At 39.1% G+C, this 121,896-nt stretch overlaps 14 protein-coding genes, 1 long non-coding RNA gene and 1 pseudogene across 20 annotated transcripts in view; 11 read left to right on the forward strand and 5 right to left on the reverse strand.

The window, feature by feature from the left end:
- The window catches only part of LOC146488751 (uncharacterized), a 9,551-nt gene extending 6,026 nt beyond the window's left edge, over positions 1-3,525 (forward strand). For both annotated transcript variants that reach the window (XM_085113186.1, XM_085113190.1), the window contains 3 exons: positions 810-927; positions 2,308-2,386; positions 3,052-3,525. In XM_085113186.1, coding sequence (XP_084969312.1) covers positions 810-927; positions 2,308-2,386; positions 3,052-3,338 — 484 coding nt within the window. In that variant the 3' untranslated portion in view covers positions 3,339-3,525. The remainder of the gene's footprint in view (positions 1-809; positions 928-2,307; positions 2,387-3,051) is intronic.
- Positions 3,526-4,835: 1,310 nt separating this feature from the next.
- LOC146488752 (uncharacterized) lies at positions 4,836-6,726 on the reverse strand. Of its 2 annotated transcripts, none has more exons than XM_085112252.1 (2): positions 6,513-6,726; positions 4,836-6,194 (listed from the first exon to the last, which is right to left on the reverse strand). In XM_085112252.1, the coding sequence occupies exon 2, from the start codon at positions 6,192-6,194 to the stop codon at positions 5,640-5,642; it is 555 nt and encodes a 184-aa protein (XP_084968378.1). In that variant the 5' UTR covers positions 6,513-6,726; the 3' UTR covers positions 4,836-5,639. The 2 variants fall into 2 exon arrangements, with proteins under 2 accessions (XP_084968378.1, XP_084968384.1); XM_085112258.1 differs by having other exon boundaries at positions 4,836-6,189; positions 6,507-6,726.
- A 620-nt stretch (positions 6,727-7,346) lies between these two features.
- On the forward strand, positions 7,347-9,761 carry LOC146488753 (uncharacterized). Its single transcript, XM_085112269.1, has 2 exons — positions 7,347-7,495; positions 8,457-9,761. Exon 2 carries the CDS (start codon positions 8,462-8,464, stop codon positions 8,963-8,965), a length of 504 nt encoding a protein of 167 aa, XP_084968395.1. The 5' UTR covers positions 7,347-7,495; positions 8,457-8,461; the 3' UTR covers positions 8,966-9,761.
- An 870-nt stretch (positions 9,762-10,631) lies between these two features.
- On the forward strand, positions 10,632-12,637 carry LOC146488754 (uncharacterized). Its single transcript, XM_085113220.1, has 2 exons — positions 10,632-10,768; positions 11,974-12,637. The coding sequence occupies exon 2, from the start codon at positions 11,978-11,980 to the stop codon at positions 12,470-12,472; it is 495 nt and encodes a 164-aa protein (XP_084969346.1). The 5' UTR covers positions 10,632-10,768; positions 11,974-11,977; the 3' UTR covers positions 12,473-12,637.
- A 3,453-nt stretch (positions 12,638-16,090) lies between these two features.
- On the forward strand, positions 16,091-20,350 carry LOC146488755 (ras-related protein Rab-10-like). Of its 2 annotated transcripts, XR_014865333.1 has the most exons (4): positions 16,092-16,419; positions 16,726-16,774; positions 18,764-19,200; positions 19,242-20,350. XR_014865333.1 is itself a non-coding variant. In XM_085113209.1 (3 exons), exons 1-3 carry the CDS (start codon positions 16,272-16,274, stop codon positions 19,113-19,115), a joined length of 549 nt encoding a protein of 182 aa, XP_084969335.1. In that variant the 5' UTR covers positions 16,091-16,271; the 3' UTR covers positions 19,116-20,350. The 2 variants fall into 2 exon arrangements, 1 of the variants encoding a protein (XP_084969335.1); XM_085113209.1 differs by having other exon boundaries at positions 16,091-16,419; positions 18,764-20,350.
- A 986-nt stretch (positions 20,351-21,336) lies between these two features.
- LOC146488756 (ras-related protein Rab-13-like) lies at positions 21,337-26,599 on the forward strand. The gene is made up of 3 exons (XM_085113193.1): positions 21,337-21,565; positions 24,292-24,340; positions 25,472-26,599. The coding sequence occupies exons 1-3, from the start codon at positions 21,409-21,411 to the stop codon at positions 25,890-25,892; spliced, it is 627 nt and encodes a 208-aa protein (XP_084969319.1). The 5' UTR covers positions 21,337-21,408; the 3' UTR covers positions 25,893-26,599.
- A 356-nt stretch (positions 26,600-26,955) lies between these two features.
- On the reverse strand, positions 26,956-30,316 carry LOC146488757 (ras-related protein Rab-8-like). The gene is made up of 3 exons (XM_085113200.1): positions 30,024-30,316; positions 29,237-29,285; positions 26,956-27,521 (listed from the first exon to the last, which is right to left on the reverse strand). Exons 1-3 carry the CDS (start codon positions 30,190-30,192, stop codon positions 27,122-27,124), a joined length of 618 nt encoding a protein of 205 aa, XP_084969326.1. The 5' UTR covers positions 30,193-30,316; the 3' UTR covers positions 26,956-27,121.
- Positions 30,317-30,836: 520 nt separating this feature from the next.
- On the forward strand, positions 30,837-34,456 carry LOC146488758 (ras-related protein Rab-10-like). The gene is made up of 3 exons (XM_085113235.1): positions 30,837-31,030; positions 32,978-33,026; positions 33,914-34,456. Exons 1-3 carry the CDS (start codon positions 30,874-30,876, stop codon positions 34,329-34,331), a joined length of 624 nt encoding a protein of 207 aa, XP_084969361.1. The 5' UTR covers positions 30,837-30,873; the 3' UTR covers positions 34,332-34,456.
- A 7,419-nt stretch (positions 34,457-41,875) lies between these two features.
- LOC146488759 (endothelin-converting enzyme homolog) lies at positions 41,876-54,745 on the reverse strand. Its single transcript, XM_085113227.1, has 17 exons — positions 53,318-54,745; positions 53,140-53,199; positions 52,944-53,060; positions 52,435-52,521; positions 51,590-51,720; positions 50,394-50,616; positions 49,545-49,643; positions 48,897-48,974; positions 48,695-48,798; positions 47,427-47,485; positions 47,009-47,060; positions 46,369-46,436; positions 45,724-45,851; positions 44,272-44,337; positions 43,755-43,850; positions 42,788-42,864; positions 41,876-42,182 (listed from the first exon to the last, which is right to left on the reverse strand). The coding sequence occupies exons 1-17, from the start codon at positions 54,143-54,145 to the stop codon at positions 42,083-42,085; spliced, it is 2,373 nt and encodes a 790-aa protein (XP_084969353.1). The 5' UTR covers positions 54,146-54,745; the 3' UTR covers positions 41,876-42,082.
- Positions 54,746-55,280: 535 nt separating this feature from the next.
- LOC146488760 (prostamide/prostaglandin F synthase-like) lies at positions 55,281-59,591 on the forward strand (annotated as a pseudogene). The gene is made up of 5 exons (XR_014865346.1): positions 55,281-55,440; positions 56,458-56,662; positions 56,839-56,890; positions 57,013-57,076; positions 58,237-59,591. The product of XR_014865346.1 is annotated as a prostamide/prostaglandin F synthase-like (transcript).
- Positions 59,592-62,308: 2,717 nt separating this feature from the next.
- LOC146488761 (EF-hand domain-containing protein D2-like) lies at positions 62,309-69,876 on the forward strand. The gene is made up of 3 exons (XM_085113270.1): positions 62,309-62,591; positions 65,775-65,922; positions 67,034-69,876. The coding sequence occupies exons 1-3, from the start codon at positions 62,431-62,433 to the stop codon at positions 67,304-67,306; spliced, it is 582 nt and encodes a 193-aa protein (XP_084969396.1). The 5' UTR covers positions 62,309-62,430; the 3' UTR covers positions 67,307-69,876.
- A 2,619-nt stretch (positions 69,877-72,495) lies between these two features.
- On the forward strand, positions 72,496-76,107 carry LOC146488762 (esterase OVCA2-like). 2 transcript variants are annotated; one of them, XM_085113251.1, is made up of 10 exons: positions 72,496-72,537; positions 72,629-72,651; positions 72,738-72,811; positions 72,949-73,011; positions 73,400-73,524; positions 73,950-73,962; positions 74,100-74,162; positions 74,532-74,669; positions 74,752-74,811; positions 75,993-76,107. In XM_085113251.1, the coding sequence occupies exons 1-10, from the start codon at positions 72,520-72,522 to the stop codon at positions 76,067-76,069; spliced, it is 654 nt and encodes a 217-aa protein (XP_084969377.1). In that variant the 5' UTR covers positions 72,496-72,519; the 3' UTR covers positions 76,070-76,107. The 2 variants fall into 2 exon arrangements, with proteins under 2 accessions (XP_084969377.1, XP_084969383.1); XM_085113257.1 differs by lacking the exon at positions 72,949-73,011.
- Positions 76,108-78,101: 1,994 nt separating this feature from the next.
- On the forward strand, positions 78,102-98,376 carry LOC146488763 (ubiquitin carboxyl-terminal hydrolase 5-like). Its single transcript, XM_085113293.1, has 28 exons — positions 78,102-78,295; positions 79,656-79,778; positions 79,994-80,060; positions 81,400-81,434; positions 81,596-81,688; positions 81,797-81,891; positions 81,989-82,039; positions 82,780-82,871; positions 83,879-83,971; positions 84,670-84,764; positions 85,468-85,536; positions 85,674-85,741; positions 86,339-86,395; positions 86,753-86,824; positions 87,220-87,310; positions 88,134-88,265; positions 89,213-89,263; positions 90,128-90,233; positions 91,184-91,241; positions 91,863-91,985; positions 92,487-92,575; positions 94,323-94,430; positions 94,844-94,945; positions 95,547-95,594; positions 96,822-96,952; positions 97,046-97,166; positions 97,850-97,934; positions 98,055-98,376. Exons 1-28 carry the CDS (start codon positions 78,206-78,208, stop codon positions 98,146-98,148), a joined length of 2,439 nt encoding a protein of 812 aa, XP_084969419.1. The 5' UTR covers positions 78,102-78,205; the 3' UTR covers positions 98,149-98,376.
- A 1,699-nt stretch (positions 98,377-100,075) lies between these two features.
- Positions 100,076-107,775, reverse strand: LOC146488764 (uncharacterized). The gene is made up of 7 exons (XM_085112067.1): positions 107,385-107,775; positions 106,923-107,184; positions 104,880-106,132; positions 103,864-104,001; positions 103,166-103,302; positions 102,120-102,282; positions 100,076-101,174 (listed from the first exon to the last, which is right to left on the reverse strand). Exons 1-7 carry the CDS (start codon positions 107,539-107,541, stop codon positions 101,059-101,061), a joined length of 2,226 nt encoding a protein of 741 aa, XP_084968193.1. The 5' UTR covers positions 107,542-107,775; the 3' UTR covers positions 100,076-101,058.
- A 2,233-nt stretch (positions 107,776-110,008) lies between these two features.
- On the reverse strand, positions 110,009-116,192 carry LOC146488765 (uncharacterized). The gene is made up of 7 exons (XM_085113489.1): positions 115,909-116,192; positions 115,457-115,718; positions 114,070-115,316; positions 112,665-112,802; positions 111,996-112,132; positions 111,264-111,426; positions 110,009-110,297 (listed from the first exon to the last, which is right to left on the reverse strand). The coding sequence occupies exons 1-7, from the start codon at positions 116,063-116,065 to the stop codon at positions 110,089-110,091; spliced, it is 2,313 nt and encodes a 770-aa protein (XP_084969615.1). The 5' UTR covers positions 116,066-116,192; the 3' UTR covers positions 110,009-110,088.
- A 1,145-nt stretch (positions 116,193-117,337) lies between these two features.
- On the forward strand, positions 117,338-120,587 carry LOC146488766 (uncharacterized). The gene is made up of 5 exons (XR_014865154.1): positions 117,338-117,861; positions 118,636-118,689; positions 119,545-119,614; positions 120,135-120,268; positions 120,522-120,587. It is a non-coding gene; the product is annotated as an uncharacterized LOC146488766 (long non-coding RNA).
- Positions 120,588-121,896: the final 1,309 nt, after the last annotated feature.

The raw sequence follows: 121,896 nt of genomic DNA on the forward strand, positions 1-121,896 counted from the left end.
AGATTAAATATAGTTTGAATATTTTCTATTTGATCCACGATTTTCTTCCTTGTCGTCAATAATCTACTACTTGGTACTACTAATTAGTTTTGTTGTTGTTGACGATGTTGTTATTAAAGCCTTAATTTTATGATCACTATTGTGGTTACTCACGCCAACAACCCTTAAAGTTTGCACAAGTATTGCGAGTATCAGTGGGAGAGGGAGTGAAGAAGAAATTATACTTCCCCAAAGGGAAGGTACTTACCCGACGGGAGACGTAGTTCTTCGAACTCCATCGGAGGGGGCTGCACTCTGCACAGGTATTGCTCGTATCACTCTCCGATGGAGTTCGAGGAACTAAATGAACATCTCCCCGTCAGGTAAGTACCTTCCCTCCAGGGAAATTTAATATCCTTTGTATGATAGATGATAGATTGGTTTATTCACCCTTCTTGTAGTAGAAGGGTACTGTAGGTCAAGAAACACACAGGTCAATAACTATCGAAATCTCTAAGTTCCGAATATGCCTGTGTCCCTGACTGAGTAATGCATCACTCTCACTTACATATATGTTTACAGTCCTTTATCAATAAGTACCCTTTTACAGTATAATGTTATACTGCGGTAGGCCATTCCTGGATTGCTTTTAACCTCATTATGAAAGTAAGGCTCCGTGCCAAGCTTTTCCATCAGAATGAAAAACAATTTTCGTAACAAATGTTTTGCATCATTCCTGGGGGGTGAGACTTGGGTATATTAGTGACAAGGAGGTACAAAGGTTAGCAGTTTACAACAGTTAGCAGTTTATTCTGCATTGACTCCAACAGCCATGATCCACATACCTTCAGCTACTCGTCATCAACTCTCAAGGTGTCCACTAATGATGGCAGAGGGAGAACAGAATCTTTTCAAGCAACAGAATCAACTTTTAGTGGACCCGGAGGGGTAAGCAGCCCTTTATTGAAATTCATTTCTTTCATTTAGTGCCATTTGTTTTAATTTACCCCAAAAAGTCGGTTTATTATGTGGCCGTCACGTATTGCAACAACGGTTCTGGTAACTGAAATTGTCCATTGTTTTCTTCTTCTGTATTTTTCATGTCGGTCACCTACCCCAGACCTCCTGGTGCTGCTCGGTCAAACTGTGGCGATCTGTTCGTCGCGAGTTTGAGTCCCCGTCAGGGTAGAGAAAAAATAAAACTTTTTGTTTTCGTTTATTTTTCTTTTTTCTTTTTCGAAAGCTAAGCACTCCAAAGGCCCCAAACAATTTCAAATAATAATAATAATAATAATAATAATAATAATAATAAATTATTTCAAAATCTTAAAAATTATGGCAAATTTGACAGCCATGCAAAGTAAGCTAGGCAAGTGGGTTTTCACATGGCGAATTTCAGGTAAATATGAAAAATTGGTAAATAACACTAAATGCATCAGTGCATGAGAATAAAGAAAAGTTACAGCAAAGGCAAAGAACGAAAACTGAACATATAAAATAAAATAAATTTATACAAAACTTGCAAAATCTGTACAGCAACTGCGGACACAAAATCTGATTTACAATACAGTCAAACCTGTATTAAGCGAACACCTTCTATTAAGCGGACAGCAGCACAAATCCCCCTTTTTTTCTGTCCCCCACATTTACGGTAAAAAGAACCTGTATTGAATGGACACCTCTATTAAGACAACTTAAACTTGACTTTTATGGTGATTTCTATTGTCAAAAACCTGTATTAAACGGACACTGCCAAAAGGATGCATGTTTTTTGTCCACGTTTTAACAAATCGGTCATTTAACTTTGCCGACCAAAGAGCTGTCACATCTTTGTAGATACTGTTATGCTTTACATCTTCTAATCAAACAAATGATCACATATACTTCCCATTGCTTATGGAAATACGGCATTCCACAGTTATCGTGTACGTTCAAGAGAAGGGTATTTGGCTCTTTCAAGGCCTTTTAATACTGAGGGATATTAATATCATGGTGACCCTTTTAAGACGAGCTCTAAGGGAACCTGTTTTCAGCGGACAACCTGTATTGAGCAGACACTTGATTCAAGATTCCATAGCACGAATAACATAACCCTATGAAGAACACTCAAAAAACAAATCAGAAAAGAAAAATTGAATTTAATTAAATCTAACATGTAACAATCACAGTTGGGGCTGCAATAGACCCATATTTCAGTTGGCAGGGTTTGTTTTAAATAGTACTGTTATTGTGAGAGTAGTGATGATTGAAAGTTAAAAAGTTTTTTTTGTTGAAAGGGTTGGTGTTTGTATCACACTGTTGAATATTTTATTTCTTTTTTGCTCTTAGGTGAGCAAGACACAAATTTCTGCGCGTTTAACAGAATCTGGACCGCATTCGAAATCTGTGGCAAATTACCATCACTCAGGTGATTATGGGTCTTAATATTATCATAATAATAAGGGCAATTCGTTAAAAACTCTTATGCTTGCAGCTCAATTATAGTACAATGTATGTAACAGAACCTCGATATAACAAGCTCCTGTTATAATCCAGGGTTCTTGTTAGGACCCGAACACTGGTTATTTTTACCATCTACTCACAGAAATGTCACCGCCTATCGTTAAAAAAATGTTTCCGAAATTACGTGAAATTATTGACACCGCTTTCAAACTTCATCCTATTTTGAAACTCTAAACTTACGCTTTTTTTTAAACAACTAGCCGGCTTTCGTTTGGGAGCACTTGTTTTGGGCACAGCCTCTTATAGCAGGAAATTTTACGTTTCAAAATTCGATGCCTTTTTGCAGTGAAAAGTCCAAGAAACGCTAATTTAACGCAGCGCATTAAAAAACTAACCGTTCGATTGTGTTGATTATGGCAAGGATTTTACTTCTAGAGGTTTACTGGGCGTACATTTGACGGGAGTGGTGGGAGATGGGCTTATGTTGAGAATTTTATGGTACATGTGTCTTTGCTAATAATGTTGACCCGGGAAACAGTCGGGGAAGAGCAACTCTGTGGATATGCCAATGGCTATTCCTATACTTTATTTTATCTGTATGTTAATATATGTACCCTGTTTCTGTCACAGAAACGCGAACGAAGGCGATTGATCGCCAGCATAGGGACGGGCCAGAGGCACACCTGAGGGGAAAAGGCAGTGGCTGGAACAAAAGGGATATTTTGTTTTGTTTTTGTCTTTGTTTTTGTTTTTTGCTTTTTGCTTTTGGTTTTTATGCTGTTATTGCACGAGATGCGGAGTGGAGGAAAGAGGTCTTCAGTGTTCCAGGAATAGACCACAGATACGTTTTCTGGGGTTTTTTTTGTTTTTGTTTTATTTGGAGTATCGGTTGTTTGACGTTTTATTTCAAGAGATAAACAGCCGCCCCGATAGACACAGTAGCTTTTTGTTTGCAAACAGTGCCTGGGTGATTGGAATGACAATCTACTGTTACACTGTAATAACTGCAGGAATTTTTTAGTGTGCTTGAAAGTAAAACAGTTTACTTTTTGACACTCCTAGTGAATATTTCAGCGAAATAACAATAGAGATTAAATAATATGATATTTGTTAGTTTTTCTTGGCTCCGCTGTCAAGAGAGACAGAGGAAAACCTTGCCATTCATACCTGTTTTTAGATTGACAGGTGATCACCCCCTTCCCCCTCCTCCTCCTCCCACAGGCCAGTTTTGACGTCAAGAATCTTTCTTTCTTTCCTTCTTCTTTTTTTTTTTAATCGTAACTAGGGGGAACTGTATTCTTTTATTCGGCTATAGCTTGAGGATGCTAACTGAGAATCTTTTATTGTCCACCACACTTAGAGCCGGCCACAGGTCGCTATTATTGGGACAGTTTGGGTTGATTTGCAATGCTGAAATTTGTCTCGGGCTTTTAACTTATTCTTTACTTCTTTCAACAACCTCAAAACTACAAACTTTACTAGCAATTGCCAAATGGCGTAAAAAAAAATACTCCTTTATAACGCCAGGTTGCTGATAGAAAATGGCTTTATCGGAGAGTGTGAATTGTTGGGCTCTGTAAAGATGTTAAGGGTTAAAAAAAACTCTTAAAGGGCTCCCTGTGAAGCTATCAATGTTAAACTGTGGGGAGAGGACAGGAATAGGTGGGAAACCAGGTAACCTTTTTTGTTAAAATGTCCTACTGCAAGTCATTTGTGGATGGTGCAAAAAGTCGCTACAGGTCACTGAAAGTTTGTTAGAAAGCCCTCGAAAATGGACACAAGTCCACATTGCGGGCGTATAATTACTGTCAAATATCCCTCCCATGCCTCCAACCCCATTCCCTTTTATACGACTTAACATTACTTGATAGAGGCATTTTCGGTACTTTGAAAGTACTGCTAGTCGCTCCCTGGAGTGAATAGCATGTTTCGTTTGTTCACCGTTTTTGGCGCGTTTTTCCAAGACGTCCGAAAGGAAAGTCTCCCCGGCGCTCTACCGGTGACACAACGTGTAGATCATGATTACACAGTGTAGGTTATCACCGTATAGGAGTTCCTCTACACATCTCCACGATCCACATTTTGTTTTGTTTTTGTTTGTTTGTTTGGGTTTTCTTGGAACTATATTGGAACGTTTGTTCTGAAGGCCACAAAGGGCTGTCAAATACAACCTTCCCCCGCCCCTCCCTTCTTTCTGCCACCCACTCCTGCCCCAAACCTCATTTCCAATCATCGCCTCGCTCTTGTCATGACAGACTGGGAGCAGTTATTTTGTGCCAGCTATCTGTCGTTTTTATGAGCAAGCCATGGAGTAAATAGTACTATGGCAGACATTTCGTATTTTGGTCGTACAGGGTTTCACTACATAACGAATAATGTTTCCAACCGGAATCCACAGACAGTCACACCTGACATATTTCCAATGTCTGTTTGTTTATTCAGTTGTGCTTTTTAGTTTCATGGCTAATCAACCCAAATCATTTGTTCAGTTTATTTTTTTTTTTAGCCATTTTTACACTTTCAATAATGCTAGTAAAGCCTTAGGGAAGTGGTCAAAACTACTATACTGAAACAAGACCCACCAAACCACAAAATAGATGGTGGTCTCTGCCTGCATGCCCCTTCCTCTTCCTCTCTAGCCATGACTCAATCCAGCATTAAAAAAGGACAATGAGATTCAAACCTCCCTCTTCTAATTTATCAAGCAATGCTGACCGTTTAGGTCTGTTTTGGTTATAAAACCAAAGACTTTAAGGGAAATGGTCGAAACTACTTTACTCCAACAGGACCCACTAAACCACAAAATAAATGGTGGTCTCTGCCTGTATCTACCTTCCTCGACCTCACAAGATGATGACTTTATTGCATAGCCACCCCTTTAACTAGCAGTAAAAAATGACAATGAGATTCAAACGCCACTTTTCTTATTTATCTAGCAATGCTGACTCTTGCTAGCCGAATATTTCTGTGTCAACACAAATTTTAAAGCCAATAAAATTTTCTTGGTAATGTTCATGAGATACATGTAGGTGGTGTCTTTGATAACCACCCTACCCCAGACAAAGTGGGTCCTCTTCAGACAAACTTGTTATGACCAGTTCCCTTATTTGACACAATTTCCAGAAGAAATACAGTTACTTTCAAAACAAAGCAAAGAAACAAAAATGTAATGAGTACATTTTCATGCACGTTTATTCCTAGCTGTCCATGGATCGTTTCTATATTTGCTGGTAATACAGTGCTATCAAAGCATTAGCCGTACCAATAATACTGCCCATCTTTTCACGCACGTCCTCGACAAACTTTCCATTGTAGGTGTTTTCGTTGTCGAACACAGCGCGAATCTCTTTTCTCAAATCTTTGAGGCATTTCTGCACATGCGCAGTACGCGGTACGCTGGCTTTACTAAGCCGCTGTACAGCTTGATTAAGGTCGCTGTTATTGCTATTCAGACTGGGCATTATCTCGTTACACCCTTCCTTCACAGATCTTAGCACAGGCACCCCACTGTGGCCTCGCTCCGACTCGTGCAAGATTTGGATCCAGTCCTCCATCGTCGCCACAATGAACAGGAGATCCTCGCTCTGCTTTTTCATGGGGTTTTGCATCTTTTCCAGTCTCCCCACGGCCTTCTGTAGATGCTGCTTATTGGTAGCAATCATTTTCATTGACAGAGCATGGCTCGTTTCCAGTCCGTTTCCCGTGATGCCAAGCTTTCTTAGGTGAAGAGAATTTGTTGATAGTTCCACTGCTACAGCAACAGAGCCACTCATCTTAGAAAAAATAAAAGCAGCACCGCAGAATTAAATCGAACGCGCAAACTATTTGATTAGAGAGTCTTGTTTTAAACGCCTGGCGAACAAATATTGCTCCCCGACTCAACAAAAATGGAGAAGTAAAAGCGAATTTTGTATAGTATTGAGCGAGAGTTCCTTACGATTTCACATAGATAATTCTACACCATAAGCAAAGAAATGTTTGGAATAGGCATCATATTCAAATTTTTAAAGAATGGAATTTTTACATTCGGGAAAATTTACACAATCGTAAATCTCTCCCATTCGGAAGAAAATTTGACTCGAAACAAATACCTTTGTTTTGTCTTTAAGCTTTGATCTCGACTTGGTCCTTTCGTCTTCCAGAAATCAACGTTTAGTAAAACTGGAAATAAAATCAAGTTTTTTCAGCAGCAGTCAGTTAAAATCGAACTAAGAAAGAGTGAAGATAATCAGGTTCAAGTCGTCAATAGGAAGGAGTTCCACTCCCAGAAATTGTTGTGAATTTGCTTCCGTCAAAATAGCCAATGAAAATCGCAATAAAATGAAGCCAAAGTACACGCAGGTGAAACAAAATTCATTCAAATGCGAGACTAATATGTAAATATATTGAAAAAGATTATCAAAGAAGTCCACTTTCAGCAAATTATCTTCTTGAATCCAAGTTGTCTGCGAAAATGCCGATATGTGGAAATCAAGGTTGTTTCATTTTATTCTCCCTTAGAGTCAACAGAAACATTTCCTGGTCAGTTTGTTGATAAATGGAAGAATTAGACCTTGAAAGTAAAAACATTCTAGCGTATTTCTCTCCTTTTTATTCGAAAGCGAATAAATATTTTATAACCACGTTAATAACCCCTCCAGGGAAGTTATTCTAAACAGTAAAATAATCCGATTTCATTTTATAAAGAAACAGTGAGATATCGAAAAATCTTTTCGTAAAAAGTCAGTTTTGCGGATAAAACAGAAGGAAACTAAAAACAGAAAAAATACGACATTTTAAAAAATTATTTTTGTAATTTTTATGAAGCGTGCGGTACAATAACAACGCGAAATACGACATTTATTGCCTACACCTGCGTACGCATGCTAACCAATCAAATTTAAGTTGGCTTTGATATGTTGTTAAATTAGCGCACAGTAGAGCCTGAGTCGCTGGCTATTAGCATACTGTCACTCTAGGGTTCAGAGATGTCTGGCAGCGCCCATCTACACCTAACATAGGAAGAAACGACCAAATCGCTTTGTTTTGTTGCTGGGAGTTGGAATTAAGAAAAGAAGCGCTCATCGACTAGAGGGTAGGTCTCTCAAAAACTCTACTAGAACTGTGCTCGTTTCAATGATGAATTCTGTTTAAACATCAATCGTTTTTTTGACTGAAATAGTCAAACTTTAATGTTAGAAAGTCCACATCTTTGGCTTTAACATTATCCTATATCATTTTGCTTCCCGCATGGAGATCCGAATGGAATAAAACAATTCTTTGTAAAGATAGGGTTAATACGATGAACTGTTTATTCTGCGTTTTTATGACCAAAACGTTAAAATAAAATCGGCTTACATTAAAGCAAAATTTTGGCTAAAACTCGAATCATTGTCGATGGGCTGTCACGGTGTTGTTTCGCGTTTTTTAATCTGTTTTTTGATGTCGGAATATGCAAATTAACTTGTCTGTTCACATCTGACCAATTTTAATTAAACTCTTTTTGTACAATTTAAACGTTTTGCGTTTCCTGTTTTTCATCTCTTCAAAACATGAAATGGTTTCCTCATGCATTAAATCTCGAACTTTTTATACTTGTGAACTAAATTTTCGTTTTTTGTCAATCAGAAATGTTTTTTGCATTTATTTATTTATTTATTTTTTTTTTTTTTTTCAAGAAACACAGTGCGTCGGGTTATCTAAACCTGCGACACAGCTGTAAAATATTCCTTGAAAAGACTGTATTAAAAGCTCGAGCAAATTATCAACAAGTTTATTACAGAGCAATGAGGAATTTAATCGAAATACACTAGTTTCTGGTCATCTCAGTAATTCCTGAATGAATGTAATATCTTAGCAGCAGAGAGCAGATGGCTTTTTTCATAACTAAAGATTATTTTACCATGTATATAAAAATGAATGAAACACATGATGTGGCAAAATTTGTTCGTATTATAGTAAATTATGCCGACCTTAGTTCAATGATGTATTGCGAGATCTGTTTTCAGTTTTGTTTTTCATTACACAGTGCATAAAATTTTCCCTTGTTTTTGTAGTTCAAATGGAGACCCCAGTTTATGTCAACGGAACATATTCTGTCAGCGGAAAGAGTGTTTCGCTGAAAAGAGTGATTAACCATAAGCAAGAACTACAAAAGGAAATCGCTGATCTGGAAAAGCTTCAGAAAACCTTGCAACAACAGCGTCAAGACTTGGAGTTCTTGAATGAGAGCATTAAAAGCTGGGCACAGACCTTCGACAAGATTGAGCGAAACAGCCAAGGAGTTCCCTTCGTTAGAAACGTAAAGGAAACTTGCGCTCAGATTGAAAATCATCTTAATGACATCCACGGCGACTTTTATTTCAGAATGCAAAATTTGGTCACCGCGGAAGTGCCTTGCTTTCAACAGGTTTATGAAGCTTTGGAGCTGCTGAAAAAACAAGTTTCGAAAATTCTTAATGATGACGCTGCTTATAAGGCGTCATTTATCGAAGAAATTCGACAGCTTCTTGGCCGGCTATCTGGTATCACTGATACGATGTTGGAGATTTATTTTGAGGAATAATCCACCCAAAATTAAGAAGAAAATAAGAACTGCAAAAGAATGCGTCGATGAAATGCTTGAGAAGATTTAATGAAACCTGTGCAATTTCGTTTAATATGCCCTTAATTATTTTTATATCGATCTGTTTTATTTTTGCTCAATCGTTTTGTCCTAATAATAGTTTCTAGAATCAATTTGTTTGCAGTTTATCCTTTAAACAACAATATGTATCAATTTAAATTTTAGTAAAGTTCTTGTAACAACTCAAATAGAATCGGTTAACCATGTATTTCCATCTGAATGATGTTTGCTTGGAAGAAATTCAGTTTAATATCATGGTGTCCAAAAGATGCGGAGCCTGAACCCCCTTTGACGCCCTAACTGATATGAACTCCGTTTCCATAGAATAAGCACGTTTCTCTCTTTAGACAAAATGGTTTAAAAATAAAATAAAAAACCGTTGTGTGATCACATCAGACCTTATTTTGTATTTGTCTCGATCAGAAATGTTTTACTGTTTGGTTGAGTTGTTTAATTTTCACAAATTTAACACTTTTCACAGGCACACTGCGAAACTCGCTACTCAATGAATCAAACTAAGAACATTAACGATTACGAAATGCCGAGATTCTTCACCTTTGAGACTTAACTGTGGTGAAGTGAAAGGCAAACATGAGAGGGTATTGACTTTAATATGGACTAATTAGGTACCTTTCACTAAAAATGAAAATAAAGTCGATTCTGTGAAATTAAGGTCAGTTGAAAGTGCATGAAGATAGGTTGTCATTTCAATAAAGCTTATTAAAAGTTATGAAAATGGTTTGTTTCTAGATATCAGTGCAGTTTTTAATTACTGAATCAGACGAAAGAGAGAAATAACATTGGTACTTTAACACACAAATTTTTTATACTTAAAAATATCGAGTAAACACCATGTTATTTTAACCCACAAAAAACCCCTTCTAACTAAAACAAAGAATGAATAGTTGCAATTTTTAGTCCTTAATTTGAAATCTCTTTCCACTTGTATTGTTTCAATTGTCTTTGGCTGATAAACATCTTGTTTTTTATTCGTTGGTTTCACAATTATCCGTTTGACGATGGGAGAAATTATTCTTGAACACTAGCGACAAAGTTTGTCAGAGCCGGCTTTTGCACTCACCCGAATTCCTTTCTCGATGGCCGTTCCTTTGCTATGTTCATTGAACGTGAGCAAATCGGATGAACGCCAACTCAGACAAAATTTTGAATTCTATATACTTATTATTGGTGTTGAATATTAATTATTTTCAACATATGTTCCCAATAAAGGAATCTCCGAGCTGTAATTGTTTGACGGCTTTTAAACTCAGACACCTTGTACGCATTTGTAATAAAAAATGGAAGAACAAAATAATTGAAAGTGGTTTATCGATCGAAGCTAAAAAGGCGTCTGAATCTAATTCAGTTAAAAGAAAGCCACATGATCGCAACTAATCTATGTATGGTATGATTTTCTATCGCAGCTAAGTCAATGACATTTGTGTCGATTAAATAATTTTGCACCAAAACAATGTTTGACTGTAATTTGAATAAAAAACGAGTTGAAGAAAAGCAATGCACATTTATGTGCACCTGCCTTCGCCTAAACCAATCAGAATCGAGAATTAATAATTTGGAGCCAATCAGGTGGAGCCTATGTAATGCGCGCAAAATGGGTGGGTCATTGACAAGGCACTAGTCTGAAATAGATCGATATTTTACCCTATTTTGGAAAATATTTACCGGCTCTGAAGTATTGGTTGCCTCACAAGGGTTACGAAAAGTTTGGGTTTCGACTTTCAGGTAAGGTACTGAGTTGATCAAGGAGAGGCGAGGGCTTGCTTAACCTTCGGTATCCTTGTTAACATTACTGCAGTAAATCATCGTTTTCTATTTGCCTGCCTCTCAAAGTTTCTATATATCTCGAATATTTCTTTCGATAATTTTTTGAAACTGGAAAACGCGATTTTTAGTCTTTTTAATACAGCAACGTAAACAAGAATTAGTAGCATTTTATACATATATGTGCTTTCAGGGAGCTTTTTCTATTTAATTTAGTACTGATTCGTAGAAATATCGCAAACGCACCATCATCTTGGTCTATGCAAATTGTACAATCACCTGTTCTCTAACGCAGCTCAAACAGAGCATGCGCAGACGGAAACAACTCGCCTGATACAATTGAAACGAAGCAAACTTCGCCAATAATGGACGACATTGTTTTTTATTTTCCCAACAATTATTATACATTTATGATATTTTCGTTGTAGTCTGTGGTGTGGTGGCAATCGCGTAGTCTTCCCATTACACTTGTATCGTCGATAAAAATTTAATGGCATCGCGTATTTAAAACTAAAGAAAGTAAGACTAAGATCGAGCTGTTTTCTATTTGCCACAAAAGGTCGATCTGGCTGGCCTTTCTGTAAATCAAATGCGTCATTTTGAAGGGATGGAGCTGCAAAATCTGGAAAAATAATCACTTCGAAAATGTTACGCGAAAGACTCGGAGAATAAAACTTGTCCTTCAAATTGGTAGCCAGTTTTGACAAATAGAAAACACCCTAAGACACCACCTAAATAATGTTGTTCCTAAATGGTTTTGACATGTAATTCAAGTCGCATCTTAATAGAATGTGAGCAGCAAGAGATTGTAATTATGTTGTCTTGCGAGCAGTCATTATTTTTGTTCAGAGATAGTGGGGCGCCCGACGCAAAAACGCCGGAAATGGCGATATCGATACGCATCCTTTCTCGCTTTTCGCGTCGCGCGCCCCGCCATCGTTAGCTAAGGCAACTCCGTGCACGTATCGTTCTTAGTTTCAGCAGACACAATAAAGGCAGTAGATAAGATGAAAAAGTAGCGTCTTATACATAAGCCGCGATTTTCGGTCATTTCAGGTTTCCGACGCGTCTTTAGTTTGAGCTAATTAACGACTCAGTGCATTTCTTCTGTCAAAAGTAATAAACTCTTTGCAACACAACGGATGCAAATTATTTATTTCTTTCAGAGACATGACTGCCGTAGCTAACAACGAGGAAAGGGAGATGACGATCCGAATCGAGAAACTATCGATTATTTCCATAAACAAGAGCATCAAGCAGTTCAAATCGCACATTCGAGAGCTGGACAAACAGTATGACACCATGCATCAGCAGCTAGAAGACCTTCAGTTTATACTTGACGTGGTGTTGAAATGGGAGGAAGACTTCAAGAAGGTGGTGCGATTTAGTCAGGGTGTACCACACATGAGGAACACAAAGGAGATCTGTGCCAACATCAAAACAGCTATGATTCCGAGCAGCGAGTTTGACCGCACTGTACAGATTTTGGTCAAAGAGGGTGTGCCTTGTTTTTCTCGAGTTACCAAGCTTTTAGAGAAGCTCAAATCAAGACTGGACGAGAGAGCCCCGAATGCGAAGTTCTCCGAAGAGATTCGCCAGCTGCTCGGAGAGTTAATCGGAACTTTGAGTACAATTATCAATTTCTTTTATGATCAGGAATCATAGACTGTTTTGGTAATTTTAACAAGTGCTTTGAATCGGTTGGAGAACAGAAGGTTGGTAGGATTATATTGGGCACTAAGAACTTAAACGTTTTTCGTGATAAAAATAACATATTCAATTTACAATGATAAAGAAAACTGAAAAATAAAAGAGAAACTGAGAAAGGTATGCAGGAAAACCTATTTTTGTAATGGCGATGGAGTTGTGAAAACTGCAAATTACATATTTTAGGAATTGTGTTTCACAACTGAGATTATGAGAGATACTGCAGCCCTCCAGCATATTGATATATGCTATCAGTCCATCTTATAAAATTAGCAAATACAAGTCGAAATAGCCATGTATGAAATGAAGTTAACACCCCCAGGCCAGGCCATAGAGATGCCTAATCGATAAAAATCGATAATCGATATTATCGACTTCAATCTATCAGGGGCTTACAATGTTGTCTTCTGTGTTTCCAGATCGCTTTGCCTGTGGCCTTTTAAGGACATACTCGTCTTAGCTAATACAGCTTGATCGGTCTGGATGCTTCTGAAAATAATAGTTGTAGAAAGTTTTAGGAAACGAAAATGCTAGTTGACCTTTAATTTTTCGGTTAGTTGACCTTCTTCGGTGACATATGGAAAACAGTCACTTCGTTACCTAGGGCCTAAACTGTGGAATGATCTCACTCCTAGAATAAGATATCAACCCTCTCAGAAGCAATTTAAAAGAGTCATACGTAATCAGGACCTTACTGCCCTAGCTGCAAATGTCAGTAACTGTCGAGGCTGCAACCTATGCCGAGAAGGACTGTCGTTTACATGAGTTTTACAATTGATGTATGAAATTTTTAATATTTTAATATGGTTTACGATGTAAATTTCAATTTCAAGTCTTGCTGATGTGCCTCGGTAAGGCAGTTCTTAATTTTCTCTCCGCGCACTTCGTGTCCATCTGCAGTATAGCACACCGGGTCTGGGAAATCTAGTTTGAGTTGAAGACCGGTCGACTCTCGTGCATATTTCTGGGTATCCTTGATGATAGAGTGGCGCCCAGTCTGCATTGCCTTCGCTTCAAAGCACCTCACTGTGCCATTGCTGTCTCAATCTTTGTACCAGTCTCATATTTTCTCTCAACCGATTTCATCCCTCTCACACCACATTTCATTGTTTTTTTTTTTTTTCTTCTTCTTCTTCTTCTTCTTCTTCTTCTTCTTCTTCTTCTTCTTCTTCTTCTTCTTCTTCTTCTTCTTCTTCTTCTTCTTCTTCTTCTTCTTCTTATTATTATTATTTTCAAAGTGGATGTCACGAAAGTTGTAAGTATCACGAGTTTCATCGATTGTTGTTGATTTTACCAGCTTTGGTTAACGGAACCAATCGATAGAAACCGTCGATTAATTATTATCAATTTGATCGATATCTATTGCTGACATTGCTTTTAAATGAGCGATTTTTAATTGACTAAAATTTCTGCGAGGCTGATCGGACTGCGTAGAAAACTAAACACGACAGCGACATGATTCAGACATGATAGAGACTAAACCGAGAATCAACAGAATGCAGCAACCGTGGACAGCTGTTTCGAGCTGGTTGGCTCTCGTCAGCAAACAGCTGTCCTTGGTTGCCGCACTTGTTCTGTTGATTCTCGGTTTGGTCTCTATCAAGCCGCTGTCGTGTTAAGTTTTCTACGCAGTCCGATCAGCCTTGCAGAAAGTTTAGTCATTTACATTTTTGGCTGATTAGATCTTTCACAGATCCTGCGTATACTTGCAGCATTTTCGTTGTGCGGTTCCTTGCAGATTGTTTGATTTTTAATAGGCCTTATCACGGCTTTCGACGCCATTTTGACGAGTAGGCTTGAAATAACAGTGTTTGTATGGAAATCCGATGTCAAATAATTTTCATAAAACATCGCTTCTGAAAAATTCATGGATTGGAGACTTTTCGCACTAGGAAAAGGATTTTTAGAAAAAAAAATTGGAGGGATGTAGCTGTGCCAGAAAGTGTCCAGTCGTGTTTTGAACTTTCCATACATTTGTCTGTATAGCGAATCAGCCGTCAACTGCTACTAAAAGTAGTTCGCGAGAAAAAATACAGAGAAATGTATGGAAAGTTCAAAACACGACTGGACACTTTCTGGCACAGCTACATCCCTCCAATTTTTTTTCTTAAAATCCTTTTCCTAGTGCCAAAAGTTTCCAATTCATGAATTTTTCAGAAGCGATGTTTTACTAAAATTATTTGACATCGGATTTCCATACAAACACTGTTACAGTCGAACCTGTATATAACGCGTACGGCCACCCTCGGGACTTGAGGAACTGGCCGCTTAATACAGGTGGCCGCTTAATACAGTATCACTAAAAATACTCACAGGGCGTTGTCTAATGTCAATTTTAATGGTGTATCATACAAAAACATTTCATTCAAGGAAACAATTGCAATAGGACAATCAACACTCTTTCAAGAGATCAATACTTTAAACAAAGTTCAGTGCCAACGTGTAACTTAATGGTGTAATATACGTAACATTGTGTAAAAGCACTGTGCAATAAATTGTCCTCTACTCTTGTACGGTGTACAGTACTGTATCTCTAACTCACTTACTTACGTGACTTGCAGTTCACAACAAAATATTTCATTCCGTCATTTCATAGTTGTTACGATCAAAGTGGAGTTATAACGGTAATGTTGCTAATTAAAAGTAACACACTGAATATATAATAAAATTCTTCAAGTTAAAATAGGAATAGGGTAAGAATTAGAGTGACTTAAACAAGTGGGACACGTGCGTTTGGCGCCTCGGAATTTGAAACTTTTGTTTGTAGAGCAAATCGTTGACTGTCGGCACTGCCAGCGACAATTCCTGTTATCCATGGTACTGTACATATGGCTTAGTTTCCATTCAAGGGTGGCCGCTTAATACAGGTAAAAATAACAAAGAAAGACAAACATGGGACTGCTACAGGGTGACCGCGGCCGCTTAATAGAGGTGGCCGCCTAATACAGGTAAAAAATACAGCGTTTGTACGCGCGAAAAATCGGGACTTTAAAAACTGGCCGCTTAATAGAGGGTGGCCGCTTAATACAGGGCCGTTATATACAGGTTCGACTGTATATTCAAGCGTGTTCGCCTACTCGTCAAAATGGCGTCGAAAACCGTGATAAGGGCTATTGAAGGCGCTCTCCGGGCAAAATGAACTACATTAACTCCTTTTCCAAAACAGTGATGTCGTTAGTGAAGTTTTAAGATATAGGATTAATAAAGTGCCCTATTCATTTGAATTGCATGTTGGCTGTAAAGTGTAAGCTATTAGCATAAGTTCTTGAGCTGTTTGACACCTTTGTAATTTCTATTTTGATCATTTGTTATCCTTATAAATATTTGTGCTCCCTGTGAGCTTATTTTCAAACCAAGAATTTCTATTGCATGGCCCTGAAATAAATTTTAAGGAAAACGCTGGGTTTTTTAAAAACCAGGAGGTTTCAGGATTTGTTTGATCGGTAAAATACTCTTACAGTCAATTATGATTGACGACAAAACATCTGCTTCGGGCATGTTTGTAAGACAAAACAAAAGCCGTAATTTTAACGTGTTTATGTCTGCCTGCTGCCATAACAAAAACACGAGCTCGCTAATAATATAGTAAAAACCAGCGAATAATTGCAGTGTGGAGTTGGCGTGACCAGGACAACCCATTAAAATTTGATGCGCTTCAGTGATCTCATCTTTCGTCTCCAATGAGTCTCCGTTTATTCTTATAATGTTAATTGTGTCAGTTTGGCGGAGTCAGTGAAGAGGAACGAAGCTGAAAAGAATGGACATGAATTATCACTTGCTGTTTAAAATCCTCCTTATAGGAGATACGGAAGTTGGCAAATCAGCGCTGCTTCATCCATCCGTCGACGATTCGTCCTGTTCATCGACCATTGGAGTACATTTTCTGAAAAAGAAACTTGAAATCGGTAAGGAAAAGTGAATGAGACGAGCACATATCAGGCTCTCGCGCCGTCTGCCAATTTATTTAAATGCATCCATCTACCTGTGCATTTGTAAAGCCTCGTTAAATGAACAAACAGTTGAAAATTTAAACGTTTACCAACTTCTAGTTTGATATGTGAATAGTTAGTAGAGTGTGTTAGAAGTGGCAAGCAATGTTATGAAACTTGGTCACGAAATCTAGTCTGTTATCTCGGCTTCATAGCAGATGTTCTCAGTGAAACTAAATCACTTCGTGAGTTCATCTCCATATTCGGTTTTGCAATCTTCAGGAGGAAAGAAGATCAAATTGCAAGTATGGAACATTACAGGCCAAGAAAGGTATGTGAGCGAAATGTTTATCAGGGGTAAGTTGTTATTGCGCCACGTTCCGTAGTTAATCCAATATTTTCTTCATCACTGGCTGTGAGGTATTGTTCAAAGAAAGCTTGCCAGAACGCCGTCACGTCAGCATGGTGCCAGTTACTAAGCAACTAAGGATTAAAAGCCGGGGAAACGAGATTCTAAGACGGATTAAGTTGACCTCCAGATGGAAAACTACTGAGAGATGACTCTCAGACTTCTTGACTTTATTTAAGTCCTTTCCGGTACGAAGCGCGCGATTTTTTTTACTTTGGAATTTTCGTTAACAGATGCACCAATGGTACGCATGCTCATAGCTGATCCGACTTCCGTTCACGAAAACCCATTTTCGATCCCAGAGCCGCTCGGCTTTGACTACGTCATGCGCCTTCCCGCCGTCAGTCATTCGCAAAAGGGAAGAAGTCTGGAGTCGAGAATGACAAAAACCATGCAAACGAGTGAGCAGAAGCTTTTTACGGATGAAAACAAAAGCCGAAAATGCATCTGCACTCACAGGCTAATACAAAGTCGGAGTGAGTTTGCGGTCTCTTCTGAAGTTCCACGTGGCCAGGGGCACATGACCCTGGCATGACGTATGGTTGAGTAATAAAAGGGGGTGTCATGTACTGGAGACTTGCCAAAAATGTCACTTGTTATCCATGTGATCGAGAAGGTCGCAGAAGCGTGGAGTACTGTCGCTATTCGGTTGACTGGGCAGTCGTTTCCTTTTGAAGCGAGCCACAGCTTCCTCGTTCACCCTGAAAGTTTTCGTTCACTTCCCGTGCTCGCTATAAGAGTCGGAAAGCTTACGAGCGCGTAACGAACACTTCACAAAAGCGGCACTGATTCCTCTGACTATGAAGACTCCAGTGATTGTAATGTTGGTTGCAGATGTTGTCTATTGTTTGGTATGAAGGTGGTTAAATAACCCCAAAAAAGGAAACCGCGACATTAAGATAAATCCTCTACTCAATGTAATAGGATAAAAACCTTACAGCCAGTGGGCACCTTCGTGATCCAGTTTTTGGGAACAGATTTAGGGGGTGGGGATGGAAAGTTCCTTCAGAATAGTACGTGTAAATCCAGCCCCAATAAAGGTCAATAAACGCTGTCAAACGTTTTTTTGTTTTCCCGTTCTTATGGTCGTCACATTGTCGCTTGACGTCATCATGCGAATAAATTCGTGTTTTGGCAAATCTTACAGGCTTTACTCAAGTTAAATTTAGTACACCCCGTGACCGTAAGTATTGAAATGGTCAGATTATTTACCACTGATTTCAAAGATGAAATCAATGAACAACTAAATGTCATGGTACTGTATCGATAAAAACAACAACAACAACAACAAGACTTCATATAAGGAATTAATGGAAAGACCCCCACCCCTGCCCCTCCTCCCAGCATTTACTTTTAGTATCTGTCAAAATAGCCTCCTACACAGCCTTCAGTAGGGTCGTCACGCAACTCTTGTCCTGTTGGTGAGAAGCGTTGCGTGACAACCCTAGTAACGGCTGCGTAGGAGACTACTACCGACCAAACCAGTTGATAACGTTTTTCTCGCGCTCTGATTGGCTACTCATACTCAGGATAATACTTCCTATCCATGTACCGGTATTGCCTGTGATTTTGCACACGAGTTTTTATTCGCCATTTCTCAAATATGAGTGACCAACTGGGGCTACCATAACTGAGATTGGTAAAGTACCTAAGAAATTACCCATATTACCTTGCGGTCTATTCACCTCAGTATAGGTGAAAAGTGGAAGATATTTACCAAGCTGCGAATTCACGGGTCGGTAAATGTTAGTATGCTCCACTATGCACCTCCATGTTTCACACCCTTCACTTCGCTAGCCTGCGCATTTTCCTTCCAGCATTGAGACAGGTGTATCTGCGCACCAAGTTGTCAGCGGTTGATAGCCAAAGCCATTGACAGGAACTAAATTTCCCTCTTGTTCACATCTCTAGTTCCCAGGCCATAACGGCCAGCTACTATCACGATACCCACGGCTTTCTTCTTATGTATGACGTCACCAACGAATCATCTTTCCAGCACATCAGTGATTGGTTGATCATTATCAAGAAGCACGCTAGTGAGAAGGACTTTCAAAAACTGCTGTTTGCGAACAAATGCGACTGCGAAAGAACAAGGCAAGTGTCGAGGGAAAGAGGAGAGGCGTTTGCTCGTTATCATGGCATGAGATACGTGGAAGGAACGGATCTTGACGAGGCGATCAAGATGCTAACAGAGGACATATTAAACAAAAATTACGCAGAACCATTCGTGGAAAAATCTGAGCTTCTTTCTGACTTTGATTAATGAAATGCGTCTTTAAAAAAATACATTTTGTTATTAAAAGCTGCATGCAGTAGTGGCAGAACCGTATTACCAAGCTTGTATGCTCGTGGTAATGATTAATAATCAATAAGTATAACTAATAACTAGTTATTAGTTATTTGACTTTATATCTGCTAAATAGTCAAACGATTTTCGTAGAAGCTAACAAGGGTGAAAAAAGTGGGTGAAGCTTTAAAATAATAATAGAATGGGACGTTTTCCACGGTTTTAGCTTTCCAAAAAAGTTTGTTAAATCGAAAATCGTCGTTTTATTTCTCAAAAGCTTATTAATCAAAAGAGTATTATAATGCTATTGTGATAAAATAGTAATTAGTTATTTATTTACTATAATATAGATCTTAATATGCGTCCAGTGCCTTTGTCAAAAACGTAGTCGTGGTGTACAGACTAAGGGCCAGTTACAGAGTCTAACTTAGGCCACGGCTTAAGACAATCAGTGGTCCTCCAAATCTGTCGATAAGTGGTTTATTTTTAGTAGATAAATAGTTTTCTAGTCTGGGATACAAGCCTTCTTGTTACCGTCAGCAGCAGACAATGTTTAGATATGACTGTTGGCAAAATTGAAAATTGCTTGGAACGTAGTTTTGTTAAACACCGTCTAAACTGTAAGTGACCCTAAGTTTTTAACTGCAAAGAAAGGAGGAAAAGTATGTATTTATCGTACAGTTTATTAAGAACTTTCTGTATGTGAAATCGTTTCTTAAAGAAATCAGTTTACAAAGTTGTTCGAATCCTGAAAATGGCGGAACTGACAGAGGCAAATTTGTTCTTACTTAGTAGGTATAGGGTGAAATTTCCACTACAGAGTACATTTTAAGTGCGAACCAATAAAAATTTTACTGGCCTTTCATACAGATGTGTGAGCCGCTTTCGTAACGTATAAAGTTTTTTTTAAGACATTTGAAATTATATTTTCTTCCAGCAAGTCCAGCAATTATTCAACATTTTGTTTGGAACATGCGCACAAGGCAACCTTTGTGTACTTTCTTTTGTGCGTTTGTTGCAATCAGCGTTTCGTGGGTTTTGCTCACGCTGAAAAAGTTTCCACTTAAACGCCGAAGAATTTGAGAATTTGTTAGGAAATTAAAGAACCAATGATTGAGAAGAATACCTCATTTTCCTTCAATTTAGTCCAGGAAGAGGTTAGTTGTGCGTATCTCTATCCTGATTCAATAAATCGAGCTTATGTTAGCATACTTTGTAAGACTCAGTTCCTGCTTTATCGGCTATTTACAGAAAACATCTCGAGGTCGGTTTTGGTGTACCATTTCAGCATTTTAGTCGAGGCTAAACTCGGTAAAAAATAATTAATAACAAATCTTTAACTAAAAGTAACGATCCGTCACAAGCCCCGAATTTTCGTTCATTTTTCGAGAGAAACTTTTCTTCCATAACCCTAGCCTGATTTATGTGATCGTTTCTATTTAGACATCAAAACACCTTTGGTTGTTAAAAATGATGGCGTCACAAACGCCGGCTGACAAGAAGAGTCATCCTTCGTGCTGGCGTTTAAGCGCGGCACAGGAATAGAAATATTCTGAAAAGGATAAAAATGAATGTTTGAAATCGTTTTTGTCTACGATGATCATGTCGTGATTGTTGTGAGCCCCCCACGTTTTTAGGGGACGACGATCGTTTTTAACCTCCTCCCCCTCCTCCCCCACTTCCGTGGGGAAGGAGGTCAATACGACCCCCCTAAAAATCACTGAGAGCTGAGCAGACAGTCCATCCTCGGGGACCCAGTAGCAGTTAGTCGGGTGAAAGGGATTTTCGTGGGCGAAAGTTTCAGTTAAAAGTTTCGCCCACGAAAATCCCTTCCACCTGACTAACTGCCCCTGGGTCTCCGAGGATGCAGATAGTCGGGGCTGACCGAAGATTTTTCGGGAGAAATCGGAACTATAACGAAAGTTCTCGCTAATCCCGAAGATTGAGCCCTTGCAGGGAGGCTACGATTGCAGAGGCAAGTTTTTTTTTTTTTTTTTTTTTGCTTCCTTATCGTAATTAGTCAGTAAAGTAGACTCATGAGTAATGGCTATTATTTTCTCAAGTTCCTGCTTACCGCATGTGAGTAGCACATATTTTTTTCTGTCTTCGTTGTAATCTTTCCCATAAAAGAAGTATCTTGCGGTTCAACATGTGACAATCACAGCATCATCGAACGATGATGACAACCGGTTCCGCCTTGTCACGCAACTAGCATTTGATGTTGATCAAAGGTTCGAGAACGTGAACGGCTTGCCAAAATCGGACCGATATGACGGGACAGTTTGATTTCCTATTCAAACTACTTCTTATTGGCGATAGCGGCGTTGGTAAATCTTGTATAATATACCGATTTGTGGAAAACAAGTTCGATTCATCGTTCATCTCGACTATTGGTATAGATTTCAAAATCCGGACGATGGAGATTGGTAAGTTGAATGTTTATTATCTTTTTAATCGGAGACAAACATTATTCATGTACCGATCACGATTAAGCATTTGAAAAATTCATTTCAAGTGAAATTAATCGCCAACGCGAGTGATTTTTGGCATTTTTTCTTTTCGTATTTTTTTTGCCAAGATTTAATATGAATGTTAAAAATTATAAAAAGATGTTGACTGAATATTTAGATGGGTATAGGCAGGCTGGGTTCTGACATATACGGTCATACTAAACACGAGTGAATCAAGAGTCATCCTGCGAAAACAGACACCCTTTCCGGTTTTTGTTTCAGTCATCGAGAAAATTATCCCGCGTCTCTCAGATTGTAGTCCCCATGTCAAACGTAAGAGGGGAACATGAACTGATAATTTGAAACCCTTGATAATTATTTGGAGCACCTTTCATTGAAAACGTTGAAAGCGTGACCTTGAATATCTCTCAGACAGTTTAGAGAAACCTTCATTCCGAGTTAGGCCGATTTAGACGGTACAACTTTTGCTTACGACTGTCGCATGCGATTTCTGGAGCGCGCGCTGCTCGCGGCATGCAAAACATCACGCACAACTCTCGTCACTCAACATTGCCTATACCTACGATTGTGTTTTCGCCTTTGTTTGTTGTTTGTTGTTTTCCGCAGAGATTCTCTTGCGAATGAATACTGTTTGTCATAAAGTAAACTCTAGTTCTCGACTGGAGTAATGGATTAAATTCGAGACTTTGCGAGACAACGAGATTAGCATTCTTTTCTGCGCATCCTTAAGGGCGATTAACACGGTACGACTTTGTCGCATGCGACAAGCTTACGACAGGCCTACGACACGAATTGTTTCGTGTAAATCAAACCTACAACTCGCTTACGACTGTCGTGTACGTCACAAAAGAACATTTTTTTTAAATCCTACGACAATCGTGGGTATAGGCAATGTTGAATGACGAGAGTTGTGTGCGAGTTTTTGCATGACGCGAGCAGTGCGCGATCTAGAAATCGCATATGGCAGTCGTAAGCAAAAGTTGTACCGTGTAAATCGGCCTTTTAAGTCGGCCTAAGAAACGTTGTAAGACGCGACTTAGGGAGGACTTCAAAAAATCAGTCAAGACTGTAAGGCACGTGAAATTTGTCGATTATAACTTTGCGACACCTGTATTTTTGAAACGTCCCTCCCCACACTGCCACCAATCGGAATTCGCTCCACGGTACAACGCCCTTTTACGCTGAAAGCACGATCATTTTTAGGGTGCTTTGGGGGATTCTCCCCATTAAGGCAAAAAGGTGTAGCTTAAACAGAGCATTTTGGCCATAAAACTCTCAGCTGTAGGTATTAAGTAACCGCTGGGTTTTTATTGTAAAACAAAGACAGCAAAACAAAAGAATTGCTGAATCGACAATAAATAGCGTTTGGAAGTTAACAGCAATTACAAGTTCAGGCAGAAAAGACTTGCATACACAACTACAGACTGCTGAAAAAGGGAAAAGTAACAAACGTGTTTTGTCGTGTTACTTTCGTTATGACCTCTTCCCTCTTCCCTCTTCCCTCCCTCCCCCTCTCCCCCTCCGCCCCCCTTCCCCTCCCTCCCTCCCTCTCTGAAGCTGCTTTCTTTAATTTCAGTGAAGTATAAAACGGGCAGCAAGACTAATGCCTTTGTTAGAATCACGCTGAGCCGACTATTAACAATACTTTCAGGGGAAACTAATAAAGAATACACTATTTTCTAAGTTAAAAGAAAAGAAAAACTACGAATTCAATGCTGTAAAACAACAGGAAAAATACAATTGAATAAATATACAAGCGTGACTTACGTCTGATCTTGACTCCAGGGTTGAGAGCCTAGTGTTTTCGGATTGATAAAAATGTAGTTTCGGGTACCGAAAAAAGGTCAGCTAAGATTTTCGGAAAGGAAATAAGACCTAAGGTTTTCGGGAAGTGGATAAAAATGCCCTACAAATTTCGAAAAGACTCAAGTTCCCCTAGAATGACCGAACAGATAAAAATATTATAGTGCTGCCTAAAATGAACCTATGGAGCTTTAAAGCCACTCCAGATCGCCTAAAATAACGTTTTAAAGGATCTGAGAGAAAATTGTCGTTGGGTGCCCCTGAGGCTTTGGAAACTCCGTTAGAAATAACTCTGGGAATTGCTTACAGTTTGAACAACTCCTCACAACTGAGAAACGTGATCACAGAAAATGATCTTAATACATGTCTTTGACGTAAAGGAAAAAACTATAAAGAAAGCTTTGTGCAGCTGGACAAAAATCGATATTCGGTAATCATAACATCAAAAGTAACAAAGCTTCAAACAGAAAAGAACAAACAGTCCTTGAGAGTTTCTCATTGTTCTTGTATGGAACATGACACGCCTTTATCTTGAAGGCCATTTCCGAGTTGCTGTGAACCTCTTTATGAAAGCGAGGCTAAGTGCAAAGCTTTTCATATGAAAATTAGTTTTGCTTGCATATGAATGAAAACTAATTTTCATAACAAAAACTTTGCACTTAGCCTTGTTTTCATAATGAGGTTCACAGCAACTCGGAAATGGCCTATTCTCTACTATAAATTATTACTTTCTATTTACAAACTTTTCTTGGAAATTGCACTGACTTGTTACCTTCCCTTTCTAATTTCGTAAATCCCTCAATATAACTCCGAAATATTATTTTAATAGTGCAAAAAATTCTAGCTTAATACAATTATTGTCTACTATCCGTTCTCAGATGGGAAGAAAATCAAGCTACAAATCTGGGACACGGCTGGACAAGAAAGGTATTAGATTATTAACAACAGACAGGAGTAGACCACAAGAAAAAGGCCGGGTTCAAATGTCGAGCTTAACATATGCGGAACCTAATGTAAATGAGCGAAACCTTTTTTAGTCTCGTTTCAAACACGAGGAAAAGTTTCGTGCTATTTCCACACACCAAGAAGTGGGTTGATCTCTCCAAAACGAGGCGCAGCTGAGATTTTTTTAACCAACTTCGAGGTGTTGAGAAATCGGATGACACTCTTTGAGTGTTTGATATAGCTTCTTAAACTATTAATAATTCTTTGAGAAATCCAAAGGAAAAGTTCGTCAAATTTTATGATAATCCAACCTCCTTCACGGTAGTGATTTCCTTAGTTTTCGTATCAATAAATTTGAGAAGAGGGCTGGGAAGGAGGGCTTTTATTATCAATCACAAACAAATCACGAGTCTGTAAATCACTGATGGATCTTTCACGAATTGTATATTTTAACAATAATTTGATATATATTTTGTCGCAAACTGGCATCATTGGTTAGTTGATTTGCGCGGCATCTAGTTTGCAGTCGGCTAGCACTGCTAAATTTTCTCTCCTAAGAAGTTACTGAAGTCCTGAACAGGTTTAGGTTAGACCAACCGCAGCACGCTCAATGCTCAAGCTAGTCGGTCTCATAATTCGCCGGTGAACGAGTTAAAATTTATCAATGTTTGGTTTTTCAAACTTAAATCTATAGAGTGTTTTCACATGACGTCACGGCGGCCATGTTGGTGTCCCAAAACAAAGAAATGGCGGCCATGTTGGTGTCCCAAACTAAACCTCTGGGAATTGAACTCTATTTTTATGCAAATACTTTCCTTTGTTTCAGTAAACCGATATGGCCGGTAGTCGCGTGAATTAAAACGCTCTATATCTGAAACGCTACTTGATTCCCAGTTTTCACATAGTCCCAAAGGATTTACGAATAAAGTTTTTAAAGATAGACAGATTCTGCGTCAACTATCTAGTGACGAAACGCGGCTTAAAATGAATTCTTTCACGTGTCACAAACTTGACCATTTTCCCTCAAATCACGCGTCACGCATAAATCCTTCATGAACCAGACGCTGGCTGAAAACATTTAAAACACTGAATCAGTGTACAATGTCCTTGTAGGTTTGACTCCATTACATCCACCTGCTACCGGGGAGCTCAGGGCATTATGCTGGTATATGACGTCACAGATGAAAGGTCGTTCCGGAACATTCCGACGTGGATACGAAAAATTGAACAACTCGCCCGACCTGACGTCCAAACGCTGCTGATTGCCAACAAGTGCGATCTGACAAACGACAGGCTCATAAGTAAAGAAAGAGGAGAAAGGCTGGCGAAACACCTTGCAATTCGCTACAGAGAAATAAGTGCATTATCAAATTTGAATGTGGAAGACGCCTTCGGTGTCTTACTACGAAAGGTGTTCAGACAAGCTTGCAGCAACGGGGAGACCGCTGAAAGCTGGGCCGAGCAGACCGTGGACGTGTCAGCAGTCCACGAACAGCCGCAAGAGTGTATAAATCTCACGTGTTGCACGCAGTAGAGGATAATATTAACTATATTTATTAGGAAGGGTTTCAAAGTGGGAAAGCAATATTTAAACCAAAGGAAGATATGTTAACTGTACACTTAAGACTAGCAGATACTCATTTCAACTTTAAGTGTATATGACAGATTTTTTTTTATTTGCTTGATCGAATCTTCTTGTTGTTCTCGTATGAAAATCGAAAAAATAAATTCGCTATCGATTTTTCTTCCCCTCGTTTGAGGCGGTCAAAGACGTGAAATTTCGCTTCCGGGTGTGTACAAAACCGCGCGAGGCGGGAGACTAAGGATAGTGGACCTGTGACGTCAATACAAGAACGCCACTTTCGCGGATTCTCTGTTTCAGTGTTTTTCTTTATGCAAAGGAAGAAAGATGGTGCTGCGGTGCGTTGTTTACGGCTGCAGCAACACGAAAAACGTAAAAAAGTGAAACAGAGAATCCGCGAAAGCAGTGTTCTTGTATTGACGTCACAGATCCACTATCCCTAGTCTCCCGCCTTGCGCGGTTTTGTACACACCCGGAAGTGAAATTTCACGTCTTTGACCGCCTCAAACGAGGGGAAGAAAAGTCGATAGCCAATTTATTTTTTCGATTTTCATACGAGAACAACAAGAAGATTCGATCAAGCAAATAAAAAAAAATCTGTCATATACACTTTAAACAATACAAATACAAAAGATAGCAAGTAAAGTATTTATAGACGATTTTTGCTCGGTGACGTTGTCATGTCCCGGAGGAGGGATTTGGAGGGGGGGAGTGGGTGAACTTGGGTGAGGTTTTGCTGTGTATGTGTTGCTGCCCTCCATAAAGCCCCTGCCCTATTACAGCCTATTTTATTCTGTGGGAAATTATAGAGGCCACCTTACACCCTTATTGGCAGATGCAAATTACGCAGTCCCATGCGAAATCCTTTCACCTGTTTTTTCCGCGGTTGGTGGGAGGGGGGGAACGAGATCTACGTATAGACAAAAAGAAGGTTCCCTCTCCTCCCTTCGCGCTTTCTTTGAGCAGAAAACGCGATCTTTTGAAGACAGCAATCCACGATCACAACTAACAGCAATAACAATACACATAAAAATATTTATTGCAGAACTCTTAGCAAAAGTATGAACTGTTCCAAAGTACAGAAAACAAAACACGAAAGCCAATACTGTTTGTATTACGTTCGATATATTGAGTTAAACCTCACACTGTCTATTTTCGTTTCCAGACCCCGACAGAGTGTTCTAACACGACTGACAAACAGAGCCTGTTGAGTCCAATCCTCTCTTGTTTTTCCCGAGCTTCAAACTTTCTTCTTTTCCGCAACTCAACATTCTGGTTAAAATATCTTTTGCCAAAGTAGTGAATGCTTCCTCGATATTTGAGTTGGACAGAGCGCTCATTTCGACGTACGAAATCCCCAGGTCAACAGCTAATGACTCGCCTCTATCTCGGGCTACTTTCCGTTTCTCTTCAAGATCGCACTTGTTTGCAACAAGAATCTTATCCACATTTCTGTTGGCGTGCTCTGCGATCTTACTCATCCACTTCGTGACGTTCGTGTAGGACTTCTCGTCCGTTACGTCATAGACCACCATTATGCCCATAGCTCGACGATAACATGTAGCTGTTATTGTGTAGAATCTAGGGCAAGAAATATTAAATTTCTGTATTGAAGCACTCAATTATTTAGTATATACAAGAGATAGGGGTTTTTTCGGATAGTGTTTTCGCGCTATTTGATTGGTCACTAAAACTCCGCACCAAAGTGAGGCGGAGTTTGAGTAGCCAATCAGAGCGCCAGAAAAACACTTTCCACTGTCTTGGCATACACTCGATTGAAAAAAGGTTGTCATTTAAAAAGTATAAACTATAAAAGAATGACCCAACAGCTTTCCTATGGGAAAGCGTTTGACCTGTAGGCTTATAATTATTTGCATCCTTCTATTGAGAAATAAAGGCACGTCCGGGTTTTTAGGGTTTAAAATTTACATATTTCTGGCGGAGAAAAGGCAAAAAACACAAAATATGCGCAACCTCACGTCACACTTTGCACGGGACGGTTTTTTCAGTAGGCGATTTTCACGATGGCGTTACTTTACTGCAACTACCAGAATCCTCCTCGTTTTTCCTTTCTTATTCAAATTTTGTAATCCAGCCAGTGAAGTTGAGATAATAATGTCCCTAACATGCAAAAGAAAACAACAAACTAAAGGATTCTGGTAGTTGTAGCAAATGACACCGTCGCTTTGTGAGCGCGAGTATACTAATAATTTGCTGTTCAACTCCCGTTGTTATCCTGTAGCCTGTGTACAGCCGCCCCCTCCCCTCAGGAAAAATCCGGGATCCCTCTCCCCGATTTTTCCTGAGGGGAGGGGGTGGCTGTACACAGGCTATTCCCCTGGTCTTAGCGCGCTATTTCTCGGAAATAAAGTGACCACCTCGTTGAATAATTGTTGACTTTTTTTCGATTTAAATTTCATATAGAAGGATAGTATAGCAAAATAAGATAACTGCTTTCTCTCCTACATTGTCAGCTGAAAAGTACATTTCCACTTTTGCCTTTACAGATTTTACAGTCAGTCTACATCACGCATAACCAGTATTTCCGAGAATGAAGGGAACTTTCGAATTCCTCTTTGTAATGTCCGGCTTTCTGAACAGAATCTTGAAAATTTCTCTGTAAAAATCTTTCCGAAAAAGACTTGGGAAACAATTGTCATTTTTGAAATACTCAATGCTGTAATGTAAAGAAAAATTCACAGCTTTATACCGTCAATAAAATAGGGATATTTCTGCGAAAACTCTGAAATTAAATCTCTACACAGAGACAAGTATAGAATTTCAAAACTCCGGTTAAATTTCGAAAATACAACTGGTAACGCGTTATGTAGATTGCTGTAATTGATTTCTTTTCTTCGCGCGAGCAGTTGTCAAGAGAAGGTGAAAAGCAAAGGTTTGCCTTTTTCTTGCTGTGACTGCCCAAAATTGGCAGTGTAACTCCACCTTACTTAATTCAAATTGCGCACGTTATTAGATGTTTTGGACACAAAAATGGCTGAAAAGTATGCGACCAGTTTTTGTGAATTCTTAACTTGGTCCCAGAGGTTTTTTGTAGGTTTTCTTTCTTTTTCAACGCCTCGTTGTCGTTGCTTGAGAAGAAAGAAGAATTAAGAAAACCTCTGCGACTAGAATTCTAATAAGCCTGAGAAATGCAAGGTTTCATAGCAACTTCACTGAAGTCAAATTTCCCAAGGGCCGGGATCAACCTCGTTCCCAGGGAGAGACCCTGGGAACGAGGTTGGCGCCGGGATACGTGGCCTTGCGCGGTTTTCGTGCAGCCGTAAATTACATGATACCTTTCTTGGCCTGCAGTGTCCCATATTTGTAGCTTAATCCTCTTACCATCTGCGAAAAGAATGAAAGCAAAAAGGTGATGTTACAAAGAAAGACTGTTGTTAGTCTAGAATACTTCATGATTTGACCGGTCGGTCGATCGGTCACACGCATTTCCGGTTCTACGCATCTCGTGACCGAAAATAATGCAATCAAATATTTCGCATGAACTTCGTCTTCTGGTGGAACTTAGTAAATCGCTGTATTTGAAAAGGAAATGGATTGTTCGTTGTCCAGGGAAACAAAGGACAAACCTTTTTGAGCCGGAAGTGTATAAATTTCTCTTTGAAGACAACGTTAACTTCAACTTTTCGACGACTGTATTCCAGACTCCATATATTGGAAAATTGCCACAAAAAAAATTAACCAAAAAATCCAGAAACAAAATTTATTTTTAAACAAATTAAAAGGTTGTACGCCGGTAAATCCCATGTGTACGTAAATTCCAAACATAAAGGTTAGTTGTAAAATAGCAAAGTTGAAATGTTGCATATGAAAACAAATCGAGAATTCAATTGATGTCGTGCCAGATTGTTGCACCTCGCCTGTGGTATTTTATAATGAGGCTGAATTATCATTTTCAAATACTGCTTCACCAAAAACATAGTTCCAGAAGCGAGTTTGGTGGAGTTAAAGATCGAGTTACAATCATTATCTTTGCCCTGTTTATCATATGCAAAATACCGCTATGCGCTCGAGTCGGTCTGCACCCGTCCGCACCCGCTCCAACATGAATGCATCTGTACTCACCGATGTCCAAAGTTCGAATTTTGAAGTCTATACCAATCGTTGAGATGTATGAAGGAGTGAACGTATTCTCCACAAACCGGATAAGGATACAAGTCTTCCCGACTCCGCTATCCCCAACCAAAAGGATCCTAAAGAGGTAGTCATAATTCTTCAGCGAGTTCTTCGACATCTCGTTCCGCCCGCAAAAATGCGTGACAGTAGATTGCGTTACAGGCGATCAGGCTCTATTTTCGTTTCGCTTGGTAAACTATTTATTCCCGCGGGAAGCGCGAAAGGGAAAAATAGCGAGCAACAACGTAAGACTAAAAATAAATGATAACAGGATTAAAGATGGTTGATAAATTTGGACCTGATCGCAGTTTACAAAACATCACGTGTGCAGCCTTCTAGCTCCTACTAACCCGGGTACTGAATGCGGGTTATAATTGCATTTGCGGACTCCTCACAGTTTTCCACTTGTCTTGTCCTACAATATTACAACTAATTCTCAAGGCATCAAATAACGACGACAAAAGACAAAGAGAGGCTTACACTGTACGTTGCTCTTGGGCGATATTATTGTATGGATGTTTGTTTGTGTCATATTTATTTTTAAAAATGTTTAGGTCTAAAGCGCGTAATATATTAGTTTTTGTTTTCCTTACTTAGTTGCTTTACGGTATAGAATTTAAACTTAAATGAAAAGATTTCATCTCAGGTTTAAGTACGCGTTGGTATGTTTCAATTTTCAATTTTCTGGATGTGGCTTCCGGTTCCGGTTCACGCGTCACGGAAGTTAGGTAACCGCTCCTCAGAATGCATCACATTCGAAACTGTAACGCAACACAAAAAGGAAAACAGAGTTCTCGACATGGCGAAGAACTTTGATCACTTTTTCAAGCTCCTTCTTATAGGCGACAGCGGGGTTGGCAAGACCTGCATAATATTTCGATTCGCTGATAACACGTTTAATCCAACGTTTATTTCGACAATTGGGATTGATTTCAAGATCAGGACCTTAGAACTCGGTAAGTACTGCTCGGCATAGTAAGGTGTACGTAACTTGAATCAGCAGTTTACAAGGAGTCGCTTCACGAACTTAATGTAGAAATTATTACGATCTGTTTGACGCCAGACATGTTTGTCGGTACCTGTAAATCCGTATTTAATGTTAGGGTTTATATGTACAGAGCTTTTGCCGGGAAAACCGTGAGGTTTGTGTACACTGATGTGATGGTATTTACATATTCACATACCACCCTGAGACCCTTGAAGCGTACGTCCGTCATGCTTCACGAAGCACTGGGATATATTTTACTTTTACAACTGCAATATAAGGAAATTTTGACTTCGGTTAGAAACGTTACGGGATAATATTCAAGTTATTCTCCATGGTGATATTTTGTTTCGACACAGTAGACAATATGTTAAATTTATTTCGGGTGTTTAATTTGGTGTTGTGTTTAGTGGAAGATAAATCGCATGTAAAATGAGTGATGACAATATTTCGCTTTGATCGGCACGGTTCATCTACTTAATCATAGAAGCGGTTTCTATTCTTGACGAGCAACCTTTTATGGAATAATTTACTATCATTTGGGTTTACTCGAAGAATCGTCGGTATTGTGCCATAATCGTTTGCCAAGAGACCTACGTTTGCCTTGTACGAAAGCATTAAAATTTCCTTTAGTTAAACTCAGATGAAGATGTTTAGCATTGCTTTATGAAACCTCTCACTTATCGATAAATACCGATTTTTGTAATACAGTAAGCAAGCCTGCCCTCGAGCCATGGGCGAGAAAAGCAACTTTCTTTCAATGTCTTACTCTAGCGGAAATGTTTTGACTATTAAAATATTCCCGTATAATATATTGTTCAAGTGTAATATTTGGATGACGCAAACGTTTCCTATAGAGATTGCATAATTGATGATGGTCGTCAGAGTTATCGAAATATTATTTCACTCTGAAATATTCACCGGGATGGATTTATTTGGCACGGCACGCACTGATACCCAAAACTTGTTTCAACCCCTGTTAGGAAGCCGCTCCCACTCACTTCCTCTGACACGTGAGATGAAAAATTTCCTCCTGCATGTTGGCTTCAATTTAAGTTTATTTGATTTTATTTAAGCTCCGGCTGTGAAATATCCTGCGTGTAGACGTCACCAATCTCCTTTAATTCTCATTTTCCGTGTAAAACAAAGGAAATTTAATAGGAGAAGTCTGCGTGTACGCTAGCCGCAGAATTATTTCCTTCAGTATTTTCATGTATGTGAACTCGGAGTTTTAATTCCTCGCTGTAGAGGTCATTTACCTCTGAAATATGTTTTCTCAGACCTTCAATTTTCATTAATCCCGATTAACCCTCGTGCACCTGATTCTAATCAAAATATTTGTCTATTCAACGCGTTATACACCATAACAAATCCCCACACCACTGGTGTTTGACGAAGTAAAATGTCATCAAGGTCAATCAGTTTCAGTTTCTAAATAAAATCATCTCATATCGTAGTCAGATGAATAAGATGCCGTTGTTTTGGGGTCACGAGACAGAAGCTATTCTTCGGCAGCTGACCTGATTTTCCACACACAAAAAAAGCCACACATATACACATTGAGCAAGCGACACTCAGGTGATTGACTTATTCACATGCTCGTCAGGAGACGTTTCGTGTACACACTACTTGGAGTCCCTTCTACCCACCCTCGGAGACCCAGGGGCAACCGATAGTCGGGAAAGGACGAAGATTTCACGGGACAAATCGGGACCAGCCAAAGTTAACAAGACGGAGGATCTCCTCCATGAAATCTCTGCCCTTGGTCTCCGAGAATGTTTGTACCCAAAACGCGCTAAACTTGCTGTGCCGACGGTTCTTCCTATCGGAAGCGGTTCGATTACGTATGCCTTTCAGCACATCAAGCTTTCAGTTTCAGAACTCCTTCGATTTGATTGTTTCTTTAACATTTCACTAGGAGGAAAGAAAATCAAGCTGCAGATTTGGGACACTGCAGGACAAGAGAGGTAAGACTATGACTCCTGGGAATTGCTCTTCCTCAGAACCCGCACCCTTCCCTCCCCCGCCGTTTTACTCTCTTGTTGTGAGCATGATAGTGTTGAAAACCCATTTGCAGTTCCACCTTCCTGTAAGGGGGTGTTCAGTTTACAAGATATCCTTACGACCCGTCAAAAAAACTGGCGCGAGTTCATCCCGGTTCTGTCTTGGCTCCGTTACCAGCCGTTGTTCTGGGTTCTCTCTTTTGTGAATTTCTATTCGTTCACGTCCAAAATCTCGTGTCGGTAAGGGTCTTTTCGGTGCCAGTTCACCTCGATAGCTGTAGCGAATCGAGATTTTCCTACCGGTGCAAAACTTATACTTTGTCATGGAAACGCAGATTGACTGTTTTTATCATATTCCTTCTTTAATAGTTTCATTATTTTATTGCAGATTAGTATAAATCTACTAGCGTTCTATTACGAATGCCGTTCTCTGATTGGCTACGCTACTCGCTATCTATTCTGTGATAGATAGTGGGTAGCGGTTGTCAACAAATTTCAGCCCGCTTCTTCGCGTTTTCGAAGTGTCTGTGAGGAGGATTTGGATAATTTACTTGTTAAGTTTTGAACGACTAGTAGATTTATACTAAAACAATTAGATTATTCGCTCTCGATTTCTGTGCGTGATAGCTGATTCGGGCTGCGCGCTCATCAGCTATCACCCAATAGAAATCTCGAGCTCATAGTCTAATTGTTAAATAAAAGTCGCAGCGCCGTAAAAACGGTGTACCAGTTTCATGTAAACGCTCCGTAATAAAATACTTCCTGATCTCTTCAAATTAAAGGTTTGTGATTTCATTTCCAAGGCCTCGTTCTATACATCTTAATTCATCGCATTTTTTTCCGGTCTCTAGATTCCACACTATCACAACAGCTTACTACCGAGGCGCCCTGGGTATCATGCTAGTGTATGACGTCACCAAAGAGAAAACCTTCAGCAACATCTCAAAGTGGATGAGAAAAATCGAGGAGCACGCAAACGAGGATGTGGATAGAATTTTGGTTGCGAACAAGTGTGACCTGGCGAGTAAACGGCAAGTCACCAGAGAGAGAGGAGAACTGCTAGCGCAGAATCATGGCGTTCAACACGTGGAGACCAGCGCACTTTCAAGCGAAAATGTCGACCATGCTTTCACTCTTCTAACGCAGCAAATTTTGAATAGAGTTTGCCCGCCAGTACAAGAGGAAACCGCCAAAAATGGAAAGGGGAAGAAGAAACGAGTTAAGCTCAAGAGGTCTAGCTCGCCTCACAAGTCATGCTGCGGTCGGTAGAGTCACGGACAGGGTAGTTGGGAACGAACTAATGTCAACTATAGGTAGTCACCACTTGGCTGTACAGTCAACTCTCTCTCGAAAGTTCGCATCGGTCAATCAAGCCGCGGATATGCGTGCGATTTTCGACCAATTCGACAAGGCCGCACTTTGCAATTGGCCGGGAGAAAGGTCAACTTCTTGAATGTCACTTTGACTTCTTTCTGCGAATTTTCAACTGTCTTTGTAAAGTAAGGTACTTGGGCTGAAAGAATCGCTCTTGTAGCCGCAGCTGTGATTTCTACTTCATGTAAGAATGATACTTCTCCATATAAGGCGGACAAGGACCCGTTTCTCGAAACTCCAGATGCCTAAACAGGTATATCAATTCCCACGAACTGTTTAAAGTATTGTCGAATCGCTCTTTATTTTCGTCTGCAATAAGTAGCCCCAAACTCCTGTATATAAATCACCAGGAAGTTGCTGCTTCTTAATTTGTAAATCTGATTGAGTCTCCGATCCGTGAATAAGGGGCGATTAACGCATACTTTGCGAAATACTGCTTCTGTTCCGAGAGAGAACAGCTCTATGACTTAGCAGACCCAATGGTTCCGGTTACCTTCGAGAAACGGGCCCGTGCAGGTCCGCTAAATAATTGACTGTACATGCCAAACTTTAGAGGATTTCAGTTCATATCGATGCACCTTATAGGATTCATCGATGGTCGCTGAAGGCTTAAGAGCTGTCAAAATTGATGGCCGGAAATAACTTTAAAATCATCGAAAACATCAAGAGAAAGTAAGGGGACAGAGATGGAGACCCCCAGTATAGCCCTTGGGACATGTGAATTTCACCTAAGTTATTTTAAGACGTCGTGAAAACGGAAGTCTGTTTCCCGAGACGTCCTCAAACGTATCTAGACGCCTGTAAATGCCACTTAGGAAAGCCATAGTGAAAATTCAACAACCGCCATTGCATATTATGCGACGTTGGCACGTGCGCTCCGATGACTTCCTGTGATGTCAAACTGAGTGTTTGCGGACGTCTTGGGAAACCGACTTCCGTTAAGACGACGTCTTAAAATAACTTTAGTGAAATTCACATATCCCAGCCAACATCCCTAGTTTCCTGCACGGTCCCCTGATTTTCTCTTGAAAACATATATTGAACGTTTAGACATGAACATTAGGGACTGGATAATGTAAGAGATATCTTGTTGAAATTTTAGTGTTATCATAATGCTTAAAATACCCGCGCAATAGATATGTATATATTTTGGGTAAGAATAACACAGCTTTTCACATAAAATTATAAGCCTACTTTTAAAAAAAATCACCCCTAAGATACCTCTCCCCACCCCACCTTAATGTTCCCCTCCTAAAGTAGATAGTAAATCCGAATCAGGGCTATTTGTAAAAGCACTAGTCAAAAAAGATATATTGGCCTTGTCTTGGCCGGCTAAGAGCCCAAATAGATTCGAAGTTCCAGTTGTTGCTCGATTATATCCCAGACAGAGAATCTCGCTTAAGAGTAGCAATTGTCTTCCCTTCCATAATCTATTTGCAGTGCGTAGCCGGCATAAGTGAAATGAAAATTAAGTTCCTGGCCAGTTTTCCTCCTGATATATATTAGGCTGAACGGGAACGTCAATTGACAACAGCGCGCGCATCAAGAATGCCCATATATAGTCGAAATAGACTCGTGTCCAGACTTCCGCGAGCTCTCGCGTCCTCAAATGACGTTCCCGTTCTGTTGCTAAATCAGCCGATTAAACTATTCTCACAATTTTCGCGAAACATCCGAGATAGTTTCCTTGGTGAACCAATGGCTTCAAATATACGTTAAGTATTTTAGGATACTTAACTCGATTGTATTTAACAGATGTACATAAACTCGTAATAAAATCTGAGTAGAAATCAGACTGTCGTGTCGACACCCGCGTAGCCTCCGGCAAGAACCAGATCTCGAATAAAGTAGAAATATTGGACAACAAAACCGCGATTGCAAATCAGAGAGAGTTTCTGCATTTGTGACAAAGATCTGGGTCAGCAGAAAATCTGGAAAGCCCCCGACGGAGTTTTGTGTTTCAAACCGAAATATCGGGCACAAAGAATAGACTTTTTTAGTTCATTTGTTGTCACTGCCTCTGTCTTTTCTTCGCTCTAAGGATCAATTTGCAGTTACAGTGCTGTTTTAGATTTGTCCGAAATTAACTTGCGATCAGATGGTAGAGAATATCATTGAGAACATAATACTGTGGGCCTGATTTTTGCCTCGTGTCTCCAGTAGGAATGGTTTTAGATTAGCCCGATCGCAAGTGATCGATGAGTGGTGAGCCTGCCTAACCTTGCCGTTAGAGTAGGGAAGTACATGTAAAATACCAACAATCTGATGGACCCTATACTTTAGAGGCAAAAGTTATTGGCTTTCAAATTTGAAATACTGTTAGCAAGAAGCCTTCATGCTTAGTTAAACATGAGCATCCAGGAGGGGTGGGGTGAACCTTTTCCATTTGCTTGCAAAAGACTGGTACTTAGCAAAAATGCTCGTTTCCAGTCTCTGGCAACCTCAACTGGAAATTCCAATATGGCGGACGAACCCGAAGACCGAAGCTTTCTCCAAGGAGTTCTTGAAGAGGAAGGCGAGAAGAACAGGAATGTTTTGTTGTCTTATATGCATGTCCTCGGCGGAGCAGCCAGCAAAGTGAAACACATGGCTGATGTAGACGTGTGGCCTGATGTTCATCGTGTGAATCGCCTTGTTGATGTATGGACTGTTACCGGTTATTGCGTTGGAGTCTTTACCGTTGTAGGTTCAATTTACTTCTCATTGAAGACTTCAAGGGAACTGTCTCAATGGAGAACATGGATGAAGTTCAAGAGAAATTTGAAATTTAAAAAGGGAGACCAAAAACACAATTAATACAAGACTGATGACCGGGTGGTGGTATAAACCCACGTGACCTTGGCATTTTGAGATCAGGACAACTAAATTTGCGCATTTACGATGGTCTGCGTGCAAGAGTAGCTGAAGTCTGGGGAACTTTTAAACAGAACAAAGCTTCGTGAGAATCGTGTGCAGTACTTCAGAATCTATCTTGCCTTGGTTTCTTTCTACATTAAAGTTCATCCACTGCTTCTAAATTACTAACTCAAATTATATTCTCTCTGCAAGACGACCATTCTTGGTGTTCCGAGTTTAAAAAAAAATGTTAAACTTTTAATAGTCCCTTGTACCCACGTGACCTTGGCATTTTGAGATCAGGACAACTAAATTTGCGCATTTACGATTGCTTGGTCTGCGTGCAAGAGTAGCTGAAGTCTGGGGAACTTTTAAACAGAACAAAGCTTCGTGAGAATCGTGTGCAGTACTTCAGAATCTATCTTGCCTTGGTTTCTTTCTACATTAAAGTTCATCCACTGCTTCTAAATTACTAACTCAAATTATATACTCTCTGCAAGACGACCATTCTTGGTGTTCCGAGTTTAAAAAAAATGTTAAACTTTTAATAGTCCCTTGTACAATCCTGCAGAGTATGGTAGAACTGGACAAGATCTCACACATGCAAAGGCATTTTACTGGCATGCAATGCATGTAGTATGTTCTTCAAGGTTACTCACGTGCAGGACACTCTTAGTCCCTGGCCTGAAGGTTAGAGATTTTAATCTCCAAATAATCTGCATGCTCAGAAATCCTAAAGAAAGTTATGTTAATGAAAAAGTCACCTGAGTCATACGTCTTCTTCTGTATTACTCATTGTCACCATTCTGAAGTCTTATTCTTCTAAGGTTTATTTATGTAGGGCTGTACTTTTAATTTTCTAGTATATTGTTACACTTTAGTCAGGGTGGAAACTTAATACTGTATTCTTAGAACAGTAAAAGTTTTCAGCTTGTTCAACTAAATTTGGCTTGCAGTCATTGAAATTTTGGCGTACACACAGAGTGTGCATGAATGGTACTTGTGCATGCACGTGCCATACTCTGCAGACTGGCCCTTGTACTTGGTAGAGTTCATATGGAATGAAAATGATACACAAGAATGGATATTTGCCAATGAAGGAGCATTCTAGATTCATCTGTCTTATTTGTTTCACTAGTACTATGGTTTAATTCTGATAAATTAAAGGATGTGTAAATAGTTCATATTTTTCCAACAAAAATATATTTGTCAGAGTAAGAGAGTCTGTCAGCATTAATACCTCTGTCCAGACATAAAGTCTGTCTGTGAACTTTTTAAAGGGTTTTAAAATCATACATCAGTTTTTGAAAAATTTTTGTTGGGGAGGAAAGATTGTGTGATGAGCCAAAAGAGCGTCTGCAAGGGAGGCTAGTGGTACTGGGAAAGCCATCTAAATAAGTTCTAAACATTTTTCAACCAAAAGATATTCTTTGTTGTTTTCACACTAAGATAACAGGGGTCCACACATTAATTATGAAAAAAAAAATATAGCAAAGCATTGATTTCCTTGGTTGTCTGCAGTTTGTCCATTCTGCAAGGGGTGGCCATTTTGAATAATTTAGGCGTGGTTGTCTATCATGAGAAATGGGACCAAGTTGTAAGTTTTGGAATCCTCAGAATTTCAAACACACAATTCCGAAAACACCATTATTTCAAAAAACCTGCCATCCATTCTTTAGATACTTTGTTGCCAGGGCAGTGGCCTCTACCACATTCACAAAAGGAACAACAGATAATTTATAGGAAATGTGTTGATATCAATTTTAATTTCATGGATAGAGAACTTCGAGAGGAGAACAAGGTATTCGTTTGTAATTCACACTGGTTAATGTGCCTGTGATTTGTAAAATATCCAAGGAGGACACTTTAACTTTAGGCGTGACATAGATACTTTGAAAATGCAAGTGACTTTGGGTAAAATTAAACAATTTGTTAGAACTAGGAATGCATGAAGGATTAACGCGGCACATTTAGGAAGATAGTAATTATTAATATTGAACATTTACAAGTTCTTCAAAATCAATCGAATAAGTCAGGTATCTCACAAATTGGAGTCAATTTGGTCTGGCCAAGAGTGGTATTAACAATTAATAATAGTTGTTTTCACATTGCACCATGTTTAACTCACAAAATGCTCGATTTCCATTTTCATATTTTATTTGAGTTTACCTCAGATTAAAGGAGTTATAAGAATGTTTAAAAGCACCAATTCAATGTACATGTACAACACTGCCTGTCTGGCTGGAACCTGGAAACCTCTAGTACCCATTTGCACAGAGGAGAAGACTGAAAGAGCAATACTTATGGGCCTTTTCCAAAATATCTTTTACTTCATTTTCAAACTGGACCTAGTGCGCTTTCCAATTAATCAAAATTTTCGGTTGGAAATCCTTGAAACTTTCCGTGTCTAATGCAAATACTTCTTTTTTCATTCGTTCCAACTTGCAATCTCACTGGTACATAAAAAAAAACTTATGCGATGGCGCAAGAAAACAACAATCATAAAATGGGAACTTTGTATAAGTAGAACGGTAATTTCCGCTCTGCCGGCTGTAATGAAAAAACTGGAGCACCTCCGAGGGTGGGGCAACGTCTTACATGGTTGGTCGAGAGGACAAAAGAACGAACAACGGAACAATGTTCCCAACCCTAAACAACAATGCAGCTGCACGTTATAAGGGTCCAATGAAAATAGAGCTTTTGAAAGGTGCAGCCGGTCTACTGCCGAAGGTCGACCGTTTGTTCCGGGAAATTTCCGTGTGAACAGCAAGCTCTTTTTGCATTTCAACTGTTGAACCAAAATATTTGGCTAAAAGGAAAGCGCCCCTGGTACACAGTAGCTTGCAACAGTACTCAGTGTTTTTGTTTTCCATTTTCCTATTCAGTTGGTGAAGCAGACCTCAAAAAACTGAACACTGTTGTAAGCTACTGCTAGGTTTCATTCATGTGGAAATAAAACCTTTTTACTTTAGCACTAGCACCACGCTTCACTTCAATAACGAAGCTTAAAGGGGAAGTATCATGGGTTTTTAGGTATCTTTTGTTAAAAATGACGAGATAAGACCTTCAATCAGCTGCCAAATAATTCTAGAATGACGAAAGGAAAGAAATCAACTCAACTCAATTCAATCCTTTTCACTTGGATTTGTGAATAAACGGCTATTATTATTATTATTATTATTATTATTATTATTATTATTATTATTATTATTATTATTATTATTACTTCTTGAAAGGAACAACTCGTGATCTGTTCTAGTGCATTTTGGAAACAAAAATGCGAGAACTTGAAAAACATAAGCCTAACATTTTTCAAGTTTCAATCCATACCGACCTACTCTGTCTCTGGTCAGAGGCACTAATCGACAGTTTTATTGCACTGGGGTGATAATTTATAGCAAACTTGACAAACATTTTTGGGTTTTAAAAGGACAGCGAATTTGCGTGATACTTCCCCTTTAAGGCAATTTGTGGTGGCCTAAAGTGTGGACTTGAACAAATTTTTTGGTACTAACGTGACTTATAATACAAAGGAACACCAATATAACGAAGAACCACGGGACTGGCAAAATGTGTTATAGCCTGAGTAGCAAGCGTTTCCGTGCTGTTTCCGAGCAAGGACCGCGCGAAAAATGGCGCGAGTAAGCGGGGAGGTGGTGGGGAAGAAAGGAAGGAAACGTCCTTCCTTCCCCTCCCCCTTCCTCCTCTTTCATTTTTTGGCTCTCGTTTCATTTCTCGCGCGGCCAAAATCAAGAATCTCGTTCCTCAGTCTTTCTTTGCTCCGAAACAGGACGGAAACACTTGCTACGCAGGCTAAATGTGTTAGCAATTTCTGACAAGTTGACAGAACTAAGAAGAGACAAAGTGGATAATTCGTCGTCGTAATGACATCGTATTCCGGGGCTTCGTTTTATCAGGACTCCACCCTTGACTTGCCTAAGCAGACAGACAGTTAATACCCGGCTGATCTCTGGCTGTCATGAAACACGAGATACAGAATATGATAGGAAGGGTTCATGGCAGCGGCGGATCTGGGAGGGAGGGGCCTGGAGCCCCACCCCTCCCCCCTTATTTTTAAACAAAAACCGAGGCCCATAGTATACCTGCCGACTCTCACGCCGACTCACGCCAGCTCAAGCTTACGGACCAACTTCTCACGCCTGGTTGAAAAATGTGAGCTATGATAGCCTTACCTGACACACTCTCCAAAAATATGTCAACTCAAAACCAACGCGAGAAACGTAAAGTCTATGTAAAATGAGTAAATGACAATAAGTTCCCCGAAATCTCGGATTTTTGAAGGTCCATTGAAGCATAACCATTTTATTGAGAACTTCAGAATTATTCGATACGTCTTGGAAATCTTCGGGCGTCCTCGGAAGTCTTCGTTAATCTTCGGATATAGCCGTATCGTGTTCGAAAATCTTGGCACTGCTAGGATAAAAATCTCACGCCTTTGAGTCAGAAAAAGTTGGCAGATATACCATAGGGAAGAGAAGCAATTTAAGCGTTCCGGTCTCCCAGTTACCTGCAGGTCTAATCTGCTGCCACTGCATAGGTGCATATAAGACATCACTTTGAACTTCACACGGACAAGACGTTGCTTTTAAGTCGTTGTTAGACACTACACGTGTTAGCAAACATTTTAAATACATGTATCTTATAATTTAACTTAAAAAAAGTGCCACTGGTTTGACAGTAGTCCTAACATTACTGTTACCTGCTACCATCTATAAATTATCTTATCTTAAGAGTTAAGAATACAATTTAAGGCTGGAAATTCAAGACTCTTAAATTTGGCCCTGATTTCTCTACCAAATGCGGCATTTTTTAGGAGGGTTCATCTTGGTGCCAGGTGTACACTTGAAAGCTCGTGCAAATGCGTCGGAGTTTGCCAATGAACCCAAAACTCTGTAAAAAATAAAGTAGAGATCGTTGTTAATACAAGCATGTGACACTGGCCTACTGGAAATGCATTCGTTCGTTTTTCCCATATGATTAGTTCTTTAGGTCACTATTGCAATCCCGTACCCAGAGTCCTCAGGCTCTTTGGCCGGCAGTTGGTCACCAAAGAGTCTCTCCTGGCGACTAACCGCTGGCTAAAGATCCTGAGGACTCTGGGTACGAGATTGTCAATATTGAGGTTGTACAAAATTAAATTCTTAGGAAAAGGAACATTATAGCTGCTGTTGAAGCTATGAAAACCGTAGTTGGACCAATTTGCATTCCGCTGAATCCTCCGAGAAATAAACGAAATTAATTTTAAAATTAATTTTTACATATTATGAAAGAATGCGTGACATTTCGCAAAAGAAAATAATGGTTTTTCACCACAATTAGGCCCAAATTTCTGAGGCGATTCAATAAGGCCTTCGGGGCATATACTCAACCGAAACGAGCCCTCACCAAGACCCCTATTATTGCTTATAGTTCACCGCTGAATTTTCTCCGAATGTCTGATTGGTTTAAACTGATCACGTGACATGTTATATTTGCTGATCTTTGTCGGTATATACCTGAATTTAGCAGGTGAGTGTGGATCATCATCAAGCCTGACTATAGCAACTTGCTCCCTGATGTTAGCGCACCAACTCTGAAAATACACAATTTACACAATCTTAAACTTTGCCTTAAAAGGCTACTGGGGTAAAGGTAGATTTGTACTGTCGTGTAAATTAATTATACGCGCGTACGGACGTATTGTAAATGTAAATGTGATTTTTACCCACCAAGCACCAAAGAGCTCTAGGAGCTCGTTCAAAGGTGTCCGTGCGTTCCAGGTCGAATTGGAATTTGGAAATGTTGGTTTTTGTGGAGGGAGGAAAATCGGAGAACCCGGAGAAAAACCCTCGGAGCAAAGACGAGAGCCAACGACAAACTCAACCCACAAATGACGCCGAGCCCGGGAATTGAACCCGGGCCACATTGGTGGGAGGCGAGTGCTCTCACCACAAAATTTAACTTCCTTTACAAAAGTGTATTTCCAATGCATGTCGCGTAAGTTCTACGTGTGTACGGACGTAAAATCAGATATGATAAGCAAGCCGCTTCTGTAAAAGTTGAATAGAGCTCAACCTGTTAGTTTTACAGCGCTTACGTAAGCTGTTCATTCTTGCTTATTTTATTTACGTTGAACTTCGTAAAGGCAGTTACATTTACGTTCCTTGGCGGGTGAAATTTACGCGACTAGAACCCTGCCTTAAGCCACTCCACTGGACCATTGTATAAAGGTTAGTCAGGTGAATAAATTCTACAACTACCATCAGTTCGATATATACTTCTTCTATGAACCAGGACGTCAAGACAACTGTCTTTGATTGTGGCTAACCCTAGTTCCACGACTGCATTCGCTCGTTATTTTCGGAAAGTATTTCATACACGGGATACACACGCACACTGAGTAGAATATGAAATCTGTTCGTATAAAAGCTGTAAGTTCTTCTGAACATGCAGATGAGAACGTCAAAGTAAGTACAACTTTACCTGTGCAAAGGAAACGAAGAACGTTTGGTCAGGAGTCATGTTTAGGAGAGGCAAGGGAGGTTCTGCACCGTTTGCCTTTTCCCATTCTTTGTAGGCCTAACGGAAAACAAAACAACAAGTCTATAATCATCTTAAAGGAGAAGTGTCGCGGAGATTTGGTTTCTCAAAATTTTTTTGTATTAACAGAAATCTGCAACTAATGGTTAAGTTCTCGCGTCTGGGTGTCTCCTAAATGAGCAAATAATGGGCGTTAACGAAGATTTACTAATGAAAATGTACTACTCATTCTTTGCGCCTATACAATTAACATCAGCTTTCGGAAAATTCAAACTGTTGATTAATATGAAAACACGAAACTCGGGCAAATGAACGTTTATTTCTATGTAAGACAAATGACTGCGTAAATGTACTAATGATCAATACTCTTAACATTTACCGGTAGACGTGAACTATGCACCCTTATAAATGGGCGACCTAACCATATTTGAAAGGAAAGTGTTGTGTCAAAAACACTTACATTGTAGGAAGCCTTCAAGCCCCCGTTATCGGCAATGTTTTCACCAAGGGTAAATTTTCCGTTAACCTAGTCAAGAAATGGAACAAAGTAAAAATAGCAAAGAAAATTAAAAGAGAATTAATGAAAATAATGTATTATTCAGTAAGTGACACAGGCATACTCGGAAAAAAAATCCGAATGCTCCTATCTAGAGATGAACCTAAGACTTTCCGATTACTAGTTCGGATGTTCTACCACTGAGCTACAGGAGACTCGTGTGAGCTAAGGCCATTAAACTAGGTTCATGAGACAAACATCCTGTATACTGCCAAGATTGGAATGTCATGTGCGGCATATGCGCACTCGGATTTTTTTCCGAGTATGCCTGTGTCACTTGATGAAATAATACATTATTCTCATTTATTCACCAGGCTTAAGGACGGTGCCTACTATTGTTACTGCGCATACGCTCTGCGCATCTCGAGATACTCGGGTTTCCTATGGGTGGTGGCTACTAACACAGCAATATTTTTGCGCGGTTTAAAACTATACGGAGAAAGCAGAACTTAGCAAATGCTTTTGGTATCTCATAAGAAAATTGGGGGTAACCATGCATTTTTCAGAGATAATTAAGCGTCAATTTAGGAAAAAATCCCATACATTGCTTTATATTTTGGCGCTTTTTAGAGATATTATTGCTTACTTATCTCTGGAAAATGCATGGTTACCCCCAATTTTCTTTTTGGATTCCAATAGCCCTTGCTAAGATCTGCTATTCCCGCATAGTCATAAACCGGACAAAAATACTTCGGTATTAGTAGGCACCGTCCTTAAAATATTCGATCACATTTATTCCAAGTGAATTAATGTTGATTTTCTTTCGCTTCCTTTTCAATCAATCTTTTGTGTATTCAATTATCTCTGAAATCTCAAAACTGATTCGGATAAATAATCATTTCGTTTTAGTCATTTCTTGTTTGTTTGTTTGTTTGTTTGTTTGTTTGTTTGTTTATACAAAAATTAGCGCTTCATTTTACCAATTCATGTTTTCATTCACTTTCCGCTAATTTGTTATTATCCTAGCTAATAACCCGCCATAATTAATCTAAGATACTTGCGGGTTACAGCATATTTAATCCAAATGCAGTAAAGTAATTGTAATTTGCGCGAATTTCATTTTGTTTAATGTACATGAAAATAATCAATCAATAAATGAGAATCGATTCGCGCAAACTTCTTGCCTAACAACCTCTTTCCCAGGGTCTCTCCTCACCCTGGGAACGAGGTTGTTTACCTAACACTCCAGTAATTACATTTTGTTCTAGTTTATGGCGCTTTTGGAAATCGTACCCATAAGGGCATGGAAAAAAAAAATTGTTTTTATTGTGGCAAAAATGATGAAAAATGGAAAAATTAAGACAACACTGGTTATCAGAGATCATTGTATAAAATGTTAAGCAACATTTTACTCACGTGTTTACCGAAGTACGAAAACTGTGAATATTGTTTAATCATGCATTCACTTCTCTGCTTGTACTGCTCCACTGATTTGTTGGTCCACCAAAGGACTCCATAATTGCCATATTTATCGTACATGCGACCTAGCGAATAAACAATAAATTGCAGCAAAGGAGACTATCGTAAAACTAAAACGGAAGTTATTACACTGGCCAATCACAATAGAGGAACACAAGGCAATGCACCAATCAGAACTCGAAGCATCTGTCACCGGCGCCAAAAGCGCGAGAAAACGCTTGAGAGCAAGTGACGATTGCCTTTGATTTTGCTTCTTATTGGTTACATGAGAAAGAGGCGCGAGTTTTGTTAACCAATCACGGAGCGTTGTAAAGCAAACGTGCAGTTACTTTCGACGCTCAATTGAAAACTGCACTATCCTTGTGTATCTTACATTGCTTGTTTAGTACTTCAATTTGTACTATCCGCTGTACCAGTAGAGAAAATGCTGAAATGACTATAAGAGGGGCGGTTCTTTCATTTTATTTGCCGACTATTGTTAGCTACTATAATTCCCTCTCACAGGAAAATGGTTAAGTTCAGGAAAAGCTCATTCACGTCGGAAGGAATGGCTTTTGTTTACGACCTGTTTCGATAACTTACCTGAATTGTCAAAACCGTGAGAGAGCTCATGTCCCACAACTGATCCAATCCCGCCAAAGTTGACAACCCTAACGATGAGCAAACGGAGGTGAGGAAAGCTAAAATTAGTAATCCTTGGAACGAACCGGGTAAAACGCCCCCCTTGCATGAAGCAACTTAGGATTAGGGGAGTTTTTTTTCAAGCGATTTTTTTCGCGCTCTGTGTGACTTGCTTTACCCTTTAATGTGTCTTCCAGCAAAATGTTCCACGATAGCGCGCGAAAACTTAGAAGACCTATACCCTTCAAAAGCTCTATTTTGAACTGGACCCTGATAACCTGCAGCTGCATTGCTTTTTAGGGCTGGGGGCATTGTTCTGTTTTTCGTTCTTTTGTTCTCTCGACCAACCATGTAGGACGTTGCAAATGGTGCAGGTCGCTCCCGAAAACTTCTTACACGCAGACAAGGGTTGCAAACATTTTCCTCCATAACCATAATTTATGTAACCCGTGTGCTGGATAATAAATGAAAGGAATTGGATTACAGGTATACTGAACGGGCGTTCCTTAATGATGGCTATCAGGCGAACAATGTATTCCTATATGATCATTTTAGCAGGGAAAACTCAACGTCTAACGTTCAAAAGGAAATGTAAACTTACTTTGGAAACTTCTTGTTGTAATACGGAGATTGTAAAATACCCGCTGGAAAAACTAAAAAGAAAAATGTGTCAAGACGTTAATTAATCATTCAAAAACTTATACCTCGAGTGATCATGAATGGAAATACGTTCTCCAAAATATGCATCGTTGTCTATGGATTTATATTTGTACATGGCACCGGTAAAAACTTCTTAAACCATCATGAGGCGATTACTGTCTCAAAGATATTCGCTTGCCGTAACAGATTCCGCCCTTCCCGCAGCCAGCGAGTGTTTCCCGAGAAAAACGCCTTTCTCAAAGTCGTTCTTGAAGAGTTTTCCCCGTTTGCCATCATTAATCCGTTTGTGATCGAAGGCAAAACATGTTTTCACAATATTTGGCTGAAATGAGTCAGGCACAGCAACGGAGAAGACTTACCGATTTGGTTTCTTGACGGACTGTAATAAGCATTGACTGTAGGGGGAGTCATGTACCACCTGAAAAACAAGCAGAATTTCAACAGAATTGTCTGACAGCCGATATTTCCTGCACCAATCTGCGCACAAATCAGCCACGTGGTCACTAATTCGTGACAGATACACTTATATAAGGTCATCTATATATTGCCCGCGCGCTGATTGGCTCGTGGCTATTTTCTGTAAGAATACAGACAATAAAAATGACGTCAGATGTAACATGCATGCTTTCTCAACGAAAAATCAAGTCAATTCCGCTCGTACTTCTTCCATGTTATTGCGAAAGCAAATCGACGGCAGTTTCTGTTCAAAACTTGGCAATGAAATTCCAATTGAGTTTTGAACATTTTATGCCTTCATTTTATGGTCTGTAAGAGTATAGACCATAGAAAACTGCATGCGATTTATTAGATAGCCTATGAAGTATAGTTTTCAAAGATGACAGGAATAGGATGTCAAATTCCGATATTCTTTCAAAGGACTTGATGGGGCTAATTTTTAGGAGGGCTTGTTTTTTTTTTAGGGGGTTGGGGAGGGGCGGCTTGTTATTGGAGGAAATTCTGTTTCAAAATTGGTCAGGTTTGATGGTAACAACAGCTCAGTTGAACCAGTAAGCTAACAGCTAAAACTATCTCTACGGGTCCACGGGCTTATATTCGTGAGGGTTTTTTTGGGAGGAATTTTCTTGGGGGGGGGGGGGGGTGGAAGGGGGAGAGGTGCTTATATCATCAGTCGGGAGGGTTAGGTACTAAATGGGAAAAGCTCCTAACTAGACCTCACCATCAAATTAAAAAACTGAGTAAAAACGCCTTGAAATTAAGACAAGTTGCCAGTTGTTTTATTGCTAACATGATGCTCCGCAGATTTGTGATTCAAGCGAGAATCGATTACGAATGCTCCACTTCAATCGCCAAATTCACACCTGTTACCACAATATTTTTTTTTGTTGAATAAGATATGTGATAGAGGAAGTTCTAAGGAACCTTTCCTGAAAGCGGCAACCTTATCTATTTTGATTTGGGCTTAACCCCGCTAAACGAAAAATGAAAAATGAAAATGCCGTCATTTCGCCGCGTAAGATTGCTCACGCGTGACGAGCATGCACACTCATTTTGCCGCTGTGTCATGCATAACATGTATTAAATGGGTACATTTTATCCGCTGGATAGTGACTGATAACACTGAATTAAGTTAATTGATCTTTGACGTGCGTTGAAAACATGATCGTACTTGTGTTTGTCCACTGGTTTTCGAAGGGTTTTTAGGTTCTTCAAAAGATGGAAGTCGTCAGATTTCCTCATGTTCTGGAAGTATTCTTTCTCGTTAAAATTGAGCTGAAAAAAAAAAAACAAAGTATTTTAATCAGAAACGATTTTTAAAACTTTCTAGGTCAGTAAATTTGTTCGTTCATCGTGTCATTTATCATACTCACCCCTTCATACTTCTCCTTCAATTTTTTTGGATCTTTAATGTAGTCTGGAAATCCAATCATGTCAACTACAGCATCCGCCTTAATTAAAAAAAAAATGTCTGTTAGATACTGCTTTAATCAGCTCAATTTTCCTCTTCAATTGGCTCTCACGAAAACATCATACCCTATACAACTCCGTTAGGTCAAAATGAAAAACTCTGTATCTGGGTTCTGAGCGACGCACAAAGGAAAAGTCTTTTTTTTTCGCGTGTTTCTTGTTTCAACAGCTTTGCCATCCAAGATCATGCTTTTAAGGCAATCGATATATAAACCTGTTTATGCCGCATGTTTATTACGATTAGACGGGATGGCCAGATTGAAATCGGTTTATACGGCGTCTGAATAACCTCGCTTGAATAACCGGCCCTTGGATCTAAACTTGGAATATTATGTGGTCAATGTTTGCGATGATTTGTTGTAATCATCAGCTGGAGTAATTGATCTAAAATACATCGAAAGCAAACTGTTTCAAAATTACTTTACATAGGCACAGGAACAGAGTAAATGTACGGGGAACGCAGAAAGAGAAAAGTGGTGTCACTCCACTAATTTCACCTTAAACAGTTTCTCATTAGCGAAAGAAAGTATTTTATTCAAATCGCGAGATACCTTGTCCTCTGCTGCTCGGCGGGTCTTGTCGTCCATCCATTCAAGGTCTGGCAAGCCTTTTTTGAAAGATGCGCGAATCGCGTCGATCATTTCTGTGGCCTGGAATCAATTAAAACGTCATTAGAGCGGTTTTCAATAACGTGCCGTCAATAAAACCAAGTTTTTCTCTGGCAAACCACAACGAACCAATCAGAGCTCGAAGCAAATACATGTAACCGACGTCAAGCGCGGGAAAACGCGTGCGACCGAGTCACGATTGGCCTTAGTTTTGTTTCTCATTGGTTGACACAGAGGTGCGAGTTTTGTTAACCAATCACAGAGCGTACTAAAGCAAAAGTTAAAACCAACGCAAATGTGAGTTACTTTCGGTGTTCTAATCGCTGACATTACAGCCTACACATCACTGAAGACTACTGAATTGAAGCTAGACCGCTACAAAGGGTTCTTCTCTTCCTGATTTGAGGAGTGAGAATTATGATGATGAATCATGATGATTTCTTTTCATCCTCTCATTAAAATTCCTCTCATCCAACCCAAAAATGAATGTTTGGTTTGCCAACAGGGTTGATAACTAAAGGTAAATTGGCCAACGTAAAGAGATTCGAATGCTGACGTTTCGACCGTTAGCCCTTCGTAGGAGCGAATCCAGAGACGAAGGGCTAACGCTCTACACGTCAGCACTCGAATCTCTTTGTAGTGGCCAATCTACCTTTAGTTATCAACTCTGTTGATAAACCAAACATTCGTTTCTACTCCTCACCGACGCAGCACCACAGTTTCTTTAAAAACTTACCCACTTGAGCCTAAAAAGGCCCTGCAAACAAATGCGTGCCATTGCCTAGCATTTACCTGTTCTTTGCTGCTTCCTTCAAAAGTCTTTTCTATAAAGAGAGGAGCGAGCGCCATTCCAATGGCGCTGTCAGTCTCTCCCATGCACCGCTTCCATAAATCTTCTGCCTTCTTGGAGCCTCTTAACACCTTATTCAGCTCCTCGTGAGCGTCACGGAATTCTTTCGATAATGACGGTGCCATGCTTGACACAACTCGCCAGACCATGTAGTTGTTCAGTAACCTGATAGTGAGTACAAGACGGTTTCAATTCAAACGGAAAATACAGGCTATCTACACTCTATTAAAATTTGTTGTACGGTAATACACCGCACGCCCACAATGCCGGGTCCTTTCTGGTGGGATATCTGCTCGGAAGGCCTTTAAGGGCCTTTAAGGCCCTTTAAAGGCCCAGTATGCCGGGTCCTTTCTGGTGGGATATCTGTTCGGAAGGCCTTTAAGGGCCTTTAAGGCCCTTTTAAGGTACAGTATGCCGGGTCCTTTCCGGTGGGATACCTGCTAGGAAGGCCTTTAAAAGCCTCAGAAATTTAGCATAAACTATGCAAAAGACAAAAGATTTCTTCAGCGAAATGTCATTTCAAACTTTTGTAACAATGAAAAACTAATTCCTTTCCTCTTCAGAGAGGCAAACTTGTCAGTGCTGAAATGCGGGATAAGATTTCGGAGACAAATTCGAACAGATCGAACTTTTTATAGATTACGCAAATTCGCCTTTAAACGGACGAAAAATAATCTGTCAGTACAGAAGACAACCCTAAAAGTATTTTGCTTACAGTAATTGTTCTCGTTGAGTGCATGCCCCTGAACAATAAATGTATACGCCCACGTATACGGTAATGTATACGCCCACAATGAGTTTGCGTTGGATATTCTATGCAGTGTGCAATGATATAAGGAAGTAATGTATTGAGCGATTTCAAACCAAAACTAAAGTGATGATTTTTGCCAATCACGAGAGCTGAAAACCGCGCAATGAACCAATCAGAATTCGAAGCAAATGCATGCCGTTGGCGTCAAGCGGCTGTGAGCAAGTCGCAGTTAGTTTTGGTATTCCAATCTCATTGGCTGAGAATATGGCGCGAGTTTTGCCAACCAATCAGAGAGCGATAAACAGCAAAACCAAGCTGCGAAATTACTGTTAACACTCGCTTGCAAACGCTTTGACAAAAACGGGAAAATAAACGGACAAAACTTACGTGGCCGATGCATTTGTTATTAATGGCGACAAAGCATCAAGATACCGCGTGGCATACACTACCACTTCCTCTGTTTCTTTAATTGAAGATATATCTTCAAAGTAATGCTGGAAAAAAGGAAGCCATGGAATCTAGAAAGGAAACGTAATGGAATTAATGTCAACGGACTGATGGATCCCTTGTTTGCATGTTAACCATAATTTCAACATTACTGAATTCTGTGAATAAATGACAGAAAATTGCAGTTATGCACGCAACTTAAACAGCTGAGAAAAGAAAGCCTGAAAAAAATTCAGGCTTGAACGGGATTGTACAAGCATTGGAATATCGTTGTCTCTCCGTTTATTCAATCTTTCATCCGCAGTTGAAATATATGTATTTCACATATTGGACTTCCATCACCTCACCTTTGCGGGTATGCTATGAATTCACAAAATGACAAGCTCCTGTAGTTGGCTCGATAGGTCAGTTGATAGAGCACTGCACCGTTATCGCAGAGGTCATGGGTTCGAATCCCGTTCGAGTCTAAATTTGCGTAGTTATCTGGGATTTTCTCTAATAAACTTTCATCCGTAGTTCAACTTTGTGTATTATATATATTTCACTTTCAGTAATGACTAATGAATAATGCAAAACCTTTGGCTTGTATACTGATGATTCCTAGCTACAAATAGGGGACAGTTCATTTTTACAGGGGGGAGGGGGTTGATGGAATCTTGTCCATCCAAGATAATTTTACTAATTTTCCCTTTGAATTCCATTTCCTCAGATGACCCCCCCCCCCCCCCCCAAGCATGTAGTCTTGATCAGCAAAGAAGCGTAAATGTTATTCTTCTTTCTCTTACTTTAGAGCAAAGCTTCTGAAGTTTGGCTATGTTCGTTTTGTTGTATATCATGTCAATCTGGCTTCTGTTCTCGGGAGGCACAAATATCTGAAAAGGAATTCGGAAGATATAAAAAATACAAAATACTGAGGGCAGGTCTACAAGAGATCCGGCACCACTCATCGGTTTGTCGCTGTGGTATGCAGATTCTATTGCATTAATTAAAAATACCTCTTAACTTCTATTTCATGTGCCCACCATACTAATTTATTTTTCATAACGCCCCGTTTTCCTTGTATCAAAAAACCCATCGAAAGCTTTGTGTTCACACTACTGTTTTTGCAGCGTTCTCCCCCGTCCACACTATAAAACTACAACAGTCCGTCTGCGCATGTCACAAATAGATGTGTTAACATTGTTTGTGTTTCCAATAAAGTCATTGTTTTCCAAAGCCCTTCTCGTCCTTTTATCTCCTGGGAAACAATAATTTGAAGTTAAGCACAATTGGGATAGTTTAAAAGAGAACAAACCTTTGCCAGTTTCATTTCAAATTGTAGTACATCTCTCATCTGTTCAATCGTGTCATTTTCCTTTCCTCCCAGTAAAGTGCCGACAGTCGTCATGTACTTCAAGTATGCTACCAGTTTCTGTAGACATAGACATTGACGTTAACTATTAGTGAGAAAAACCCGGAAGACAGTACGATAGCAATACAGCAAGACTTACCGGATCAGACATATTAGTGAGGTAATAAATCTTCGGCAGTGTCAGGCCCCCCTGATCGACCTAAAAACGTAAAAACGCATATTGATGAGGCCTGATACATAAGGCAGAAAGTCTGGACGCGGTCTCGACGCGGTCTGGACGCGTTTTGTGTCAGTGAAGTTGTAGACAATTACTTTACCTTGATAATATTTTTGGATGAATTTTTATCATCAGCGTCAACCGCCGTTGAGAAGAACGCAGAAACTGAATATCTTCTTTGCACTGTTTCTAGCTTATGCTCGAATTTAAACTTGCTTTGGTTCCACTGCCCGGTAATGTTCCAGCCACCTAAATTATCTATTATGTCCAGAAGCGGTTTAGCACCGATTTTGTCGATCGTCGTCTCGTCCATGCAAGCGTCATAGAATGTCTTCGCTTTCTTGGTGGTTTCAGAGGCTTCCCCGCTAGCGCAAGTCAACAATTGCTTGATTATTCTTTCGTTGTTTTCTTGTATAACGGTGTAACTTGCCCAGAACGACTTGCTCTCCGGAATAGGGTTATTTTGAAGCCATCCGCCGCAAGCATAATCGTAAAAATTGTCGCATGGATCCACGGATCTGTTCATAGAGTGAAAGATGTTGTAAGCGGCGTCTATGCACCCCTCCGTTACACATACATTCATGGTATTCATAGTACTAGTGTGATTCATAGCCGTTTTCTTGTGCCTTGCCAGCAAGGCCGAAAGCACGACGCAAATGATTATCAGAACTGCGATGATCACCACTAGCACATTGGTCTTTGTTAGTTTACAAGGAAGAATACCGGTTGTTCTTGTCGCTGAAGGGACCACAGAAAAGCAAACTTCATGTCTGTCATCCAATTCATCTGTAACAACCATTACTGGATCCGTGTGCTTCCCGATGAAATTTTCCTCGTCCAAAGAGTCTTCTTCGCTGAGCAGGGGAACGTTCGTAGTGGCATCGCTGGTTTCAGCGCGGGTATAGTCCGATCGACTGTGAGAGGCCATTACTACCGACGTCTTTTAGCTGCTGTTAGTTGCGATCGAGGCTACCTGGTGGATAAAAGACGGCTCTTCAGTTTCACGCTCTTAGAATTCTAAATTAAGATGGCCGCTCGTGAGTCCAAGTAATCTACATAAAAAACCTTCCGTGTAAAAGATCCATACGGGTCAAACAATTGAATTTTGCTCTCGAATTTCAATTTAACCAGTCCTTGTCAAAAAATCGGCAACACCCTGCAAATTTCGCCCGGAAAAGAAGTGTATTTTTCGCCGATTGATAAATACCTAACACCGTGTATGCAAATCTTTGAAAGCCGGAAACTGAACACAATTATATCGGTTACATTACATATGCAAATAAATTTTTCTTTCCTTTGGCTGGCTGAGCCAGACTGCCGCAAGCTTTATTCCATCATGATCCGGAAAGAAAGAGCTAGCAGCAGAAAGGAAAATTGAAGCTTTCAAATTTGATAAGAAACACAACTTTTTTCGAAACCATTGCTAGTTTGGTAATCTCAAAACTGAAGCTAACGCCAGAGGCATACAATTTGCAGTGTCACGGTAAGGTTGTAACATACTGGAAGGGGAGCCGGGAAATAATTTTGGCCATGCATTTACACTCAAGTACGTAAAAAAAGGGGCCAAGGTCCCACGCATTATGTAGAATTTCTTAAGAAATCTTGATTAGGTGCTTTTTTGCTCTGGTAGATCCTGCTAATAGAGCTTTTGTTTCTAGCAAGTTTTTTAGTATTTACGAGATCGAACCTTCGCGTCTCTGCAGGTATTTCTGGCATGTTTCTCTCTGGGACGCTATTAAACTGCAAGCCAACTACGCGAAATACCAGAGACACGAACGACTTCACACATACTAGAAAACGTGCCAGAAAGAAAGGCTTTGCTAACGGGGAAGTGCTTTTTGCGAACAATGTAGTGATCAGCTGGGCTTTCATTTTTGCGAAGGAGAGCCTGAGACTGGGTGACACTGCAGAATAAATAAGACAGACAAGTACTTGGCAGATTATTTTAAAGTGGCTCTTTCCTACGTGACAAGCTCGCTCACACTGAAGAAAAGCATGCACATTACTACATGAAACATTTTTTGACATTTGCAGCATTTTCGACTTTTTAGGGTGTCTCCTGGCGAGTACGAAGTCTGCGGTTGTTGTCACGTGACTCGTGGTTTGCGTTCATGGCGGCACGCAAACACCTTGGAAGTTAACAACGATCCCTTTACATTATAAACTGCCATGGATTTGGGCAAAGTTGCTCAAAATATCATAAAATGTGTCGCTACAGGCGAGGTAGGCGCCATGGACTTTATTTTGGTATCCTCTATTCGCTTAATTTTTTTGCCTTATAATAATATTACTGAGAACTTTATGTATTGCTTTTGCTTAGCAAAACCTATCCTATTGCCGAGGTTCTAGCGAAAGCCTGGTTTTATATTAAGCATTTCTTAGGCTCAGGAAGTATCATTACTTGCAGTTTTATAACGTGGAAGCTTTGGCAACCTTATTTCAGACTTTTCGTGTTGCTGTTCATGTTACGTAACTTTAAAAGCTTTGCAGCTGCAAACTCTCATCAAAGTTTCGTCGATTTGAACCCAGAAATTGTCAAAAAAAGTAACAGTTTTAGCGTTTTTTTTTTTATTTTTTAACTCCTGGTCAAGGCATGTCATGTGTCCTGAAATTACAAGCACGATTCTGGTGTCGAGATTTGAGGTTCTCAACTGAATTAAGTTTAAGAAGGATGGGCCCATATTGTTAAGACAACAGAGGGTGGCACTGCCTGAAAGAGTTGCCTTTCTCACCCTCATTGCATGTAGAAAGGTAGTGAAATTTAAAATGCTGGTAATTTTTAAGGGTTGTAACAGTGGTCTGTGAAGCAAAAGGGAAGTGATAAATCCAAGCATTACAGGTGCTTGAACCTAATCAGGCAGTGAATCCCCGATTGAAATACTTTTGAGTACCTTAATTATGGTGAATTTTTTTTTTAGTTCAGTTGCAATTTTTGATTTTATTGGCAATGTTTTTACTTGATTTGATTCGGTTATTCCCTCAGTCCAGGGTACGATGTTTACACTAAAGTTCTGCATATTTTTAGGCATTTTCATTGACAACAAACTCAAAAGGTCTAAGGAGGAAATACACCCTTGGAGCGTTTCTTGGTATAATGTCGAACAGGGGGAGTGTTTAAGTCTTGGCGGGAAAGGGTTGGGTTTTTTTTTGGGGGGGGGGAAGGGGTGGCAAAGTTAGGAAATTGCCAGTCTAGAGAAGGGCATAGGATTTAATTTTTTTTGTTTCTTTTTCTTCCTGCAGATGGTTGAACTCCAGAGTTTATGGGCCAAGCAGACAGCAGTAGTTGTCTTTCTGCGTCGGTTTGGATGACAGTTGTGCCGGCTGTGGTCGACTGAACTCAGTTTGGTCAAACCACAGCTTGACGCACATAATGTGCGTCTTTGTGGTGTGGGATTAGAAGAACTGGGTTTGGAAGAATTCCAAGAAGGAAAGTTTTTTACTGGAGGTTAGTCAGTTTGTAGTGCAAAGCACTGCTTTCATCCAAGAATCTCTATACATAGAATTAAAACAGGTTCCTAGTCTAGGCTAAAAATGGTACCATCCAATTTAGCCTTTTAGTTCTGAGGGACTTGGCATTTTTTATTCCCGGTACCATTAAATTTGTTTTATTTTAATTCATAGAGTTATACTTAGATTCCAAGCAGGAGTGTTACAAAGACTTGGGATTCCGAAGGTAAGGGCTGCAACTGATTACCAATTTAATTTGTCAGCCAATTTGATTTTTTCAGAAGTGACATACACATGTAATAAAATTATTATGGTATACTTGTACATGATGTTTTTTTCTTTGTTTAGGTACAATGCAATCACAGTAATTGGAGGATTAGCAACTAAAGACACCAGAGTTTCTCTTGCTAAGGTGAGAGAATTTTGAGACAAATCATTCAGAATTTTTGTTGAAAAATCGTAAAAGGGATTACTAAAAATGTATATTAGTGGGGAGGTGGGGGGGGGGGGGGTATTGTTGGAGTCTTATATACCTGTCACATCTGGAAATGGTTTGTTTCTAAGCTCCTGCTTATATATTGTTGAGCCAAGAAAAACATTTTTGATATGGAAATAATAAACCACTGTGCATTAGAAGTGTATTTACCAAAAATGATAGTAAATTGCGTAGTGCCAGAAAATATCCACACTACCCTCACGGAAGGTTTTTGTGTTGCATGCCCTCAGGAAATTCCGGTTTAGCTTCATACTTTGCTTCTAAAATTGAGACTGGCTTTTAAGACCTCTGTCCCCCTAGGAATTTCCAATGACCTTTCTTGGGGTGGGTGTGTTTTTTTTTTGTAAAACTGCACATTACATTATAAAGGAAAAGATTACATAATTATGAATTAAGGACGGTGCCTACTATTGTTACTGCCCATACGTTCTGCGCATCTCGAGATACTCGGGTTTCCTAAGGGTAGTGCTCCCTAATACATTTATTTTCTCTTCATAACATACTATTAATTTAATTATTCGATATAATTACATCCAAAACATTTCTAACAACAGTTATTTACATGGCAAAACATTTCAGCCCGCAAATAGCAAGTGCTAGTCGAGGCGGGCGGAGAAAAGGGGGACATCAGGAATGTTTTTGTGTGGTTTAAAACTATGCGGAGAAAACAGAACTTAGCAAGTGCTCTTGGTATCCCAAAAGAATATTGGGGGTAACCATGCATTTTTCAGAGATAATTAACCTTCAATTCAGGAAAAACTGCTTTACATTGCTTTATATTTTGGTGCTTTTTAGAAATATTGTTGCTTAATTATCTCTGAAAAATGCACGGCTACCCCCAATTTTCTTTTTGGATTCCAATAGCCCTTGCCAAGATCTGCTTTTCCTGCATAGTCATAAACCGCACAAAAATACTTCTGTATTAGTAGTCACCGTCCTTAAGCATTGTTGCATTTGGCAATACAATACAGTGATCTCTAAATTATGTTTATTTGTTTTTAAAGATCAACTCGTTAATCCATCTGCCATATCGTTCGCATTCCTTTTTCTCATTTTCTGCCCTTTTTTTTTTTCAGGCTAATGCCAAAGGTATTAAAGGAAATTACCGTGGTGATGGTATGCTTAATGGAGGCATGTTGATAGTCACAACAGGAGGAGAAAAAGTCTTGCTGAGCCACAAGCAGTCGTCACCTGGCGATCACGTTTCCAATGAGAAGATTCTTGATGTTCTTGGTATTACCGCTGAGCCTGAGCCAAAGAAGGAAGAGAGTGAATCAGAGGGTGGGGCATCTGCAGAGGCTTCACAGTCATAAATTACTTAGGATTTAAAGATTGCTAAAATAATATTATGATATTTGAAGAATTATTGTCCCAGATAACTTGGTGAAGATGCTGTGCTTTGAATAGGCTTATTATAATCAGAGTTGTGAAATGATTTTCTCACCTTGTCTTTAAAGGGAGGGTTTAATGGCTAGGCGTATGTGCAAAAATCAAAATGTTTTGGTCTGGTCCATCCACCTGCTAGAAATTCCAGTTCAACTTCATACCTTCCATAAAAAAAAATTGAGACATCCCTCCCCCTCTTCTCATCAAAATTTCCAATGGCCTTTCATGCAGCTGCATTATGTAATGTTTAAAAATTGAACAGGAGTGTTTTATTGAGTTTTAGACCCGATAAAACACGTGCTGTAAGTTTTTTGAACGGCTTCAAAAAACATTTCTGGAAAAGCGTGTGTCAATAGAGTTCAAAACAATAATTATCATGCTTCTGTGAACGTTGGAAATTAGCATATGAGAAAAACACCGTGCACACTAATGAGGAGTGTTTTATCAGCTGATAAAACACTGCATACTAATTAGGAGGAGGTTTATCAATATAAAGTCACTGCACGTGATGTATTATTGACCATTTGATAGGTCAATGGGCTTAAGTATGAATTATTATTAATTATTAATATTAGTTTTTGAAGGATATTTTGAGTAACTGTACAACCCAGTGTCTGGGTTCACCAGATAATTTTATCCATTTGAAACGTCTTCTCTGTCACTGATTAACAATATTATCGATATTATTGATTTTCATTCCTAATTGAATGGCCTCTCCATCTGATGAAGCTTAATGATTTCCCATGTACCTTACACTGGTATAATTTTGCAGATTTTTCTTGGGTACACGTTGTGGTAGGTAGTTTTATGATACCATTGTGTTAAACTTCAAGCAACATGAATGGTGGATGAATACTTTAACTTACTTAGCCATAATGTTGTACTTCTGGATGTTTGCAGATTTGAAGTTGCAAGGTATTAAATCAGTTTAAAAAAAACTCTATTGGTGTGATAACTTGCATTTCAACTATTTATGATGGAACGTTTGTAAATATTTACTATACGGTTTAGCAAACGTACCAGAGTGTTTGTAGGTGAAAAGGAAAGTGTTCTACAACCAGTTGAACTAATGTATCAACTCCTTTTTGGACGACCTAGTTCAAAGGGTTTTGCAAAATTTGCATTTTCCCAAAAGTGACTAAGATTGAGTATATAATTGGTCACATAGTCTAATAGACTATAATGGAGTTGGGGTTCTGAGAGGCCAGTGGCACATATCCAGTGGCTTCTCTATTCCTCACTTGTTTAATTCTGAGTATTCAACGATCCCATTCATATTTTCATCCACACAGTTTTCTTGCACACGAAAAACAAATGAGAAATAGAGAAATCCCGAGACTAGTGTTCCTGTATTGACGTCACAGTCCTACTTTTCCCAGTCTCCCGTCTTGCGCGGTATGTACCCAACCGGAGGTGAAATTTCACACTTTGATACGCCTCAAAAACGCGGGGATCGGGAAGAAATTAAACTGATAAGGATTTTTTTTTTTCGATTTTCATACGAGGACAACATATGAAGATTTGATAAAGGAAATAAAAAAAAATTGTCATGCACGGAATTTGCTTATTTTAGTGAACTCCCTTTATTGCTGACACCCTCGGGACCGCGAGTTTAAGGTGGGGGTACACCTGAAAGCCGTTTTCACGCCGCTTAAAATCGGTCAAATGGAAATATCTTGTTCGCATTTCAAGCAATACAAAAACCCTCCATTCATTACACAAATCAATGATTTGGGTGTTTTATGAATTTTTGGGTGATTTTTAGGTATATTTGGAAGGAAATAATTTTTCTTGAAGGATTGCTAAAATTAAAAGAAATAAGAAATGTTGAAGGTTTAGTGAAGTTTTAAAATTAGAATTTGTATTTAATAATTAATGACGGATACCAAGTTAGTCCACTAGCAACCTGGGGTGCTCTTGCGTGGGTATCAACTGTCTATTAGTGTTCCAAAAATCATTTTCTTTCTTTTATCCATTTTTAAAACCTCTTCAAATTTCACTCAAATTCAGGTAGAGCCCCACCTTAATAGCGAGAGTCCGTAATAGCGGGAATTTACGGTCTGTAATTTATTTTTGCTGGGGATTTAGCCGCTGTCTGACCTATCGTAGCCTGCGAACGCAGACACATTTCTGGCTGTCGCTTCCGGAAATACGTCGGCGTTCTCAGGCTAGTACTATCGGGGTGTCTGTAATAGCGGAGTGTCCGCAAGGCGAGAATTGACTGTAATCGGACTTTGAACAACTGGGCCGAGATGATTTATACGTATTGGAGTTAAACGCAAGACAAGATGCAGGACAAAATCATTCGCAACGATCGAAAAACCCTTCACTTCCCTGTTGACCTCAACAACTCTAGAATATGCCTTTGCGTGAGGAGGGCCTGTGCAACGGAAACTATCTGAGGTGAGAAATGTGCTATGAGCACCTAAAATGGATGGACCAGGCAAAAGTACTGCCCCCAAAACTGAAGAATTATTATTTGTAAAAAATAATCGTAATCTTTATATTGTAATATTGTAATATTGCGCTATATTGTGATATATATTATAATATTTTTTATAAGAACCTATCTTTTTAATGAGAACGTTAAGGCTGCGATCAACTAAAATTAACGAACACACTTAAAACACTTTCCAGGCTGAGAGTCAGCTAAGGACATTTTTATTTCAGCCAAATGTTTTTTAAATGAACAATATAAATACGGATAAAATAATACAGGTGAAACTTTAGTCTATCACTGGATCTTGTATCCAGCACTAGCCACATGTAATTAAAAGCCGCGCAACAGATCAAACCGGCCACTTGTAGGCAACTTGTCTGCACATTACGGCACATATTGCTCCTTGATAGATGTCTTGTTCACGAAAGGAGATTTATTGAAATACACTCCTTTTTTATTTTTTTTTAAGAACGTTGATAACATCATAAGAACATTACCCAGGCTGAGAGTCAGTTAAGAACATTTTTATTTTAACCAAATGTTTTTAAAATGAAAATGATATAAATAAGGATAAAATAATCTATAATGATGTCCAGTTAATCCAAATAATAGGTGTCTTGGTCACGTCCGCATATAGATTTTTCGAAATATTATTAAAGATAACTTAAAGAACATCTTAAGAACTTTTCAGGCTCAAATTGCCAACAATTAAAAGAACGATCACTGACTCAGCGTCAAAATTAGACGTTCTTATAAAACAAGAAGATTGTACTGTTAGGAACTTTTTCAGACTCAAATTTCCCAAAAATAATGACGTTATGCCTCAGTTCCAAAATTAGACGTTCCTATATTAAAAAGTGTATTTGTAAATGTTATACATTTCCGGTGGTTGTCAGAGAAACCGATAAACTTAATGGGAACTCAAACAACTTGTCATGGTTTTATTCCCAGTCCGTAGTCCGCGTTTTATACCTGACTCACGCTTATTTTATACGCAGTCCGTAGCCCACAGTCCGTAGTCCGTAGTCCGTAGTCCATAGTCTCCATCTTACTTTACACTAACCGAAACCCCAACCTCACCATCTGGCGACAAGCGTCTTGTCTTGGAAAATAACGGTTCACGGCTGAATAAACAATATGTACTTATACTAGAAACTCAATATTTAATTGCTTAAAGGTGTAAATATATTAGTTTTAGAGTTTCCCTTTCGAAGGAATTTTTTTTCCGACGGGCTTATTTCTAAGCCAATGAAAAGACGTTTTATATCTCACTATAAATTGCGTTGACCAATTGCCGTGCGAGTTCTAAAATTGCTCGTCAGCCCTCTGCTGGAATGATGGGAGTTTCTTCGAACATCTGATCTTTGGGGGTGTGCAGTTTTTCGAGTGCAAAACACAGCTCTGAATTTTTTTTGCATCGTCCCATCAAAACGTTTTTAATACCATGTCGGAAACAGAAGAACTGGCTGGCAAATTAGCTCGTCGCCAGGCGCTGAACGAAGATGAAAACCAGCCAAGACGGCAAATAAAGGTGTTCAACCCGTACACCGAGTTCAAAGAGTTCTCAAGGAAGCAGATCAAGGATTTTGAGAAAATGTTCAAGAAGTAAGGGTCAAATCACTTTATACGTTGTTATTGTAAACTTAATACAGTATTTCAACTTACGACGATAAGCATTGGCCTTTGAGAGTCCAGAGGGAATTCGAAATTTTCGTTTTCCTAATTCGGTCTTGGAAGCTTATCGCATTTTTGAAATCGATAGCCAGCTTTTCATCTTGAATTTCGTCGAGTAAGCTCGACCTTTAGTTGATAGTCATTTGTGATGTGTAAAATAATGCAAAAATGACTACTTTTTTAATTACGATCATTGAAAATGATGGTATTTACACAATATAATTTAAGGAAATCATCAGTGGTATATTTGTATAAAAATTAGTACGAGCAGTCAAGCCGCAAACTCGATCACTATCCGATAACATGAACGTGATGATGTCGGTTTATAGACTTCGTATGTGATAATGCTTGCCTTGAATGCGGATATAAGCTTGACTTGTAACATGAATCATGTGTGGTAGTTTCGGTTCATTGACATGGAAGTAGACTTAACTGACCTCATAGAGGGGTTATTTTATTTGTGTTCTGTGGAATTTGGGTGGAATTTGTACTGTTGTCATTGACACAAACACCACTGAATCTAAACTTGGAAAGATTTGCACACAGCCCCATACATAATAACGTGCATCACTGTCATACTAACCCTCTTTCAAAAATGACGAGGGTGAATAGACTGTCACAAAATGTATGCATAATTAATGTTTGGGGCTATGAGGAAATCAAGCCCAAAACCTTGCTTAGATAGCCACATTTTCCACCCAAATTAGACAGAACACACAAAGACAATCCTACTTTAAAGTTAGTGAAGTTAATTTTTATTTTCCACATAATTCATGGTTATGTTTTAGCATTTTTTGAGAACTGAAGTCTATAAACAGACATCATATTCAAGTTTATTACACGGAATGCCCGCAGGGCATGACGTGTCTAGGTTTCGGTCGGGTATCTTTTTTTTCATCGGTGTCGCAAATGTGCACATTAATTTATGCATTAAACTCTGTCCTCCCCTAGTAAGGATATTTTGTTCTGATTGTCTTCAACAGAAGCGGCCCAATCAAAATCTATTTTTCAGGCACATATCACGAGAGAGGGGACCCACTCATCACTTCTGTGTGACGTCAAATTATCATTTGATTTATTCATTAAAACTAGATTAAATTCTTCCCTCTCCCAGAAGGGATCTATTGTTTTGATTGTCTTGAACAAAAGCGGCCCAATCAAACTCCATTATCTGCGCGTATATCACGAGGGAGGGGACCCACTCATCTCTACTTGTGTGACGTCAAAGCAAATCATCATTTGGAAAAGTTGTTTTCGTTCAATGGCGGCCACATGTCTGAATTTAAGACTCCGGATCTGCCGTTTTCAGAGAGAAAACCAACCTTTTTCAAGCAGTAAATCGAAATAATAACTTCTAGGTAGTACTCGACAGTTGAAACGGCGGAAATTGGGAGAGTTCGCAGCAAAGAAAATCCGCTTTAAAAAACAGATCGAATGATCAACGCGAGGGATTAGAGCTAGAGGAGGCCAGACCAGTCCAGCGGGGTCATGACGTTATTGCATAGTTATTTCTGGTATGATTCCTAGTAACACAACGATAAGTATCACGCAATATATCTGAATAAAACCATTCAGACAATTATTTCAATGGCCAAGGGACGATATTTTTTAAATATCTACGAAACATACAATGGGGAATAATTGGGACTACATTAAGCATTCCGTGTAATGCCATTAGAGGGGCATCTTGTATTGTATGGTGAGTTTAGCCCACCTCTACAAGCAGTCAACCTGAGCAATGCATCACTGTGTTTGGGGAGGGGTGGGGATGTGTATCTAATTCTCCTCAGAGGTGAATGCTGGGTTGTTAGAACCCCATCACCATTTCATTGGTGTACCATGTTACGCATCTGTGCACACATAATGTAAACATGATTCTAGATGCTTATTGAGATAATCCACTGAAGAAGGCCGGCAACATCCTGTTGGATGTGTCATGGTTAATTAGTACGACATGACACAAAATTCAAAGCTGCAAGAACCCACTTGCTCACAAATTTAGAATTTTGGAACTTCATTAAAAATCTACTTAGTAGTAACATGGAAGTTCAAAGATGAAACATTCTCATAGTGTTACCTAGCTATATGAAAGAGAAGAAAAAGTGGAAAAAATATCAAGAACTCTGGAAGTAACTGGCTCAGCTTTAGAGTGTTAAAATGGCTGTCATCTCGGCAGTGATAGGTAGGATGAGATGAAGATTACAAGGACAAAAATTTTAAAAGCCCCTCTGGGATCCTATTGTTTTCTGACTAATAATCCAGAACCTCTTGAATTCTCAGCTTATGTTTGGCCAGACAATAATAATTTTATCATTTATGTGGCTAAATGTAATTAAGGCTAAGTTAGACTCAAGCCAATGCAGCCTGGTCTGCAGGGTTGTGGGGCAATCATGCATATTTGGGTTTCATATGGGGTTTTGCAGGCTTATGTGTTTTGTTTTCCAGCTGTGTGATGACGTGCAGTTGATTTGAGAGTCAAATCTGTTTCAACAGTGTGTTTTTGCTGTCTAGATACATTAACCTGCGTGCTTTGCTAGTTCCTTGTATCTCACCTGGTGCCACCTTCGCTTGGACACCTTCCTCAAGTTCATCAATTGCCGATGAGTTAAACTGGGTAATAGGTCTCTGAAAGTATTTGAAACCATGATTTATTTAAGGACGGTGCCTACTTTTGTTACTGTGCATACGTTCTGCGCCTCTCAAGATACTCAGGTTTCACATGGGTGGTGCCTACTAATACAGGGATATGTTTGGGCGGTTTAAAACTATGTGGAGAAAGCAGAACTTAGCAAGTGCTCTTAATATCCAAAAAAAATTGGGTGGTAACGGTGCATTTTCCAGTGATAATAGAGCTTAAATTTAGAAAAAAAATGCCATACATTGCTTTGTATTTTACCATTTTTTAGAATTATTGTTGCTTAACTATTTCTAAAAAATCTGTGGTTACCCCCAATTTTCTTTTTGGATTTCAATGGACCTTGCTAAGATCTGCTTTCCCCGCAAAGTCAAAAACCAAACAAAAATACTTCTTTATAAGTAGGCCTGTCCTTAACTTTGGAGTTTGCATTGCTGTAAAAAGGCGTAGTGACATAACCTTTTATTTTCTTTCCTCAGGTATGATGTGAATAATGATCATTATTTAGACATGATGGAAATGAAACTGATGATGGAGAAATTAGGTGCACCACAGACACATGTTGGACTGAAGAACATGATCGCAGAGATTGATGAAGACCATGATGGCAAGGTCTCTTACAGAGAGGTAATCATTATTCTTAAACTCATTAATAATTCATGAAGGGAAAACAAAAGGAATCATTCACTACCATGGAGATTGGAAATATTGTGATCTTAATAATTAAGATCACAATAGTCACAGTTGATGAAGGTTTGCTGTGAATTTCTCCAAGAATTATTAATGGTTTGGAGAAGCTATATCAAACACTCAAAAGGAGTTTTTCATTCCAATTTCCACACCTCATTTGTTTTCTACTCACTTCCGGTTTTTGGAAATTGGACGAAACACTCTTCCTCATTTTGATATATTTCTTCTAAACAGGAGACTGGTAGCATAGGGCTACCAACAAATTAACAGACATAAAGCTGCCTAATTTTTTTAAACTTTACAACTTGGCCTGTTAGGTCTGGAGGGGTTTAATTAAGTTCACATTGTACCTTGCAAAAATTAAAAGAGAACAAATTTATTAGTCCCATGACTTTTGCAAAACCTAGTCTCAGTCACAAAATGATGGCACAATTTAGACAGGTTAGCTCAGTTGATAGAGTATTGGACAACCGTGCGAGAGGTAGTGGGTTCAAACCCCGGCCGGACCAACACTAAGGATCTTTAAATAACTGAGGAGAAAGTGCTGCCTTTGTAATGACATCTGCAAATGGTTAGACTTTCTAGTCTTCTCGGATAAGGACAATAAACCGTCTCACAACCCTTGTTCGTAATAAGTCTGTGGGACGTTAAAGAACCCACTCACTGTTCGTAAAGAGTAGGGGACATAGTTCCCGGTGTTGTGGTCTGGTCTTTGTGTGTATTGGTCTAGGAGGGTGGGGTGAGATCACATATCGACTGAGGCAGCAGCCACAGGTGCCTCGTATATGCTGATGTCTGATCTCACCCTCTGGATATGATTGGTTATTGATTGTAAAGTCACACATATGTTGTGACTGATTTAATAAAGACTTCAAAATCTTTTTCAGCAATACTACTGACAAAGAGCCATGTAGTTCAACTATTCCAAAAGGAATATTATAAAATTATTAGTCTCAGGCAACAGCCTTAACTTTCATTCAATGCAGTGTAGTAGTTGAAAGTTCTTTCAAGTCACTCTCACTAATCACCTTCTTGTCCTTAATTGCAGTTTCTTTTGATATTCCGTAAAGCTGCCGCAGGAGAACTTGCAGAAGATTCCGGACTTAGTCAGCTTGCTAAACTTGCTGAAGTTGATGTTGATGAAGTTGGTGTGAGTGGTGCAGCAAAGTTCTTTGAGGCTAAAGTTAAAGAGCAAGCGTTCTCGAACAAGTTTGAAGCAGAAATTCGCCAGGAACAGGAAGAGCGGAAAAAGCAAGCTGAAGAAGCTAAAGCAAGAAAAGAGGCTTTCAAAGCCAAAAAAGCAGCTTTTGCCATCAGTTAAGCACAATGAAACTAGTCATTCACCATTAGAATGCGAGTTGTCGATGATGCTAAGCAGCTTTGCAGTGACTTTTAAATGTACAAAGTAGAACCAGGTGTTTGGCCACTAGACATTAAAAAATTATGGTGTACTGATGGAAATTTCTCCAATGAAATTATAAAAGATAAAGCTTGCAACACACTGAGGGATTTTAATGCAATGGTGGTTAATTGTAACGCAGTTTTTGATCACCATGAAAAGTAATCAAAGTTGTCAATATATTGGTGAAGGAATTCAGCAGCTATTCTTACCAATCAAAATTACTAGTAGGCCAGGAGGCATTCATTGTACCAGTTCCTCTTAAAATCGCCAATGATCACCGGTGATCAATTTAAGGCAAATGTCATATCTGATTGTCTAGTGTGTGGTGGCTTTAAGGGTTAGTGTCAGTGGTAACATTTATGATAGCATTGCACTTGTTTGTTACTTTGTGGACAACCAGCATCTACATATACCTAATGTTCTTTCCACAATATGGTGCCATCTTAGGTAGGGGTGTTCAGATATCTAGTGTAGCTGCAAAAAGACATTTGACTTCACCAAAGTGGTTGTGAGACCAAAGTACTTAGTCCAACTAGAAAAATTTATTTTTGATTTGCACTGTCTGTCTGGCCACTAAGGAGGCCCAACAATGAGCCGATTGATAAGTTTCCTTATACCAGGAAGGTCGGTCGCCCAAAGATCATCTTTATCCACTACGTTGTACATCTCGACTCTATGGTCCTAAATCCCCACCCCTTTCAAAAGTAGAGAAGATCAGTACGGCTGCCCGAGATGGAAGAGTGGCATTGCTTCGTTGCTGACTGCAATTTTGCGGCCAGCTGAGGGTCTTCCAAAGTTACTGCAAAGCTGCTTATTAATAATAGATATTAATTTGAAGTAATGTTCTTCTTTTAGCCAATAAAGGTGGCATTGTGTTATAGTAAGAAGTAACATTGGTTTATGTCACATTCGTGAGTAGAGGCAATTTATTGTAGATCATATATTTTAAAATACCGGTAATAATGAAGGGCTTGGTTAAAAACTGCTAAGTAGAAATTTTTCTAAAAATAGACTGAAATAATTATTTTTAAAAATAGCTCCAAACATGTAACTTGACATACAGACAGATTATTTTGGAAGAATCCTACTTCCATATATCTATTTTTGGATCTTAAGACTGAAATTTCAATTTTCATGTTCCACTTCTCTTCACTGTCGAATAATTAGCTTTAATCAGGACAAAGTCATAACCCATGTCAGGTTGACATAAAGCAAGCCAGCCAAAACAGCTGGCTACTTGCCAATCTTCAGCTGTTTATTTTTGTTTCATTTCATGGTTACTGTCATTGACGAAAAGACACAGGAATAAACAATTCAATCAATTGAAAATTACTTCTAAGACAAACTCTTCAAAAGAGTAAAGACACATATTTTAGCAGGTTTTGATGCAAAGCCAATGCCACACATTGTCAAAGTTTAAAGTTTGAAGGTTTGGGATAAAGCCTGGAAAATCTTCACAGAACTGTTTCCCAGGCTTGCATATAACCTGCAAAAAAGATGGCATCCATGCCAAAGAGACCAAGGCAGACATTGCTGAATCACATTGAGATTTACTGAATCAGCATGTGACATGGATTATTGTAATTCATCACGGACTGTGTCAAAAAGTTTTACTTTATCCAGAGTAAAAAATTACAATGTTAGAAACTGTGTTCATTAATTTTATATGAGACATACTGTAAGCATTTTGGTAGGGAATAGCTTGGTGAAAACATTAAATATTAATGTTTTAATGTTTGCCTTCAGTAGGGTATGTTACTCTTAATAATTATTGCCCATAATTAAGTCTGTGATTGTTTTGGGTGGGCACCTTTTCATATCTTTTGGAAATCACTAAAATGGCATTTTCTCTTGCCTTATAAGTTAAGATATACAAAGTATACTTATCTAAATGAAACCACTGGAATTTGAAGAGAAGAACTGGTAATAAACATGCATGTAAAACCTGTTAGGAGGCTCGCACATACAGCACTTGCTAGGTTCACCCCAAAGTTTATCGTTAAGAGGCCTTCTACTAATCTACTTCTGTTAAGTCTTTACTTCAAGACCATAAACTAGACACAGTAGTAGGTTTCTTGTATGATAGAGTCTGTTTAACAAAATAGTTAGAACTCATTTTGAGCAATTTGGATTTCATGGCCAAATGTTCAATAGCACAGTTTTTGAGCAAGCCCCTAATTTCTCATAAATAGGCATTGTAACCAGGTTATGTTGATGAGGCATTTTCTGCATTTCCATTTTTCAATATAGTTTGTTAGGACAAGTGGGAGTAACTTTGTAGAGGCATAAGCTGAAAGGAAGTGTTTTGTATTTGTCTAGAATTCCATGAAAAATGCCATGGTGACGCGAGTTAAAGGCTAGGGTTTAAAAAGCTATTTTTTGTAAGAGTAATTATCATATTAGTTTTTGAAATTTCCATCTGCAATAGTAGATCTAGTTAAAGTTCCCATGTTATTGAAATTTTTGGAATAAAGAATGTATTTTTCTAATATCTGTGATTTAATAACTTTCCAAAACAACCTACAGTATTCTAAGCTAAGATGAATCATAAGTATTTTTTTTATAAAAATAATACTTAGGTCACATTTTTATCCTAAGGTGGCTCCATAAGGAAACAGGTTAGTACACCTTGCCTCCTTGCCAAGTCGCGCTGCGTCAATCTCCAGTTACCTTGCACCGTGTCTTACTGATAAGTTGCATCGCCCCACAAGAAAAGTTACTGAGGTTAACTGCTAAGGAACAATAAACATTGATATACATACATAACAAACAATATAAATTTAGCTTCCTACTTACTTGTAAAGGCACAATGTAAGATAGCTAAGTACTGATCAATACATATGGCTAAAGTACCTAAATACATTGATTGAATTAAAAGAAAATGCAACAGCCTCTAGTTAATAAATATGTACTCAATGTGTTGTTCGCTACATCACATCACTGTTATTTTCTTGATCCATGTTGAAAAGGTTTTTCCAAGTTGTGGGTTGACAGAATTACAGATTGGCTAATTTGACACAGGGCGACTTGTCAATAGGGTGAGGTACATTGTCACAAATCAGGCCCCAAGATGTACAATGTAGCTCAACAAAGGGGAGGGGGGGGGGGTTGCAAGTCTAATGCGCCAATCAATTTGAACCTTCTACAATCCCCCCGCCCCCATATGCTGGGCTTACCCCAGGAATTTTACCATTTTCCATGTCTGGGTAGTAGGACATTTGATGTAAATAGCCTTCCAGGGAGTGGGCGATTTGAACTTTATTCCGGTGGGGTGGGGAGTTTGAACCTGAAAATGTGATTTCAATGACGAAAACACTTTTGAAATCCTCCATTATCACTGTCCCAGTGATGCAATAGGGTTCCATTTTTAAATACCTACACCCTTTAAAAGGTTTTCAAATACATGTATTTTTGATGACTAAATATAGGTGTGTTTAATCATTTGGACAGGCTCAGAGTCATCAATATCCCTGAATGTATCTTGCAAAAAGCAAACTATTTTTAACACTAATCTGGGCTGATTTTGTACATCTGTGGTAACTTTCGATTGTTATTCAGAAAACTGCTGGAAAGAACTTGAGAACATAAAGTATTTTGGAGAATGAATGAAAGCATAAATATGGACAATTTTCACTATGTTTTTCATTGCACAAACAGTACGTTTCTGATAATGAAGGGTTTGGCCTTGAGTCACCAAGTCCGACATGCTAACACCACAACATTTTGATTATTTATTTTACGAATCAATCAATTCCAGCAGTGCCCATCCCCCCCTCCACCGGGCAATAGTGGGGCATTTTCCCACACTGTCCATCCCGGGGGTCGGGCATTAGCCTTCCACCCAATTACCCCAGGGCAATTTTGACCATCTCACTTTTTTCACCCTACAGCATTGTCACTTCCTTAATGACAAATTCATCGGCAAATACAAATACTGAATACATCGAGATAGGACATAAAATGGGATGCTAGAGCTGTAGAATGACCTATTTTCGCACTAACTATGGGAAACAAGACCCAGCTAGGACTTAATTTGGCCTGAATTAGGTTAGGTTTTACTGAAAGTAAGACGAGAAACGAAGAAAATAAGACATTTTTGACATGGTTGAGCCCCTAACCCGGGGCATTTGAACAACTATTTTGTCCCAGCGGTGGGGCATTTGCCAGTTTATTTTCAAAAAATCCTAATTCCCGAGGGTCAACTAGGGAGGAGGGGGGGGGGGGGGATGGGCACTGTTGGAATTGACTGATGCATTATTGGTTGATCATTCTTTAGCCATTTGGGGGCAACCATAAATAAATACAAATATTTAAATATTTGACAAACAAGATCAGAACTGAAATTTGCCACTTGATAAGAGATCAGGGAAATCTTTCACACTGTCGATGATAAAATCCGGGTTACTCTCTTTAATATACTCCACAGTTTGTGTTCCTGTTAAAACCGCCACGGTCCAACAGCCAGCATTCTTGCCCTCCTCGACATCAGCTCTTGTGTCTCCAACTTTAACAATACTACGCGGATCAGATATGTTAAAACATTTCATGGCCGAGTGAATCATGGCGGGATGAGGCCTTCCATGACCAACCTTTTCAGCGCTACAAATGCAATCGACGAGATCCTTCCATTGTAGCGTTGACACAATGGATTCGACCACGTTGTTAGGAAAGCCACTGCCGACGGCAATCTTCACTCCCTCTGCTTTCAGTTTGTAAAAAACGTCACTGGTTCCTGGAATTTCATTCTTAATCGAGGACAGATGTTTGCTCAGGAAGTCTTTAAAATCTTTGAATACAATTTCAACATCAATGGCTGAAGATGTGGGAACGCGTTCCTTCTCGTGTACATGTCCAATGATGTATCGGATGGCATCTTTTTTCTCCAAACCACGGTATTTATTGACGGTTTCAGGATCAATGTCATAGCCATGCTTCTTAAAAGCGTCTTTCATAGCAACTGTGACAAGAGGAACTCCCTCTACACAGTCATCTACAGTTGTACCAGCAAGATCAAACATCACCAAATTTATCTGACTTTCGTCCGCCATATTTGCCTTGTCACAACTGAGCCAGTGGTACCATATAGCGGTAAAGTCAAACTTGTTCCCAGGGCCTTTGCCATTTAAACCAACATGGCGGATTGCTTGAAGGTATAAAAACATAATTAAACATTCAATTCCTGTATATTCCTATAAAACCATTAAAATGGAACTGTCTCTTTTATTTATTTTATCTTTGCAGATACTTGTTCTGCACGGATACAGGTAAGACGAAGCATGGCAGTTTTATTGATTGCATTCCAAATAATTGTTTTTCTTGGTTTCAAGTTTTAATCTGCAACTTCATTAAGACAGAGTGCAAAGACCTGCAAAGAAAAACTTGGTGCTTTCAGAAAAGGACTCAAGAAGCTTCCTCTTGAATTCGGTATGTTTTTTATTCTCAAGGTTTGCTATAATTGTACAGATTAAATCTCAATTCAATTAACTTTTTGTAGACTCCATCCAGCTATAGTATTCAAAATCAAGCAGCTATTTTCTTATTTTCGTCATGATCAACGAAAGTCTACATCACCGCACCAAACAAAATTCCAAGCGACAGCCAAGATGATGCTGCCATAAATGGAGGTAAACTTGTGTGTATTTTTATACCAGGGGGGAGGGGAGGGGGGTAACTCTTCAGAATATTTAGTGGGATGTACCTCCCAATCCTTGTAACCCAGACCGGCTTTTTCAGACCTAATCTTCAAGATCCATTTTCAGACCCAGCCACTAAAAGCTACTTAATTTTTGGATCAGACCTCTAAAATCCATATATTTTTTCAGTCTTCATTCCAAAATGTTTAAAATCCATACCCATTTTCAGAACAAAAAAAGGTCAAAACACAGATATGCCTTATAAGGGAGTCACGCTGCCCCCCTCCCCTCCTCCACAGGATTTTCTAGAACATGCATGTTTTGTGACAAAACTGAGTGGATTGAGTGATTTGCTTGGGATTATTCTTTAACATTTCAGAATCAAATGAATATGGATGGTGGTTTTCAGCTGAAAATGACACTTATGACCCTCTTAATCCTACCAATGTCTCAAAAGGATTTGACGAGTCATTAGAGCTGGTAAAATCAACTTTTATTAACCAGGTAATGCATCACATGTCTTGTGCAGAGAATATACATTACAGGGTCTTCTTGGGGATAAGAAACAGCCATTGATGCCAAAGCAGTAGTGTGGTTATGGCAGTCTGGCAAAGAAGGTTGTTGCTACCCAGCAGCAGCTGAATTACTATTGTCTACCGTGACTTTTGATTTGTGGCCCCCTGGAAGTGTGACCAAATGATGATGATAATGATGATGATGATGATGATGATGATGATGATGATGATGATGATGATGATGATGACACTAATGACCATAAGGGTGATAATGTTGGCAGTGATGAAGATAATGATGTTAGTGATGATGACACTTGCAAATAAATTTTGTTTTCACTTGTTTGGTATTTTCAGTTCAAACTGTTTACATGTAACTCTACTTTTTTTGATATAATCTTTTTGTTCATATTTTAGGGTCCATTTGATGGTACGTATGATTAGAATAAATTTTTGTCAAAAGTGTGTTTTTATTAACAGAAATTCGAAGTATTTGTTTTGTTTGTTTTGAGTAATTAAATTCAGAATGTTTCCTTTTTCTTTACTTGTCTTTTTTGTTTTAATTAGGTGTTCTTGGTTTTAGCCAAGGTTCTTGTCTGTTATCAATTCTCTGTGCATTGAGGGAGCAAGGTTTGTTCTGTGTGTGTATTCATAGAACAGATTTATCATCATACTTTAAGGTGTAGTGAACATCACATACAATGCTTTATATTATAGATGGTGGATCAGAAAATTAACATTTCAGTGTATGTTAAAGTGCTAAAGTGAACCCATGAATTTCTCAAAGAGCGTTAGCCCTAGTAAGGAAATGGGAGATCGCACGAGGCCAAGAAAAAAACTCCAACCTCGGCGGGAATCAAACCCACGACCTCCGGTTTTGATCGTCCGTTTCTCTACCAACTGATCTGCAAGGCCAGATGGGAACAAGTCGTGGGTGATTGTGGTGGTAATTATGTTAAGATGAATGTGAATATACATTTGTACCCTTTCGTGTTATAGGTTGTCTGCAGTTTAAATTTGCCATCCTTGTGGCTGGATTCAAGTCACGGTCATCTGGTCATAGCATGTATTATACCAGGCCTATCTCGTGCCCCACACTGCATGTATTTGGGGATACAGACAGAGTCATTCCAAAAGGTATTTCATTAATCAAAACAAACAGCTTTCTCCTTCCACAGTTATATTGATTGATGATCTGCTTCTCCTTTTTATTGAACAGAAAACAGCGAAGACTTATTACAGCATTTTTCTAATCCCACCACTCTGAATCATCCTGGAGGTTAGTGAATCATGGCGCAGTAATGTTCGAAGCATGATTAAGCTAACCCATGGTTAGTGTGAACTTGGATTCCAAATTAATAGACCCTTCTCAAAAATGGCGGCCGAAAATTCAAATAAGTTAAAATTAAAAACGTACACCAGCACTAGAAAGAACACTTTTACTTTAGTAATCCTGCAAAGTTTCAGCATATCAGGTGTAATATCAGCTGAGACAATGTAAGTTGAAAATTGAAAAATTTGCAGACGTTTGTATGACTGGGAGTATGACGTATTCCCCCAGTCATACAAACGTCTGTAAATTTGTCAAATTTCATCTTACATTTCCTAAGCTGATATAACAAATATGCTGAAACTTTTGTTAGTAAAGTAAAAGTGCTCTTTCCAGTGCTGGTATCAGTTTTTCCTTCAGTTCATTTTTAACTCATTCAAATCTGTTGCTGCCATTTTGGAGCAGGGTCTATTGCTAAATATATATCTTAAAGATTCAGAAGACTTTTGTTTTCCAGTTTTGACTTAGACTGTACTTAATCTTTAGCTTTCAATTAGCTTGTTTAAAAGCTAAAAAAAAAAAAACGTTTTCAATGAGCAAGGTGAAAACCTCAGGATTAGGCTTAATCAGCTTATGAATGATGGGTCAAGACTTTAAATAACAGTTATTTTTTGCAAGGATTTGTTACTCAGAGGTTGAATTGTACACATGTCATGTAAAAAAAACAAAATTTAATTAAAACGTTCAGAGTGTGGATGGTGAGCGTAATTGAAAAGTTCAGTGGACAACCGACCTAAATGCATCTTAGGTCACTTTTGCTGTTTTAACTCAGATTCACCAGAGTTTTTACATCTGGCCTTGAATTCCTTCAGGAAACGTTGCTCCAATGTTTTACCTACTGCTCTGCGCTTCATTTGCAATAAAGATCTATGGTTACTGATGGGCAAGATTTCCGTTTTTATCACAAAATGAAGCGCAAAGAAGCAGATAAAACATTGGAGCCATGTTTCCTGAAGGAATTCAAGGCCACATGCAAAACCTCCAGTGAATCTGGGCTAAAACAACAAAAAGCTATCTGAAAAGTCATTTGGGTTGGTTATGCTCTTGTCTATTCATATACGTTATTGTTGAATGTATAAAATTATATACCGGTACTTGATTTAGTGTAGTTTTCTTTCTTCCCTCTACAGGACATTTTGTTCCCACACAAGCTCCACAAAGAAAAGTGTATATAGAGTTCCTGGAACAGTTTATCGCCAAGTCTTAACTTTTTTCCATGGAAATGCAACAGTAACAATAAAATTATTGAGAAAAGAACAACTTTTAGTTTTCTTTTCTTGACATCATGTTCCTGTTGTTGGCTCTTTTAGCAAAGAACTTCTGTGTCTTGAAAATCGACTTTTTAGCCCAACACTGAATGATTTACATGTATCAATAGAAATTTGAAAAAAGTTGATTCAGAAATGACCACCGGAAAAGAATGTCAGGTCTTTTGTTTATTTAATTACCGCTCAAGAAGTCGTCAGTTGGATCTTTAAAGAGTTAAAAATGTGGTCGGAGTTATATTTGTAAATAAATGAGTATGTTACAAGTCATAAATATGTGTTTCCTGTACGAACAAAGTCGGATTTATAAAACTCTATGGTGATCGTGCATTTATGTTTGCCGCTCCTAAATAAAATTATTGAACGCTCTTCCTTTGGCCATTCGGTCTACCACAAGTCTCTCTTCCTTTAAATTAAGACTTTTTATTTAGGAAAGCTTTCGACTGATTTTACACTGTAAAGCGCATTAGAACACTTTATGGTAAATGCGCTATATAAGTATTTTTATTTAGTTAGTTTTCTTAATAGTTAAATTGCCGTACCAGTTGGTGTTAGGGTAGTTATAAGAGTGTTGTTTAATTAAAGTGGGCCTGACTAGTACAGTATTTTCAGAGTCTCCTGTCAGTGAAAATCATTAAAAGGACTTCCAGCAAAAACAGTCTATGTCGTTTTTTGCTTGGCCAAGAGGTGGTAAAAACTTGTTCAGTTTTAATAGCATCCACAACGGATTTCGTGTGTTGAATGCAAGTACGTTTTATTGTTTTGTACCATGGCTGATGCACTGGGACTTCTGCCATCGTCATACTCAGTCCTTTAGGCGCTGATCCAGAAGAAAGTGTCACCGTTTTCCGAAAATAAGAGCGCCAAAGGTGCGAAATTCTAAGGGGGTGCGGGGACATGTAACCCCAGAAGTTTTGTCATTTCCTGGGGTTTTCAAGTTACTCTGACTGGTATTTACTGTACTTAAAGCTGGCAATTTCTTATCTATTTATTGTCAAAAATCTGACTGTTTTCCGTAAAATGGTGTGATGTGGAGAAATTTCTCAAAATCAGAGCAGAAGTACGAATCCCGATATAGTACAGAAAATACGCAGAACGGTGCTTAAACTGGACACTTTCTGAGCGCTTTTCTATTTATGCCAAACTGACATCCGTTCTACGTACACTCCTTTTGGAAAAAAAACCCTTTATTTAAGTAATTGGAAGAAGCCTAAAAAAATAGTATGTGAAATACGCACAGCTGACAATCCTACACTGCAGTAGGTAGTTGCTAATGTCGGTAACAGGTCGAGCTCAGGTTTCATTTTTTCTTGGGGAGCGGAAACAAACGCCCACACCCGTGCGCTTGGCGGAGCGCGAGGAAGATGGAAATAGGGTTTATCCTCCATGCCGGAAGCTTCTTGACCTGACATGCATACTTGCAATGAGAGACGAAAGACTTTGATAATATTATTATTAGAGTCTGAAAATTTAAACGGGGTATGTAACACTTTACATTAGGGGATTTTACACTGCAAGAAGCCCAGGAGAGTCGTGCATGGCTATCAACCCCACGTCACAATCGCCATTGCTTTATGGCAGTTTATTATATCTGTTTATTTCTTATGAAAAGGAATTACGTAGTTCTGACACCAGCGGCTACAAGATTCATTCTGGCCATAGTCAACTTTAGCCCCCCCCCCCCCCTCCCCCAGCGGCCACAAGATTCATTGGCCCCCGCCCACCCCGAAAAATATTTTGCCCGTAAGCCAATGCAGAAAATGGTATTCAGACGGACCCATCAGGGGTGGAGAATTCACTATGGACTTGGCTAGAACAAATTCCACGAGTTTCTTATCTGTTTGTAATTGTAACCTGTGAGAGCAGACGCCTCAGTCTTCTGTTTCACCCCGAGAAAAGAGCTCTTTTCGCAGACACTTTAGGGTGTCTTATACAACGGGAAAAGTTTTGTTGACGACAGATTGTCAGCGGAATTGCCCATAAGCTGGTGAGTTTTTCGTCTTTTCTCTCTGATCTGTCATTTTCTCTTTTCATTTTTTTGTCTTTTATCGAACATTGTAGCGGGTGATTGATCCGTGATGGAGTATTTAAAGAGCTCTAGCATCCGTGTGCCAGGAGGAGGCGACAAGGTTTACAAAGACGAGTGTGTTTACTGCTTCAACTCTCCGGTACATTTCATTTTTATCACACGTGCAAGTTTGTCAGTTTTCAGCTGTTTAGCCTGCGTAGCTGGCGGTTTTGGTGGGCGGGAAAGCCGGGCCAAAACGAGTGGTGCAGCTGCGGGTGAAATGGGGAGAGAACCGCGACAGTCGCGGCGAAGCCGCGTCAACGAGCGGCTTCTCGTTGCCCTCGCCCCATTTCCCCGCGGCATCGCCACTCGTTTTGGCCCTCGTGCCCGGCTTTCCGGTGAGCCCAACCATAAAAACCGCCAGCTACGCAGGCTATCAGCTGTTTTGCCCCACACGCAAGCAAAGTTACTGTTTACCATTTATGGATTTGCCACTTCCTCTGAATTGAGAGATGAAAGCAAGTGAAAGAGTGGTGTGATCACAACTCTAGCCCAGAAATTGCATATATCGGGCGAGCTCCTTTCTGTGAACTTTCTGGAGTTATGACATGGCATTTGAGCTTCCGTACTTGGTATGCACCAATCAGTGTTAAGCTGTAGAGGGAGGGGGGTGGGGTGGAGGTAGGCTTAGGTACACATTATCGAAAAATGGGTTAAAATTCTTCCTGGAATTTATCCAAAAAATTTCTAAAATTCTTAAAAATTCCTAGAACAGTTTCTATTCTTGGTTTTCATATGACATCATAAAAAAACTGAAATTCATAACTAAACACAATTTTGGGTTTTTATCTTCATCACACATAAGAAAATCTAAATTTCCATCGGCTTGCTTGTTTTCAGCAGGATAGCATTCTTTGTTTTGAAAATAGAGCAGTTTGAATTTTAGATTTTTGCGCAGTATGTGACAGAAGGATTGCTGCTCTAAACATGTCACGTACATGAAAACATCGATTCGCCTTGTGGTTTTTTTAGGTCTGATCAGCTAACATGTAATAGAAGCGTTAATGTCAATGTGTGAAAGTCCAGCAGAGAGAAGAAAGGCTTTGAAATAGCCAAGGTAAACTCCAGATGTTTTTGCTGGTTTCCGGCCGCCATGTTGGTGCCCATCAGACGGGGCACCAACATGGCGTCCCATACTAAACTCTGTAATTTTCCGTGGTGCATTTTCTCGAATAACTCGATTAGGAGATATCGCACAGCCCTGTGGCTTTCACACGTTGTTTATGTATCACTCTTCTACAACATATCAATTTCTTGACTTCATCTATTGAATGGTTGAGGATTTTATTTTTTCACTTGCGTGACGATGTGTGAGGTGAAAACTACCTATTAATAGCAGCAGCGAGGCTGGTATCCATAGGTGCCATTTTTTTTTCCATTCATTATCAGCCCATGTTTTATAAATGCTGCTGAATAACTGGTGTACACTGCAATTGTTTATAATATAATTGTTTTCACAGGAGTGTGAGAAAGGTCTCTATGTGTGTCTGGCTACATTCCTTGGGTTTTGTGAAGAACACATTAATCTTCACATCATTAAAACATCTCACCGAGTATTCCTGAATTTCAAGAAAGTGAAAAAGGTATTTTTACTACTTTGTTGTTAATAAGGTTAAAACATTTCTCTACGTCAGTGCTGTGGGAAATGATATACATGTAATTCACCTTCTGTTGTTATGATGATGATCATCATCATCATTATCATCATCATCATCATCATCATCATCATCATCATCATCATCATCATTATTTTTATTGTTATTGTTATTAAATTGATTGATTATTTCCTTGTTTTTAGCCTCGGACGGAAACAGACACCACTACAGATGTTCCACCAAAGAAAAAACCCACAAGATTAGCAATTGGTAAGTTAGCAGAGTTACTATTCAATTCCCAGGATCACAGTAAAAGGATGAATTTTTTGGCAAAATAATTATCTATTAAATAGCGGATAAAATTACTGATAGATCTCATGGCTTCTAATGGTCATATATGCCATTCAGTTGTACCTTAGAGCGGCTTTCAATCAAGTGTTGTAAAACCAAAACCAAAGTAATTACTCTGGCCAATCACAACAGATGTAAACAACACAACGAGCCAATCAGAATTCAAAGCAAATACATGTAACTGGCGCCAAGCACGGCAAAACGCGTGCAGCCAAACACGATTGGTTTTGGTTTGTATTCCCATTGGTTGAGAAAGTTGTGCGAGTGTTATTTAAAACCAGTCACAGAGTGTAGTAATGCAAAACCAAAGCAAATGCGAAATTACTCTCGACACTCGTTGAAAACTGCTCTATTCCATCCTGCTGGGACTAGCATTCCTGGGTAAAGGACTTCATGGTTTGATTCCCAGACTTGGCATCATGTTGCTTAAGTTTGTTGTTGGTTCACATCCTTGCTCTGAGAGGTTTATCTCTGGGTACTCCAGTTTTCCCCTCTGCTTTCCAAATTCCAATTTGATCTGGAAAGTGTCCGCAATTAGTGCTAAAAAATACATTGACAATTAAATAAATTGATTCATTTATTTTTTGAAAGATATTACACAGGATCTATAGGATGAGAACAGCACGATCTGTCAGACCCCTGAGATTTTCCACAGGGTCCCTTGTAAATTCTTCATGGGATCCTATACAATCTTCAGGATCCTATAAAATCCTTCTTTCCCAGAATCGATCCCAAATGGTAGAAAAACTGAAGAATACTTACAGGATTCTGCAGCACCCAGTAAAATCTTGTAAACAGGATATCCTTGAAGGATTCTATGCAGGATCCTGTAATATCAGAACTGCAAGATCCTTCATGATCTGTGCAGGTCCTTTGCAGGGATTTCCAGGATCATTACTACAACATTTAATGCAAGATCTTCAAAGGTCTCTGAGGATTAGAAGGAAGATCCTTGAGGATTTCTCTCAAAAGAGAAGCTCCTTATGCAGATCTTAAACCCTTTGGCTTTAACGTAACAGTGATCAGCATCAAATTTCTCCTAATAATATCAATGCTTATTCAACCCCTGAGGTCAGAGAATTTAGGATATGATCATCCAAGGAGAATTTTCTTGATATTTTAACTCTCCACAGTAATTTTATAAGAAATGTATCTGGACTTAGGAGAATCTTTGATATTAGATGTTAAAGGTTTAAAGGTCCTTGAGGTACATTAAAGATTTTCACTAGGGTTTACTTTCTGTGGTCTTCATTCGCAGGCGTTGAAGGTGGATTTGATGTGGAAAAACCAAAGGTACTGCAGTTATGACAGAATTTAACAATTTAATGCTTTTCTAGCATAGTTCAGAGAGGCATGTAAGTTTGCTTTTAAATTTGTTCAAGATTCAACAATGTTAATTACTGAGTACAGATTAACTTTAATTTGCCCATAATGCATTGTTGTTTGGTTTGCAGGTAGAATATGATGAATTCCACTCAGTGTCAGTGTTGGGTACCAGTGGAGATCCACACATTATTCTGGTTCCAAATGCCGAAATTCCCCTTCAGGTATTTATAAAACATCTCATAATGCCACTAACACAACCAAGTTATAAATATTACTTAATATTTATTAATACAGTTTATGTATTAACCAGAAATTATTTTAATTGATAGGCTCAGCTATCCATTGCAGGAATAATCGCTGCCGACACAGCAGCCTACAAAGACCAAGTGGCATCTTGGGATGGAGAAAAGAGAGTGATCTCTAAGTATGTACACATAGTCCACTTGCTTGATGGTGTTTCTTAATGTGTTTTGGCTTTAAAATAAAAGTATTAACAAGTATGTTATCTTGTTCTTTTTAAGGCATGCAGACAATCTGTTGCAACTGGATAATGGTGTTAAAGTTCCTCCAAGGTGGGTAGTCCCTATGTGCATGAACTGATGGCTGTTTTGCTGAACTTTTCCATTTAATTATGCCCACCCCTGCTGACAGACAGATTGGCATCCAGCCAATAATACAACTGACAGAGGACATGCTTGACTGGCTAACCCTATTACATGTACAGTGTATTACTTACTGAATGACTGACAAATTGACTGATTGAATGACTGACTGACTAATTGTCAATTTACTAATCGACTGATGGACTGACCGACTGACTGACTGACTGACTCAGACTCTTTGACTGACTGACTGACTGACTGACTGACTGACTGGCTGACTGACTGACTGACTGACTGACTGACTGGCTGACTGACAGCTGACTGGCTGACTGACTGATTGACTGATGGCTGACTGACTGACTGATGGCTGACTGACTGGCTCAGATTGACTGATGGCTGACCAACTGACTGACTGACTGACTGACCGACTGACTGATTGACAGATGGCTAACTGACTGACTGACTGACTGATTCAGATTCATTGATTGATTTTAACTGACTGACTGTTTAATTATTAATTAATTAATATTATTATTAATTAATTAACTAATAAGACTGAATGACTGGTCATCTGACTGAGTGATTGATTGATTCTTTGCTGATCAATTTTCTGATTAACTGACTGATTGATTGATTGATTGATTGATTGATTGATTGATTGATTGATTGATTGATTGATTGATTGATTGATTGATTTACTTTTTTTCCAGAGGGTGGAAGTGTGCAAAATGTGATTTGAAGGAAAATCTGTGGCTCAACTTAACTGATGGAACAATTTTGTGTGGCAGGCGCTATTTTGATGGTTGGTAGCTTTCATTCTCTGTTACATGAAATCCTGAACAAGGAAATTTGAACTAGTGAATGTTGTCACTGATACTTAAGCCCAAGCTGGCATTCCTCACAAGAAGGTTTACTCAGGCAGTCATAACTGGGTTCAAACCTATCATGCAGAAATATGAATGAATTCATACATAAGTCTAACTAGTGTGCAGTCTATTGGTTAGAGTATCGGACTGTTGATCAAATGGCCGGAAGATGGGAGGGTTGGTGGCTCGAGGCGAGGTTGCTAACTTCTGCATAATACTGCATTGTTCCTTAGATAATTAAGAAACTTTCTTCCATATTGTCTCTCTTCACAGAGGTGTATAAATGGGTACCAACGACATACAGTACTGCTGGGGGTAACCCTGCAATGGAATTAGCTGTAGCATCCCATCCAGGGGGTAGAACAGTTCAACAATACTCCTATTTGTAGTTGCTTCAGAATTTGGTGTTACATCATTGAGCAATATCATCTAGTTGATGATTTTCTTTATTCTTATGTATGGATAATGTAGGAAGAAGTTACATATTGATTACTCCTGGGAGTGAAAGGGTTAAGCTCCAACTGTGTGGACCACTTAGGCTCAAAGTGCAACTTGACGTTTAACCTAATGTGTATTTAGTAGTACATGATATTGTGCAGTTCCAGAAAAAATCCATACCTACCCCATGGTAGGTCATCGAAAATTCCTGAGGGGAGGGGGGTCTTAAAAGTCAAAAATTTAGAAGCAAAGTATGATGCTAAATTGGAATTTCCTGGGGGAACAGGGGGTGCAAAACAGTAAACCTTCCGTGGGGGGAATATGGAAATTTTCTGAAACTGCATATTAGAGGGCCCAACACATACCACTTCTCATGATTTATTTTTGCCTACTTCTCACTACTTTATTTTAATGTCATTTTACTATTCTTCAATGTGTGAATATGCCAAAAAAGGCATTACTGATTATAAACACAAATCTGTTTGTTTGTTTGTTTGTTGTCTAGGCTCAGGAGGTAACAATCATGCTGCTGATTATTACAAAGAAACAAAATATCCTTTAGCGGTGAAACTTGGAACAATCACTCCTGACGGTGCAGGTAACTATTGGGAAATTAAAAAAAACAACTCCTTATTCAGTGGGATAATAGCTGATTTTGTGCATTTGTAATTTATACATGTACCCATAGCTGGTAATTTTTTGAATTCTTAAATAAATACTGTATGCCCATAGTGGTGATTACATGAAAGTGAAACAAATTATGACATTCATACATTTTGATAGCTCAACGGGTAGAGCACTGCATCAGCATTGCAATGGTCATGGGTTTGAAGATTTCCCATTCAAGCCTGAATTTTGCAACTGAATAAGTTTGCATACATAACTGCAATGGTCATTCATTGTAAGTGAATTCCAAGCCGAAATAGAGTAGTGTTATACACTTAATGTATGGTCCCGGGGGAAACAGTTTTGTTTTCCTGAGAGTCCTGATGTTTCCCGAGAGGAAGTCGAGGGTAACATCAGGACTCAAGGGAAAACAAAACTAACTAGTTTCTAGCTGAGGGACGATACATTAAGTGCTTTGTTCTATATTTAGACTTTCCCTTCAACAGTCACAGCAAAACAAACAAACAAACAACTGAGAGGGCAACGACTGTGGAATTGTATCCCGGTCGGGATACATTTTGTATTTGATCAGGGGTACGTGACCAAGAATCAACCAATCACAGTACTCGTTTTGTTGAGTGAAAGTCTAAGTAACTATATAATAATAGTTCTTATTTTTGTTTTGGGAAGATGTGTTTTCTTATGATGAAGATGACATGGTGGAGGATCCTCATCTTGCTCAGCATCTTGCGCACTTTGGAATCAACATCACACAGATGGAGAAGGTGTGTTAGGGAGTAATGGTTTGCCTGATTATATATGTTTCCTACCACCTTAACCCTTTAAGCTCTGATATCAACATGCAAATTGCTTGTTACTGTAGAATTAGCTATATTTGTTAAGTACTGTAGAAAGCTATTGGAATCAAAGGAAACCAAAAATTTAATTGTTTGGTTTTGTTTCAAATTACTCCAGACATACATGTATTACTACATGTAGTTCTCTGAAAATCTACCAGACAGGTATAAATAAGTCCCACTGGCTACAGGTGGCCAGGCAACTTAAAGAATTAGGCAAATTGCAAAAAACTGATTATGGATTGTTCTCCCGTTGAGAAAATCAATGGATATCTTTCTCTGGCTGCATGAGGAGCATGTGATATAGGAGAAAAGGTGCTAAGTTTCAATTTCATCGCAGTTTTAATCCAAATTCATTAAAGTCCCCATGATGATTACCCAGTTCTACATTTGTAGCTCTCAAAATTTTGCTGATGACCAGCAAATTTTTTCTGCCTGTAGATGATTATTTGCTTCCCTTTCCCCCTTTGACCATGTTCCAAAATCCTACAACATTTAACATGTTATGCGTGAGAAGTTGAAGGTTTCATTTTCAGGAAACAAATATTCATATCTTAGGTTTTCCATGCATAGAACAAAAACAACTCTGTTAGTTATTTGTGTACTAAACATGTTTCTCTTGTGATTGCAGACGGACAAGACAATGGCAGAGTTGGAGATAGACATCAATATGAGAATTAGGGAGTGGGATGTGATACAGGTGAGAGGACTGTACAGTCTTGTAACCCCATGATGACCCACTAAATTTTGACTCAAGTTGTACAGCTGTTTGAGTGTGTAGAAATACTTACTGAGTTTGCATAAGACAATGTGATGAGCATTTACTTGTTTGTTTAGGAATCTGGCAAGAAATTAACTCCTTTGTATGGGCCAGGATACACGGGATTAAAGAATTTAGGAAACAGGTATGTTGTATGTAAATTATATTTTATTAACTTTTGTGCTGGACTTTTTAAAGCAAAACTACATGTATATGTTGAGCAGGCTTCATAACAGAAGGGCAATTATTTATCAACCAATACTTTAACTCCTGAGCTAATTTATGTTTGTAATTGTTTGTTTGTTTGTTGAACATTTTGTTGTTGTTGCTTTTGTTCAGTTTGTTCCAGCATTTTGAAGATGACAGAAGAGCTGTGGAAACATGTTTTTAAAAAAACAAGACAGTTGTCCTTTTCTTATTAAACTATTTTGAAGACTGGAGGAAAGATCCAAAATATTACCCTGGTACAATCCCTGTTATTCAAAAGAACAATGAAAGATCAACCATACAAAAACAGTGAGCTACTTCATACATACTAATGAGCCCGACTAGACTCACATCTGCAGTTTCAGACGTGTACATGTCTTGAGCAGATGCGTTACATGTATGTGCGTATGTTTTGGTTCGCTTAATTCGGACATATATTGTACTACTCACAATTAAGATTGAGCATATGTCTGAAGACGTATCTTTTTTCTCAGACAGTGCTTTTTATCTCTATTCCTGTCCTTTTCCTTTTCAGCTGTTATATGAATTCAGTGATGCAAGTTCTGTTTTCTCTCCCAGAGTTTAAACAAAGGTACAATTATATTTCAATGTACAATTATGTACAAATATGTAAAAGGATTGACTGATACTTTTCAATCCCTGATTGTTACATATTAAAGTGCCATATTTAAACCATACAGGGCCAGTATAAAGCTATGAATTTTTCTTTACATTATAGTATTTGAAGGTATTTGACCAGTATTTCCAAGAATGAAATAATAATTATTATTATTTCATTCTTGGAAATACTGGTCTTGCGTGACACATACACTGACTGTAAATTTAAACATTTTAGGATAGCATTTACATTTATTAGCTTTCTTGGTTGCGCGACTGTCTAGTAAGCAATTCAAAACAATGCTCTTACTTAGGTGACTTTCTCTTTCAGATATGGGGAGCAGTGTGCGTCAATATTTTTTCAGGCTCCTGAAGACCCTACAGGGGATTTCAATACTCAAATGTAAGTACACAAGTAAGGTAGAGCCTGGTACATCATAGTGTGTTACACAGCAGGCCTTAAGGTATTCATCAGGTGGCTCAAAGTGTGCCATTATCCCTATGTGACAACGTTAGATGTATACAGTGAATCCCGGCCTTGCGACCACCTCGTCATTACAACCACTTTTCTGTGCCCCAAACAAATTGAAAGTCCAGTCATTTCCTTAATTTACAACCTCGTTAATCCAACCACCCTTTCATTTCGACCACATTTTCCTGGCCCGAAGGTGGTCAAATTAACAGGGTTCTGCTGCGTTTTGAGGGTAAAATTATCGGTGTATATAGTATATTGTATGTTGAATAACCATAGAATGATTTGTTATTTTCTTACTGATGTGGCCGAGTTTGATATTGCAGGGCAAAGTTTGCAGATGGGCTTCTTTCAGGAAAATATTCTCAGGAACCACCAAAAGAAACACATGAAACAACCGAGGAACAAGTAGATCGAGTATGACTTGTTAAAATATTACAATGCTCCGTACACAACGTAATCTAGTGGGTAACTGCATAATTCGTTTTAACATTGTTGCGTGATAACTTGAGGTTTGAAGTGGTGTTACCTATTTTGTGTTTTTAAACAAGAAGTTCCGCTATAAAAGGGCAAGCCCCTTCTTCATTTCACACCTTTGTGGGCGTGAGATGCAAATTAAGACGCTGTTCAGTCGTGGCAAGTTGTTGACTCAAGCGTCCTCTCTAAAATATGCCTCAAAATTTTATAATATCACCACAGCAATATAGGATATCAAGTTCTTATTTGTTTAACAAGGGTTATCCTGAAAACTAAGCCAATTTTATTGGTAAAAGCCGAAGAAAAAGACATATGTTGTTTGACAGTTGCCTATGCTCTTATGGTTGATGACAACTGAAGGTGAGAATGGCCTGGCCAGGCCCCTTTTATACCAGAACTTCCTGTTTAAGCCATTGGTTCTCTTTTCAATTCTAAATTAAACTTAGTTTTTAACTGTATTTATTCTAGGGTTTAACTTAATTGGCTTTAATTATTTTGTTATGTAGTATCTTGCTAATTGTTTATATCTTTGGAATCGTTTTTATTTAGGGTTTAAAAGCTAAGCTGGCTTTGTTATGTATTAGCAGCACATCTTGCAACATCGATTTGTTTTCTTCACCTGACGACCTGTGCCATTTAGGCCCCTGGCTTCGGCATCTCATTGTAATCTCTAGCCTGTGTTATGTTAGAGACTTATTATTAAAGTTAAGTTATTGTTATTAAAACGGTATGTACTGTAACTGTTAAAAGTTTGTTTTTTCAGGAACAAGATGGCATTGCACCGCAGATGTTCAAATCAGTGATTGGTCGTGGTCACCCTGAATTCTCCAGCAACAGACAACAGGATGCCGAGGAGTTTTTTACGCATTTAGTCTCCACAATAGACAGAACTGAGGTTTGTGTCGACTTAAACTCTCAATTTTTCTTCTTCTGCTTTCTTTCCTTCCTTCTTTTATTCCTTCCCTCTTTCTTACTTGGTTCTTTCTTTCCTTGTTTTCCTGTTTCGTTTTTTTTTTCTCACTTTTTATCATGCCCGGCATTATTGTAGCTCTGGGCTTATTCTTATTTTTCCAACAAAGAAGAAATACCTTGTTTAACTTGCTACTCCAACGTAGTCGACCTGCGCCTAGTTGTTCAAAGCCCGATTAAGCTAATTCTGGGTTAACGTGAACTTTGATTCGTGTCTAATTACTAACGAATAAAGATTCTTAAATTTTTGTCCCTCAGTTTAGAATTAGACTTTTCTTTACCATTAGGTTAAAATTAGCCTTTAAAAACCTTTTTGACGAGCAAGATGAAAACCTCGGTTAACTTTTAATCGTCATCATCATCATTTATTTACGTTACTAAAAAAAAGGAACAATTCAATTTACAATAATGGCGAGGAGACCTCAAGGAACCACCTGGCTTCTAAGAGAGGCCATGTCGGCTGTCATTAATAAATAGAAAATATGGTTCTGCGTAAGAGCGGCTTGTTCAATTCATGATTTCACAGATAAACACTGCAACATTTTTTAAAAAAATAGATGAAGAAGTAATTGATATTGGGAGAGAGTTCCAGATTTTGGGACCTTGGTAAAGGACTGTAAATTGTTTAAGATTAGCGTAAGTCAGCTTTCAAACAACTGGGTTTGATTCCATTTTTCTGTTAATACTCACCATAAGACTTACACGTACCTCGTAATTGGAATTATTCGTGTTTTTGATGCCCATTTTCTCTTCTGGTCTCGGAGGATACCGTAGGAAAACAATAATAATTAGTAACTGGGTTTAGAGAATGAGCTATTCAGTCATAATTCTTTATTTTTCAATGGCATTTGGTTTGTTTGACGTGTTCTTTAGCGATCCAGTACGCCGGGACTAGTGAACCCAGCAGACTCGTTTAGGTACAAGGTGAGAGAGCCATACGTGGCTTGCTTTTGTTACTGGTAGATCTAGTGACATAGTAAACTTGTGAATGTAAATCTATGTGTTAAATGTAAATATCTTGTTACCCAACATCAGGGTTTTTTTTTACCTCTTCATACCAAACTTCTATTGTAGTATTCAGAATAAAAAACCCCGAAAGTAAGTCCCTCACCCCCTCCCTCTGCTCAAAAATAACACCCCCTTTCCCCCTCCCCGCCCCCCAAAACGGTACTCAAATGTAGACATCTGTCTGGTAATAAGCCTCTTGACACTAAGGTAGCCTGCGTGGCGGGCGCGTGCGTGATGCACCTCACTCCCCTCGCGCGTTGCGCGCGCCCGATTCCACTTCTCCCTTCCCCTTTATAGCGGCCGTCAGTTTTAGTTGTTTTAATCTATTCCTGCTTGTTTTGCTGAATTGTTGTTTAGGGTTGGGAGCATTGTTCTGTTGTTCGTTCATTTGCCCTCTCGACCAACCATGTAAGACGTTGCAATAGACCGTATTCGTATTCTCGGTATTGAACTGGAACTAGCTTGCACACGAGGCTTATGCGGGGAAATCTTTTCAGCTGCAAATAGTTTCTAATACATTTCCCCGCATGAGCCTCCATTGCAAGCTCGACCCAGTTCAATACCGAGAATACGAATATGGTCTATTGTGCAGGTCGCCCTCAATACAGTACTCAATGTAGTACTCCTCTCAGAAAATAATCCCATGTCTTTAAGTTCTATATTTGGAAATTTATGGTATTTTTGTGTGGGCCTTTAATCCATGTAGTACTCAACATACACGTACATGTATGTAATAACAGACGTCTGATAGTTGACCCTCTCGTCCCATTATGATTTCAGGTAGAAGAACGTACACAGTGTACGCAGTCAGGAAAAGTCCGCTATAACAGCAGAGAGGACACACTGTTGTCGCTATCAATACCAATGGAGGCAGTGCTAAACAAAGGTGAGAAAATTTACTGAACCACCGGGGACCTGTGGAGAAGATGCAAAGAGGGAAGGGGGGTGGGGTGAGGAGGACTGGTGGGGAGGCCCTTAGGCTTTTGATGCAGGCTTCACAGCATGGATAGGCTGTTTTTAAATTAAGGAGACCATGGCCAAAACGGAGACCGGCAAGACACATTTTTATATCTTGTATTGTTTTGATTTGTTTGCTATAATTTATTATTGTTCTGAAGTCTTGTAGGATGTCAGAGAAATTGAATCGTTTGATCAATTCATGAACAAATTTATAGAATGTATTTTACACCTCCTTCCTTCTTGAGAAATTGTAGTTTTCTCTTTTAGCCAAGATATCACAGATGGATCTAGACTTTCAAAAAAGTCCTTCGTCCGATTTATATGGCGCTGTCTAAAAAAGCTCATAAAAAAGCCCTTCGACGCTCGCGCGCGGTATAAAAAAGCTCGCTCTGCTCGCCAACCTCGCGAGGTTGAAAAAGCTCGCTCTGCTCGCCAAACTCGCGAGGTTGAAAAAGCTCGCTCTGCTCGCCAAACTCGCGAGGTTGAAAAAGCTCGCTCTGCTCGCCAAACTCGCGAGAATGAAAAAGCTCGCTCTGCTCGCCAAACTCGCGAGGTTGAAAAAGCTCGCTCTGCTCGCCAAACTCGCGAGGTTGAAAAAGCTCGCTCTGCTCGCCAAACTCGCGAGGTTGAAAAAGCTCGCTCTGCTCGCCAAACTCGCGAGGTTGAAAAAGCTCACTCTGTTCGCCAAACTCGCGAGAATGAAAAAGCTCGCTCTGCTCGCCAAACTCGTGAGGTCGACTTGTAGCAAGTCTAAGATGGATCGGGCTATTTTGTCCATGTACCTCTGTGTTTTTTTGTGTGTTTTTTGTTTTTTATAGTTTCTTAAATACAAACTTTATTTACCTCTCTCGTTTTGTGTGGTTCTTGTTTTCACAGATGAAGTAGCAGCCTATGAATTGAAGCAGAAAGAAGCAGAAGCAAAGAAGGAAAGATTGTATGTCACCTCAAAATATTTTAACTTTTTTTCAAAGACCTTTCTTAAGTCTGTTTAATTCAGTTTTGCATCAGCTAAGCTTGGTAAAAATTATGTTCATTAGCTACTGATACAAAGGAACAGCAGACGTACATTGTGTATTTCAGTTTTCTCAGTCATCCCTTCTGCGATAATGCCGCTCTTGCTCAATGCAGTCACCTACCTGTCTTTGCGAAGAGTTTGGATTGCTTCGTTTCAAACCCGGAAAAGATTTTGATATCCTTGATCAACAATGTTGTCATTATTAATCATTTGTTTATTTAAAAAATGGTTCAAATTCGATACAGTCGTTTTCTTTTTCTCTCAAAACTCACGAAGAGTGACGCAAATTATCGCCGATAGCGCGAACTCGCGAGACGCGAAGCACGGAAGCTGCTGATTATCTCGCGCGAAAGTCACACGCACGTTCTCTCCAGTCTCACTTTCAATGTTGAGAAGATGTTAGGAGTGAAACTCTTTCTGGTACAGAAACATTGTTCAGGAGATGTTTTATTCTTATCTGAACACCACAGTCACTCAGTGGCTCAGTGGTTGTGAAAATGAAGTGCATATTGATCCAAAGTTTGTGATTTTGTATTTTAGAGATCCCAGTGAAATGGTGCGTCCCAGAGTAACCATGTCAGCCTGCATTGAGGCATTTGCTTCCCCAGAAATCGTCGACGATTTTTACAGCACAGCTCTACAAGCGAAAAGTGTGGCTCAAAAGTAAGTAAATTGCATCGCGATATTCAAAGATGTTTATCGACCGAACCTTTACCCTTTAGGCCCAAACAGTTAGCAGCCAGTCAAATTTCTCCTCGTAATATCAATGCTTTTTCAACCCCTGAGGTCATGAGAATTAAGGATATGATCACCCAAGGTGAATTTTCTTGATATTTTAATAACATCTCCCCAGTACTTTTATAAGAAAAGTATGGGGACAAGATAGGAGAATCTGTTCTTTGATGTTAGGGGTTAAAGGGTTAATAGCGTCAAGGAGTTTGCTATGCGATCATTAGTTTAATTCGTCGACGTTTACTGCAATGTAATAGAAGAAACGATCGATTATGTAGAGAATCTATTTTGTAGGTAGACAATAGTTCGGTCACAACTGGAATCGTGTTGACACATCACACCCTTCAATGTCTTATCTGATTCTATTTATTCCTACATATCACGTGCAGGCATCTTGCTGTAACCTCTGTTTGTGTGCCATTTTTGTTACAGATCAACAAGATTTGCGACATTTCCTGATTATCTGATGGTGCAAATGAAAAAGTTCACCCTTGGTGACGACTGGGTTCCAAAGAAATTAGGTAGGTAGGTGGGTGGGTAGGTAGGTAGGTAGGTAGGTAGGTAGGTAGGTAGGTAGGTAGGTAGGTAGGTAGGTAGGTGGGTGGGTGGGTGGGTGGGTGGGTGGGTAGGTAGGTAGGTAGGTAGGTAGGTAGGTAGGTAGGTAGGTAGGTGGGTAGGTAGGTGGGTAGGTAGGTAGGTAGGTAGGTAGGTAGGTAGGTAGGTAGGTAGGTAGGTAGGTAGGTAGGTAGGTAGGTGGGTGGGTAGGTAGGTAGGTAGGTAGGTAGGTTGCCTTTATTTATACACGATGTATATGAAAGCTGAAAGCTTGTGGGATCGTGTACAATACATTCCTACTAAATTAAATACAAGTAGAACTAAATATTAAATACAATTAAATGCAGTGTAAAAACATTAAAATGCTATCAGTGCGACTTAAAACAGATTAGCTTACATTCAAATATACACAAAATCTTCAAGTTCAAAGCTAGCGGTCGAGGCTGATAATACGTTGAATTTAACGGCCGTAAAAAGTTCCGAAGTTTTGAGCTCTTTGGCAAGATTATAATGGCTTGTACGTAATAAGCTCGTTTGACCATTTTCCTTCTGAATTCAAATGTGAATCATGATTGATGCTAAGATTATACGCGTTAGAAAAAATCCTATTGTGTAGCTCTTTTTCAAACCGAAAGCTATTGATCAGCATGTATCAGGCTATCAGTAACTCTGCAGTGTATGTTAAAGTACTAAAGTGAACCCGTGAATTTCCCACTGAGCGTTAGCTCTAGTAAGTAAATGGGAGATCGCACGAGGCAAAAAATTAATATTTGTCAATTGACCTCGCCGGGAATAGAACCCACGACCTATGTAATTTCTGACGGTTGAGTGACTAAGGAACGATTTAGTCAGAAATTACTATTCTGATGGCACGATTGAGAGGTTTTAGTATTCTCAGGGGAGAGTTTTGAGTATTTAATGTTTTAGCGGGGAATATTAATCATTCTAGCTCAGTCAGTCTTCCTGTTCGCTGCTTTCAAATTTAGTTAAATTTTTTCTATGGAGTTATGGGTTTGTTTGTACCTCTTCCTCGAGGTTCTGTGCCGCCGCATTAGATGGGGAATACGTTTCCACATATTTTTTGGCCACATCTAAAGAGTGGTTTTTTAGTGGTTTTTCGTATCTGGCGTGGTACACTTAATTTTTCAAACTTTTCAAGTTAGACTTTATAGCATGTTGTATGTTGTAATAAGTATATGTCAGGACACATTGTTGTTGTCGGATGACTGACTGACCATTCCTCAATAAACTATTTCACATTGAATGTTTCGTTATAGTGTAGTCAGAATCAATACATACATACATACGTATACTTTATTTATCCTCGAATTTACAGAGTAGCTTTGAATAGCTAATATCTTCGAGAAAATAAATACTAGAAAGAAAGAGTAAATAGACAAAATAAAATAAAATGAAATGCAATTACAATTACAATTCTGTTATTATACATTACATACACTGTGGAAAGGCCTCATAATTAAGGACCTTTTGCTTGAATTGAAGAAAATCAGATGTCCTATAAGTGTCCGGGAGAGAGTTCCATATTTTACTAGCTAAGTATGAAAAGGAGTGTAGGCCATAAGTAGTCGTTTTTGCTTTGGGAAGGTCCAGAATATAATGTGAAGGTGAAGGGACTAGCGATATTAATTGCACCATATTTTATGAACGTTTAAGTATTGTCTTGCATTCTAATCTAGTTGTTAAATGTTTCAGATGTATCAATAGACATTTTAGATGAGCTGGACTTGTCTCACTTAAGAGCTACTGGTCTTCAGACAAACGAAGAAGAATTACCAGAAGCTGAACAAGCCCCTGCAGCAGGTAAACTGTTTGCTGTTTGTTGACATTTTAGATTGTATGATATCTGCTTCCCGTCACTCTACACATCTGTCCTGTGTTAGCCGCCATTTTAATCTGTTTGTCCAGTTTTTGCTGATGTTTGTCCCTGTCCGCATTAAAGTACTATAAAAATGATATTCTGAAAGAGCACGGTGAAAAATACCTACTCTCTAATGGGGAACATTCTCCAAATGGAATTTAGAAATGTTGGTTTTTGAGGAGAGGGGAAAACCGGAGTACCCGGAGAAAAACCTCTCGGAGCAAAGACGAGAACCAACAACAAACCCAACCCACATATGACGCCGAGTCCGGGAATCGAACCCGAGCCACATTGATGGGAGGCGAGTGCTCTCACCACTACGCCATTAGTAATGTATAGTCTATATTTGTTTTAGCTCCTGAGATTCAAATTGACGATAGTGTTGTGATGCAGCTTGTGTCCATGGGGTTTGACAAGGAAGGATGCAGAAAAGCTGTATACCACACTAATAACCAAGGTATGTCCTCAAAGCATAAATTTATTTTTTCATCGCAAACGTAACTTTTTATATTGTTAGTTGCAAAGTTGATAAAGGCTGCTATTAAATTACTCAGGTAAACGAGGAACAAAAACTTCAGTGGCGCGAGTTGCGGCAAGGCCGTGTATGCCTATCTACAAATGAAGCCGTTTTCTTAACCTTTCCTCTTCAAATTGATGCGTTAATGGATTTATGCTAATAGTTAAACAGACTATAATGTATTCAGTTTGTGCTTGCTGTAAACATGGAACTACAAAGAAAAAATTCCGAGTACCTCATGAGAGTCGAACCCCTTACTTACAAACAAGCTAGGCCATTTACAAGGTCGGTTCATTCTTTAAAACTTTTTGCATACTGCAAGAGTCAATAATGTTCCAATCATCGTATACAATGGGAAAGGCAAAGTTGGTAAATGTACGGACAAGCTCTTTCAAGTCAAACTGCCTGCTTGTATACCGGGTGAACTCTAGATGATTGTACCAGCATAGATATCGCGCAATTAAATGTAGGTTTACTGAATGCTGGGTCCCTTCGATAGCTGTGTGGATAAGATTGAAAGTTGGCGCGTTTTTCTTCGTAGGTATTGAGCCCGCCATGAACTGGGTACTAGAACACATGGGGGATCCAGGTAGGGCATTTCCATCAGCTTATTTGTCAGGTGTTCTCTTTTTAATACTTCTTCCATTCAGTCAATCTTATTTTATTTAATTTTATTGCTTATTACAAAAAGAGCGAGATGTAATAAAGACGCTAAACCCAAACCAAAGTAATTAATCTGTCCAATCGCAATAGACGTAAACAGCGCAATGAACCAATCAGGGGTCGAAGTAAATACATGTAACCGGCGCCAAGCGCGGGAAAACGCGTGCGAGCGAGGCACGATTGGTTTTCGTTTTGTTTCTGATTGGTTGGCAAAGTGGCGCGAATTTCGTTAACCAATCACAGAGCGTAGTAAGGGAAAACCAAAGCAAACGCGAAATGACCTTCGACAGTCAATTGTAACCCGCTCCAAGGTAAGAACAATAGCAATAAGTAGCCTGGATCACCCAAGTAGCATAGCTGGGCTAATCGAGTGGGTGATCCAAAAACCGGGTTCGCTACAACGTTACGTTAATTTATCTAATACATCAATTACATTAAAATTATGGTCAAAAAATCTTTCTTCCAATACAAAAATTATTAATAGAGATTTGGTTATATGCAAAAATCAACCTTCGACTTTTTAAGATGTCTTTGAAATGACTAAAGAGGGAAAACGTTTTTATCTTTTAGTAGAGCCTTTTCTTTAAAATGGTTATTCGGTTAGATTTTTCCGATGCCTGTTATAAGCTTTTTGCGCTAGCCGGTTAACCCAGGGTTGCGTCTTCCCCAAGCTTCATCGGATAGAAGACTGCTCCACACTGGACCCAAATAACTGCCAAATTCCACAGGGCTTAAAAGTTTTCGCCTACTTCGATTATTGTCTGTTTTAAAATACAAAACTGAATGCAAGGCTGGCACTACGGCAAAGGGCAGATTTATTAGTGGCCAATATTTCGACTAATAGAATTAGTCTTCCTCAGGGCCATATTTTCACGTTCAAGTGACGCCTGACACGAGGTCTTTCACAAGAGAGATCCGGCAAAATTACCAGCAAGTTTAATTCCTGCGTTGTGTGGACCTCTGCATTCAAAAGTTTCCTGTTTTAAAACTGTGACACGCCTTCTGTTTGCAAATGGTTTAATCTGGTTTAGCGCGCCAAATTTTAGCTGTCATAATAGTTCGTCAAGCGCCAGTTCAATTTCAGAATGGCTGCGACTTATTGAGCAGCTGAGGGGTTGAACACATCATACCACCAAATGTGAAACTTTCTCAGATTTCAGCGCGCCACTGAGCATTCCAGCAAGCAGTACCGCAGGCTCAACACCTGTGAATGAAGAATCTGTGGGAATGATTATGGCGATGGGATTCACTCGACCCCAGGCCCTCAAAGCTTTAAAAGCCACCGTAAGTGTTACTTGACTGCATTTTTTCTAACAATAAAATTTGGTCAAATGTTTAAACTAATGGCTTCTCGTTCCTCTTGTCAATGCACTCTAGGATAATAACTTGGAGAGAGCAGCAGATTGGATATTTAGCCATGCGCACGAGCTTGACACTATGGAAGAGGACACACAGGGCAGCCAGCAGACTGGACCCCAGTACAAAGACGGACCTGGCAGTATGTTGATAACAATATCTAGTCACACAGTTCCTATGTCGTTTTTTAATTTATAATTATTATTATTATTATTATTATTATTATTATTATTATTATTATTATTATTATTATTATTATTATTATTATTATTATTATTAGCAGTCAAGACAGCAAAAAAAACTGCATAAATCTAGTTCGAGAATCATAGATATGCCTTTAGTAACTGTTAATATACCATCACATTTATTCCATTGTGCATATTCCACACATTGAGATTCGAACCCTAGCAGTATGCAGGATGTTTGTCCCATGAACCTAGTTTAATGGCCTTAGCTCCCACGAGTCTCCTGCAGCTCAGTGGTAGAGCATCGGAACTAGTAATCAGAAGGTCTTAGGTACGACTCCTGATAGGAGCACTCGGATTTCCTTTTTCCCGAGTGTGCCTGTGTCACTCAATGAATGATACATCATTCTCACTTAGTACATACTGTTGAAAGGATTAGTAACGACGTTATAGCTTAAACTGCAGACAACGCTGCGAGTATCAATACAACTCGCTGTGTTCATACAATTAGTGTTGCCCCATCTCAGGTATTTGCGACAAGAAAACAACATTCAGCCAAAATAGTATACTAGGGTCTATTTTATTTAAATCTTGCATGAGTATCATATGACGAAGTCTCTGTTTATTTGTTATTTTACAGAATACCGCCTCATAGCGTTTATCAGTCACATGGGCACATCCACAATGTGCGGACATTATGTCTGTCACGTGCTTAAAGAAGGAAGGTAACGAAAAACTTCCTTGCCTTCGGTCTGCTTCCTCACGTTATCTTGTCTTGTCACCATTTATGTACAGTTAAACGTTGAATACATAACCTATTTAAAATCTTTTATTATTATTTTCAGATGGGTAATTTTCAATGATCGTAAAGTCGCCCTGTCAGAGAAGCCTCCGAAGGAGCTTGGGTATTTATATTTATACAAGCGAGTGGATGCCTAACTGCGCAGCCTCAGCTGTTCTTGGATCTCATTGGCTCGTGCCATTTGGCTGTCACATGGTGTTGGCACAGAGTCTGCGCAGGTGGATCACACGGGCAGCCGAGTTAAAAAGAAAGTTCTGTAGGAGGAATTTTGAACTTAACACCACGTTAGAATATTTTAAGTTGGGACGCTAAATATTGAAAACTGGACAATTAGATTTAAATAAATTGTTTTCTCTTTACAAGTCTCCTTTTTTTGTGTATTATTATTTTTTTTTTGTTCGTTCGTTTTACGAAAAGCATTCAAGTTTTCATCGGCCAGCTTTTCAATAAATACTGTATTTTTCGACTCCTGTCTTTTACTTTAGCTCAAAATCTAGCAATAAGTTCACTAGTTTTCCCAATGCTAATCGTTTCCTCAGCTCAGAATCTAGAAGTAAGTGAAGTCGTTTTTCTGCTCAACATTTAGCGATATCAACCTTGAGCAGCTTTTCAACTGTTGTTTCTTTACCTTAAAATCTTGCAATAAGTTCAGCAGTGAGCAATCAGTTCACTAGTTATTTCACTCCTGTTTGATGCTTTAGCTTAAAATCTAACAATAGGTTCAGCGGTTTTTAGACTGCAACCAACAAGTAGCAACATTTCAAACGAATTTTAAACGCAAATAAGACGAATTTTAAACGCGCTTCTAGCCTGCGTAGCAGTCGTTTCCGTTTCCTTTAAGCCAAGCGGGGCAAGCTTGGCAAAAAGGAGCAAAAAAGTAGGAGCGGGGGGGAGGGGCGGAGAAGGAAAGGAAACGCCTGCCGCTGAGCCCAGACAATTTACCGAACGCCGTTCGTCAGCGAACGGGAGGCAATGATGCATTACCATTGGCCAACTGTCTGTCAATCAAACTCATAGACCAAAACGACATCCGGTTAACCGTTTATCAAAGATGAAAATATGGCCGAGGCGGAAAAGAATGCTCTCGAGTGTCCTTTCGATTTCGAGTTTGCTTTGGAAACGACTAAACTACTTTCGCAGGGAGATACGTTACTTCAGTTGAAACCGGAGCAACAGACTGCTTTATAAAGAGCGAATGTCTATTAACATCAAATAAAATCAAAATTCTCGGTCATGCTCAAAATATAGTACTAGTTTTCATTGCGCTTTGGTTTGTTGGTAGGTATTATCGTCTCAACAAACATGGTGTCATTCGTTTTTCGAAATCCTGCCGGAATTTTTAAAAATTCAAGAAAATTTGTTCTGGCTGTCGGCGGTCTCAAAGACACGAAAAGCTGAAAGCAAAATTGGCTAGTCTGAAAGCTTGTTTCGCGTACGAACAAAGAAATTTCTACTCAAACTCTGTAATCATTAATAGATTGAGGAGGCCTCAAGTAAATACTTTGCAGGAAAATTTCAGTTCTAACTACGGTCTGAAAAGGAAGTTTTCAATATTTAGAACGACTTTGTATTTTACGCGAAATACAAATTTATCCTGGAAATGTGAGGAAGTATGTTAGCCATGTGGGACAAGCTCATTCTGTCTGTAATTCCAGCTGTAAACAAATGATTTGATATTCTAAAACATAAGTAAAATTTGTCTTGGGTAATTTATCTACCCTTTGTTCGAGCGACGTAAAGTTCGAGAAAATCTTCTAAAATATATACTACAACTTGAAGTAAACAAGTTGCCCGCCGCGATTCTGTTGTCGCTCAGATTTACCAGAAGTTAAAAATGATTGGTTGTCATGTGACATTTGACGTGACAGTGTATGCCCCAAGGGAGCGAAGCCATTTGGGGGCGTTCGGTAAAATGTCTGGGCTCAGCGGCAGGCGTTTCCTTTCCTTCCCCGCCCCTCCCCCCCCCCCCTCCTACGTTTTTTGCTCCTTTTTGCCAAATGCCCTCGCGCGCTTGACCCGCTTGGCTTGAAGGAAACGGAAACGACTGCTACGCAGGCTAACGCGCTTCTTTCGAATCTTATACGAATTTTACAACTTGAGTTTAAATTAGGTCAACGACTTGCGTTTAAAAATCGTCTAAAAATATTGTATGACATATCTTCTTTGAAAGTATAGTGCAAATTCAAAGTAACTTGCGTTTCAAACATGTTTCAGACGCGTTCTAGACGTATTTCAAACGCGTTTCGGACGCATTTGAAACAAATTAACGTTGCGTAAGACTGCGTTTAGAATACATGTAACTTCCGTTTTAGATGCATCAAACTTCTAAAATTCGTGTAACTTGACGTCTAAAATACGTCTAACTTGCGTTTAAAATGCATCTAAAACTATTGTATACTAGATCTTTCACAGTATAGTGCAAATTCAAAGTAACTTGCGTTTCAAACGTGTGACAGACGCGTTCTAGACGCGTTCCAGATGTATTTCAAACGCGTTTCGGACGCATTTGAAACAAACTAACGTATGCGTAAGACTTTCCGCTTAGAATACATGTGCCTTCCTTTCCAGATGCGTCAAACTTCTAAAATTCGTGTAACTTGACGTCTAAAATGCGTCTAACGTGCGTTTTAAATGCGTCTAAAAATATTGTCTAGTTTTTTAACCGTATAGTGCGGATTCAAAGTTGCAAAATTAAAAACAAAAGGTTCCGTAGTATTTTTTTTCCTCTCTTCTCTCTCTCTTTCTTTGTTCTTTCTTCTCTCTTTTATATCATTCTGATCCTTTCCGAGGGCATAAAACCCGTGATTTAGTGTCCTTTCACAAAAACCGCTCAAGTTTTCATGGCCCACCTTTACAAAGATTCGGGTACATCTGTATTTATATAGAAATAGTGCTTACCCAATAATGGATTGAAAAGCTAGTCAAGCTTGTCTTTTTTACGCTAGTGTATGATCTTATGAAGTGTGCTGTTCTGTGCGACTGCGCTTTGATTTAGATGTCATTTCAAATGTAATTGAGCCTGCGGGGATCTCCAGGTTGGCAGTTCTTCAACGCTGAGTACTGTCTCTGTTAGGTTCACCTCTACCACATCCTTTGCGAAGCTTTTCTTGGAGTAGGCTTCTTACTCTCTTCGTGGTGATGAAGCATAATGTAATGAAAAATCCTGTAAGATATTGAATCGATCTTATCAGTTATCGTAGCCCGGCACTTCCAGTTGTTCTTCACCTTTTCTAAGCTTTACTTTCAATGGACCCTGGTAACCTGCAGCGCCTTTTGTTGTTGTTGTTGTTGCTGGGGTTTTTTTTTGTCTTGGCGCATTGTTCTGTTGTTCGTTCTTTTTTCCTCTCGACCAATTATATGAGACGTTGCAAACGGTGCCGGTCGCCTCCGCAATTCTACCACAAGGATTGATTCAGTTGAGCTCGAATTCGACACGACAGACGTTCGAAGTCAGTTTCGGTTGTCAAACTTGTACTGCAAGTCTGTCTGGTTCTGTCGCATTAACTGACAGAAATACAGACTCGGTTCAAGCGTCCAGTTTCTACCGTGTCCAATTAAACTAACAAATGTAGACTGTTTGGACCAGTAAAAATAGAGATCTGGAAGAGCTACGGAACAACTGACTGATTATGCCAATGTGGGTGCATTAATTTTTGTCATGTTCGCTTGCCACAGTAATTAATTTGGTATCATGAAAAAGAACCAGTGCGCGCAACGTCTAAATTTTGTCCAAATTCTGACGAACCCACTTGAACTTGACAACGGCAGAAGTGCAACTTTTCTAACCGACACTTCACTTGGAATTAAATAAGAACAAATGCCAGATGTCAAGTAAGCATTGAGAAAATTTTGTTGCAGGGAGAGGGAGGGTGGGCCAGCCTACACTCAAGCAGCGATCTTCCCCTCTTCAGTCGGAAAAAAATTATACAAGCCACACAAGTATACAAGTCACAAGCCACGCACCTGTCTATCCATTAATTTAGGACCGTCTGGTCAAAATTTGATCGTAGAATTTTGGAATAAATTTGTTTCTGAGACTGACAGGGCGTAGGCTAATGAACCTTTAATTCCAATGAAGGAAATTGCCGGTGACATACCGACATATTACCTTGCATGCTGTTCAAAACAGTAGAAGGATATTCCAGAAACGCAGCATGTTTCCAGTTGGCGAGGAGAGTTAGAATCCAAGTCACTCCCATGACTGCTGTAAGTTTGATGGAGATCAGGAGCAGTGGCACACGAGAAGTGTTATTTGTCGCCAGTCCAGCGCCCTGAGAGAAAATAAGAGCGATTAGAATTTTTGAAGCTGGTACCCTCAATGTACTAATACCCCTGGCTAAATAATGGCGGACGATTCTTTGTATGCAAGCCTTTGACAAAAGGGCAACAGCAACATTCCTCAATGCAGGCAGAACAAACCTCCTTGGCAACACTCGAGGCGTGTGAAAGAACCTGACAAGTTAGTTCAATGTAGTTGTTATTTTAATAGGCTTTCCTGGAAATTTCACAAACTGAAAGTAGAACACGACTATGTTATCAAACGGTCAGAAGGTAAAAGTCAAAACCCGAATTCCTCCAATGTCACTTATTACTGCAGAGACATTACGTCAACAAAAGGGGTATCAAGACTAGTGAAGGCTCTGTCAACTCACAGGCTACGAAGAGTAGCGGCATGAAACCCTTGTCAAAAGCTTTCGTGGGTCATTATATGGTGTGGTTACTTCAGAATCGGCCAGGAGTGAGATCGTCAGAGGAGGCGATGGCCTTGGGGTTTTGTGATTTTTCGCTTTTTGACCGCGTGGAAACTGGGACGAGCGCTATCTCCTTCGTTTTTTTCGCTCTCGTCCCAGTTTCCGCGCGGTCAAAAATCGAAAAACGAACCCCCCAGAAACGCTTGCAACGTAGGTTACTTTCGCGGACGTTCAAACAAAACTGTGGCGTGGGTGTAAAAGGGAAGGGGTGCTACCACTAAATCAACACAGGACAGTTAAAAGCGAATCACTGCGTTGAAAACCTCGTAAGACAAGAAGCGTATCATATGGAATTAACTCAAGCTAACACAGGTAATTGTTCGGAATCTGAACCAAATATGATTAATTATGATTAAGTTAACCATAATTCTCCTTAATATGGATAACAAAACGTGCCACATACGCGCTGTAAGTGATGAATGGCGTTGATATTTTTCGTCAAGCATGCCACGTTGAAAACCAAAGCGAGGCTCACAGGAGTAACCATGGCGACCGCTATTGCTCTTTTGTTAGAAAACCAGCAATAGTAAGGATGATTTCCTGTAAGAAAAAAGGGAGACAAAAAAGGTGCTAAGATTCATAACTTTTATAAGAAATTTTTAATGAGGTGTGAAGAAGTATGATTCTCCAACGCATAAAAAACGCTGAACAAAGAGAAAACACAAATGGTTGGGGGAAAAAACTCAGCCATTTTATCGGCGCCATGGCACTAAAATTAAAGGTATGATCCATCAAAAGCTCATTTTTTATTTCATGTAATTAGTCAAACACGAGGAAACTTCTCCTCTGATTTCCAAATAACGAGAAATAGGTTGAAAAACGACTTTTTTTAAGCGAACTTGGAGGCGTTAAGAAATCGGATAAAACACTCGTTCGAGTTTTTCGATTCATAAGGTTCTCAAATCATTAATAAGTATTGGAGAAATTCAAAACAAAATTAAAGTTCACCAAATTTTATGATAATTAAGGTCAAACATCCAACACGGTAGTGATTGCCTTCTTCATGAATTATTAATAACTTTGAGAACGTAGGTTACACTCGTTTTGCATGTTTGTTGCCTTGGTAATCACTTCACTCAGCAGTGTTTGTCGGTTACAAACCATATCCAAAATGAAAGATTCCTGTGAAGTCCAGCACTGCACACAAAACCACAATCGCAGCTGGGATTCCCCAGCCAATAGTAGAATACTTGATGAAGGTCTTCCTGATCTCCCGCGCATGTCTATTAGGGTCTCTTACTGTTAAGACAAAATACAACAAAAGATTAACAGGGTCGTTAATTATCCTCTTCACAGATGTACGAGTTTATTTTTTTAGTTCGGTGAGTGCGAGGGCAAATTAAAACCGCAGGAGTTTTAATGATCGAACTGTCGCGCTCTCCTCTCCCCAGGCTCTCTCGCTCCCTTTCGTTTTCGCACTCACGACGATTCTTTGCATTCTTTCTTCGCTGTCAAAAAGGTAATAACGGCCGTGGATAGACTAGATTTGCTCACTTTATTGATGATTCCAGCGTATAATTATAGTGGCCAATTGACCTTAAGTTATCAACTCTGTTGATAAACCAAACATTCCTTTCTACTCCTCACCGACGCAGCACCGCGATTTCTTTAAAAACTAACTCCATTATTAAATTACATTAGCCTGCTTTTTATAACACTGATAAAAATGATATCGGTTGGCTCAATAATAATCACAACACAATGTTGTAAACAGACGTATGCCTCATAGAACCACAGCGAGGGTCTTTGTTCATTCTAGCTTATTCTGAGAATGCGAATCCTTTTCTGTAGAATACCTGTTAGGAATTTTCCTAGTCTAAATTAAAGTAAAAAAAATGAAATATCGCATATTTGAACTACGGATAAAAGATTTAAAAGAAGGCTGTTTGCAAAAACAACCCTGAAAAACTGCAGGCTTCAATTTAAAGTGCACTAAGATCGCCCACGCGGTGATAGGTTCGAATCCTGTTCAAGTTCGCGTTTTTTAGACTTTCTTTTCGCGGCTGCGTAAGTTGTTTACTTATCTGCGATGTCTTCCTTCTATTTAACTTTTTACTGCCAGTCTGTTGCCTGTGAAACAAGCTGCAGTACAAGTGAAGTTCAATTACTTTACTAACCTTGCACTTTAAAAGTGCTTGCTGTATCGAACGCCACGACGCTCATCCATGAAAAAGCGGCCAGAACAAAAAAATGAAGACAAATGGCGACCGCCTTACATACAGCATCGACTTCTTTGGATTTTTTAATACAAAGGAAAATTATCTGGTAGCACATGATCGCCCACGAAAGACTAATGAGACATTTTCCAGGCAGGTTTTGAAGTTCTTTGAAAGACAGATAAATCGCTATCAGAAGAAACAGCGAAATAATCGAGAGTGCTGTCTCTGTGGTTGTGATGTAGCTAATGGCCACAGGATATGGATGCTGTTCGTTCTTTTTATCCCCCTGCTCTGGGCACAGGATGGAAATAGAGTCGTTTTCTGGCTTTAACACATTTTTGTCAAGCGAGATCTGCTGAGGCGTAAGCACCTTTATGCGGCTGCTGTTGAAGTCCATCAATGCTGATTGGTTCGTCACTGTAGTGAGAAGCAAGCACGTTTTACCTCTAAAAGTAACAGTGCAGTTCTTTGTAGCTAAACTGCAGTTAAGAATCTGTGACGTCAGATTGAATCCTGCCGTGGGAGCTTGGGTTGTCTGTAGTTGTTCCAGTTTGCTGTAAACATTTGAGCTCACATCAAATAGGATTGACAGAGGAGGACCTAGAGAAGGCCCAGTGAAGGCTTCCTGTTTTCCGTCGGAATTACAAAGCGCACAATGAGGGTTTCTGTAGCGCAGTCTTAAATTAGAGCTAACCTCGATAGAAAAGACCATAGAATAAGACAAACACAGCTCTTTGACCACGGACAACGCTGAAAGTTTGTTAGATTCACATTGTGAATCCTTCACAACACAGGACTTGTAAATTTGTTTGATACTTGAATATGGAACATATTTCCACAAGCACTGATCGTTTGTCTTTAACGTTGTCTTCAAGGCTTCAAAACTGCGCATGCGTTGTCGTAGAAGTGAATGATCCAAGCAGCTTGCCCTGAGGCTCCAAAACGAGAGATTTCCTGCAATGTTGCATCTAGCACAACCAATGCTTCTATACGTAACATTGCTGTGGCGGTCAAAGACGGGCAATTCTCGCTGTAGTGTCATATTCAGCTGTTGAACAGTTTGGCAGTCTTTCGTGTTTATGTTTAGTAAGCCGCAAGAAGATTTCATGATTACCCCGTACCATAAAATATCGTTGACATCTCCACACGTCACATTGATGAATGATGTCGGTGATATAAATCCATTATCTTCTCTGCCACTTTCGTCACATCTTTGAAGACAAAAGTAAACTGCTTATAACAAGGTTTTCTGAGTCAAACAACAGCCATAGTTAACAGTCACCATTTTCTCGCAACTGCTCAAGTTGCATAGTAACTGCGAGGATCTTTCTTTCTTTTTTTTTTTTTTATTTAATTCAATATTTATCCAGGGGCATCCAATTTAGCAGAGCTAGTTTAAATGGAGCCCTGACACAGCACAAGACAAAACATTGAAACATAAAAAAAAAACTAGACAAATAATTAAGTATGTACCGCAGGCGTTACTGCTTAAGATGGCACTTAAGTTTGGTTTTAAATTCACTGAACGCCTCTACCTGTCTAATGGTTCTCGGGATGGTGTTGTAAGTTCGAGCGCCGTTTATTCTGAAGCTCCCCTGATACTTAGCAGTTTTTTTGAAGGGAGGGCGCAACAAATCACGGCTTCTGGTGTTATAGCCATGGTAAAGGTGCGCGTGCCTAAACTTTGAAAGTAAGTACCAAGGCGCTATTCCGTGAAGACATTTATGGACTAAAAGGCATTTGAGATAATTTCTGTGCGCTTGTAGGTTGGGCCAACCAAGTGTTGATTTTAACTCCTCAGCCCCGACTGATCGACCTTCAATAATGCATGCAGCACGTCTGTTTAGCTTATCTAGGTAATCTTTGCTCTCAGCCCCACAACTGTCCCAGACAGGCGAACATCCGCAGTTCAAAAGATATATTATATATATTACATTTAGTTAATAAATAATAAATAAATTTTTACAAGAAATGGGTAATTTTTTTTCACTTGAGTCTTACCGTAAGTAAAAATCCAAGCAACAGTCACCCCACGTTTTGCATTCTGTGTCACAGTAGCACGACTTAGCACTGCCTCTTTCGTCCTTGAAACATCTGCCATTGCATGACTGAGGTTTTGATCGTCTCTGGTTTAACACTTCATGAACGAAAGTCGTCGTATTGTATGGTACAGTGATATTGTGGTGCTGGAGTTGATCAAGAAGCTTTCTCAAGCTAACAACTCTACCCTTAAACTTCACAACGAAATCTCCATCGGCTGAATCTAAACAACGGGAAGAAATGAATGTTAATTCAACATTCAATTACCACTCTCTAAAATCTAACATTTCTTTTATCCGCAAGTAGTCATATAGCTGATCAAAACAAACACCGAAACCTCTAACGTTATGTAAAAAAAAAAATAAAAAAATAAAAAACGCAACGTAGAACGCATGATAAAATAAAACCAAAACGTTTACATACCAATTGGGATTAGAAATTGATCGGAGTCGTTTCTTCTAGTGGATGGTTTAGTGCTATTTTGTGATGGCATCCCTTGACACTTTGATAACCCAGTAAAGATCAAAAATATAGCTGCTTCAACACATGTGAATGTCAGATTGGAATATCTTGGCTTCATTTTGTTGAAATAATTTGAACTTTACTGCGGAGTGCGTCGGATGAACACCTTGCGGCCGTTGCTGTTTCCAGGCTTATTCCATGTCGCTGACTTTTCCCCTCGCTCCCGCTGTTGATGTTACCTCAAGGCAATTGTAACTGAACTAACATTCATTTCTATTTTTAGATATTTTTAATCAAGAAAAGATGTGTTAAAGTTCGCGCTCTAATTAAAAAGCCGACAATGCCGAGGTAATTAATTCTGTATTTCTGTAGTTGTTGTAATGCCGGGCCCGGCTATTAGTTTTTGTCACAAGGTGATGTGTTTCTTGGCACGGCTATATAGTTTTTTGGTTCTCTAGTAATCGTTGTAGCGAGTTATAGAGATATACGAGGAGTGAGATATACAACGTGGCACAGTAATAAAAGGCTTGAATTGTATTTAAATCATGGCTGTGTTTTTGCAAATGCTTCGCGTCACTGCGTGACTGTTATATCAAGAAATGGTCCATTGTAGTGAGTCAAATTCGTCTTCACAAGTCCAAACAAAAGCTTTTTGTTGTTTACTGCGAAAACCGAAAACCGGCGTCACTATTAAAATTAATTACTGTATTCTCGTTTTTTCAAACGTCGTCTCAATTATTCCTTCTCGCTTTAAATGTCAAATGGAGGTGAAATCTCCTGGAGTTGAGTTCTTGGAGACGAAAGCCCCTAAAGAGGATTATCAACTCTTACTCAGTACCATGGGTACCATAACCACACCCCTACAGAGAAACGACCTTGTTGCCTTATTGGAGTACTTCATTCTTTACCCTGTTTCCAGGCAAAATTCTCGTTAAGTTGCGGTTTAATTGTACAGTAGGGGCTATGGGTTGAAAACAATAACGTTTATTATACGACCGTTTAATTTACAGCAAGTTTTAGAGAAGTCTTCTGGATCGAAAGACTGACGATCCAGTTTTTGAAGACGTTCACCAAAAACTTGGTAATCCTTTGCACACAAACAAGTCAAAAGAATTTGTCAAGAATAGAACATGCCCGGCGAATAAAACTCTCCCAAAATCGGATAATTTTGACTGGCCGCTTCTAAATTTTTTCCTTAATACGAGTTGCCCCAGGGTTCTACAAGTCGCATCTCCTTTTCTTAATTTCTTCCCTTTGTGGTACCGCCGAATTTGCATCTCAAAGGAAAAGAACTGACAAATTCGAATTGGAGGGCATTCGAGCATTTGAATTGCAGATTAATGCTAAATTATTCGTCTTTTTCTCTCACCTATTACCGCGAGGAACGTTACAGCAGGACGAACGACGGTGAAGACGAAATACGTTCTCACAGTTATTTCCCGGACAAAATATTCACCAAGTTTATGCCATGGAATGGTCTGACTATAATATCATGACAGGACACCATGCAGACAGCAGACTTCCGTTTTGTACACACCATGACTAAGCTTGACCACAGGTCACCAAAGCGTATGTGACACAAGTTACCCATGCAAGCGTGATTTCAGAGTTTGTATGGCGTTAAAATTAAATCGAAATTTAGACAACAATATTTCCACAAAAACCCACAAAAAATATAATTAAGTCTGAAAAAGCTCACCCGGTGTGTTTTGCTGTGTTTTCAATGCTTCTCAGTGCTTCCTAACGCTGTTTTGGGCGGTTTATCTCTCAACAGCTGGTCCACATGCATCACTGTATTATGTTAATGGGAAAGGTAGGAAACTAAAAGTCGAATTTCAATGAAATTTGGCCCGTCATTTGAGGAGAGCACTTCGAAAACCTCGCTAAAATTTGCTTCAAACTGAAGCACTTGCTTACCTGCCTCACCATATGGCAAGAAGGATGATGTGCGGTCCTTCCTGGGCAGCTCATTTTTGGAGAAAATCATGTAATGAGAACCTCGAAATACAAAAGGTTTAATGAGCAAAATAATGACCTTACTCGTGCGGTAAAAAATGAGCAAAATACACCGGGTAAGCTTTTTCAGACTTTATTATATTTTTTGTGGTTTTTGTGGGAATATTGTTGTCTAAATTTCGATTTAATTTTAACGCCATACAAACTCTTAAATTACGCTTGCATGGGTAACCTGTGTCACATACGCTTTGGTGACCTTAACGTGTGCGCAAGACTTTGCGTTTAGAATACATGTAACTTCCGTTTCAGATGCGTCAAACTTCTAAAATTTGTGTAACTTGACGTCTAAAACTAGTACGTCTAACTTGCGTTTAAAATGCGTCTAAAAATATTGTATGCTAGATCTTCTTTGACAGTGTGGTGCAAATTCAAAGTTGCAAAAATAAAAACAAAAGTTTCCGTAGTATTTTTTTCCTCTCTTCTTTTTCTCTTTCTTTCTTTTTTCTTCTCTCTTTTACATCATCCTGAACCTTCACGAGGACATAAAAACCGTGATTTAGTGTCCTTTCACAAAAAGCGCTCAAGTTTTTATCACCGACTATTACAAAAATTCGGGTACATCTGCATGTATTTATATAGAAATAGCGCTTACCCAACAATGGATCGAGAAGTTAGTCAAGCTTTTCTTGTTTTACGCTAGTGTATGATCTTATGAAGTGTGCTGTTCTGTGCGATTGCGCCTTGAGGTTGATGTCATTTCAAATGTAATTGAGCCTGCGGAGATCTTAAGGTCGGCAGTTCTTGAACGCTGAGTGCTGTCTCTCTTAGGTTCATCTCTACCGCATCGTTTGCGAAGCTTTTCTTGGAGTAGGCTTCTTACTCTCTTCGTGGTTATGAAGCATAATGTAATGAAAAATCCTGCAAGATATTGAATCGATATTATCAGTTATCTTAGCCCCACACTTCCAGTTCTTCTGCACCTTTTCTAAGCTTTACTTTCAATGGACCCTGGTAACCTGCAGCGCCTTTTGTTGTTGTTGTTGTTGTTGTTGTTGTTGTTGCTGGGGTTTTTTTTTGTCTTTGCGCATTGTTCTTTAGTTCGTTCTTTTGTTCTCTCGACCAATAATGTGAGACGTTGCAAACGGTGCCGGTCGCCTCCGCAATTCTACCACAAGGATTGATTCAGTTGAGCTCGAATTTGGCACAGACAGACGTTCGAAGTCAGTTTCGGTTGTCAAACTTGTACTGCAAGTTTGTCTGGTTCTGTCGCATTAACTGACAGAAATACAGACTCCTTTCAAGAGTTCAGTTTCTACCGTGTCCAATTAAACTACCAAATGCAGGCTGATTAGACCAGTAAAAATAGAGATCTGGAAGAGCTACGGAACAACTGACTGATTATGCTAACCTCGGTGCATTAATTTTTCTCATGTTCGCTTGCCACAGTAATTAATTTGGTATCATAAAAAAGGACCAGTGCGCGCAACGTCTGAATTTTGCCCAAATTCTCACGAACTCTCTTCAACTTGGAAACGGCAAAAGTGCGACTTTCCTAAACGAACCTTCACTTTGAAATAAATAGGAAGAAATTTCAGATGTCAAGTAAGCATTGAGAAAATTATGTTGTAAGGCGAGGGAGGGTGGGCCAGCCTACACTCAAGCAACGATCTTTCCCTCTTCAGTCACACAAAAAAAATAATACAAGCCACACAACGAAACAAGTTACAAGCCACTTACCTGTCTATCCATTAATTTAGGACCGTCTGGTCAAAATTTGATCGTAGAATTTTGGGATAAATTTCAGTTTCTGAGACTTACAGGGCGTAGGCTAATGAACCTTCAATTCCAATGAAGGAAATTACCGGTGACATACCGACATATTACCTTGCATGCTGTTCAAGACAGTAGAAGGATATTCCAGGAAAGCAGCATATTTCCAGTTGGCGAGGAGAGTTAGAATCCAAGTCACTCCCATGACTGCTGTAAGTTTGATGGAGATGAGAAGCAGTGGCACACGAGAAGTGTTATTTGTCGCCAGTCCAGTGCCCTGAGAGAAAATGAGAGCGATTTGAATTTTTGAAGCTGGTACCCTCAATGTACTAATACCCCTGGTTCTTTGTATGCAAGCCTTTGACAAAAGGGCAACAGCATCATTCCTCAATGCAGACAGAAGAAACTGTCAGAGGAGGCGATGACCCTCAGATTTCAACAACGACGACTCCTTCTCAGTAGCCTTCGCGCGGAAACTGAGACGAGAGCTAATTCCTTCGTTTTTTCACTCTCATCCCAGTGTCCGCGCGGACAAAAAGCGACAAACTAACCCCACAGAAACGCTTGCAACGTAGGTTACTTTCGCCGACGTTCAGCAAAACTGTGGTGTGGATGTAAAAGTGAAGGGGGGCTACCGCTAAATCAACACAGGACAGTTAAAAGCGAATCATTGCGTTGTAACACTCATAAGACAAGAGGCGTATCATATGGAATTAACTCAAGCTAACACAATTAATAAAGGATAAGAGCTAGAGGTAATTGGTCGGAATATGGACCAAATATGACTAATTATGATTAAGATAACCATAATCCTCCTTAATATGGATAACCAAACGTGCCACATACGCGCTTTAAGTGATGAATGGCGTTGATATTTTTCGTCAAGCATGCCACGTTGAAGACCAAAGCGAGGCTCACAGGAGTAACCATGGCGACAGCTATTGCTCTTTTGTCGGACATCCAGCAATAGTAAGGATGATTCCCTGTAAGAAAAAAGAGAGACAAGAAATTTTTAATGAGGTGGGAAGAAGTATGAGCCATATTCTCCAACGGATAAAAAAAATGGTTGGGGAAAAAACTCGGCCATTTTATCGACGTCACGGCACCAAAATTAAAGGTGTGATCCATCAAAAGCTTATTTTGTATTTCGTGTAATTTGTCAAACACGAGGAAGAGTCGCATCTGATTTCCAAATAACGAGAAATGGGTTGAAAAACGAGGTGCAAACGAGGACTTTTTTTAGCGAACTTCGAGGCGTTTAGAAATCGGATCAAACACTCTTTCGAGTGTTTGGTATAGCTTCTTAAACCATTTATAATTCTTGGAGAAATTTAAAGCAAAATTACAGTTCACCAAATTTTATGATAATTAAGGTCAAACTTTCAAACTGCCTACACGGTAATGATTGCCTTCTTCATGAATTATTAATAAACATTGAGAAAGTAGGTTACACTCTTTTTGCATGTTTGCTGCCTTGGTAATCACTTCACTCAACAGTGTTTCTCGGTTACTAACCATATCCAAAATAAAAGATTCCTGTGAAATCCACCACTGTACACAAAGCCACAATTGCAGCAGGTATTCCCCAGCCTACAGTAGAGTACTTGATGAAAATCTTCCTGATCTCCCGGGCCTGTCTATTCGGGTCTCTTACTGTTAAGAAAAAATCCAAAAATTAAAAGATCAACAGGGTCGTTAATTATCTTGTTCACAGACCTACGAGTGAGGGTAAATTGAAACCGCAGGAGTTTTAATGATCGAACTGTCGCACTCTCCTCTCCCCAGGCTCTCTCGCTCTCCCTTTTGTTTTCGCACTCTCATTCTTTGCGTTCTTCCTTCGCTATCAAAAAGGTAATAACGGCCGTGGACAGGCTAGATTTGTTCACTTTATTGATAATCCTAGTGTAAAATTATGGTGGCCAATTTACCTTTAGTTATCAACTCTGTTGGTAAACCAAACCTTTCTACTCCCCGAATACACAGCACCACAGCTTCTTTGGAAGCTTACTCCCTTATTTTGTATTTGTATTTTTTTATTTACTCCACATGATCGTATTACATAAGGTTACAGTGCGTAAGAAAGGAGTGGAGAAGGGGATAACATAGTACACTAATAGTATGCCCTTTAAATTACGATACAATATTTGATAATAAAAAAAAAGAAGAAAACTAATTATAAATAGAGGAGAAGAAAGGCAGAAAACGTTTTACAAGGTCGTGTGGCAGTGATTAATACTGAACAAAATAATACTGGAAGAGAGCTCGTTTTGTTGGTTTTTGACGAATATATATAGGAATATCATTCCAGTATTAAATAGCATCCAATAAATATTGGGCAAAATTTCCTAATATTTATTCTGAAAGGACTAGGATTAAGATGCTCCCTTATTAAATTACATTAGCCTGATAGAAAATCATATCTGATAGAAAATCATATCTGATAGAAAATCATATCTGTTTGCTCAATATTTTAAATCGCAAAATATGTTATTAACAGGTGTATGTCTCATAAATACTCTGCGGGTGTCTTTATTTATTTTAGCTTATTCTGAGAATGCGAAACCTGTAAGGAGTCTTCCTTGTCTAAATTAGAGTGAAAAATTGAAATATCGCATACTAGAACTGCGGATAAAAAATGAAAAGGAAGGATGATCATCGCTGTTATCAGTACACAGCTTAAGCACGCAGTGGCACAAAGAAACCCTGAAAAAATTGCAGGCTTTAATTTGAAGTGCACGCCATCGCAGCCGCGGTCATAGGTTCGAATCCTGTTCATTAAGTTCATGCCTTTAAGACTTTCTTTTCGCGTCTGCGTAAGTTGTTTACTTAACTGCATTGCCTCCTTCTATTTAAATTTTTACTGCCAGTCTGTTGCCTGAAACAAGCTGCAGTATAAGTGAAGTTGAATTGCTTTACTAACCTTCCACTTTAAAAGTGCTTGCTGTATCAAACGCCATGACACTCATCCATGAAAAAGCGGCCAGAACAAAAAAATGAAGACAAATGGCGACCGCCTTACACACAGCATCGACTTCTTTGGATTTTTCAGAACAAAGGAAAATTATCTGGTAGCACATGATCGCGCACGAAAGACTAATGAGACATTTTCCAGGCAGGTTTTGAAGTTCTTTGAAAGACAGATAAACCGCTAACAGAAGAAACAGTGAAATAATCGAGAGTGCTGTCCCTGTGTCTGTGATGTAAATAATGGCCACAGAATATGGATGCTGTTCGTTCTTTTTATCCCCCTGCTCTGGGCACAGAATGGAAATAGAGTCGTTTTCTGGCTTTAACACATTTTTGTCAAGCGAGATCTGCTGAGGCGTAAGCACCTTTATGCGGCTGGTGTTGAAGTCCATCAATGCTGATTGGTTTATCACTGTAGTGAGTAGCAAGCACGTTTTACCTCTATAAGTAACAGTACAGTTCTTTGTAGCTAAACTGCAGTTAAGAATCTGTGACGTCAGATTGGATCCTACCGTGGGAGCTTGGGTTGTCTGTGGTTGTTCCAGTTTGCTGTAAACATTTGAGCTCACATCAAAAAGGATTGACAGAGGAGGACCTAGAGAAGGCCCAGTGAAGGCTTCCTGTTTTCCGTCGGGATTACAAAGCGCACAATGAGGGTTTCTGTAGTGTAATCTTAAATTAGGGCTAGCATTGATAGAAAAGACCATAGAATAAGACAAACACAGCTCTTTGACCACGGACATCGATGAAAGCTTGTAAGATTCACATTGTGAATCCTTCATAACACAGGACTTGTAAATTTGCTTGATACTTGAATATGGAACATATTTCCACAAGCACTGATCGTTTGTCGTTAAAATTGTCTTCAAGGCTTCAAAACTGCGTTGTCGAAGATGTGAATGATCCAAGCAACTTGCGCTGAGGCCCCAAAACCAGGGATTTCCTGCAGTGTTGCATCTAGCACAACCAATGCTTCTATACGTAACATTGCTATGGCGGTCAAAGACGGGCAATTCTCGCTGTAGTGTCATATTCAGCTGTTGAACAGTTTGGCAGTCTTTCGTGTTCATGTTTAGTAAGCCGCAAGAAGATTTCATGATTACTCCGTACCATGAAATATCGTTGATATCTCCACACGTCACATCGATGAATGATTTCAGTGATATAAATCCATTGTCGTTTCTCCCACTTTCGCCACATCTTTGAAGACAAAAGTAAACTGCTTATTATAAGATTTTCAAACAACAGTCATAGTTAACAGTTACCATTTTCTCGGCAGTAAATAAATAATAAATAAGTTTTTACAAGAAATGGTCAATTTTTTTCCACTTGAGTCTTACCGTAAGTAAAAATCCAAGCAACAGTCACCCCACGTTTTGCAATCTGTGTCACAGTAGCACGACTTAGCACTGCCTCTTTCGTCCATGAAACATCTGCCATTACATGACTGAGGTTTTGATTGTTTCTGTTTTAACACTATATGGACGAAATCCTTCGTGTCGTATGGTACAGTGATATTGTGGTGCTGGAGTTGATCAAGATGCTTTCTCAAGCTAACAACTCTACCCTTAAACTTCACAACGAAGTCTCCATTGGCTGGATCTAAACAACGGGAAGAAATGAATATTAATTCAAAATTTAATTACCACTCTCTAAAAACTAACATTTCATTTATCCGCGAGTCATATAGCTGATTAAAACAAACTCGAAACCTCTAACGTTATGTAAAGGAAGGGGGAAAAAAAGCCCGACGCAGAACGCATGGTAAAATAAAACCAAAACGTTTACATACCAATTGGGATTGGAAATTTATCGGATTCGTTTCTTCCAGTGGATGGTTTAGTGCCATTTTGTGATGGCATCCCTTGACACTTTGATAACCCAGTAAAGCTCAAAACTACAGCTGCCGAAACACATATGAATTTCAGATTGGAATATCTTGGCTTCATTTTGTTGAAATAATTTGAACTTTACTGCGGAGTGAGTGTGATGAACACTTTGTGGCCGTCGCTGTTTCCAGGCTTATTCCATCTCGCTGACTTTTCACCTCCGCACTCTCGCTGTTGGTGTTACTTCAAGGCAATTCTAACTGAACTAACATTCATTTCCATTTTTTGAATGGTTTTATAAAGAAAAGATGTGTTTAACTTCGCGGTTTAATTAAAAAACTGACAATGCCAAGGAAATTAATTTCATTTTAGAACTCAACTCCAATATTCACAGTAAATATAATAAATTAATGCTCTCACGATGAAGAATGTTTTATCCGTTTTTAAGCAAAAGTTGTCATTCAATTCATGCAGCTTTATTCAGATGCTCACAAAATTAAACAGAATGCATTTAAAATGTGTACAGTCGATATGAACTAATTTAGCAAGTCAGTGCAGGTTTGCTCCGCGCAAACGAGATATTCGCATGATAAATTGGTTATTTGTGCGAAAACAATATTTGAAAGATTGCGTACCGATGTTATTAAATTAAAAAATAGTCTTGTAATCTTGTTTCCTTAGCTTATCCGGTCCCCAACCTCAAGCACATTGTACAATGCAACTAAAGTTCGCAAACCCCTTGACGGAGCTGTTGTTTGTAGTGTCAGATAATCAACTGGATTATTAACAGAGGACAGCGGCACACAATGCTTCGTTTCGGTGGAGGGAAATTCGGATTAAATTGTGAATTGATTTCTATTTTTTTTTTTTGTGAGGCAAACTGCTCGTTAAACGTGCAAAAGAAGGCCAGCTGACATAGGGAGCTTTATCAACGACGACGGTAAAGGAAAGCGAAAACGTCACTATTAAAATCAATTCTCGTTTTTTCAAACGTCGTCTCAATTATTCCTTCTCGATTTAAATGTCAAATGCAGGTGAAATTTCCTGGAGTTGAGTTCTTGGAGACTAAACCCGCTAAGGAGGATTATCAACTCTTACTCCGTACAATGGGTAACATAACCACACCCCTATAGCTAAGTGACCTTGTTGCCTTATTGGAGTACTTCATTCTTTACCCTGTTTTCAGGCAAAATTCTCTTTAAGTTACGGTTTAATTAATTGTACACTAACAGTAGGGGCTATGGGTTGAAAACAATAACGTTTATTATACGACCGTTTTAATTTACAGAAAGTTTTAGACAAGCCTCCTAGTTCGAAAGACTTACGATCCAGTTTTTGAAGACGTTCACCTAAAACTCGGTAAGCGGCCTTGCACGCGAACAACTCTGAACAACTCAAAAGAATTTGTCAAGAATAAAATATGCCCGGCGAATAAAACTCTCCCAAAATGATAATTTTGACTGGCCGCTTTAGATTTTATCTTTAATACGAGTTGCCCCAGGGTTCCACAAGTCGCATTTCCTTTTCTTAATTCTTCCCTTTGTGGTATCTCCGAATTTGCATCTCAAAGGAAAAGAACTGAGAAATTCGAAGTGGAGGGCATTCGTGCATTTGAATTGCAGATTATAATGCTAAATTATTCGTCTTTTTCTCTCACCTATTACCACGAGGAACGTTACAGTAGGACAAACAACGGTGAAGCCGAAATACGTTCTAACAGTTTTTTCCCGGAGAAAATGTTCGCCAAGTTTATGCCATGGAATGGTCTGTCTACAATATCATGGCAGGACATTATGTAATTACAGCAGAGTTCCGTTTTGTACATACCATGAGCAAGCTTGACTTGGACCGACGCGTGCAAACACGGCGAGGCTGGACAATCGACGCGGATAAATTCAACATATATTATATCGAAGGTATTTAATCAACATTATTATCCACTATTTTGTCTTGTCTTCTCAGAGTAATGCTTGATTACATTTAAGTTCAACCAGTGATGAAAACATCTTTGCAATAGCTCTTCTAACTAAAGATCGTTGTACTTTGCACCACTCTGTACCGCAGCATAATAAATAGTACAATACACAGGAAAGTACTCCTCAGTAGCTTTTATTTTAATCGTCACACTCCGGGATTTCATTTACAGACTCAAAAGCTAGCGGAATCACCTTCTACAAAATAATAAACAGCGCTACAGAAAAGTACTCTTGTAGCTTTCATTTGAATAGTCAAACTTTGAGATTTCATGCACAAACTTAAAAGTTATAGAGTTACAGAGAAAATAAACAGTACCACAGGAAATACAATTACTGCTGACTAGCTTCAATTTAAATCATCAGACTTTAGGATTTCATGCTAAACACACGCTCAGAAGTAAGAAGTAGAGTTGGTGCTGCTTCGTAGCTTTCATCAGTACTAAATATCACGCTTTAGAATTTCATTTACGGGCATGAAAGCTGTAACCGTGTTATACAGGATAAATTAGTGACATTTATTCCAACTGTCACCGCAATTTGATCATGAAGTTGTTTAGTTCGGATACATACTACGTTTCTATTCAAAATTAAGGTGACTCACATCACAGTTCAACTACATCAGTATAGCTTAATTGAAATCTCATTATAACTTATAAAAGCTTAAAATATTGAAAGCCTTACTCAAGTTTTTAATTTTGTTTTTGTTATCCACAGGCAGAAATGTTGCGTTTAGAAAATGGATAAGCAGATGGCTTTCTTTGATTGTGGGTGAGTATTATTTAATCTTTTCTCTTTCACTCTATCGATCCAAAGAGTACACGAATTTAAGCGTTATGGAATCGTAAATAAAAACGTTTCTGGGCGAAATTAATATCACAGCAACAATGCTTGGTAGCTTGAGCTTGATTGGTCACATTGTCTTTTGAAAACCTTTTATCCACAGACTCAAAAGTCAGACCCACTTTGTACAGCATAGTTTAAACAGTACCACAGGCAGGTGCGCTAAGCTTTCATCTGAGTGGTTGGATTTGGAAATTTTTCCACAAACTCAAAAGTTGGGACCACCTTGTATCGCACAATCATCAATACCACAGGAAAGTACTGCTCAGTAGCTTTCATCTGAATGGTCACACTCTAGGAATTCATCCTCAAGCTTAGAGCCATCTTGTAGAGAATAATGAACAGTATTACGGAAAAAGTACTTCTCAGTAGCTTTCATTGAAAAGTCATGCGTTAGAATATCATTCACAGACTCTAACGTTAGCACCATCTTGTACAGCAATGTCTTAAACATCACCACAGGGAAGTACTGCTCAGTCCGGATCAAGGGAACAGCTAAATTGCATGATTAAACGTGATTTTATTTCACAGATTTAAAAGCTGGAGCCACCTTGTACAACACAATAAACAGTACCACAGAAAAAGACTGCCCGATACCTTACATCTGAGTGGTCAAACTTTAGGATTTTACAATATAGATCTATCTAAGCAACTTGTGTTAATTTGCCCGTTTAAGCCTATAACTGAACGTTAACTTGTTCAATTCTGAGAACCAACGCTGATTTCGAGCAGAAAAGCAGAACAACCACGACACGCCTTAACAGTACCAAATTCTATTTTTAGAGGCAGATATCTACTCAGGCTGGCCTAAAAAGGGGATGAAATCCTGACAGAGAATGAACATTTGTTACAGGTAAGATAATTCCTTCATAATTACCTTCTAATTTTTTTTTTTTTTTAGAATATCCACAAATAATAAAATGAGAATATTGAGAACTTGTTTCGTGTCTAAAGGATTTGCCACTTTATGATGTTTCTGTTACATACAAGTTGACCTAAGAATGTGTTACTCTAGGAGTACTGCCCAACACGCCTGTTATATGTTTATACCTATCTCCCTCGACCTTGTGGCACTTGATATAAGGCCTTAATATAAGCTGCAGTATGTGTCTACTCATTATATTCGGTCTAGGAGCTCTTTCGCCAGTTTGGTTGTTAATTTAACTCCGCTTACCTCACCCCCTCCGCGCCTGCCATTTTCTGCTTCATACACACTACAGCCCGACTTTGCCTTCACCAGTTCAATGGTACAATACTGCAACCAAACATTTTAAGCGTCCCGCCAACCTGTAGAACTAAAAGTTAGACGGATATAGACAATAAAACTACCGTCAGTTGGACAGTTCCTCGCATTGCTGTCATTTTCTTTCCAGATAGATGATGATGATGATGATGATGATGATGATGGTGATGATGATGATGATGATGATGATGATGATGACTAAGACCAACAGAAGTTAGAAAGACCGACAATATCATGGTGACCTATTTGCTGGAAGCTATAAACGTGAGTTAATTGAGAAGCTTCGAGCTAATTTTCTTTACAACGGCCGCTTTTACACTGCAGACGCAAAATTCCTCTTGGATGAACTTAGCCGAGCATTAAGCAGTGCCTCTGGTGTTTGTCTCGTAGATTGTGTAAATAAGAATCCAGCTGAAACTATCAAGTTGTAACTGCAATATTGGGTCTTCAAGGCAACATCAACAGCTGTTCAAATCTTATTTTCCTAGTGGTATTTTTCGTTTTTCATTGCTTTTAGCAGAACAATCAGAGAAGTCTTGGAAGTGTCAAAGGAATGAAGGTGTGTATTATGGGTGGATTGGACTGCAGATTACGAACGCAGGAGTGGTCACGTTTCTTGGGATCAAGGTTAATCGTTAACGTTGACTTCTCTAGCTTGATAAACTTAACATTTAGAGACGAATTACATTTAATCTATCGCCGGCATAGCGTAACATGGACAATAAACGTTAGACTGGGATTTTGTTTGGCGAAATTGGTCATTTTCGGCGATAAATTTGTGTAACTCGCTACGGTCCAAACCTCAGTTGTTCGAAAGTCGATTAATGCCAATCTAGGACTATCGCTTATGCAAAATTGTTTTGCACAATTCGCTGACCAAAATTTAAGTTTAAGGTCATTCAAATTTGAAGCATTCTGCATTGCAAATTTAAGCTTTAAACAACCCGTTGTAGCAAATAAAGAAGGGAGGGGAATTTAGTCTGCGAATTTTAATTAGGCGTAAAAAATAATCCTAGATTAGTTGCAACCGCGCTTTGAACAACTGAACCTAGGGATTTATGGCTTCCTTTATAAGAAGGTCTGGTTGGGTATTCTCAGTTGTGGGTAATCGGAAAAAATTCGGCCTATTTATCAGACGAGCTTTCTCGTGGTCGGAGAGAGTCGAATTTCGAAACTAATAATGTGTACTAGTAAGGACAGCTACCTTTTAAAACGCACGAAACAAACACAATCATCTAACGGACTTCAGTCGCAAGAAAGGAATCCAGTTCACAGACTACTCAGTAGCTTCCATTTGATTTGTCACACCTTAGGATGATTTCATCTACAGACTCAAACGTTAGAACCAGCTTGTGCAGCATCAAAATTAGTAGAACATGGAAATACTGCTCAGTAGTACCTTTCACCTGAATGGCCACACATTAGAATTTCATACACAGACCCAATTAAAGTTTGACCACCTTATATTGAAAAATAAACAGGACCACTTTAGGATTTTATACACAGACTCAAAACCTTGTACATAATAATTTAAATAGCACCACGCCGCGAGGAGCTACTCAGCTTTGGTGAGAGCCCAGATTTTAGAATTCTATCCAAAAACTAAAAGGTAAAAACCACCTTGTACAGCACAATAAACAGCACTACAGGAAAGTACTGCTCAGTAGCTTTGATTTGAATTGTCACACTTACGGAAATTTGAAGCACCTTGTACAGCATATCAAACTGAGTAACAAAGGAAATAACTGCTCGGTGGCTTTGATTTTAATGGTGACGCGTTACGATTTTATCCACAGACTTGAAATATAGAACCGCCGTTTACCGCATAATAAATAGCACCACAGAGAATGCTTAGCAGCTTCCATCTACAAACTGTTCACACCCTTCTTACA

This window comes from Pavona decussata, unplaced genomic scaffold (assembly GCF_977016875.1).
Source record: "Pavona decussata unplaced genomic scaffold, jaPavDecu1.1 SCAFFOLD_8, whole genome shotgun sequence".
Classification (NCBI taxonomy): domain Eukaryota; kingdom Metazoa; phylum Cnidaria; class Anthozoa; order Scleractinia; family Agariciidae; genus Pavona; species Pavona decussata.

What these genes read in the sequence shown, in the direction of transcription:
- LOC146488756 (XM_085113193.1), top strand. Translation starts at nt 21,409, where the DNA reads ATGACGGGACAGTTTGATTTCCTATTCAAACTACTTCTTATTGGCGAT. An exon ending in AATCCGGACGATGGAGATTG is followed by an intron (nt 21,566 to 24,291) that starts GTAAGTTGAATG and finishes ATCCGTTCTCAG; the next exon opens with ATGGGAAGAAAATCAAGCTA. An exon ending in GACACGGCTGGACAAGAAAG is followed by an intron (nt 24,341 to 25,471) that starts GTATTAGATTAT and finishes ATGTCCTTGTAG; the next exon opens with GTTTGACTCCATTACATCCA.
- LOC146488763 (XM_085113293.1), top strand. Translation starts at nt 78,206, where the DNA reads ATGGAGTATTTAAAGAGCTCTAGCATCCGTGTGCCAGGAGGAGGCGAC. An exon ending in CTCCCAGAGTTTAAACAAAG is followed by an intron (nt 86,396 to 86,752) that starts GTACAATTATAT and finishes TTTCTCTTTCAG; the next exon opens with ATATGGGGAGCAGTGTGCGT. An exon ending in CCACAATAGACAGAACTGAG is followed by an intron (nt 88,266 to 89,212) that starts GTTTGTGTCGAC and finishes CGTGTTCTTTAG; the next exon opens with CGATCCAGTACGCCGGGACT.
- LOC146488759 (XM_085113227.1), bottom strand. Translation starts at nt 54,145, where the DNA reads ATGGCCTCTCACAGTCGATCGGACTATACCCGCGCTGAAACCAGCGAT. An exon ending in TCACTAATATGTCTGATCCG is followed by an intron (nt 53,061 to 53,139) that starts GTAAGTCTTGCT and finishes CTATGTCTACAG; the next exon opens with AAACTGGTAGCATACTTGAA. An exon ending in TACAACAAGAAGTTTCCAAA is followed by an intron (nt 46,437 to 47,008) that starts GTAAGTTTACAT and finishes GCTCATCGTTAG; the next exon opens with GGTTGTCAACTTTGGCGGGA.
- LOC146488765 (XM_085113489.1), bottom strand. Translation starts at nt 116,065, where the DNA reads ATGAAGCCAAGATATTCCAATCTGAAATTCATATGTGTTTCGGCAGCT. An exon ending in AATCTTTTATTTTGGATATG is followed by an intron (nt 112,133 to 112,664) that starts GTTAGTAACCGA and finishes TTTTTCTTACAG; the next exon opens with GGAATCATCCTTACTATTGC. An exon ending in CCATTCATCACTTAAAGCGC is followed by an intron (nt 111,427 to 111,995) that starts GTATGTGGCACG and finishes ATTTTCTCTCAG; the next exon opens with GGCACTGGACTGGCGACAAA.
- LOC146488757 (XM_085113200.1), bottom strand. Translation starts at nt 30,192, where the DNA reads ATGTCGAAGAACTCGCTGAAGAATTATGACTACCTCTTTAGGATCCTT. An exon ending in AATTCGAACTTTGGACATCG is followed by an intron (nt 29,286 to 30,023) that starts GTGAGTACAGAT and finishes TTCTTTTCGCAG; the next exon opens with ATGGTAAGAGGATTAAGCTA. An exon ending in GACACTGCAGGCCAAGAAAG is followed by an intron (nt 27,522 to 29,236) that starts GTATCATGTAAT and finishes TTCTTGCCCTAG; the next exon opens with ATTCTACACAATAACAGCTA.
- LOC146488752 (XM_085112252.1), bottom strand. Translation starts at nt 6,194, where the DNA reads ATGAGTGGCTCTGTTGCTGTAGCAGTGGAACTATCAACAAATTCTCTT.
- LOC146488755 (XM_085113209.1), top strand. Translation starts at nt 16,272, where the DNA reads ATGGACATGAATTATCACTTGCTGTTTAAAATCCTCCTTATAGGAGAT. An exon ending in GAAAAAGAAACTTGAAATCG is followed by an intron (nt 16,420 to 16,725) that starts GTAAGGAAAAGT and finishes TGCAATCTTCAG; the next exon opens with GAGGAAAGAAGATCAAATTG. An exon ending in AACATTACAGGCCAAGAAAG is followed by an intron (nt 16,775 to 18,763) that starts GTATGTGAGCGA and finishes TCACATCTCTAG; the next exon opens with TTCCCAGGCCATAACGGCCA.
- LOC146488764 (XM_085112067.1), bottom strand. Translation starts at nt 107,541, where the DNA reads ATGAAGCCAAGATATTCCAATCTGACATTCACATGTGTTGAAGCAGCT. An exon ending in TCAATTTCTAATCCCAATTG is followed by an intron (nt 107,185 to 107,384) that starts GTATGTAAACGT and finishes CCCGTTGTTTAG; the next exon opens with ATTCAGCCGATGGAGATTTC. An exon ending in TGTTTTGAACAGCATGCAAG is followed by an intron (nt 101,175 to 102,119) that starts GTAATATGTCGG and finishes AATATCTTACAG; the next exon opens with GATTTTTCATTACATTATGC.
- LOC146488753 (XM_085112269.1), top strand. Translation starts at nt 8,462, where the DNA reads ATGGAGACCCCAGTTTATGTCAACGGAACATATTCTGTCAGCGGAAAG.
- LOC146488758 (XM_085113235.1), top strand. Translation starts at nt 30,874, where the DNA reads ATGGCGAAGAACTTTGATCACTTTTTCAAGCTCCTTCTTATAGGCGAC. An exon ending in GATCAGGACCTTAGAACTCG is followed by an intron (nt 31,031 to 32,977) that starts GTAAGTACTGCT and finishes ACATTTCACTAG; the next exon opens with GAGGAAAGAAAATCAAGCTG. An exon ending in GACACTGCAGGACAAGAGAG is followed by an intron (nt 33,027 to 33,913) that starts GTAAGACTATGA and finishes TCCGGTCTCTAG; the next exon opens with ATTCCACACTATCACAACAG.
- LOC146488761 (XM_085113270.1), top strand. Translation starts at nt 62,431, where the DNA reads ATGTCGGAAACAGAAGAACTGGCTGGCAAATTAGCTCGTCGCCAGGCG. An exon ending in TTTGAGAAAATGTTCAAGAA is followed by an intron (nt 62,592 to 65,774) that starts GTAAGGGTCAAA and finishes TTCTTTCCTCAG; the next exon opens with GTATGATGTGAATAATGATC. An exon ending in GCAAGGTCTCTTACAGAGAG is followed by an intron (nt 65,923 to 67,033) that starts GTAATCATTATT and finishes CCTTAATTGCAG; the next exon opens with TTTCTTTTGATATTCCGTAA.
- LOC146488762 (XM_085113251.1), top strand. An exon ending in TGATGCTGCCATAAATGGAG is followed by an intron (nt 73,012 to 73,399) that starts GTAAACTTGTGT and finishes TTAACATTTCAG; the next exon opens with AATCAAATGAATATGGATGG. An exon ending in CACTCTGAATCATCCTGGAG is followed by an intron (nt 74,812 to 75,992) that starts GTTAGTGAATCA and finishes TTCCCTCTACAG; the next exon opens with GACATTTTGTTCCCACACAA.
- LOC146488754 (XM_085113220.1), top strand. Translation starts at nt 11,978, where the DNA reads ATGACTGCCGTAGCTAACAACGAGGAAAGGGAGATGACGATCCGAATC.